Genomic DNA, 119,643 nt, shown 5'->3' with positions numbered 1-119,643 from the left:
ATGACGTTTCTTCATACATAATTTTTATGGCGTCATGGTTAAACAGGTGTACGTACGTATGTACCGATTTAAAAGATTTTCCATCACTGATTTAAAATTGTATTTACACTCTCCCAATACACCCAATCACGAGATAATTGTTAATTATTGTAGTTCTATTTTTATCAAGCGCACAGTGACTCAAAACATGCCTAATTTAGACTCATTGAAAAAACAATTGTCAACAAGAACAACGTGCCTACAAAAGATAGTCTTATTTCAGTAACTATATGCTCTCATGGTAGAATATGTTTAAATTTTTTTTTCAAAAATTATTCATTTGACAATATTTTATTGTCAAAAGTGGTATTTATACACAAATCAGAGATGGGAACCTGTTTTTATGTAGTGAAAAGTGACAAGGTAAATTACAGAAAATTCAGAGATGGGAATGCTTATTTGAAATGACTTTACTTTTTTAATTTTACCATGTATGCTCTGTTCCAGAAATGCAAGAATGTAATGCGTATCTCCTTTATGATATCGAAACAATTGAAAAAATAGTACATTCTTGCAGGTTTTGGAACAGAGCAATCAAATATTGTTTTTAACTCAGTCCAATGTACTTTATTTGTTCTATTTTTACTTTGTAGATTATTGGTTCTATTTTTATCGGACGCACAGCGACTCAAAGCAAGTGGAATTCAGTCTCATTAATTATAAAATTAAAAATGTTTTATTTATGTTTGTCTTAAATTGCATGGCATAATTACAGAAGGTAAAACAAAGCTACCCCCCTAAATATTTTTTTCTTTTGGTGCCTTTATATGTGTGCATTGTTTTGAATAAAAAGTACAATAATTTGAAAGTATTTCAAAATAAATGCAAATTTTCGACGTAGATGGGTAACAAATTTACAATTTTGTGATAACTACTATTTTAGATTCAATCTTGTGGAGTAACCATGAAATTCAATATAGGAATTTTGTTCAAAAAAAAAAAAAAACAGCCTGTTGCATATTTAAAAGTCTATTTGACACTAGACTCCAGCACAGAGTTTAATTTTTTTTGTTTCTTTGAAGTTGAGCAAACTTTCTTATTGTAAACATTAAAAGTGTAAAATATATTTAAAAAGTGTAAGTTAATTTGATTTTTTATAAGGAAAATGTCAGCAAATGAAATAAAAACATAGAAAAGAGGCAGAAAATTTAATTTTGGAAAAAAGAAATTAAACTGAAGACGAGAATTATGAAGATAATGTTCAGGAACGTGAAAAGAAATTTGAAGAGCGTGAGGAGCCAATTTTCGTATGCCTTCGATGATTTGGTGCAGCAAAATGAGGCAATACTCAAACAATATGTGAGTATTTCATTATTACTAACTATTTAATTAACTACTTAACAAACTAATTATAAATAGTTGTATAGTTTTCCAATAACCTATTTTCAGAAAGAATTTATTGCCAAAACCGGCGGTGAAGGACCTGCACAATTTATTTGGTTCCAAAAGTTTTTTTTCAGATAATTTAGTCTGCCAATACAGCTGGATGGGGACCAATGTAAAGCCGAGTGAAGAAAATTCCATTTTAGTGACGATAATCAAAAGTAAGTATTTTTAACACGAATATAAAGTATTAGTAAAATGGACAAACGCTTAAATATTTTATTTCAGATATTTGTAATCTTAAATACAACAGCAATGGCAAGGATGTGTACACAAACCTTCAAAAAGATTTTGCTCACGCTAAAGAACATGTGAAAAAAATAACAAGTAAAAAAGCTGTAAGTTCGGCCGGGCCGAACTTTTAATACCCTCCACCATTTGGTACAAATTTGGCAATTTCCAAAAAAAAAAAAAAAAAAAAAAAAAATACATAAATAAAAAATAGTAAAATCCGTTAAGAATTCTGTTAAAACCTTAAAAATACCGAATGCTTATACGACGACGTGGACCTGCATAGGCAACATTTTTCATAACTTATTACAATATTTACATGCGAAACTTGAAGAAAAATCTGTTTATAATGTAGCTAAAATCATCAAAATTCCGAATATGGGGGGTACCGTTATATGGGGGCTATACGTAGACGTGGACCTGCACAGACAATTTTCTAGCATGGGCTGGATATCCATTACGAACTTCACATGCGAAATTTGAAACAATCCCGGTAAATAGTGTCGCTAAAATCATCAAAATGCCGAAAATGGGGGGGGGGGGGTACGGTATATGGGGGCTATATGAAGACGTGGACCTACATGGCCCATTTTCTGTTTTATGCTGCAGTATCTATTGCGAACTTCAAATACCAAATTTGGAACAATTCCGCTAAATAATGTCGCTAAAATCATCAAAATACCGAATATCGGGGGGTACCATTATATGGGGGCTACACGAAGACGTAGACCTGCACAGATAATTTTCTGTCTTACGCTGTAGTATCCCTTAAGAACTTCAAATGCCAAATTTGAAACAATTCCGGTGAATAATGTCGCTAAAATCATCAAAATACCGAATATCGGGAGGTACCGTTATATGGGGGCTATATGATAACTTGGACCTACATGGCCCATTTACGAACTTAACCTGCCTACTGGCAAAATATACATGTGTGCAAAATTTTAGCCTTCTATCTCAATTTGTTCGAAAGATAGCGTGATTACAACAGACAGACAGACAGACAGACGGACAGACAGACAGACAGACACACAGACAGACAGACGGACATGGCTAAATCGTCTTAGAATTTTACGCTGATCAAGAATATATATACTTTGTTGGGTCTGACATGAGTATTTCGAGGAGTTACAAACGGAATGACAAAATTAATATACCCTCCATAGTATGGTGGAGGGTATAAAAAGTTCGGATTAGAGTTCCTGATTTTTTATTTTTTTGCTATATTTTTTTTACTAAGTCTACAAAAAATGGCATTTAATGAAATTAAGAATGTTGTTTATATTACACATGAAAATGAACATGAAAATACTAGTAGAGATTATAATTATAAATTATTTTATTTTATTTAGAAATCACGTACGTAATACGTAAAAACGTAAACACTCATCTAAGTCTCATAAATGACTCGAATTTAAGACAAAGGTGAACTAAAAAAGATTCCTAAATGAGTGATATATGACACTTAAAAAACTAATAAATTTCTCACTAAAGACTCATAAATGATAAAAAAAATTACTTGAAACAGAGTCGAAAAAGATTCACAAATTAAGAGTATTAGCGCAATAAATGATTAGAAAACGATTCGAAAGACTTGTAGAATAATCAGAAAATGGTTGAAGAAGACTCTTTACTAATCTAGAGGAAGACTCATTTGTGATTTATTTAGAAGAGTAGCGGAAGGTCACGTTTTTCTCCCCACAAATATGTCTTTTATGATCAGAAAATGCGCTCATATTCCAGCTTTTTAATCGCCCAACAGGATCAAAAAAGACTAGAGATTTAATTAATAATTTCAAAAAATGCTGACTGGGCGATTACAATTTATTTCTGAAGTCGGCACACTTCTGCCAATTTTGTGTATGTATTTATTGTTTTGAAAAATAAAAACACAATATTTTCAAAATCAATGATTGGAATAAACGTAGATTGATGTGCGCGCTTTGAATATATTAACCAGTTTAGCCATGGAATTGAAAGATTGGACGATCTGTATCATATTTTTGAAATAAAATCCAGGCACTTCATTCATTTTTCGCTTTATTTAAATCATTTTAAAAATTAGGAAAAATGTGAAATCAATGAAAACACCTTGTTGCATAAAATTTTGAATAATTTTGACAGGAAGCAGGCATAGCCTCAGAGCTGTATTTCTATAGTTATATGAAGCTGTTCTACCTCCTTATTGTACCTCCTTATCTACCAATTACAAAAAGCTTGCCACATCTCTGTAAAAAAATCATTTATTTTAACGCAAAGATGTAATAATGAAAACCCGATAATGTGAACGTGTCCTTTACTTTTCCCAAAGTAAAGGATAACTTTGGGAAAAGTAAAGGACACGTTCACATTATCGGGTTTTCATTATTACATCTTTGCGTTAAAATAAATGATTTTTTTACCGAGATGTGTCAAGCTTTTTGTAATTGGTAGACGCTGCATTTTTTCACTATGGAATCTTCATTTTAGTTTAAAAATAATAAACAAAAGAAAATTTGTAATTAATTTCATGAAATAAATCTATAATTCAGTTCTTCAATATAAAATAAACGATTAGGGTTATCAATTTTTTTATTTAAATACATTTTGCTGTTATTGTCACATTATCAATATAAATTCAGTAAACTTTACGTTAAAAGATAAAGGGAAGATGGTCCGACCTTTTGCTTATCGGACAGTTAATACTTAAATGAAACTAGCTGAACTTGCTTCCGAACGAAATGAAGTAGATTCATAAATTTTACTCAAAATCATATTATGTCTGCAGGAGTTTTGGTATTGAAAATGGGTGATGTAGGTTCACGTTTTCGTATAGCCCCCTTATAACATTCGGTATTTTGATGATTTTAGCGACATTATTCACGGGAATTATTCCAAATTTGGTATTTGAAGTTCGTAATGGTTGCTACAGCCTATGACAGAAAATTGTCTGTGTAGGTCCACGTCTTCGTATAGCCCCCATAAAACGGTACCTTCCGATATTCGGTATTTTGATAATTTTTGCGATATTATTTATCGGAATTGTTTCAAATTCGGTATTTGAAGTTCGTAATGAATACTACAGCCTAAGACATAAAATTGCCTGTGCAGGTCCACGTCTTCGTACAGCCCCATATGACGGTACCCCCGGTATTTTGACGGATTATTCGGTATTTTGACGATTTTAGCGACATTTTCACCGGAATTGTTTCAAATTTGGTATTTGAAGTTCGTAATGAATACCATGGTACAATAAAAAGGTAAGGTAAAGCAAACAGCTGATTACAATTTTTTTCAAAGTGTGCCCGACTTCTGCCAATTTTGTGTATGTATTAATTGTTTTGAAAAATGAAAAAAAAAATTTTTTTTTCAAAACCAATGATTGGAAGACACATGAATTGCGGCTCACGCATTAAAGCTATTAACCAGTATAGCCATGAAATTGAAAGATTTAACAGTTAGGATCATATTTTTGAGAGAAAAATCCAGACATTTTATTAATTTTTCGCGCAATTTAACTCATTTTAAAAAATAGAAAATATGGTAAAAAAGAAAACAATAATTTTGAATGAGTCTGACAGGAAGCAGACCTCAGAGCTGTATTTTTGTAGTTTTTCGAAGCTGTTCTACCTCCTTATTGTACCATTATCAATACTACAGCCTAAGACAGAAAATTGTCTGAAAGAAAGTTGCCTATACAGTTCCACGTCGTCTGTTAGACCCTAATATGACGGCTACATTTGGTATTTTCAAGATTTATTTTTTTGAAAATTGCCATATTCGTTTCAAATGATGGAGGGTATTCAGCTTTCTTGTTTCTTGTTCCTTATAATTTGACATTAATATATCCATGATGTCACGCTGCTTATGTACCCACACCTTTAATGTAAATAAAGAAGACGCGCTCTTCGTTGTCACTCGTTCCTTCAGTAAACAGACTGCTTTGTTGTACGAAAATTCTGTCTCTAGAACCCTGCACAACGAAATTTTTGATCTTCTAGAACTCTTCACTCAATCGACGTTTTTGTTTTGATTATTCCTTTATCACACATTCGGCCCTTGTCAACTGCTTCTACTTTGTAATTTTAACTCCTCCGTGGGTGTCGGTTCAAGCTTTCTTCTCTTCTTAAGTGAATAAATATAAATATTAGAAAATTAAATTCATAAAATCTTGTGGTAGTGCATATCAGCAGAGTACCAACGAAATAAAGCATGAAAGGATGATATTTTCCTGAATGAGTAACAATAAGAAACAAAAGGAAGCTCCTATAAGGAAAAAAGTGAACATACATATACACAACACATTTGTGGATACAACTGTTTTCTATGAAAATTGGTAAAGGTATTGGTTGCGAAAAATGTGTGGTGGTTATGATCCCCAGTTCCGGTTAAAGGAATACTTCAGTTTTACAATTATTATATGATTTAAATAGAAATAATTCGGGCTTCTCTGGGCCCTCAAAAATGTTTAATCGATGAACGTCCGCCCACGGCCCCCCGAACGAAGCAGTGCTGAACTGGATTCCTGATTTTTCTACTTTTTTGGACAACTAATATTTGTCGTTGCCTTAAATGTTTCGGAACAACTCTAGTTTAGTAAAAACTCTTAGATTTTTTCGAAATTTTTTCCAGAGGTAGGTATTTTTACCCTGATCCCGGGAAACTATTTTTTTCTTGGGGGACGGACCCGGGACCCCAGATTTTTGACCCGAAAGTCCGGGATCAAGACCCCGCCTGGACCCGGATCCACTCACCCGATATAGACAATATGGGTATCGATTGAAAGCTTATGGAAATACCTATCCAACAAGTGGTCACATGAAGGAGTAAGTTGTCATGGTTCGGAAGTTATAGTCAAATTATCGATTTTTTGGACCCGGATTTTTTATGAAACCCCCAAAAAGTCAAAAAAGGGCCCATTATGGGGGTCAACAAAATTGTTTCCAAATTATAGCTGACACTCTTACCTTTCCAAAATGCTACAATTTGTGCTAATGCCTTTTTCGGTTCCAGAGATATAGGTCTTTCCATCCGCATAACCCTATTCTAACCAGTTCATTAAAATCATGTTTTTAATGAAAAAAGTGTTTATTTCGCGTAGCAGTCGTCGGAATAGCAAAGGTTTTCTAAATTTGGCACTTTTTGTAAATAGCCGGCCTTCGGCCGGGGCTTGAGATTTTCACCTATGGGTATGTCCGACACCGGCTATCGCGAACAAAAGGTTCATAATTTCGGCACTTTTTGTAAATAGCCGGCCTTCGGCCGGGGCTTGAGATTTTCTCCTCTAGGTATGTCCTACACCGGCTAACGCGAACCAAAGTTTTCTAAATTGGATACTTTTTGTAAGTAGCCGGCCTTCGGCCGGGGCTTGAGATTTTCTCCTCTGGGTATGTCCTAAACCGGCTAACGCGAACCAAAGTTTTCTAAATTTGACACTTTTTGTATATAGCCGGCCTTTGGCCGGGGCTTGAGATTTTCTCCTCTGGGTATGTCCCACACCGGCTAACGCGAACCAAAGTTTTCTAAATTTGACACTTTTTGTAAATAGCCGGCCTTCGGCCGGGGCTTGAGATTTTCACCTCTGGGTATGTCCCACACCGGCTAACGCGAACCAAAGTTTTCTAAATTGGATACCTTTTATTGTCTATATCGGGTAAGTGGATCGGGGTCTAGTCGGGGACTCAAACCCGGACTTTCGGGTCAAAAATCTGGGGTTCGAGGTCCGTCCCCCAAGAAAAAAATAGTTTCCCGGGATCACGGTTAAAATACCTACCACTGAAAAAATTTTCGAAAAAATTGAAGAGTTTTTACCAAACTAGAGTAAAGCCAATGTTTCTTTTAAATATGCAATAAACACAGCCTTTTTTAAAACAAGAATACATTTCGAAAAAGTGAATCTATTCAACACAGACAGAAAATATTATAGATTTCAATATTTTGCTACACCCCAATATTTGGCATTCCGTTGAAGATATAACATTTTTAACCTACTAATGTTTTGCTTATGTATTTCAGATCTGGTTGCTGCTCTGTATCTTGAGTTCAGGATAATCGAGTAAAGGATTTCAAAAATAACATATTAATTACAGCACAGAGCTCCCCAAAACTTTAACAAAGTGTCGAACAGTGAAAAGAATAAATCAAAAATAAAATCAAAAGTCTATGAACCCAAGTTGATGCTAAGGGCCATTTTAGGGTCGGATACGACCAACGACTCGCAGGAGGAACAGTCCCAGAGTATGTATTTTTGCATAAGCCTTTGTATATTCACTTCATTTCTAATTTATTTTTCACTTATCTCTACAGCTGCTTCCTCCTCCCACAGTAGCCGTCATTACAGTGGCGGTTCGAGCTGCCGCTCAATATCTTCAAGTGCGGTCTTGAGTGGATACACCCCATCTGCATCAACATCCAATAACGATTACGGTACTCCAGCAACCGTAGCACCATCCACTGGTCCCACACAGTGTGTAGCATGCGAAGCTGATAAACATCATCAACTACAACAGGCTCATCATTCACATCATTCGTCGGAGGGAGAGCGTAAAAGTCGCCGCAGCAGAATGTCACACTCTAGTTCAAGTTCAATGCGAGGCACCTCATCGCGTGGCTGTACATCGCACAATTCCAAGTCTGTGTCTCCGGGTAGTTACAGTTGTAATGCTTTAAATGTTGATTTCAGCACATACACTGCCACCCATCAGTGGTCCAAAATGTTGGAGTGTGCAGAATTTGTGGGTGCCAAGTAGGTGTTTAAAATCATTCAAATTTTAATCATATTTCACATATTCTTTCCTTTCCTTTTTGAAGGCGATCGAAGCACACCGTGGTGGCCTACAAAGATGCCATGTATGTCTTTGGCGGTGACAACGGCAAAACCATGCTCAATGATTTAATACGCTTTGGTGTTAAGGATAAGTCATGGGGTCGGGCTTGTGCCACAGGTACACCACCCGCTCCACGTTATCATCATTCGGCTGTCGTCTATGGCAACTCAATGTTCATTTTTGGTGGTTATACTGGCGATATTCACAGTAATTCGAATCTCACAAATAAAAATGATCTCTTCGAATATGAATTTCAACGCGCCATGTGGGTTGAATGGAAATTTTCAGGAAAGTAGGTATATGCAAAGGGTCAATGCAAAAGGCCAGCATGTTCAACATGATTCTTTAAAAAATTATAGAATGCCTGTACCACGTTCGGCTCATGGCGCTGCAGTGTATGATGATAAAATGTGGATATATGCCGGATATGATGGTAATGCTCGTTTAAATGATATGTGGACGTTGAATTTAACAGTAAGTAATAATTGTGAGATTTTGAAATTTACTTCATAAATTACAGCAGAATATGCACATCCAGATAAATTGGACAAATTTTGATTGAATGGTTTTATATTAAGAATAACATTTTTCGGGAGCCTAAATTCTTGACGAGTACAGAGTGTTTTATTTGGGCTGTTATTTTAGAGAGGCCTGACTACCATTGGTCGTATTTGCAGTGTATAATCTGTTCCAGAACTACAAGAATGTAAAAGTTTTCGCTGCGATAACCGATTTTCCCCTTATGATATGGAAACAATTGAAAACTAGGTTCTGTAGGTTGTGGAACAGAGTAGTTGATATTGTGAAGAAATGTTTATATTTTGTAAAATGTTTATGATTCAAACTGACGAAATAGGCACAAAAACTGAAGTTATCTTCTACATTCTAATAGGGAGAGAACCATCAATGGGAAGAAGTTGAACAAAAAGGAGACTGTCCACCTACATGCTGCAATTTCCCCGTGGCCGTAGCCCGTGACTGCATGTATGTCTTTTCCGGGCAAAGTGGCATGCAGATTACAAATTCCCTGTTCGAATTTAATTTCAAAACGTTAACGTAAGTATTTTGATCGATTTTATTTGCCACGAGTTTTATTAACCCTTTCTCCACCTTACAGTTGGCGTCGTATTGGCAACGAAAGTGTTTTGCGTGGTGTTAGCTCTCAACCTCCATCAAGACGTTATGGCCACACCATGGTCCATCATGATCGTTTTCTCTATGTATTTGGCGGCTCCGCTGACTCCACATTACCAAATGATTTGCATTACTACGATTTAGATACTCAAGTGTGGTCCATTATTCAACCAGAACCGAATTCTGACATACCTTCGGGTCGAGTATTCCACGCTAGTGCGGTTATAAGCGATGCCATGTATATTTTTGGTGGCACTGTCGATAATAGTGTACGACGTGGCGATACTTATCGTTTTCAATTCTCCAGTTATCCCAAATGCACGCTGCGTGATGATTATGGGAAATTTTTCAACGAAAAACAATTTTGTGATATTCAGTTTATACTAGGACCAGAAGAGGTGAAAATTATGGCCCATATTGCATTTGTCGCAGCCAGATCTAAATATTTGAGAACAAAGATATTGGCAGCCCGTGATGCTAGGCAACAGCAAATGGAAAAAGTCTTTGGCACAGGTTGTATAGAGGTACGGCCATGCTCGTCCTCCTCTAATCAAGGCCCGCTCTTGGAAGTACGTTTGCCCAATGCCAATCCAGAGGCATTTGAAATTATATTAAATTACATTTACACGGATCGTATAGATCTCAAGGAGTCGTATAACAAAAATATTATTATACTCATAACGGATATCTACCAACTGGCGGGATTATTTTTAATGCCGCGATTAGCTCATGGCTGTATACAGTATTTGGATTATAAGATAAATAAACAAAATGTTCTGGAGGCCCTGTACAATGCGGACAAGAAGAAGTGAGTTCATTATATTAAAGTTTAAATGAACTATTCAAATTAACAATTAACTATTTTTTTTTGTAGAATACAAATAGTCAAGGATCATTGCATGCAGTTTCTGGTAAAGGAAGAAAACTTTACCGATGTTGTTATGTCCAATGAATTTAGTGATTTGGACAAGCCTTTGTTGGTGGAAATTATACGCAAAAAATTAAGTCCAGGCAAACTAGTTGTGGTCGATCCTAATTTAGATAAAAACGTGGGTATGTTGACTTACCCGATGTAAATCGTGTTAATATATTATTGTTTTTAATTTATGATTTAATTTATTTGCCAAGGTACCACATTGGAAAGTGATATGGCCGTATTTTTGGAATCAACTGGCAAAGAATTTTGCGATATTAATCTGGTATTAGATGGCCAAGTAATAATGGCCCACAAATCTATACTTTCGGCTAGGACTCAATATTTCCAGGCAATGTTTAGGTCTTTTATGCCACCCGATAATACAGTTAATGTAAGTAGAAATGTTAAAGGATACCATTATTGTAATAAAGACATGGAATAACATAATTTTGTTTTTCAGATTTCTATTGGTGACATATTACCCTCGGTCGAAGCGTTCCAATCCCTATTACGTTACATATATTATGGTGAAACAAAATTACCACCCCAAGATGCACTCTATCTATTCCAAGCACCACATTTTTATGGTTTATCCAATAATCGTTTACATTCGTTTTGCAAATATTCCCTTGAACACAATATAACCTATGAGAATGTCCTTCAAACCTTGGAGGCATCAGATTATACGAAAATTTTCGATATTAAAGAGCATGCTCTCAAATTGATTGTTAAGGATTTTGCCCGAGTGGCGCGGCTACCGAAAATCGCATGTCTCTCGCGTGAATTGCTGTTGGAAATCATACGGGCGGTGGCCGATTCACATGGTGAATTCTTAACACGCATTAGTATTAATACAGATATCTGAAAATTGGTGTTATTACAGCCTGCTTTGCGTTTTCTATTGGCCTGGCTGCAAAGGGCGGGCAATAGCATACACAAAGCTGTATGACAGCGTAAAAATTGCAGTAGCAGTAGTAGTGTAACAACTAAAGAAAGTAGAAATATTGTCTCGAATTTTTATTTAATTGTCCAACCAAAACAAATGTTTATTTTTTGTTTCCTATATGTGTACTAAAGTGTTTTGTATTCAAAATATTATTTGCCTAGCTTAGATATGTGTGGTGTAGGTCTTTTTAAGAACACCTCTTTATATATCTGTTTATTATTTAGTTTTTCAATATTTTCGGTGGATATACTGCTGTTCATGGTATATTCTTATCCCAAAAATGTATCCTTTCCAAATGTCACTCTTAATTCAAAGTAGGTTTTATGTGTAATCCGTATCCTTCAACGTTTAAATGTGTACGTTATAATTGCCGATTTTATTTTATATTAAATATGAAATAAAATTAAAGCGTATTAAAATAAATATAACTAGCTATGATTGTTTAAAAAATGTAGAAAAATTGTTTAATTTTTTATTGGGAATAACTTTGAAATTGATATTAAAACAAGTAAAAAAAGCTGTCCGTTCAGCCGGGCCGAAAGAAATTTCAATATACCGAATATCGGAAGGTATCTTTATATGAGGGCTATATGAAGGCGTGAACCTGCACAGACAATTTTCTGTCATAGGCTGTAGTATCCGCTAGGAACTTCAAATACAAAATCTAAAACAATTCCGCTAAAATCATCAAAATACCGAATATCTGAAGGTACCCTTGTATGGAGGCTATACGAAGACGTGGACTTGCACAGACAATTTTCTGTCGTAGGCTGTAGTATCCATTACGAACTTCAAATACCGAATTTGAAACAATTCTGGTGAATACTGTCGCTAAAATCATCAAAATACCGAATATCGCGAGGTACCCTAATATGGGGGGCTATACCAAAACGTGGACCTACATGGCACATTTTCAATACGAAAAATCCTATAGACATAATATACATTTGAGAAAAATTTTATATAACTCTACTTCATTTCATTCGGAAGCTAGAGTGATTTCCACAGACGGATGGACGGGCATCGCTAAATCGACATAGAATTTTATGCTGATCGAGGTGTTACAAACGGAATTACAAACTTAACATGCCCTCCATACTATGACGGAGGGTATAAAAATGTACATAACAGCACATCGATACAGGGTGAGATGAAAAAACTGCATCCAACTTCAGACTGCTGTAATTTCTAAGCCACTCATCCGACAGCTTTAAAATGAATCCAAATGAATGCACGCGCCACCCAAGAATGGTTACAAAATGAGATTCCTCACTCAATTTCAAGCGCACAATGGTCACCAAAATTTCCCGATACCAATCCGTTGGACTATTGTGTCTGGAGTATTTTGGAAAGCAAGGTTGGCACTAAAAATACCAAATTGTCGATCACCTCAAGCAAGCGCTTCGCCGGGAATGGTCCAAAATACCGCAGAGCAACATTTGGGCAGCGTCATTCCCAGGAAATGAAGTATACATTTTGAATGTGACAAAAGGGAAGTATTTGACGAAGAAATACAGCCCACCTGAGAAATTTCACAATAAGATTCTAGCTATGTGACATCTTAAATAAACAAGAAGTACTGCAGCCAACACACATGTTTGTATTTTTATATTTATTGTTATAAAAAGTTACATTTCATTCAGAAAATAACATTAACAAGTATCAAAATGTTATATTATTGTATTTTATTTACACGAACATTTCTCTAAGAAAACGAACACAAAAACAAATAATCTCTTCCACAAAACAAAGAATAGTCAAGTTTCATTTGGTTTGACCAATTTTGGCTTAAATTTTCAATTCAATTATTGTGACCAATTAAGTAAATAATACTTTGTATAATTTTGCGACCGTTTTCATGATGCAATAAATTCAAACAGGGATCACGAATTTTCTCTTCCAGCAGCTTTAAAAGTTCCAAACGCAGACATTGTATCATTTCCGCTGTCTCGTGGTTGTGTGCCTTAATTATGATCCAGCCATCTTCTAGCAGGAAGAGAAAATCGCCATCGTGTAGTTCAACCTTTAAATCAGAACCAGCAAATAGAACAAGAGGCACTAATGGCAGCATACTGCATTCCCTGATGAAAATTCTAGAAGTTTTAACTTTTTCTTGATATACCAAAAATGGCGATTGGAAATTCCCGGTATCCGAATTAACCGATGATGGATGTATGGCCACATAACCATCTTCACGGGTCTTAAAACGTAAATCTTTGGCTGTGGCCAATTTTGGCATAGCTCCACCGGCTGTTTGTATATAACTGCGCTCCGGTGTTAGGATTTTTACAATATTCGGATAAAGAGAGGCACACAGTAAGGATATTAGAAGACGATTATTATCACCATTTATGTTCAGCTCCGTGCCTATTGCAAACAGTTTTTGTGATTATTATATATTGAAATTGGAAAACTTATCTTTTCTTACCCGTCAAATCCAAAATGGTGTCCTGAGCATTTTTACGTCTTCTTGGTACATTAATTGGAACAAATCCTATTGACACCAATAACTCTAAAAATTGATATTTAACTTCCGATATTGTTTGCAATGTCTTCAACGAAAGAAAATGTTCCTCAGCATAATTGCGACTGGCGAAGAAGTTACGCTTTGAAACCTCCAACCATTTCTAAAACATATCAAAAGTCACAACAATACATCCTTTAAAACCTGAGTAAAAACCTACCTTGTATGCAAGCAAACATGTTAAGTGATCACTATTGCATAGAGCAAACTCTCGTTTACGTCTCTCCGCTTCGGCTCTTTTGTTGAAAGGACTTACGAACGGAGATTTGTGAGACAAACAAGCGGCAATGGTTAAAACACTATCCAAACATTGAAAAATTGTTCCGAATAACATTAGCTTGCCTATCCGCACATCGACCGGCAATGCTGAAAGATGGTGACCCAATGGCGTAAGCTGTTGTTCTTCGTCTAGAGCTCCAACATCTTGTAAACGTGTAACAGCACCAATTATATTCTCCTCCGTGGGCGGTTCTAAAGTTTCTCCCAAAACTTCCACGACATTAAGACCCTGGAAATTGGGCAGCGTTTTTATTCGTAACACCAATTGCTCCAAGGGCACACGATGAATTTCCGGTATGGGTTGAGCCAAGAAATTGTACTTGAAACGATGTTGTGTATACAAATGTATGCAAACACCAGGCATAACACGGCCAGCACGACCTTTACGCTGATTGGCATTGGCTCGCGAAACATAGACCAATTCCAAAGACTCCATATTGCGATTCGAATCGAAGCGTTTTTCTTTCATAAGGCCATAGTCGACAACAAAAACACAGTCATCTATTGTCACAGAAGTTTCTGCTATATTTGTACTTAGTACAATTTTTCGTTTTCCCTTGGGGGCTGGACGGAAGACGGCAGCTTGTTCTTCACTGGATAGTGTTGAGTGCAAAGGTACTAAAATATATTTACCAGATCTGAAAGAAGAATCATTAGACGGTGTTGCTATTATTGCTATTAAATAAATCTACTAACCTTGGTCCGAACATATTGCTATCACAAAGAGCATCATGTACAGCTTGTATTTCTTGCAGGCCAGGCAAAAATATTAATATTGTACCTTCTCTTGGCCATTCATGTTCACCCTCTACAATGTATTTCAGAACAGACTCAATTAGTTCTGGATTGACTTTCATCGGCTCCATAAGATATATCGATTTACAAGTCTTCTTCGAGTAGTCTGCATAACGTGAATACATGGCTGATAAATTTAACTTCTCATCTTTAAGTTTGGCAGGCGGTGCGACATTTTCAGCTTTGATATCGGCATACTCCAACTCTCGCATCAACTCCTCCTCTTCCTTTTTACTAACCTTACGACTATATTGAGAATCACATTCCATTACATAATCACAACGTTCGAGTATGTCTTCAAGAAATAGCTGTTCCACAGGGAATGTTCTTCCAGGTATGTCTAATACCGGCACACCATTGAAGTATTCGGAGAAGAGTTTGGCGTTTAAGGTGGCTGACATCAGTATGACCTTCAGATCTGGCCTCAGTGGCAGTATGCGTTTGACTATCATAAGAAGAAAATCGGATTCTTCACTGCGTTCGTGTACTTCATCGATAATAATGTGGGTAACTGAGTCCAATAGAGGTTCGGATGCCAAACGTCTCAGCAGTATACCAGTCGTACAAAATGTTAACCTTGTGGCTGAGGATATTTTATTTTCTAGACGAATTTGATAGCCAACGGTTTGTCCTATTCTTTCAGCTCTTTCATCGGCAACACGTTCAGCCACACCTATGGCTGACAATCTTCTTGGCTGCGTACATATCACTTCGACGTGGGGCATTTTTTGCGAATTATCCAGCTGTGAAGCCTTAAAAAACCAGTTGTCCAATATAAATTGAGGGACCTGAGTAGATTTACCACAGCCTGTTTCTCCAGAAATAACCAATATTTGAGATGTTTCAAGCAAATTTAAAATATCCATCATTTTAGTAAAGGCTGGTAAGTTCTGTCTTGTTTTCATCATCTTTTGATATTTTTCATCTTTACGACGGTCCATGAAACGTTTTAATAGCTGGCGATCTTCTTTCTCCATCGATTCGGGATCTTTGCGAAAACCATCACCATGTGAGGTAAGACCTTTTTCATAGTGCGTTGGTAAATTTTCAAATTGTTTTACAATATCTTCCTTTTCCAAAGGATCTTCAACATAAAATATAGACTTATCGGGTCTGGGAAAGGGTTCTTGATCCAGATCTATGTTTTCGGAAAAACTTTCCATTTGTAGTAACTCGGAAATACTATAAACACAGGGTATGCCATCGCGGCAGGACTCTTGAGCCTCTCTGTAAAGCTTTCTCGCCAATTTCAGTCTTATTTCATTGGGGATGTCATGGCATGTGGTTTTAACATATACATAGGGAGCCTCATAGGGATATTTGGTGTTTGGAGGAAATCGAATCTCTAAATAAAACCATTTTTCATCTGACTCATCGGTTTTGTCTTTGCTTGCGGGTTTTTCAGGTATTACCGGTTCTGGTCGAATGTGGGCAAAACGACATTTTGGACCGAATCTGCAGGTACCTTTTTCATCGAAATTGCGACACCTTTGTGGTTCCTTGGGCTTTTTCACTGGCCTTTGATTAGAATTTTCTTTGGCCGCAGCAGCCTCGCGTGCCTTACGCACCTCCGAGGGACTATGCTGCAATAGATGCTCAATTTTAAATTTCAAATTCCAAACGGAATTCTTTTCTTTTTCTTCGAATATCTTATCATAAATAGATTCTAAAGCCTCCTTTTCATCACGACGCATATCAAGTAATTCGTTTTCTGTGAAATCCACTGATACTTCCTGCTGCTCATCCGCTATCTTCATGTATTTACGGAACAAAAGATTCAAGGTTTCATCCACGTTGCCATTACAATGATCATAGGCTTCCAGGCAATGACTAGAAGCGAATCCATAATTTTCCAATTTCAACAGAGCATAACGTCGTAATCTTTGTTCCGGACTTTCTGGATTTTTTTCGCCATCCAAAGCATTGTTATTTGAGGAGAAATTGGTAACAGACTGGACCACAAGTGTACCACGATCCTCCCAATAGGATTTTTTCATCCTACCACCTCGGTCTTTGTACTTGGAGGGATCATCCAAACGAAAATCGTCACCATGTATCGATCTTAATGTCTCCATGCACATTTTTTGTGAATCATCACTTAGACGTAGTACTTGCATTTCGGTTTTAAGTGTTACCTTTGAGGCGGGCACTTCCGCAGGTCTATTCCTAAATAAACATAAAGAAAATATTATGAAGGAATTTACAAATACTCGAAATTCACTTACGTTGAACGAACATCCTGCTGGATTGGACGCAAAAAGCAGTCGTCTATCAAACGTTGCGATCCTTCATCCATGGTTTCAAGCCGATCGTATATACTAAAGGTATCAATGTGTTGGTTCTACGAGCTGAGCTGGTCTCTTCTTCCAAAGAAAGCTGTGGAGCATTCTTTGCCTCTGTGAAATGTAAATCGAATATTATTGCAAATCAATTCCTTTCTTCACGTGTTCTTGTATATCTGTAGCATCTGTGTCATATGTAATGCCTCCACGGATCGTACTCGACGCAAAATTTTTGTCGGTTTCCCAAGGTGTTCCACATCACACATACACTGAACATTTGCACGTTACCTGCTATAAATCGTATTAACCTTGTGGCTTTGGTGGTACTCTACTGATTTAAACAAAGATGACAAAAAATTACGAAATTCCCTCTACTCTGGAAAAAAAACACAAATCTAAAGCGCCCATCGAAGCCACCGCAGCAAAGCTTTCACAAAAGGATGACTGAAACTACAGAGCCCTGAGCAGAAGCAGAGACAAGAGCGTAAATGTGTGATAAAGGTGGCGATGAAAACAAAAACAAAGATAAGGTTCTAAAAGACCGAAACATGGAAAGCAGTAGTAAGGGATCTAGAAACACATTTTCGGCAAGAAATCAGCTGATAGTTTATTGAGAACATAGCACAATCAATATGTGCCCCTTTGCCTGAATTTCCTTCAAAAACATTACTTAAACCATTCAATATCTCAATTCTGTGGCAAAACCATGGTAGAAGAATATAGGTAGACGCATAGACACAGGTGCTGGTACAATGAACTGTCAAACCAAATTTAAAAATTGTTAAAAAAAAACACGTATTATAATAACTTCCAAATGACGTCGTGGCTTAACTCTAGTTTAGTTAAAATTCTTCAATTTTTTTTCGACATTTTTCCAGTGGTAGGTATTTTTACCCTGATCCCGGGAAACTATTTTTTTCTAGTAAGCCCTTTTTTATTGGAAACATAATTTTAATGAACTGGTTAGAATCGGGTTATGCGGATTTAAAGACCCATATCTCTGCACCAGAAAAAGGTATTATCACAAATTTTGGCACAACTTTGTTGACTCCCCTAATAGCCTCTTTTTTTACTTTTTGGAGGTTTTATAAAAAATCCGGGTCCAAAAAATCGATAATTTGACAATAACTTCCGAAATACCTGACCACTTGTTGCAAACGACACCTATATTGTCTATATCGGCTAATTGGATCCGGGTCTAGTCGGGGTCTTGAACCCGGACTTTCGGGTCAAAAATCAAAAGACCCGGGTCTGTCCCCCAAGAAAAAAACAGTTCTCAAAATCAGGGTAAAAATACCGCCGCTCTCCTCTCCTATTAATCGCCTTGGCCATTAGAATTAATGCCGAATATTATAGCGAAAACAATCTGGAGGGTGTATTAAAGCCTTGGGCACGCAAACATTGGACATTCCAACAGGACTCAGCACCATCGCACTCAGGACGCGCCACCCAAGAATGGTTAGAAAATTAGGTACCTCGCTTCATTTCCAGCGCATAATGGCCACCAAAATCTCCAGATACCAACCCGTTGGACTATTGTGTCAGGAGTACTTTGAAAAACAAGTTTGCACTAAAAAATACCAAAGTGTCGATCACCTCAAGCAAGCGCTTCGCCAAATGGGCCAAAATACCACAGAGCAACATTTCGGCAGCATATGACGGTTTCATTTGCCGTTTGAAGGCCATAATTCGTGCCAAAGGTGGCCAATTCGAACAAATCTTAACTTACTCTAAAATTTGATGCTTTTTCCGACATTTTTTGCTTTCATTCAATACAAATTAAAACAAGTAAAAAAACATTAATTTCGGCCGGGCCAAACTTTTAATACCCTCCACCTTAGGGTAAAAGAAACATTAGAAGAAATGTGGCAAAAACCATTAAAATTCCGAATATCGGGAGGTACCGTTTTATAGGAGCTACACCAAAAGGTGGACCTATAATTACAATGTTTTGCCACACGAACTAGAACCCATTATTACCCACAAATACCAATTTTTAGACAAATCAGTGAAAAAATGTGGCAAAAACCATCAAAATACCGAATATCGGGAGGTACCGTTATATGGGGGCTATATCAAATCATGGACCCATGCATGCAATATTTCGCCACCGAAGCTGGAACCCATTATGACCAACAAATACCAATTTACAGACAAATCCGTGAAAAAATGTGGCAAAAATCATCCAATTACCGAATATCGGGAGGTACCGTTATAAGGGGGCTTTACCAAAACGTGGACCTACACATGCAATGTTTTGCCACACGCTCAGGGACCCATTATGACCCACAAATACCAATTTTTAGACAAATCAGTGAACAAATGTGGCAAAAACCATCAAAATACCGAATATCGGGAGGTACCGTTATATGGGGGCTATACCAAATCATGGGCCCATACATGCAATGTTTCGCCACCGGAGCTGGAAACCATTATGACCCACATATACCAATTTTTAGACAAATCCGTGAAAAAATGTGGCAAAAAAATATAAAATACCGAATATCGGGAGGTACCTTTATATGGGGGCTATACCACAACGTGGACCTATACATGCAATGTTTTGCCACACGCTCAGGGACCCGTTATGACCTACAAATACCAATTTTCAGACAAATCCGTGAAATAATGTGGCATAAATCATCAAAATACCGAATATCGGCAGGTACCGTTATATGGGGACTATACCAGAACGTGGACCGATATATCTCATTTTCAATACCAACCATCCTAGACACTATGCAAATAGCTCTGCTAAATTTTGGCCCTCTACGTCAAATAATGTGGGTTGTATCGTGATTTCAACAGACAGACAGACGGACAGACACACAGACAGACAGACGGACAGACAGACAGACGGACATCGTTAAATCGACTTAGAATTTTATGCTGATTATGAATATATATACTTTATGGGGTCTAAGACGAATATTTAAGGATGTTACAAACGGAATGACAAAGTTAATATACCCTCCTTTCCAAGGTGGAGGGTATAAAAATGTAAAAATTAGGGCGTTTGACTTTGTTGCAGTTGTTTTTTTATCTTACTCTGTAAAGCGCTTATTTGGCTGGCTTCTTCAGAAATGAACAAAGGAGCCTAGGGCCAAAATCGTCAAATAAGTCAACCTAAAACTCCTTTGTTTCTGTACGAAGAAGCCAGCCAAATTAGCGCTTTATGTATTCCCACATTTAAACTTTCAAATCACTTGTTGATGGCGCCCAATTATTATAGACTATTGTTTAGTGAGAAATGCCCCATCCGATTGCATTAAGATAGGTTAATGTTCGTCGACATTTATTTAAGATCTAATCGATGAAATATCCCTTCTAAATAGCACGTTTGATGTAAATATGTGATATCTTCCAGAACCTGCAAGAATTCATGGTACAATAAGGAGGTAGAACAGCTTCGTAAAACTACAGAAATACAGCCCTGAGGCTATGCCAGCTTCCTGTCAAATTTGCATGCAACAAGTTGTTTCCATTTATTCCATATTTTTAAAATCATTTAAAGAGCGGGAAATGAATAAAATGCCTCGATTTTCTATCAAAAATATGATCGGAACGGTTCTTTCTTTCAATTCCATGGAAAAATAGCTTTAATGCGCGTCTCGCAATTTACGCGTCTTCCAATTATTGATTTTGAAAATTTTCTACGATGGTAAAATTAAGCAGGTAAAGCCATTCCATATAAGCATTTCCATCTCTGCATTTTCTGTAATTTACCTTGTCACACACACATTTTATAAAAAATATAAATCTCACTGGTATATGTAGTGTAGAGTGGAACACGTCTGAATCCCCATACTTTATATAAAAATGTTTTCTTTAGCTTATGGTGGAGTGTACTTCGAGCCTTTTACTTCTTATTTAGAAAATCCGTTAAAGTTTTATCACAATGTGAACAATTTAATTAAAATAAATATTACATGAATATCAGAACAACTTTTGTATTAAATTTAATGTAGACTAGAGTAATCATTATACGACATCATACAATTTGTATATCATTTATATTTTCTTGTTTTGTACATTCTTTAAATCCATATACTTAAAATGTATTTAACTTTAAAACAAAGAGTTGTATAATAAAATTGGGATAATTAATAAAAATTGAAGAATGTTAGAAGTTAGCAGTGGCGCGAAAATCAAAGTTGAATCTTCCAAAGTTTCTTTTGGCTCGAAATTCTTCGTTTTGAGTTTTGCATTCTTAGCTGCGCATTTCACGGAAATATATTCGACATTTAAATAAAAACTTTTTGATATTATCAGGAAGATTAATACTTGGCTCATTTGAAACATTCGACGGTGCAATTGCGGTTCGTGATCGATACCGCTGCCATTTACGAATTCAAAAATTAGTTCAAGTTGCTTTATGTGCAATAGAAATTCTTTAGACGGTTTCCTTAAACAGCCTCTTGAAAATCGGTCGATCCGGTCGTGAAGGATTTCTCCTCAGCCAAGTATTCGTTAAGATTAAGTTTCCGAATAATGTACCCAGGTTTATACTCTAAAGCGTCGTTTTTAGGAGTGTCTATCTCGTTTATTCCTTCATTTTCTAATGGAATTCTTCGTCTAAATTTTCAAGAACTGAGTCATAAATCTGGGAATTGCGTGTCATCATTTGTGGTATTTTCTGTATTATTCAGAATTCTGTATTTCTAGCTAAATTAAACAGTTAACACGGTGATATTCATACTAAAATGCAAAATGTATTTTAGAGAAGTTATTCAACTTGAAATTAATACCGCTTTCTGCAGACCATTTACACCTTCTTTTATGATCCACAGGAATACTAAAAAAGTTTCCATTTTGACTTCCAATCCGTTTTTTACATATCACGCAGTTTCTCATTTTTTCATTAATGAAAATAGTTTAATTTTGATTTAAAATTACAACTTTTTTCAGGAAAAAAAACGTGTATGTATTTTGTTTTTCTTCTGTTTTGAATTTTTCATAAGTTTGAGTATAAAATCAAAATACAGCAAAACGGCTTTGACAGAAGTCGGTCACCCTCAAAAAAAAAAAAAAAATATAATCAACTGAGAGCTCTACCTTACCTTTTTATTGTACCATGGTACCATGTATTCTCTTTTTATTTTTCAAAACAATAAATACATACACAAAATTGGCAGAAATCGGGCGCACTTAGAAAAAATTGTAATCAGCTGGTAGCTCTACCTTACCTTTTTATTGTACCATGCAAAAATCTACTAGTTTTGCAATTTCTTTCGATATCATAAAGGGAAATCGTTTATCGTAGTAAAAACTTTTACATTCTTGCAGTTCTGGAACAGACCAAAGGCAAAGCAATTTGAATTAAATTTTTTCGACCATTCACCCAAGGAATAGTCTTAAATTACCCCCACCTTCTACAAAAACGAAGTAACTTGTTTTATTGTGGGTAACAAAAATCCTGGGAGATTTCTTTACCCTTTTTTTCTTAAGTATTTATTTGTGTTTATTAAAAATTTGTTCATTTCTGCTCGATTTTTAACAATAAATATTAAATGCTGCTATCTACTTAACTAGTAACTAAAACTACAAAGAATATAATAATAACTTATTGTCTTTTTATAACAAATATTTGGCAATATTTTGGAAAATATTAAAAATATTAATACAACAATGGTATTGGTTATTTATTGACTATTTTTCTTATAGCCGAGTTATTGAATACAATGAAAGCGTCAACTGCCATTTTAAACGTAATCTTTCCATTCTTAGCTGCTGCTGCACCAGTGTGTACTTTCAATAAATAATGTAAAGGTGGGAATACATAAATCGCTTTTTTGACTGGCTTCTTCGGCCTAGGGCCGAAATCGAACTAAGTCAACCTAACTCCTTTGTTCCTCTACGAAATACATAAAGCGCATATTTGGCTGGCTTCTTCATAGATGAACAAAGGAGTTTTAGGTTGACTTAGTTCGATTTTGGCTCTAGACTCCTTTGTTCATTTCCGAAGAAGCCAGCCGATGACTTAAGCCAGTCAGATAAGCGCTTTATGTATTCCCCCCCTCAAGTCAGTCAAAAAAGCCATTTATGTACTTTCACCTTAAGCTTTAGGGGACTGGAACACAGCATGATGATTTTGGATCGAATTTTGGAGTAAATGGAAAGAAGAAAAAACGTAACTATATCAGATTTCTCTTTCCATAATCTTCGGCTTTTCGACTTATTTATCTGGCTTTTGAGTACTGAAACCATCCGGCATACTAGATTTACGTTGAGCTTGCGATATTTGCACAATACGTGACAATGGCGAATGTGTACTGGTGTTAGATGGTCGAGCTGGCAGCAAACGAGCTGTGCTACTGGACGCTGATGGTAATGGATTGGTCGTTGTTGTAGAACCATCTGGAGATGTTGTGGTTATTGTGGGTTGGGCTAGCGGTGATGGCCTCAACGACAAACGTCTCTGTAGCACAGTTTGTGAAGGTGGTCCTAGCGATGACATTGCTCCAGCTGATGTGGATGGTCCGCCCATGGGCATTTGGGACACTACCGTGTTTATATTTACACCAGGTGGTGGTGCCATACCCGGTGGTATTTGCAGCGCTGTAGGTCGAACACTGAAACGACGTTTGAATTTCGTTTGTGTCGAAGGAGTGCTCGTCACTGAAGATTGGCCATCTCTTTCGCTATAGCTGGGTGGAGGATCTTTAATTTGTACCGTTGATTGTCGGCGCCTGGTCAGTATATTGCTGGCATTACTGGGTGTAATGGAAGTTTGATTGAGCTGATGTGATGTCTGCGGCAAAGTTCCAACAATTGTTGACCTACGAGCATACAATCGGTTGGCGGCTGCTGCATTCAGAGTCTTAGAATCGTTGCCAAATAATGACAGTATGGGTGGTAGCGGCGAATCATCTAGAACAGCAGCGCTTGCCTTACGTTTCTTCTTATCGGAACGGAACATATTGGAAAGTCCACCGCCTCCCGATTTATTGGCCAGAGCTGATGCCTCCACTTGTTCATCCAACACCGCCTGGGTGTGCACCATTTCCAAAGCCCTTATTAAATCAGCCAATGTAGTATTTTCCAAAATTTCCACATCCTCCTGGGATGCTGTGGAGAATAGACTTGGCCGGCGATTAGCATTGGCAGCCAGTGGAAACAGACTGCCCCTTCTGGGTGGCGGATTAAAACCAGCAACAGAGACATTGCTACCCCTTCGTTCGGGATTGAAAACACTGGCCCGTCGTTGCGAAAGTGCTGCTGCAGCACTTGTCGGTGGAAACATGCTGCCCCGGCGATTGGACAAAGCCGGATTTTGGGTAAATGCCGACACTTTTCGCCTGCGATCTCCCTGGGCCTGGGGATTTCTTTGATACGAAGTATTGGTTGTAATTGAGCTGCCATTGTTCAGTTCCGTTAGCTGACTTAGTTCTGGTCTTGGATTTTCGTTGATATTGTTCAAACCCAAAACCGATAAGCGAGTGTTAAGACTGCCATTGGATGTTTGCAAGGGTTTGCCATTACGGAAGTAGGTAGGACTGGCATTGGCGGTCACCGTGCTATAATAATCCAAAGTGGGAACATTATGTGGTATGCCTTCAGGCACACTGGCAACGGAGAATTTGCGCTTGTCTCCCTTCTCGCCTTCTACAACAGACCAATCCGCCTGCGAAGGACGTTTTTTGAATGGAAATAGCCTGCGGAAACCATCAGGAATAGAGAATTTCTTTGCTCGGCCTGAAGCCGTTTGTGGTTTCCTGTTGAAATCATCTTCATCTACATTAACCACATGATCGAGAGTGGGTAGACCCAGACTACTGCGATAGATGTTCTCACGTTCACGATCCATTTGGCGACAGCGACTGTTAATAGCCTCTTGAATTTGATCATTATCACCGCTCCATGTCCACTCTTGGTGAGCTGGCATGGTAGAACGTCTGCCACCTTTCCATTTGGGATCCAAATTGAAATCGGAACAGGCCCTGCCTCTGGGTTTGGGTATTTCGTTGGTGCCCGGAAACGACCATTCACTGGCCAATATTTGTGAATCAGAAAAGCCATGATAACCACCGTACATACTAGCCGCTCCCACTGTGGTGTCTTCATCTTGTGGTGGCGGTTGAACCGTAGCCAAAGCAGTAACCACTTTCGCCAATAGACCTGTGGTTTGTCGGAAAGCTTCGGCAGTTTCAAAGGATTTCTGTCGATCAATTCTATTGAGTTCCGTATCTGACGAAGCATGAACTGTAAACAGCGAGTCGTCGCCACGAGCTTCAACAGCATCATAACATTCAGAGAAGGCACGTTTACGGCTGGGTACTGGAACGGGATCCACTCGGTACATTGTGAGTTCAGGGCAAGAAGCCGAACGATGTAGGGAGTACTCATACTCGGCAGATTCTGTGTAGACCGGCTGAAAGGAAAGAATTTAGCTTAATATTATTGTTCTGAGATTCGTTAATCTTAGGTAGAAGGTATGGTCAATATATGGTAGAATTAGAAAGGCAACCTTGTGCTATCATATGTTTAATTTTTTGTTCCAAATCTGTTGTATATTCACAAATCATAGGTGAGAACCTGTATTCTATGCAATTAAATTTGTCAAGGTAAATTGCAGAGAATGCAGGGCTAATGGGGCCTGTTTGAAATTAGTTTACCTTTTTAATTCTACCATGGTCAAATTAAGAAATACGATACGATTTACTAAGCTGACGGTTAGTGCAACGAAAATGTAGCTGTCATGGTGTCACAAACGACATGTATACAGGTAGATGCAGAATACAAGTAGATACATCAGCGCTTGGGAAAATTGATGTGTCAAAAATATTTGAATGCTCTTTTTAATATAAGTGGATTTTTACACGTTTCGTTATACGATGCATTCGGAGTTTATTATAATTCGCATTTTTCACCAATTTTTACAAATTTAAATAACTTTTCATTCAACATTTTCAATTCCAAAATTCGTTTGATAGTTCATTATCCCAGCAGCTGTGTCAATGCGTCCACCTATATTTTTCTACCATTGTTTAATTTCTCTATACTCCTGCGTTTACGAAAGACATGACAATTGGGCTCATGCTTTACAAATTCGATAGGTGTTTTCTAATGTCAAACAACTCCTAAGACATTATCACACGGAATGAGATTTACATGTGAGATGTCATTTTTATTATCCATGTGTATGTCAAAATTTGTCATTTTACATATGTGTGCATATGTTTTTTATTCCCTTTACACCATGGTAGAAGAATGTAGGTAGATGCAACAACGCTTGGGAACATTGATATGTCAATTTTTTTTTTAAATGATTCTACAACACTAAATAGTTTTGTATATGTTTTCCTATATGACGCCAATCGAAGGTTGTTATGATATGCATTTTTTAATCATTTTTACAAATTTGAATAATTTTTCATTTAAAATTTTCAATTCCAAAATTGGTTTGACAGTTCATTGTTCCAGCAGCTGTTTCGGTGCGACTACCTGTATTCTTCTACCATGCTTTATACTTTATGGAAGTTTTTTAGGGTTCGCTGTGATCGAGAAAGTACGTATGTATTATGGTAGTCGCATCGACACAGCTGCTGGGACAATGAACTGTCAAACCGATTTTGAAATTGAAAATCGTGAATGAAAAATTATTCAAATTTGTAAAAATGATAAAAAATGCATATCATAAAAACCTCCGATTGGCGTCGTATAAGAAAACATATAAAAATCTACTTATTTTTGACAAAGCACTTTAAATTTTTTGAGGTATCAATGTTCCCAAGCGTTGATGCGTTTTGCATTCGAAGATCGACTATATCGGGCTAACTTTTTCATATAACCACCATATAATTGTACTGTGCCATTTTAAGCATTTCGAGTCTTTTCGCCACATTTTTCAAAAGGAATTGTCTGGAATTTGGTATTTACAGTTTGTAATGGCTTTCTAAATCTCTTGCACAAAACAGTTAATATATGTCCACATTGTGGTATGGGCCCCATATAACTTTACCTACCGATTGAAGGTTTTTTGAGTGTTTTAGTCACAATTTCAAAGCGAATTTAATTTAAATTAAGAAAAAAATTTCTCTATATGTAGAAAACATCTTTGCGCAGAACTGTACATATAGGTCAAAGTTTTGGTATTGATCCCATATAACTGTACCTCCAGATATTGGGTATTTCGATAATTTTAGCTACATTTTTTAACAGAATTGTTTTAAACTTGGTAATTGGAGTTCGTAATAGGTGCTATATTTTCTCTGGAAGGTCCACGGTTTCGTATAGGCCCTTATGTAAATTTACTTCCAAATATTCGGTATTTCCATGATTTGTGTCACACTTTTCACCGAAATGGTTTCAAATTTGGAGTTTGTAAGGATATTGCCTCATTTGACAGGAAAACGTTCTTACAAATTTATGTCCTCGTGTAGCTTCCATATTTTAGCTAAATTTTTCAACAGACTTATCTTATTTGCCTGGCTTAAGGCTGGAAATACATAAAGCGCATATTTGGCTGGCTTAAGTCATCGGCTGTCTTCTTCGTAGATGAACAAAGGAGTTTTAGGTTGGCCTAGTTCGATTTTGGCCCTAGGCCCTAGGGCCAAACAACAACTCCTTTGTTCATCCACGAAGAAGCCAGCCGATAACTTAAGGGTGGAAATACATAAAGCCCATATTTGGCTGGGTTAAGTCATCGGCTGTCTTCTTCGTAGATGAACAAAGGAGTTTTAGGTTGGCCTAGTTCGATTTTGGCCCTAGGCTCCTTTGTTCATTTCCGAAGAAGCCAGCCAGATAAGCGCTTTATGTATTCCGCCCTTAAGCCAGTCTTTTTTCTCTCCAAGAAGGATGACATCTCGTAGATTTCACTAACAGAATAGACTTGATACAATAATTTTTTTTAACAATTGGTTCAATTTGATACGAGTTGTGAGAGTAAGGGTGAGAATACATAAAACGCTTTTTGATTGGCTTAACTCATCGGCTGACTACTTCAGAAAAGAACGAAGGAGTGTAGGCCCAAAATCGAACTAAGTCAACCTAAAACTCTCTTGTTCAAAGACCTAAAATGGTAAAGACTAGAAAAAATGAATTTTGAGCAAATGATTTGTATCTACAATACATAGGCCGGTTATTACATCTTTCCGATACTTAAAAAAGTGATGTTGTCGGACAAATAAATGATTTTTCGTTATTACAAGTCTCATTTAAATATAAACTGTCCGATAAGCAAAAGGCCAGACCATCTTCCCTTTATCTTTTAACGTAAAGTTTACTGAATTAATGTTGCCATACTTTATGTTGATAATAAGACAATAACAGCAACATTTATTTATATAAAAAAGGATAACCCAAATCGTTTATTTTCTATTGAAGAACTGAATTATAAATTTATTTCACGAAATTAATTACAAATTAGTTTTGTTTATTATTTTCAAACTAAAATGAAGATGCCATTGTGAAAAAATGCAGTGACTACCAGTTACTTTTACAAAAAGCTTGTCATATCTCTGTGAAAAATGCATATGTTTTAAAGGAAAAATGTAATAATGAGAATCCGATAACGTGAACTTTATCCTTCACTTTTCCTAAAGTAAGGCATAACAAAAGTGGACTATAAAAGGAAGATATAAGAACGGGCCATAAAGTAACAGTTTATGGCAGAGACATGTTAATATAAAAACCGTAATTACAGAAACGAATGACAAATATATGTTTGAAAAATCCAAAAATGTGGTTTCAAAATTCTACTCCATAGACCTTTTTCAAAAATTTGCATATAGCCTTAGCGGTTTAAATCAGTTAATATTGGTAACCATGTTGCATGGTAGAAGAATATAGGTAGATGCTTCGACGCATGGGAACATTTACATGTCAAAAAAATTTGAAATGTTTTGACAAAAATAAGTAGATTTTTTATACGACGCAAATCAGAGGTCGTAACGATATGTATTTTTCAAAAAATTTACAGATTTCAATAATTTCTCATTCATTACTTTCAATTCCAAAATTGTTTTGACAGTTCATTGTCCCAGAAGCTGTGTCGATGCGACTACCTGTATTATTCTTCCATGCCATGTTGTTATGATATCATAGCAACAGAGGTATTTTCACAGGGTTGCCATATTTTAACACTGTCTTGTCGTATCTTTACACTTCTACGTCTTTGCCTTGTTCCTCTACGAAGAAGCCAGACAAAAAACGTTTTATGTATTTTGCCAGTTGAAAATTCGTAGTAGAAAAATTTTTAGTAATAATTATATAGTATTATAATTATTATTTTGTCAGTGGAGAAACAATACCCCCTCCATTTTTTTCCAGGGGTTTATAGTTCACATGTAGTATAAAATATTTTTCTCAAAAAATTGTCCTGCAAATGTGTACAATACTTATATTCCTTTGCTAGCCAATGTCTATACTTACTTCACATATAGCTGCCTCAATGAGTTTGCTATTAATAAAACTAAGAGCAATAGAAATTATGTTAATCGTTAATGAAATGATTACTTTTCATACGATAGGAAGAAAAACAAAAATAACCCTCATTAATATTGCAAAAGAAAAAAAAAACGAAACAAAAGATAAACCATTAGGTGCATTTTTCAATCCCAGTGCAACGAATAGCTAATTCCCCAAAGGTGCATCCATTTAAAAACGATTATTTAACCCAAATAATAATTTAGCATGGGATAACATAAATTTGTTTCAAAATAGTTACCTTAAATTTCAAAATATACAATTCATTAAGGATCCTTCTCAAATAGCCCACATCCTTGGTAACACCACTCCAAATTCGATGCTGTGTGGCCTTAATATTCGATGATAGTTGCTGTTCCAGACGTGCTAGTTTTTTACTTTGTAAGCCTCTGTAAACGAAATCGAAAAAAGCATGGATATGTAAACAAATGTATTTGTTGGTTTTGAATTGCCATAAATAATCGTTTGATGTCAAAAACGTAATTTGGAAGCCAAAAGTACATATTGGAGCTTTATATTAATAGTTTTAAGATAGAACATATAATGGCATTATATACATACACACATACATTTAAAGTGCAGTTTATTTGGTAAAAAAAAACCCTAAGAATAGCATTACACCACGAATTTAGTTCACGAAGATGCATGACGTACAGGGTGAAATAAAAAACTGCAAACAAGTAAAACCCCAAGTGTCGATCACCTCAAGCAAGCGCTTCACCGGGAATGAGCCGAAATACCTGCAGAGCAGCATGTGACGGTTTCATTGGCCGTTTGAAGGACCTAATTCGTGCCAAAGGTGACCAATTCGAACAAATCTAAACTTGTTCGAAAATTTGATGCTAATTCCGACATTTTTTGCTTTCATTCAATAAAATTTAAGAAAAAATGTAAAAATTATGGCGCTTGACTTGGTTGCAGTTTCATTATCTCACCCTGTATAACTTGAGAATTAAAGCCTGTTTACATTCAAAACATAACAATTGAGTTTACATTAAGTTAACCCATGTAACCCTCTTTAAAATCAATGTTAATTTGTTAATTCAATTTCATTTAAAATAATGAATTTAATAATATATAGGTCCGTTCTTATATATTTCCTTTATAGTGCACTTTTGTTATCGCTTACTTTGGGAAAATTAAAGGATAAAGTTCACACTACCGGGTTTTCATTATTAAATCTTTCCTTTAAAATATAAGCATTTTTTAAAGAGATATGGCAGGCCTTTTTTAAAAGTAACTGGTAGTCGCTGCATTTTTCACAATGGCATCTTCATTTTAGTTTCAAAAAAATAATAAACAAAAAGAATTTGTAATTAACTTCGTGAAATAAATCTATAATTCAGTTCTTCAATATAAAATAAACGATTAGCATTATCCATTACATTAATTAAATTTTTTTTTGTTATTGCCATATTAACAATATAAAATATGGCAACATGAATTCAGTAAACTTTACGTTAAAAGAAAAAGGGAAGATGATCTGACCTTTTGCTTTTCGGACAGTTCATACTTAAATTAAACTTGTAATAATGAAAAAACGATTTATGTGTTCGAAAAAATCATTTTTGTTTATCTATCGGAAAGATGTAATAACCCATGGTACAATAAAAAAGGAAGGTAGAGCTCCCAATTGATTATAATTTTTTCTAAGTGTGCCCGACTTCTGCCAATTTTGTGTATGTATTTGTTGTTTTGAAAAATAAAAACAAAATATTTTCAAAATCAATGATTGGAAGAAGCATAAATTGCGGGTCGCGCATTAATAATATTAACCAGATTTGCCATGGAATTGAAAGGTTGGAGAATTAAGATCATATTTTTGAAAGAAAATCCAGCCATTTCATTCATCATTCGCGTATTTGACTCGCTATTTGCTGAACAAAGGAGTTTTAGGTTGACCTAGTTCGATTTTGGCCCTAGGCTTTTTTGTTACATAAAGCGCTTATTTGGCTGGCTTAAGCCATCGGCTGGCTTCTTCGGAAATGAACAAAGGAGCCTAGGGCCAAAATCGAACTAGGTCAACCTAAAACTTCTTTGTTCATCTACAAAGAAGCCAGCCGATGACTTAAGCCAGCCAAATATGTGCTTTATGTATTTCCAGCCTTAAGGTGCAAGTACATAACAAGCTTGAAGTCATGGCTAGGCATATTAATGTCAAATTATAATGGAAAACGACGACAGGATTTTAGTGCGGCTCTGTAATCCCTTTATGAAATGTTACAAAATATGCCTAGCCATGACTTCAAGCTTCTTATGTACTTATACCCTTAAGCTTGGAATACATAAAGCGCTTATTTGGCTGGCTTAAGTCATCGGCTGGCTTCTTCGGAAATGAACAAAGGAGCCTTGGGACAAAATCGAACTAGGCAAACCTAAAACTCCTTTGTTCATCTACGAAGAAGACAGCCGATGACTTAAGCCAGCCAAATATGCGCTTTATGTATTTCCAGCCTTAATGTGTTCCCACCTTTAGGGCTGTATTTCTGTAGTTTTACGAAGCTGTTATACCTCCTTATTGTACCATGTAATAACCGGCCACAATTTGGTGATCAGCTGGAATTGATGGAGCATGCGTAAATAGATCGTGATACCGAATTTGTCAAACAAAAAGGTTTCAGTATAAACTATACATAACTAACGATTCTAGTATTCATGGTAGAAGAATACAGGTAGTCGCATCGACACAGCTGCTGGGACAATGAACTGTCAAACCAATTTTGGAATTGAAAATGTTGAATGAAAAATTATTTAAATTTGCAAAAATTGTTGAAAACGCAGATTATAATAACCTCCGAATGATGTGGTATAAGAAAACATATAAAAATTTACTTATATTTGAAAAAACATTTACAATTTTTTGACATGTCAATGTTCCCAAGCGTTGATGCATCTACCTGTACTCTTCTACCATGATTATAGTATTAGAAGGTAACACTACGTTCACACATAGAGCGGTAAGAAGTATTTTGTGATATATTTAACTTAAATTGTATGAAAACAAATATTATACACACCACAGAGAGTTAGCAATAATCTTAATTAAATGTTTTATGTTAATTTGGTTCCAAATTTAATCATTTAATTAATTGTTTAATTACTATATGTATATAAAACCCAAAAAGTGCTTTAATAACTTCCAAATAATACGAATAAAATGTTTGGGTTTTAATGAACTTACCTTGTTATAAATGTCATAATCATTAATAGATAGCCCAACGAGAATATGAACCAAATAATTATGAATATTTCGTAAACCACAAACCAACCGCCAAATTCTCGAGGCTGAAGTAATAATGAAACAAAAGAAAAAATAAATAACTATAACAAATGTAATGACGAATTTAAATCCTACCTGTTGTGGCTGGAATGTTGGTACGTAATCACCAAAACCAATGGTCGTTGTGGTTACATAGGAATAATACAGAGCCAACGAATACGGCCAATCTTCAAAATACGAAAAGACCCATGACGGTAGTAGGAGAAATAATGTTATACCCGGCACCAAAGCTATTAGTATTGTTGTTATCAGGCCCAACTGTGGCGGCACATAGTGAACATCACGGGACATTTTGTACTTTTTATAACGCCGATAAATGGCTGAAAACTATTAGGAGAAACAAATTAGGACTTTCACGTGCTTTGTCAATGTGTGTTTTCAAAAAGCTTACCGTTTTACCAAAATATTCACCCAATCCCGCAAATAATATACCATTTATTGGTATACCAATTACGGAATAAACAATCATTATCATTCGACCTAATGTTGTGGTCGGTGATATATTGCCATAGCCGACCGTTGAACAAACCGTAAAGGCGAAAAAGAATGAATGATAAAATGTCCATGTATAGGGTATTTCATATTCATCGTTTCGATAGTCGGTAACCGGTTTACCACAGTAATCGCTAATGCGCTCCAATACTTCATTTTGTGTTGTGACATTTTTGTCATCCAATTGTTCTAGGATATATTCTGAAAAAAAAAATAATTTAATTAAATTTATTAATTATAACTATTGTTTAAGCCATGGCACAATTACAGAAGGAAAAACAAAACTACCCCCTAAATACAATTATTTCTCTTGATGCCCCTTTTCTCTCAAAACATATACGCAGTTTGTATATGTGTATGTATTTTTTTAATAAAAATTAAAATAATTTGAAACTATTTCAAATATAGAGACAACAGAAATATTTTCCACGTTATCGGGAAACAAAATGTACAATTTTGGGATAAAACAATATTGTCCTACTATCTAGGATACAATTTTGTGAACAAACTCCGATATTCCTTTCAAGTTTTGTGAGTTTTCCCCAAAAAAGTTTGTGAAATATTGTTAAATAAACAAAACCAATTGTTGCATGTTTAAAAAGTATATTTGATATAATAAGACTCCAGTACAGAGTTGCATTTTCTTAGTTTCCTTGCAGTTGAGCAACCTTTCTTATTAAGCAATGGTTTAATCAGCAATCAAAGGTTGTTATGATATGCATTTTTCAACAATTTTAACGAATCGGAATAATTTTTTATTCAAATTTTTCAATTTCAAAATTAGTTTGACAGTTCATTGTCCCAGCAGCTGTGTACCTGTATTCTTCTACCATGGCACATCTTTGACGTAAATACGCAAAGTTATTTTGACTAGTCATTTTTAATTTACTCGATTTATAAATCTAATTTTCAAATTCCAAAATTACGATTAGATTTACGAAATCCAATTAAATATCAATTTCATAGCGCATACCATGGTAGAAGAATATAGGTAGAGGCGTCGACAAAGCTGCTTGGACAATGAACTATCAAACCAATTTTGGAATTGAAAATGTTGAATGAAAAATTATTTAAATTTGTAAAAATTGTTGAAAAACGCGAATAATAATAGCCTCCGAATGACGTAGTATAAGAAAGTATATAAAAATCTACTTATATTTGAAAAAAACATAAAATTTTTTGACATATCAATGCTCCCAAGCGTTGTTGCATCTACCTGTATTCTTCTGCCATGGCGCATACCTTAAATAATATCGACTGGATTTATGAATACGTTACGTGACGTATACGTTTTGCAATTGACATTTGAAATCGAGTGGATTTATTAGTCTAAACGTGCTTTAATTGTTTAGTTTTAAATACAGTGAATTTCAACTATCAATCCCATTGCGTAGAGGTGAAATTTAATCCTCTGGATCGGAGAATCGATTTGACGTTTACGCAATGGAATTGACAGTTAAAATCCACTCGAATAAATATGTGTAAACGTATTTTAAAAGTACGTTCACAGTTTAGGAAATTTCATGGTAGAAAAATAGAGGTAGATGCATAAACGCTTGGGAATGTCAACATTTTTAGAATGTCATTGCAAAAATAAGTTGATTTTTATAAGTTTCCTTATACGACGCTAATCGGAGGATGTTATGATAGCATTTTTTACACAATTTGAATAATTTTTCATTCAAAGTTTTAAATTTTAAAATAGATTTGACAGTTCAGTGTTCCAACAGCTGTGTCGATGCGACTACCTGTATTGGTCTATACGTAGAAAAACTAATGAAAACCTACTATGGCCGGTTATTATACCTCTCAGTTAGATAAAAAATGATGCCGGACAAATAGTTTTTCGTTATTACAAGCTCCATTTAAATACGAACTGTCCGATAAGCAAAAGTTCAGACCATCTTCCTAAAGGAAAGATATAAGAAGGGGCGTACACAGGGGGATAAAAAAACACTGCAACAAAGTCAAACACCATCATTTTTAGGTTTTTTTTTTTTTTTTGAATGTAAGCAAAAAATGTTGGAAATAGCATCAAATTTTAGAATAAGTTTAGATTTGTCAAATTGGTCAAGTTTGGCATGAATTATGGTCTTCAAACGGCCAATGAAACCGTCACACGCTACCCTAATGTTGTTCTGCTGTATTTTAGCCCATTTCCGGCGAAGCGCTTGCTTGAGGAGATCGACACTTTGGAATTTTTTAGTGCCAACCTTGCTTTCCCAAAAATACTGCAGACACAATAGTCCAACGGATTGGTATCCGAAAATTTTAGTGGCCATTGTGCAGTGGAAATGAAGCGAGGAACCTCATTTTGTAACCATTCTTGGGTGGCGCGTGCTGTGTCCTGTTGGAATTTCTGAGGTCTGCAGCCAAAATGTTTGCGTGCCCAAGGCTTTAACACACCCTCCAGAATATTTTCGATATAATATATGGCATTTATTCTAATGCCACGATTGATTAATACACGAGCGGAGAGCGACCATCGGCTGTTAAGGCGGTCCACATCATCACCATGGCCGGCGCTTGAGTCCTGGTGGCCAATCGAAGTAGCACATTTTCAGCTGACCTCTTTGGCAAGTAAACACGATCATTTTGTTTGTTTACAAATTGCTGGACAAAGAATGTTTTCTCATCGGAGAAAACCAAATTCGGCAGTTCAACACTTTCGGCCAAGCGAAGCAACTCTTTAGCTCTTTTGAGTCTATTTTCTTTCTTTGCGGTGTAAGTTTTTGCGCTTTTTAGAATTTCAATGGCTTTACCCCGAGCTCATTTTTCAATATTTGCTGAATAGAATATTGCGATATGTTCAGCTCACGAGCCATTTTTCGGCCACTGCGATGCGGGTTTCGATCAAGTCGCTTCTTTACTTTTCGAATCAATTCTACTGATCTTGCTGTGTTCTTTCGTCAACTTCCTTGACGTCGGGCTACGGGCTATCAGTATCACGGTAACGAGCAATGGTTCGAGACACAAAATATTTATTCACATTTAAATGCTGGAGTGCTCTAACGATAGCCACTCGGGATTTTCCAGCCAAATATAAAGAAATCACACTATCACGCTTGAATTCCACACGACTAACTTTTTTTCTGGAAAATTCTTACCAAAATGGTTTTGTACGCATGTAAACAATATAATGATCTGTCACTGGAATAATTTTAACTGCAGTCTGAAGTTGATTGCAGTTTTTCCTTCTCACCTTGTATGCATATATTTTTGTTTTGAATCATGGTCGAAGAATATAGGTAGACGCATCGACACAGCTGCTGGAACAATGAACTGTCAATCCAATTTTGTAATTGAAAATGTTGAAGGAAAAATTATTTAAATTTGTAAAATTTGTTGAAAAACGCTTTTGTTATAATAACCTCCGAATGACGTCGCATAAGAAAACATATAGGAATCTACTTATATTTAACAGAAATTTTAAAATTTGTTGACATATCAATGTTTCCAAGCATTGATGCATCTACCTGTATTCTTCTACCATGCTTTGAATAATAACTTATATATCTTTTACATAGTAAAATTTATGATGGATTTGCCATGATCATGTAAACATACTTAAAACCGTTATTGTTGCACTTTTTATGTAATACATCAAGGTCACTTCCAAAACAAAATTACATTAGTTGTGTTCCAGTACTTTTTTAGTAGTAAAACTAGCAGAAGAGAGAACAGTTCGAAATGTCATTCTCATTTAGGTTTGCTCAAAAAATAAGGGAACGGAAAATTAGCAGAAATGCGATAAAATGTCAAAATTCAAAATTCCAAAAGTGAACAGCCTAAATCGGACTGGTGAAACCTTACTGAAAAGAGCGCCAACATTTAAAAAATGAGTATTGAAGACGATAAGTTAATATTAATAATTTATAATAATAATTAATGATCTGATTCCTCATTCAGCCAGACCTCTTCACTGCTGGAATCATCCAAAAGTGAATACATCAGTTGCTCCATATTTTCTCTTTTTGTTTTTTGCACGACAAATATTAGTTTTTCCTTTAGTTTTCAAGTTGATCATTTTCTTTATTGAAATGTATCAATACATTTTTCAAACTTGTTAGCCCTGCCAATTAAATGTCAAATTTACAATATGCACATTTCTGCTCGGCCAAATTCATGTAGCTAAAACAAGCAGAAATGTGCACCACTCAGCGCCATTTTTTTCTCGAGAGAGCTGCAAGTTTTGCTAGTTTTTGGAGTACGGGAACGCGTTGTAGCAGAATTAGCGCTATTTAGTACTAATTTGCAGGTTCTGGAACACAACTATTGTGTTTGAATGGCCAGCAAAAAGTTCAATATCAATGTCAATCATTACATTGAAATTAAAAAAAAAAAAACAAATTAAAGTAGCAACAAGAAGCATAGTGTCGATAAGCACTTCCGTTTTATTTTAAATCAACTCAAATCAATCGAAATCAAAGCAAATCGCAGCTCGTTCGTTGTTTTCATTTTCACAAACTCTAATCAAATGATTTGTAGGCAAAACACACCTAAATTTACGATCAAACAATTAACGTAAAAACAATTGATTCTTATCACCGGTATTTAGTCAGTCACAACAAGAGCACAGAACAGATTTAAAGTGAATGAACGAATGAACCCCATTTTATGTACAACTTTGTAGTGATTTAAATAAATCCGAGAAATTCGATAAAGTAAGCAAATTGTAATAATTAGGAGGTTACAACAACCGCAGGCAGTAATGAACTGCAAAAGACCTGGTGTGAATAAGACGGAAATTATATTCAAAATTTATGCAAATAAAAAAAAATAAATTTAACAGTAATCTGTAAAATATTTAATGATAAAATTGAAGATACCTTGGTCTTATATACAGTTGCGGTCAAAAAAATAGCAGCGCACCCTATCTTCAATAATTCATGCTTGCATTTTCTAACCTGTACTTATTTTTAATTCTAAAATTGCAAAACAAAACGAGTAATAATTTTGGCATGGTTTTTACACGTGGTGTTGTATTATTGGATAGTTTTAAATAGTCATCTTATCATGGCAGACGAATACAGGTAGATGCATCAACGATTGGTAGCATTGATATGTCAAAAAAAAATATATATGTTTTTTTCAAATATAAGTAAATTTTTTATGTTTTCTTATAATACGTCATTCGGAGGATATTATAATTCGCGTTTTCCGACTATTTTTACAAATTTAAATAATTTTTCATTCAACATTTTCAATTCCAAAATTAGTTTGACAGTTCATTGTCCCAGCAGCTGTGTCGACGCGTCTACCTATATTCTTCTACCATGCGTCTCATGTAGTCTAAAAAATAGCAGCAGGTTATACAAATCAGAAAATATCTTTAAAATCTTTAATTTTTCTTAATCAATAGAATTAAAAAGTAAGGAAATATACGAATTGGTGTGTTTTTTAAATATAATTAGTATTTTTTTCTTGGTAAGTGGGACGATGAAAGTACTGCAAGGAAGATACACGGCGTTTGATAAAAAAAATTAATATCAGAAGGGAAAACGTATAAAGAAATACAAAATTTGTTGAACTGTTCTGCCAAAACGATTAGAAACGCATTTATATATGAAAAGAAAATCGAAACTAGAGGTAGAATGTCGGTAGTGTCAGAAAAAATCAGACGAATAATAAAAAACGCTAGCCACAAAAAATCGTTAGTGTGTGATATTCACGACTCGGGGAAATTATTTTAGGCCTGCCAAATATTTTAGCCGGCACTTAAAAACGCCCACTGGCGGCAAAAGTTGGTTTGGTATTTTTGCCGGCACTTAACAGTGCCATGGGCAAAATATTTATGAAGCACTTTTTTTAGTGCTAATAGAAAAAACGTTTTAATTGTGGGCCAAGAGTTCGGCAGTTAAAAATTAATTGAATTTATTTCAGAATTATATTGCCTTATAAGTAATTATAACGGTATCTCTTAATTCTAATTTTTATCATCTAATATCCTTAAAAATAAACAATAAAAAAATGTCAAAAGCATATGACAATAAAGCAGAACTAAGATAACAGCTGTTTGGAAATTATGAAGATAGGGATCTCTAGGTCAGTGTATCGATAACAAACGAATGATTATATTGTCTTATAAGTAATTATAACGGTATCTCTTAATTCTATTTTTTATCATCTAATATCCTTAAAAATAAGAAAATGTAATGTCAAAAACATACGACAATAAAGCAGAACTAAGATAACAGCTGTTTTGAAATTATGAAGATAGGGATCTCTAGGTCAGTGTATCGATAACAAACGATTACACTACAAGTGGCCGCCACAGAAATAAGAGACAGTGTTTGTCCTTCTTTTAGTGTAGAAACTGTTCGCAGAGTATTACGCGAAAACAACCTGTATGCACGGAGTCCAAGAAAGGTGCCACTATTCATAAAAATACACGTCACAAACCATTGAAGTTTGTAAAATCACATATTGAATGGCTAATTGAAAAATGGAGAAATATACTATGGTCGGATGAGTCCAAAATTCTTTTATATGGTGGTACTGAGTCCCGACAGTATGTAAGACGTTCACAAAATAATAAAGAATATAATCCCCGTTGTACAACTAAAACAATCAAACATGCTTCATCAAATTTGATGGTTTGGGCATGTTTCTCGTACTATAGAGTAGGGCCAATATTTTGGATCAAAAATACAATGAATGCCAGTCAATACCATGGTAGAAGAATATAGGTAGACGCATCGAAACAGCTGCTGGGACAATGAACTGTCAAACCAATTTTGAATTTGAAAATGTTGAATAAAAAATTATTTAAATTTGTAAAAATTGTTGAAAAACGCGAATTTTAATAGCCTCCGACTGACGTAGTATAAGGAAACATATAAAACTTCTTATATTTAAAAAACATTTAAAAATTTTTGACATGTCATTGTTTTCAAGCGTTGCTACATCTACCTGTATTCTTCTACCATGGTCAATATGTTGGAATACTTCCATATGCGGAATATAAAATGCCTTTAAAATTGACATTTCAACAGGAAAATGATCCAAAACACACCAGCCGCTTAGCAAAATAGTGGTTTCAGGACAACAAGATCGATCTAAATCCTATTGAAAATTTGTGGTGCGATATAAAAAAGGAGATGGCCATAGCTAAACCCAAAAATAATTATAAACTATGGAGCGTAATTCAAGGAGCCTGGCAAAAAAATTCCATGCGAAAGATGCCAACATTTGATCAATTCAACAAAGGTTTTGCAAAAAAGTATTAATTTCTAGGGAATAATCATGGTTAAATTAAGAAGAAGAAGCAATCATATGACTACAACTTTTTTTCAAAATTATTCATTTGAAACATCTCATTGTCAAAATTTATCTTTACAAATCCATTGTATATACACATATTAAAGAGGGGAACCTATTATCTATGCAGTAAAATTTGACAAGTTAAGTTACAGAAGATGCAGAGATGGGAATGTTTATTTGAAATGACTTTACATTCTTAATTTTACACATAACATTAATAATAAGGCTACAGTTTAATATAAGGACAATTAATGAAGTTTTTATTACAACTGCTATTTTTTTGACCGACTTCATATCGGAAATAAACTCTATTTAACACAATATTTTGAAAATACAAGACTTTTCTTTTTAATTACAATGTAAATAATAAATGATAATGTAATACCCATGGTAGAAGAATAAAGGTAGATGCATCAACGCTTTTTTTAATGTATCTTCAAAAATAAGTAGATTTATATATGTTTTCCTACACGACGTCATTCGGAGGTTGTTATAATATGCATTTTTTAAAAAATTTTTACAAATATGAATACTTTTTCATTTAAAAATTTCGATTCCAAAATTGGTTTGACAGTTCATTGACCCAGCAGCTGTGTTGAAAAGTCTACCTATATTTTTCTACTATGGTAATACCTTTAAGTATCGCGGAGAACATTACACTATTTCTAAGAAAAAAGTTGACTTTCTTAAATAGCAATATTTCAATGCATTGCGCTGCTATTTTTTTGACCGCAGCTGTATGTCGCTTCACGTAGAATATACATAAACTAAGCACTCCATGTGTTCTATATGCAACATAGGTGTTCCAATTTATTTGATTTCCGGATCACTTAACTGCTGGGTATGTGTTTCATTCGTCACATCTACTTTAGCCTCAATGGCAGCATTGTACCATTGTACATCTCCGACAATTACCACCAACCATTACATCAACATTCATCGGTCACTTTATCAAATTAATTTAAATGTTTACAACATTTTCACGCTTGATTGGTTGGCTGAGGTTTATCGATCAAACACCAACTAAACTGTGTAAACACACATTTACAACATGATACCCCCATACAACTACAAGCATAACGTAAAATGCATGAACGAACAGTAAATGTCTTTGACGTTAATAGTTTTTATTAAATTTATCTTAAATTATGACAAATTGTTTGTGTTGATGATGCGCTTAGCATGTCTGTTAAATTCAGAGATTTAGAATCATTAGAAGAAAATCTCTTGAGTCATGAAATAAGAGTTTAAATTTTATATTGAAATCATGGAATTTTAAAATTTTGTATGAGTTTTTTTTGATATTCATTAACTAGTGTGTTAATTACTATCATGGCGGCAAGTCTTTAATAATTAAATGTCACGACAAACTAGTTATTAAAATCATAGTATTTAGCAAATTAGGGCTATTAAAAGAAATTCTAAAATTAATGAGAACAACTTGTTCAGTATGTGTATGAAGATTGTGTTAAGGTGGAAGTACATAAAGAGCTTCTTTGACTGACATACAGGGCGAGATGAAAAAACTGCAACCAACTTCAGACTACTGTCATTTCTAAGCCGACAGCTGTTAAAGTTATGTCAGTGACAGCTTATTCAATTGTTTACAAACGTACAAAAACATTTTGGTGAGAATTTTCCAGAAAAAAAAGTTATTCTTGATGGAATTCAAGCGTGATTTCTTTATATTTGGCTGAAAAACCCCAAGTGGCTATCGTTAGAGCTCTCCAGCATATAAACGTGAATAAATCTTTTGTGTCTCGTAAGCGACCTGATCGAAACCCACGTCGCAGTGGCCGAAAAATGACCCGTGAGCTGAACATATCGTAATATGCCATTCGGCAAATATTGAAAAATGAGCTTGCGGTAAAGCCATTGAAATTCCAAAAAGTGCAAGAACTTACATCGCAGAAAATAGACTCAAAAGAGCTAAAGATTTGCTTCGCTTGGCCGACAGTGGTGAACTGCCGAATTTGGTTTTCTCCGATGAGAAAACATTTGTTGTCCAGCGGTTTGTAAACAAACAAAATGGTCGTGTTTACTTGTCAAAGAGGTCAGCTGAAAATGTGCACCTTCGGTGGGCCGCCATAACAGCCGATGGTCGCTCTTCGCTCGTATTAATCGACCGTGGCGTCAGAACAAATGCCGAATATTATCACGAAAATATTCTGGAGGGTGTATTAAAGCCGTGGGCACGTAAAGATTTTGGCCGCAGACCTTGGACATTCCAACAGGATTCAGCACCATCGCACTCAGCACGCGCCACCCCGGAATGGTTACGAAATGAGGTTCTTTGCTTCATTTTCAGCGCATAATGGTCACCATGGTATCCGGAGATACCAATCCGTTGGACTGTTGTGCCTGGAGTATTTGGGAAAGCAAGGTTGGCACTAAAAAATACCAAAGCGTCGATCACCTCAAACAAGCGATTTGCCGGGAATGGGCCAATATACCAGAGAGCAACATTCGGGCAGCGTGTGACGGTTTTATTGGCCGTTTTAAGACCATAATTTGTGCCAAAGGTGACCAATTCGAACCAATCTAAACTTATTCTAAAATTTGATGCTATTTCCGACACTTTTTGCTGTCATTCAATAAAATTTAAAAATGTCAAAATTATGACGTTTGACTTTGTTGCAGTTTTTTATGCCACCCTGTACTCTCTATCGTCTTCCTCATTTAAACCTGGTAGACTAAGGGTGAGAATACATAAAACACTTTTTTTACTGGCTTAAAGGTGGGAATACATTAAGCGCTTATATGGCTGGCTTAAATCATCGGCTGACTTCGTAAATGCACAAAGGAGCCTAGGACCAAATTCGAACTAAGTTAACCTAAAACTCGTTTGTTCATCTACGAAGAAGCCAGCCGATGACTTAAGCCAGCCAAATATGCGCTTTTTGTATTTCCACCCTAAAGCTGGGAATAAATAAATTATTGGAAGACGCATACATTGCGGGACGCGCATTGAAGCTATTCACCAGTTTTGCCATGTAATAGAAAGATCGAAATATTTAGATCATATTTTTGAAAGAAAATCCAGGCATTTCATTCATATTTCGCGCTGTTTAACTTGTTTTAAAAATGAGGAAAAATATTGAATAAATTAAAACAACTTGTTTGCATGCAAATTTGACAAGAAGCGGGCATAGCCTAAGGGCTGTATTTCTGTAGCTAGTTCTACCTCCTTATTGTACCATGCTTACACCGAACCACTTTTCATAAAACGTCTTTTATAAAATACGTTTACATCTATTACATCGAATAGATAAATTGTAAATTCCATTGCGTATACGTCACATGAAGTCGACTCTCAAATCCCTTGGATTTCATTTGACGTATACGCCATGGAATTGACATTTGAAATCCACTGGATTTATTATATGTAAATAAGCGCTGATGTATCTATCTGTATTCTCCTAGCATGCATACTTATACCCATGGCAGAAGAATACAGGTAGATGCATCAACGCTTGGGAGCATTGATATGTCAAAAAATTAAAATATTTTTTTTTTCAAATACAAGTAGATTTTTATATGTTTTCTTATACTATGTCATTCGGAGGCTATTATAATTCGCGTTTTTAACAATTTTTATAAATTTAAATACTTTTTCATTCAACATTTTCAATTCCAAAATTGGTTTGACAGTTCTTTGTCCCAGCAGCTGTGTCGACGCGTCTACCTCTTGGCAGAAGAATACAGGTAGATGCATCAACGCTTGGGAGCATTGACATGTCAAAAAAATTTAAATGTTTTTTCGAATATAAGTGGATTTTTATATGTTTTCTTATACTACGTCATTCGGAGGCTATTATAATTCGCGTTTTTTTAACAATTTTTACAAATTTAAATAATTTTTCATTCAACATTTTCAATTCCAAAATTGGTTTGACAGTTCATTGTCCCAGAAGCTGTGTCGACGCGTCTACCTATATTTTTCTACCATGCGTCTACCTATATACTTCTACCATGCTTACACCGAATATGTTTTCATAAAACTTGTTTTACAAAGTACGTTTACATTTACTAAATCGAGAAGATCAACTGTAAATTCCATTGTGTATACGTCAAATGAAGTCGACTCTCAAATCCCTTGGATTTCATTTGACGTATACGCAATGGAATTGACAGTTGAAATCCACTGAGTTTTTTTGATTACGTGTCAAATAAACAAATCTTCGAAAAACGCGTAATTAAGATGTCACTATAAAGCAGACTTAAGTAAATTAATGTTACGGAGATAATTTAAATTATTTATCATATTTTGTCATACATTTGAGAATACCTTTCAATCAAAAGAATTATGTTATCAATAATAAATTCAATAGACAACCATAATATATTAATTTTACGTCAAGAGTATTTCACAAGCGCCGTTTATGGTTACTTTCGATAAATGGAGATAAAGTCCATGCAATAAACGACATCTTTATGGTATGAATAAAATTCTTTATAGCACTGATATGTAACTACACCGAAGCGAAGGTGGTAAGTATGTTAGGCTTCTAGTCATGGTTTTTGACAGTTTAAGTGTTACAGAAAGAAAAAGACGTGGGCCCATAAAATTGATTTGGATGGACTGTGATTTTTTTTCCTAAATGACAGTAGTTTGATTTATTTATAACCAACACTCAATCACTGATTATAAATATCGATTATTTATATTTTGCCAGACATACCTTGGGGTATTGTGTTCAACGGAAATCGTGCGTAGTTATTATAATATACGACATGATTTTTGAAACTTGTGAACGTTTTCTTTTCTCGTTGTTGTTGTTGGAAACTTGGCACGATTTTATTGGTGGGGGTTTAATAGCCATAAAATATGTGTTAATTTGTTATATCAACACAATAAAAATGATCTAATTAATCACGCAAGTTACCAGCCCAGCTGAGGATTATGAGCTTTTATTAAAAGCTAAGAGAGGTTAAACAGTGATGCCATTGGCAGTTTGAAAGTGTTTGAAAATTAGTACAGCTATTTATAAAAAAAAGAGAATTCGTACTACACACGTGCATTGTGAACGGTTCGCAATAACCATTCTCAAATCACACAGTAGATCATATTTATTGGGTTTTCTTACGTCATTTTCACCAATGGAGAAAACCATGGTAGAAGAATACAGGTAGATGCATTAAAGCTTGGGAACATTGATATGTCAAAATGTTTAAAATGTTTTACAAAAAAAAGTAGATTTGTATATGTTTTCCTATACGACTCCAATCGGAGGATGTTATGATAATGTTAAATAATTTTTCAATCGTAAATTTCACTTCCAAAATACAGGTAGACGCATCGCCATAGCTGCTGTGGCAATGAACTGTCAAATAAATTTTAAAAATGAAAATTTTGAATAAAAAATTATTCAAATTCGTTAAAATTGTTGGAAAATGCATATCATAACAACCTCCGATTAGCGTCGTATAAGAAAACATATAAAAATCTCCTCTTTTTAATTCAAAAAATTTTGACATATCTACATTTATTCTTCTACCATGATCATAATACATTGGAATATTCATTACTATTCTTGCGGTCACTAATGAGAATGAATACTTTATCTTCTCTCTTCTTCTCTTTCAGTTGTTTATGTTTACGTAAACAAACGTCAGCTGAGCAGTATTTTTATGTTCCTTAAAGCACTTTTAGACATTTAATACACTCGATTTCAAATGCCAATTATATAGCTTATACGTCTCGTAAATTATATTCATAAATGACGTATACCCTATGGAATTGACATTTGAGATCGAAATGCAAAAATTTTTTCAAATAAGGATATCCAGGCTCAGCTATTTTCTGTAATTCTACCATGATAAAACCCTTTTTCTGGCTTAAGCCGTCGGCTGGCTTCTTCGAGAAAGAAGAAGAAAAAGGTGGGAATACATAAAGCGGTTATTTGGCTGGCGTAAGTCATGGGGCCAAAATCGAACTAAGTCAACCTAAAACTCCTTTGTTATGGTAAAGACTAGACAAAATGCATTCTGAGCAGATGGTTTGTGTCTATACCATCTAGAATAACAGCTATTAATATAAAAAACACATTTGTAGAAAAAAATGACAAATAAAAGTTTGAAAAATCCAAAAATGTGGTTTCAAAATTCTATACCATAGACCTTTCTAAAAAATTGCATATTGCCTTAGCGGTTTAAATCAGTTAACACTTGCTTATGATATTATAACAACAAAGGTATTTTTACAGGGTTGCCATATTTTGACTCTGTCTTGTTCTATCTTCATACTTCTTTGTCTTTGAAAAAAGGAGTTTTAGGTTGACTTAGTTCGATTTTGGCCCTTCGCTCCTTTGTCCATTTCCGAAGAAGCCAGCCGATGACTTAAACCAGTGAAAAAGCTCTTTGTCTTACATGGACCTTATCAGTTGGTAAGATACAACGCTATGAGGATTGTGCCCAATCCGCACCCATCTCAAATAATTGCTTGGGAGCATTGATATGTCAAAAAATTTTTTTTTCAAATATAATTAGATTTTTATATGTTTTCTTATACGACGCCTTTCGGAGGTTATTATAATCCGCGTTTTCAACAATTTTTACAAATTGAAATAATTTTACATTCAACATTTTCAATACCAATATTGGTTTGGCAGTTCATTGTCCCAGCAGCTGTGTCGATGCTTCTACCTATATTCTTCTACCATGTTCCTCTATGAAGAAACCAGACCTATACTGTGTTTACACACATATACATGGAATATTCGTGAATGGTTCACTTTAAAATTCATACCATCAACCAATCTTGTAAGACTTCTGTTGTCCCATAACTATGTACTTACCGTTTATAGCTATACGCTCTTTAAGCTCCTCCTGTCGTCGATGATACTCCAGACCATGTTCAATATGATAGTAAATACTGGCGCCAAACATCAAATACGATATGTAGAAAATTAATAATAGGATCATACGCTTCGGTGACATCATCCTTTGGCCGTCGTTAGCAGTGTTAGTCGAATCGTTATCACAGTTATTTAATGACTTATCATCAGGATACGGATTTGTGGTGGAATCTGACGCCTTTGTCGTCGCCGCCGCCTCCGCTGACGACGATTCCGTGCGCTTTTTTTGCTTTCGCTGCGGAGCGGATCTTGTGGATTCGGCTAAGCGAGAAAATGCTAAAAGTAAATTGACCATGTTTGAGCAGGTTTGTTTTCGTTAAGCGGCGGTGGCACCGAGTTTCACACTTATGCCCACGAAATTTGTCTCGTTTGCATGTAAACAAATACGCGAAAATAGTTAATGTAAAACATTTGAAATGTGCTGCGGTTTTAGTTGTTAGTTTTTACGTTTTGCTGTTCATTTACAACTTCGGAAATTGTTAATAATTTATTTATTGGCAAAGTTCGAAATTGGTAGAAAAATCACGTTTCCTACTAGACACGCTCTCGCCGTTAACTGAAGAAAAAATTCTTGACTATAAAGTGTTGTCTAAAAACTGAGCACTGCCTGAGTTTGCGGCAACTGATAGTTGTTGTTTTTTTTTTTTGGTTCTTCGTTTAATCGTCAATACATTATTTCGACAGCAACTGAAATACAAGACAAATTAAACCATACTGGAACCATGTTTTTTGTTTTTGTTTTGTCTATAGCGCATTTTTCATGCCGCTCACAGTCAGACACATTTTCCGTAATCATATCAATAACCAAGTTATCTGACAATAAACGAACAAACGCCAATTATAAAATTATTAGCAAGAAGCTTGCTTCGTAAAAAAAAATAGAAATCTTAATCTTTATCGCCATGGAGAGAACTCATCAATTTTGTCAAACTTTTATTTGGAGTGACATCGAATATTTATGAGCGTCGTTTTCTGGCGACGAAGTAACAACGCGAGAAAAAAGTAACAACGAGCAACGACTTGACCGTCAGTACTTTTTTTTAGTTTTTGAGCAGATTACGCTACGACAAGATCGCACAACCATAGGTCATGGTTGTGGGAAAAATGAAAATGGAATGGAATGAATGAATCATGTAGACCATTCAACCAATCAATTCAAAATTGGTAATTCAAGAAATCGGATATCGCTATTTGAATGTTTGAAAATAATTACGGCAATATTTCTGATAATGTTTATTGGGTTTTAAGAAAACAAATGGCAAATGGCAATTTAAGTGAAGTTCATTCGAACTTGTTGTTAAAGGTGAGAGTACACAAATGGGAGAGCACATAAAACGCTCGTTTGACTGGTTTAAGTCATCGGCTGGCTTCTTCGGGAAAGAAAAAGGAGCGAAGGGTCAAAATCGAACTAAGTCAACCTAAAACTCCTTTGTTTAAAGATGGGACAAGACAGAGTCAAAATATGGCAACCCTGTGAAAATACCTCTGTTGTAATGATATCGTAACAACATAGTTAGCAATGTTAAGCGATTTAAACCGCTTAGGCAATATGTAATTAATTGGGAAAGTCTATGGAGTAGAATTTTGAAATCCTATTTTTTGATTTTTCAAACATTTATTTGTCTTTTTTTTTTCTAAAAATGTGGTTTTTATTTTAACATGGTCCTGTCATGAGCTGTTATTCTAGAGCTCAAAATGCATTTTGTTTAGCATTTACCATTTTAGGTCTTTGCTCTGTTCCTCTATGAAGAAGCCAATCGAAGAAGCTTGAAGTCATGGCTGGGCATATTAATGTCAAATTATAAGGGGAAACGACGGTGGAACTCAAGTGTGGCTCTGGAATCATTTTATGAAATGTCACAAAATATGCCATGCAAAGACTTCAAGTTGCTTATGCACCCACACCTTAAAGCCTCTCATAAAAGCGTTTTATGTATTCTCACCTTAAACTGGCTTAGGGGTGGGAATACATAAAGCGCTTATTTGGTTGACTTAAGTCAACGGCTGGCTTCCTCGTAGAGGAACAAAGCAAAGACCTAAAATGGTAAAGACTAGACTGGAATGCATTATGGAAAAATAGTTAATGTGAAAAATATGTAGAGGCGCTGCTCACAACAGAGACATGCTAGCATAAAAATATAATTACAGAGCAGTTTTTCGAATAATATTTTCTGTAAACCAAAAATTTGACCTCAAAATTGTATTCCATTGACGTTTCCAATTAATTGAAAATTGAATTTTCTGTTAAAACAACTTAACATTGGTAATTATGTTGTTATGACATCGCAACAACAGAGTCATTTTCACAGGGTTGCCATATTTTGAATTTGAATCTGTCTTGTCCCCTCTTTATACTTCTTTGTCTTTGAACAAATCAAAGACCTAAAATGGTAAAGACTGGACAAAATGCATAATGGAAAAATAGTTAATGTAAAAAATATATAGAGGCGCTGCTCACAACAGTGACATGTTGGTATAAAAATTATATATACAGAGCAATTTTAATAATAAAATTTTCTGTAAACTAAAATTTTGAACTAAAATTGCATTTCACTGACGTTTGAATATTGCATTTGCTGTTAAAACAACTTAACATTGGTGATTATGTTGTTATGATATCGTAACAACAGGGGTATTTACACCTGGTGGCAATATTTTGACTCTGTCTTGTCCTATCTTTACACTTCTATGTCTTTGAACAAATGAGTTTTAGGTTGACTTAGTTCGATTTTGGCCCTGGGCTCCTTTCTTCATTTCCGACGAAGACAGCCGATGACTTAAGCCAGCCAAATAAGCGCTTTATGTATTCCCACCTTAAGTCGTCGTCTGCCTTTTTTTCAAATGAACAAAGGAGCGTAGGTAGAAGCAAGTAAGTATAAATTATGGGCCGAAATTTAAATAAATCAACCAAAAACTCCTTTGCTCTTTTACGAGTAAGCCAGCCGATGACTTAAACCAGTAAAAAAGCTCTTTTTCTTACATGGACTTTCTCAGTTGGTAAGGTACAACGCTATGAGGATTGTGCCCAATCCGCACCCATCTCAAATAATTGCTTCTAATGTTATCCAGATTAACCCACATTTGCTCTGTTCCAATTTTGCATTTTTTTCGATATCATACAGGGAAAATCGGCTACCGTAGTAAAAACTTTTACATTCTAGCAGTTCTGGAACAGACCAATTATCAGGATTTATTGCTTAATTTTCAACCTGATTTACCATACACAAATATGCAGGGTGATATGAGAAAACAGCAACCAACTTCAGACTGCTTTCATTTCTAAGCTACTCGTCCGACAGCTGTTAAAATTATTCCAGTGACACTTCATTATATTGTTTACAAGCGTACAAAAGCTTTTTGCTGAAAATTTTCCAAGAAAAAAATTTATTCGTGATGGAATTCATGCGTGATAGTGTGATTTCTTTATATTTGGCTGGAAAACCACAAGTGGCTATCGTTAGAGCACTCCAACATTTAAATGTGCAAGAAAAATAAGCCTAAATTAATTAAAAAATTAAATTAAGACCCTGTTCCTATTTTCAGAAGTTTATACGTTAACATCACCCATACGCTTTCGGCATTCCTTTGTTTGTTGTCCTATGACACATAGAGCCTCTACAGATAAAACAATATTTTTATATCACATGTCATTTATATATTGAATTGACGTAGATTTACCACTTTAAGTGGTGTCTATTTTCCAGATTTTTCCGGTTTTCTCTGGCAGTGGGGCAACGTATTTTGTTGCTAGATGTTAGATACTAGATAGTATTAATCTAAATACGTCTGTACTACAAGAATTGAGTTTAATGGATTTGATCAAATTAAATGGATTCGATTAGAGCGTTTCAAAATTTCGTATATATGGGACAAACAATCCCGCTAGGGCAGATCCTAGAAGAGTGGTTCAATTTTATAATAAAAAAAAAAAAACAAAATAATGGTGAGAATACATAAAACTCTTTTTTTGAATGGCTTAAGTCATCGGCTGGCTTGTTCGGAAAAAACAAAGCAGCGAAGGGCCAAAATCGAACTAAGTCAACCTAAAACTCCTTTGTTCTAAGACATAGAAATATAAAAATAGGACAAAACAGAGTAAAAAAATATCAACCCTGTGAAAATACCTGTGTTGTTATGGTGTCAACTGATTTATACCGCTTAAGCTGGAAATACATAAAGTGTTATTTGGCTGGCTTAAGTCATCGGCTGGCTTCTTCGGAAATGAACAAAGGAGCCTAGGGCCAAAATCGAACTAGGTCAACCTAAAACTCCTTTGTTCCTTTAAGAAGAAGCCAGCCGATGACTTAATCCAGCCAAATATGCGTTTTATGTATTTCCAGCTTAAGCGGTTTATGTATTTCCTGCCTTAGGCAATATGCAAATTTTTGGAAAGGTCTATGGAGTAGAATTTTGAAACCACATTTTTGAACTTTTTTATAAAAACATGCCTCTGTCATGAGCTGTCATGTAGACACAAACCCTTTACTCAAACTGCATTTTGTCTAGTCTACCATTTTAGGTCTTGGCTTTGTTCCTCTACAAAGAAGCCAGCCGATGACATAAGTCTGTCAGAAAAGTCCTTTATGTACTCTCACCTTAAGACTAATACCATGGTACAATGAAATAAAGGTAACCTCATTTTAAATTAGCATTCCCAGCTCTGAATTCTCTATAATTAACCTTGTCAAATTTCAAAGCATAAAAAACAGTTCCCATCTCTGATTTTGTGTGTACACAATGGATTTATGCCTATAGATTTTGACAATGATATGTTGTCAAATGTTTGCATTTGAAAAAGTTGTAAACATATGACAAATACATGGTAGAATAAAGAAGTAAACCTTTGCAATCAAATTTTACAAGTTTTTCAACATTACAGGGTGAGATAAAAAATGCAATAAAATCAAAAGTGATAAGTTTTACATTATATTGAATGAAAGCGAAAAATGTCGGAAATAGCATCAAATTTTAGAATAAGTTTAGATTTGCACGAATTGGTCACATTTGGCACGAATTATGGCCTTTAAACGGCCAATGAAACTGTCTCACGCTGCCCGAATCTTGCTCTGCGGTATTTTGTCCTATTCCCGGCAAAGCGCTTGCTTGAGGTGATCGAAACTTTGGTATTTTTTAGTGCCAACCTTGCTTTCCAAAATACTCCAGACACAATAGTCCAACGGATTAGTATCCGGAGATTTTAGTGGCCATTCTGCGCTGGAAATGAAGCGAGGAACCTTATTTTGTAACCATTGTGCTGAGTCCTGTTGGAAGATTTTAATACGCCCAAGGTTTTATAAATACGCCCTCCAGAATATTTTTGCAATAATATTCAGCATTTATTCTGATGCCACGGTCGATTAATACAAGCGCACAGCGACCACACCATCACCATGACCCACACCATGGCCGGCGCTTGATTTCTTTCTGGTGGCCAACCCAAGGTGCACATTTTCAGCTGATCTCTTTGGCAAGTAAACACGATCATTTTGTTTGTTTACAACCTGCTGGACAACGAATGTTTTTTCATCGGAGAGAACCAAATTCAGCAGTTCACCACTTTCGGCCAAGCGAAGCAACTCTTTAGCTCTTTGGAGTCTATTTTTTTCTGATGCGGTGTAAGTTCTTGCACTTTTTGGAATTTCAATGGCTTTACCCCGAGCTTATTCTTCAATACTTGCCGAATGGTATATTGCGATATGTTCAGCTCACGAGTCATTTTTCGGCCACTGCGACGCGGTTTTCGATCAAGTCGCTTCTTTACTTTTCGAACCATACTGAGTGCTCCAAAGAAAGCCACTTGTGGTTTTCCAGGCAAATATAAAGAAATCACACATCATCTTAGAATTCCATTACGAATAACTTTTTTCTAGAAAATTCTCACCAAAAATGTTTTGTACGGTTTTAAACAATATAATGAGCTGTCACTGGAGTAATTTTAACAGCTGTCTGACAAGTGGCTGAGAAATGACAGCAGTCTGAAGTTGGTTGCCATTTTTTATCTCACCCTGTACATGACGATTTTTGTTGGACTAAAGGTGAGAATACATAAAGCGCTTATTTGGCTGGCTTAAGTCATTGACTGACTTCGTAAAGGAACAAATCAGTTTTATGTTGACTTAGTTCGATTTTGGCCCTAGGCTCTTTTGTCCATTTCCAAAGAAGCCAGCCGATGACTTAAACAAAATAAGGGCTTTATGTATTCCCACCTTAATTTTAAATGTCTAATTTTCATTCCCAATCTGTCTATGGCAACATTCCCTTTTTTCTGTATAATAATAAACAAATCAAAATAATCGAAATAATTTTAAACGATACAAATAGATTTCATCTTTATTTATGAGATCTAAACATTCGGCTTTTATGTATTTACTATAATATTTGACGGAGAGTTTTCTATGGACATGATAACTTCACAAATACAATTAAAACTTGCCGTTCGCATTAACAGTCAAAAGCGATACACTCTCTCATATTTAAACCTTAATTTATAATGACGTAGCCCCAATTTATGTCTGTGGTTGGTTGCTTTGATAGATTAGTGCCGTTTGTCGGAAAGCAAATATGTATTTGTAATGTTAACATTTCAATAACCTTCTTCATCCATATAACCTACATACCGTAGTTATCATTTGGTCGAGATCGCAAATCGCTGCAGAAGTGACGTTTTCTTTTTAATCTCTGAAGTAGTTGAACAACATATGATTGCTTTGGGTGGTAGCTAGCTAGGTGATTTTGTTTGAACATGATTACTGCTAGAGGCAATGGATTCTAAAGTCGTCGAAATGGCATGACAGACAGAGCGTGTGTGAGAACTAACCACCACTTGAGAGAGGTGTGAGAAATAAAACCATAAAATTCATAATAGTCTTCAAGTGATAATGAATATATATCATCAAAGAAGGAGGTAGGTATAATAAGATTGGTAAAAGTTTTTTTGTGTTTGAATTATTGGTAAAACTAGCAAAACATAGGAATGTTACATTCGCCCAGAAAGTATGGCAAGTATGGTAATTAGATGGCAACCCTGCCAAATTCGTTTAGTAAAATGCATGGATAAAGAATACAGGTAGATGCATCAACGCTTGGGAACAAAATTGTTTTAATATTTTTTCAAAACTAAGTAGATTTGTATAGTTTTGCCATACGACGTCAGTCGGAGGTAGTTTTGATATGCATATTTTAACAATTTTTACAAATTTGCATGATTTTTCATTTAAAATTGGTTTGACAGTTCATTGTACCAGCAGCTGTGTCGATGCGACTACCTGCATTCTTCTACCATGGTAAAATGTAGAAAATATTTGGGTGTGTTCATGGTAGAATTAACAAGGTAATTTGTTTCAAAATTATTCATTTGACAAGATCTCAGTGTAAAAATTTATACAGGGTGGAATAAAAAAACTGCAATCAACTGCAGACTGCTGTCATTTCTAAGCAACTCGTCCGACAGCTGTTAAAATTATTCAGTGACAGCTCATTATACTGTTTACAAGCGTACAAGAGCATTTTGGTGAGAATTTTCCAGAAAAATAGTTATTCGTGATGGAATTCAAGCGTGATAGAGTGATTTCTGTATATTTGGCTGGAAAACCACAAGTGGCTACCGTTAGAGCACTCCAGCATTTAAATGTGAATAAATCTTCTCGTTACCGTGATACTGGTAGCCCGTAGCCCGACGTCAAGGAAGTGGACGAAAGAAAACAGGAACATCAGCAGAAATGGTTCGAAAAGTAAAGAAACGACTTGATCGAAACCCGCGTCGTAGTGGCCGAAAAAATGACTCATAAGCTGAACATATCGCAATATACCATACGGCAAATATTGAAAAATGAGCTCGGGGTAAAGCCATTGCAATTCCAAAAAGTGCAAGAACTTACAGCGTAACAGAAAGAAAATAAACTCAAAAGAGCTAATGAGTTACTTCCACTCGTCCGAAAATGGTGAACTGCCGAATTTGCTTTTCTCCGATGAGAAAACATTCGTTGTCCAGCTGTTTGTAAACAAACAAAATGATCGTGTTTACTTGTCAAAGAGGTTAGCTGAAAATGTGTACCTTCGGTTGGGCACCAGAACTAAAGCGCCGGCCATGGTGATGGTGTGTGCCGCCATATAACAGCCGATGGTCGCTCTCCGCTCGTATTAATCGACCGTGGCATCAATATAAATGCCGAAAATTTTGTGGATATTGTATTAAAGTTTTTGCACGCAAACATTTTGGCCGCAGACCTTGGACATTCCACCCAAGAATGGTTACAAAAAGAGGATGGCGCACAATGGCCACCAAAATCTCCGGATACCAATCCGTTGGACTATTGTGTCTTGAGTATTCTGGAAAGCAAGGTAGACACTAAAAAATACCAAAGTGTCGATCGCCTCAAGCAAGCGCTTCGCCGGGAATGGGCCAAGATACCGCAGAGCAACATTCAGGCAATGTGTGACGGTTTCATTGTTTGTTTGAAGGCCATAATTCGTGCCAAAAGTGACCAATTCGAACAAATCTAAACTTATTCTAAACTATGATGCTATTTCCGACAATCTGTGCTTTCATTCCATAACATTTGAGAAAAAATTTTAAAAATTATGGCGTTTGACTTTGTTACATTTTTTTTGATTTCACCCTGCGAAATTCTTTTTTGACTGGCTACTTCGTAAAAGAACAAAGGAGCCTAGGGCCAAAATCGAACTACGTCAACCTAAAACTCCTTTATTTCTCTACGAATGAACAAAGGATTTTTAGGTTGACTTAGTTCGATATTGGCACTAGGCTCCTTTGTTCATTTCCGAAGAAGCTAGCCGATGACTTAAGCCAGCCAGATAAGCGCTTTATATATTCCCACCCCAAAACCAGTTAAAAAAGCCTTTTATAGTACCGTAAGTTCAACTATCGGCTGGGAACATTGTTAATCATTACACCTTTCCTTTGAATTCAAACATTTTGTATATTTTAGATTTCTTTTTATCAACTGTTATCACAAATATTTATTTAAATCCGTGTGAAAGATGATAAAAATATAATAAAAGATAAAAAACATATATTTTATGTTTTGTCTCTATAAATGTGATAACTTTTTTTTTAATTACTTGTTTTTATTAAATAAATAATCTCTAGACAGAACGACGTCTAGTAATAAATAGTATATCTAGCATAATTATAGTATATGTGGTAGAAGAATACAGGTAGATGCATCAACGCTTGTGAAAATTGATATGTCAAAATATTTAATATGCTTTGAAAAAAAAATTGGTAGATTTTAATATTTTTTCTTATACGGCACAAATCATGGGTTGTTATGATGTGAATTTCTTAAAAATTTTTACAAATTTTAATAACTCTTCATTCAAAAATCTTAACTCCGAAATTGGTTTGTCAGTTCATTGTCCCAGGAGCTGTGCCTGCCATGAGTTCAAAAATTAAACATTTTGTGAGTGTTTACTAACCCACATTTTGTGGCTAAAATGCTACAACACGGTGATTACAAGAAAAGCTTCTCTCAAAAATTAATATTTTTAAATATCAGTTAAAATGTAACTCTCCCCCAACCACTAGCATTGTCCCTTCATTATCTGATATCTCAACGCAACAATTTGATTGTTTAGCACTCTAAAGATACCAATAATTGTGACAACACACAATTAAGGCGTCACTGCTTCATTACTTCATGCTTACATCGTCTATACAAGAATTATCTCAAGTAGTTATTGTGGACTTGAAATGATCAATAGGAAATTTTCCAAAAGCAGAATATTTTTTAGGCATACAGCAACAACACCCTCCTCTTTATTTACTACGAATCGTTGCGAACGAACGTCATTTGCAATTGAGGCATTGTATTGTTTATGGGACAAATGAAGTCTTTGAGGATGTTGTTGTCGCTTTAAGTACGCTTTAAAATTATTTAAATAAACATAAAAATACTGTATTTTTGTGTGTACGTTTAATCTTAGACTTGGAGTTGACGTCAGATGCTCGAAGGGAAATTTCTCTGAAAACTAATTTAAAGGTTATTAGCACTTGTGAGTGTATAAAAAGACTCGGGGTTGAATAACCGAATAATTCTTTGGAATTTTTATCGGAATGTTTCTACTTGTTTTGTTATAAAATCTAAAGGAATTTTGTTCTATACTTCCTCTATAATTTTTTTCAAAATCTTCTATTCGTAGAAGATCTATATCTATGTTTATAAAATGGCACAACCAAAAAAGATTAATTAATAAAATAGAATAAATGCAACTCTATGGAGGAACTGTCAAAAGTCATCTCTCGAATTGCTCTCTTTTGCAGAATATTGTCGACATAAGGTGAGAAAACATAAAACGCTTATTTGACTGGCTTAAGTCATCGGCTGGCTTCTTTAAAAAACAACAAAAGAGCGTAGGGCCAAAATCGAACTAAGCAAACCTAAAACTCTTTTTCCCTCTGCGAAAATGCCAGCCGATGACTTAAGCCAGTCAAATAAGCGTTTTCTGTATTCTCACCTTTACGGTTACAATTTGCAACAATTTTTAAACATTTTTGGGTTACCAGACAAATCTAAAGATGATATTATATTTATTTTTACTTATATTAATTAAATATAAGAAACTGTAAATGTAAAGTTATTTGAAATAAGCATACCCGTCTCTGCATTTCCTGTAACTTGTCTCATCAAATTTCACATAGAATACTGGCCCCCATCTCTGATTTGTGTACATACAATGGGTTTATATATATAAATTTTGACACTGAGATTTTGTCAAATGAATAACTTTTAAAAAATTTACCTTGGTAATTCTACCATGAACACACCCAAATATGGCGTTCTTTTTTCTACAGCTGTTGGGACAATAAACTGTCAAAAATTATTCAAATTTGTAAAAACTGTTCAAATATGTACAAGGTGAGATAAAAAAACTGCAACAAAGTCAAACGCCATAATTTTTACATTTTTTTTTAAATTTTATTGAATGAAACCGTCACACGCTGTTGCTCTGTGGTATTTTGGTCCATTCCCGGCGAAGCGCTTGCTTGAGGTGATCGACACTTTGGTATTTTTTAGTGCCAACCTTGCTTTCCCAAATACTCCAGGCACAATAGTCCAACGGATTGGTATCCGGATATTTTGGTGACCATTGTGCGCTGCAAAATGAAGCGAGAAACCTCATTTTGTAGCCATTCTTGGGTGGCGCGTGCTTAGTGCGATGTTGCTCAGTCCTGTTAGATTGTCTACGGTCCGCGGCCAAAATATTTTTGTGCCCAAGGCTTTAATACACCCTCCAGAATATTTTGGCAATAATATTCGGCATTTATTCTGATGCCACAGTCGATTAATACGAGAGGAGAGCGACCATCGGCTGTTATAGCGGCCCACACCATCACCATGGCCAGCGCTTGAGTTCTGGTGGCCAACCGAAGGTGCACATTTTCAGCTGACCCCTTTGGCAAGTAAACACGATCATTTTGTTTGTTTACAAACTGCTGGACAGCGAATGTTTTCTCATCGGAGGAAACCAAATTCGGCAGTTCACCACTTTCAGAGAAGCGAAGCAATTTTTAGCTCTTTTGAGTCTATTTTCTCTCTGTTGCGGTGTAAGTTCTTGCACTTTTTTGAATTTCAATGGCTTTGCCCAGAGCTAATTTTTGAAATATTTGCCGAATGGAATTTTGCGATATGTTCAGCTCACTGGCGATTTTTCGTCACTACGACGCGGGTTTTGATCAAGTCGCTTCTTTACTTTTCGAACCATTTTTGCCGTCCACTTCCTTGACGTCAGGCTCCGCTACCAGTATCAGGGTAACGAGCTATGGTACGAGACACAAAAGATTTAATCACATTTAACTGCTGGAGCGCTCTAACAATAGCCACTTGTGGTTTTCTAGCCAAATATAAAGAAATCACACTGTCACGCCTGAATTCCGTCACGAATATATTTTTTCTGGAAAATTCTCACCAAAATGCTTTTGTACGCTCGTAAACAATATATTGAGCTGTCACTGAAATAATTTTAACAGCTGTCGGAAGAGTGGCTTAGAAATGTCAGCAGTCTGAATTTGGTTGCGGTTTTTTCAACCTGTATTCCCACCTTAAGTTGCAGAAATCTAGCTTTAGGGTTGTATTTTTCGTTTTACCCTACCTTTCCCTTATTGTACCATGGTCAGACTCTCTTTTTGAATAATAAAAGGAAGAATAAGTAAAGCGATTATTGTTCAATCTCAATTAGGGTTAACTCGGCTAAAGATTTTGTATGGAAATGTATTTAAGGCAATCGTTTAGAAAAACTAAAAGAAATTAAGGTGCATGTACACAAAGAGCTTTTCTGACTGGCATAGAAAATCAAAGGAGTTTTAGGTTGACTTAGTTCGACTTTGATCCTATGCTCCTTTGTTCTTTTACGAAGAGGCCAGCCGATGACTTATGCCAGTCAAAAATGTAATTCTGCTTTAGTGTGGTCTAGTTTAAATTCTGAACCGAAATTGAATTAAGTTAAACTAAAGGTGAAGGCAAAGTCTTAAGTCATCGGCTGGCTTCTCTCCACCAAGCTTTTTTGTTAATGGTGATAATGAAAACGTAAAACCACCATTTTCCGAACCACCCTCGTATGCGCATTTCTAAAGGATAATGATGACATTATCATGAGTATCGATCGGTTTAACAAATGTTTTTTTTTTTAGAAATTAATCAAGGTTAATTTTGCTTTTATTCTTCATTAATAAGTCAATTGTTTTAGATTACACGATTTGTTATCTCTTCGACGCTGTGTTTTACGAATTAACTTTGATAATGAAAACACAATGTTAATCATTTTGAAAAAAAAATTGACTGGGTTGGGTTTAAATTGGATTACAGATTAAACGCAAACGAATCAAATAATCCAATAACAACAAGAGAAAGGAATTGGCATTTTAAAATGCATAGATAACATAGTCGAACAGCCGATCAACCAATGCCCACCAAACACTAGAAACTCGTGCAAAAATGCAAATTTTTTTTTGTTTACGTTGTTGATTATCACAAATGGCTGAAGTGAGCAAATATAAATAAATGGTAAAGAGAAAACTGTTAGAGAGACAGCGAGAGAGAGAGAGAGAGAGCGAGAGAGAGAGTACGAAGGCGAGAGTAAATGTCGATTGTTGTTGTACTTTAAGGTTAATTCACACTTGAAAAATCTTAGCAATAATTTAGCAAGAAACAGATAGGTTTAGTCAATAAAATTATCTGTTATCATTTCCAGTAGTTTGTTGTTGTTGCATTCATATTAGTAACGTGTAAATTTAGAAAACGACAAGTGATACAAATGATAGTAGAGCTTTTTAAAGCACAGCCAGTCAAGTGTTTCTAATATTAGGGGCATTTTATTTCAGTGCGGCAAAATTAAGATTGTAGTTCACATTTCTGCCATAAAAGAAATATTAAAGTGAAGATTTCTTTTTGTGAATTTCTAGCGCATGTATACTATTGAAGATTACCCCTGGGTTTAATAGACCTAGGCCGGTAATTACATCTTGCCGATAGATAAAAAAATGATGTTGTCGGACACATAAATCGTTCTTCGTTATTACAAGTTTCATTTAAGTATGAACTGTCCGATAAGCAAAAGGTCAGACCATCTTCCCTTTATCTTTTAATGTAAAGTTTACTGAATTCATGTTGCCATATTTTATATTCATAATATGGCAATAAAAGGAAAATTTATTTAAATAAAAAAATGGACAACGCTAATCTTTTATATTATACTAAAGAACTGAATTATCGATTTATTTCACAAAAAAAAAAAAAAAAATAAAAATTTGTTTTGTTAATTATTTTTAAACTAAAATGAAGATGCTATTGTGAAAAAATGCGGTGACTACCAGTTATTTTTACAAAAAGCTTGCCATATCTCTGTAAAAGATGCATATATTCTAAAGGTAAGATGTAATAATGAGAACCCGATAATGTGAACTTTATCCTTCACTTTTCCTAAAGTAAAGGATAACAAAAGTGGACTATAAAGGAAAGATATAAGAACGGGCCCTAGCATGGTAGAAAAAAACAGTCAGATGCACAACGCTTGGGGCGGACCCGATGACTCTTTGGGCCCATTCCAATCGACGAGGCTTGTCCGCAGGCAACATTCTTTGCGTCAATTGAATTTTGTACGGGAACAAATGCAAATCAATGCGAATAATCCGTTGTGAAGTCGATCGAGCCTTGCCCAACTGCTGAGAACGGCGTTTTTGGGATGTTCTTGGGGACCTCTCAACACTGGCTCGTACGGCAGCGATATTCTCGTCCGATCGCCTTGGTCGACTTTTATATGGCCTCTTCGGATTAGAAAGAGCCTTACCAGTCGAAAATTTTTCGTATAAACGCTTAATGGTGTTCTTAGAAGGCGCACTTCTCACATTTTTTAATGTTTTAAAAGCACGTCGAGTTTTCGCAATTGACTTCTTCTGCTGAATGTAAATTTCAACTATTTCAGAGCACTCGCGTGGCGTTCATGGTAAAAATCTGCTTGGACTTACGCTTCAAACGCGGTATGTCATTAAGCGATGTGACATCTCTGTCAAAAGTTATGGCGTTGCCAGATGGGTCCGTCGAATATGGACAACCATGTATATTACAATTTTTAAAATGTTTTGGCAAAAATATGTAGACTTTTATATGTTTTATGCGATGCAAATCGGAGTTTGTCCTGATATGCAATTTTCAACAATTTTTACAAATTCCAAATACTTTTCATTCAAAATTTTCAATTCCAAAAATCGGTTTGACAGTTCATTGTCTTAGCAGTTGAGACCTAGTACTAACCTTGGGTGTTTAGATACACCCTTAGGAATATATAAATGATGTTCAACTGATGTTTGTTCACATATACAAACACAACTAAAAGAGAATGAACAAGTAAAAAAAAAACCTTGAATACCCTCCACCATTTGGAACGAATTTGGCAATTTTCAAAAAAAAAAAATCCGTTAAAAATTCTGTTTAAATCTTAAAAATACCCAATGTAGCCGTCATATTAGGGTCCAAAGGGTATAGGGTATATACCAAAACGTGGACAGAACTTTTCTGCCATAAGCTGTAGCATGCATTACGAACTTCAAATACAAAATTTGAAACAATTCCGGTGAATAAAGTCGCTAAAATCAATAAAATGCCGAATATCGGAAGGTACCGTTATATGGGGGCTATACGAAGAAGTAGAGGTGCACAGACAATTTTCTTTCTTAGGCTGTATCGGAACTTCAAATACCAAATTTGAAACATTTCCGGCGAATAATCATCAAAATAGCGCATATCGGCAGGCGCCGTTATATGGGGGATATACGAAGACGTAGAACTGCACAAAAATTTCCTGTCTTAGGCTTTGGTATCCATTTCGAACTTCAAATACCAAACTTGCAACAATTCCGGTGAATAAAGTCGCTAAAATCATGAAAATACCGAATATCGGGAGGTACCGTTATATGGGGGCTATACGAAGACGTGGAGCTGTCGCAAAAATCATCAAAGTAAAGCGAGGTACCGTTATATGAGGGATATATGAAGACGTAGAACTGCGTACGAAATTTTTTGCCATAGGTTGTAGTACCGTTTAAGATCTTCCAATATGAAATTTGAAACGATTCTGTAAAATAATGTTGCTTAAATCACCAAAATACCGAAAAAAAGGAGATACCATTCTCTGGGGGCTATATGAAGATGTGGACCTGCACGGACAATTTTCTGTCATAAGCTGTAGCATCCATTACGAACTTCAAATGCCGAATTTGAAACAATTCCGGTGAATAATGTCCCAAAAATCATCGAAATAGCTATCGAATATCGGGAGGTACCGTTTTAAAGGGCTATACGAGGACGTGGACCTACATGACCTATTTTCAATACTAAAAGTCCTGCGGACAATAAACACATTTGAGTAAAATTTTATCAACCTACTTCATTTCATTCGAAAGCTAGAGTGATTTCCACAGACGGCCAAATCGACATAGAATTCTATGCGGATTAAGAATATATATGCTTTGTGGGGTCTAAAATGTATATTTCGAGGTGTTACAGACGGATAGACAAACTTAAAGTTAAAAATAGCAAAACATAATGTATCGAAAAAGCTAGCCTGTGACTTATATCAAAAAAAATATATATATTCCTTGTAATCTCACCTTTAGATTAATAAAGCAGTTACATACCCTGGGTTTACACAGGACAGACGAAGGCAGTTTTATATAAAACTGTTTCCTAAATTACATACCTTACGAACACTAATTTATCATTTATTTTAATTCCCAAAATATTACTCGGTATTTATACAGACTGGACCGATTGTTTTCCCTGTTCTCAAGCATCTTTCAAAGCAGAGACTAACAATTGTTGACATCGAATATTAATTACTTACAAAAACAAACGAGATTTTTTAAAGAAAAAAATGGAAGACAAATCTTGAATGTATTGTAATTGATTAATTTTGTGCACACGTTCTACTTCATATTGTGTCAAAATTTCCTAGACGGAATGAACTTCATCGCCCATTTTTTAACGGAAAAATATATTTTTCCATCGAAAAATTCTAATGCTAATTTCTGCAAAATCTTTAGATATTCTAAAGTCTTAATAATGAGATATTTCAATATAAATTTGCAGATACAAATATACATATGCATACAGGATAATGTGAATATCACGCGATTTGTATTTAGGGAAACATTAATTCCGTATTAATTATTTCGCATTCAACTTGAATATTAAACGTTTCTGGTTAATTTCGAGTCGAAATGCGTACGTAATGCATATTTAAAAATCAATCTCATTCCATTGAAAATATAAACAAATAATAATTTTGACACAGTTAAAAATAAAACATTGCGGATAATTATAATATTTGACATACATTTGAAAAGAGCCTAAAGCAACTACCAGACTTATTTCCGGGAATATCAAGTATATCTTTTTATGACATGTGCAGTTAGTTATATTTCAAGATATGACACAATAATTTAATTTTTGTGTGGAAATAAACGCGAAACGAGATATTTCATATCGAAATGTTTAAGATACCATTGAACCCTTGTCGTCATTGTTGGCAGTGTTTGATGATATAAACGTTAGTTGGCTTCATAATTTCCCTAATAAACTCTTGTAAATAATGATTTGAGATTATAGTATAAACAATACCTGATATATAAAAATTAAATACCTTATTATGTATCACTACGTTTACCATTTTTATACCCTCCGCCATAGTATGGAGGGTATATTCGGTTTGTCATTCCGTTTGTAACTCCTCGAAACATACATTTTAAGTTCCACAAAGTATATATATTCTTGATCAGTATAAATTTCTATGTTGATTTTGCGATGTCCGTCCGTCTGTGGAAATCACTCTAGCTTCCGTAAGAAATGAAGCAGATTGATAAAATTTTACTCAAATGTATATTATGTCTGCAGGACTTTTGGTATTGAAAATGGGCCATGTAGGAAATGTTTCAAATTTGGTATTTGAAGTACGTAATGGACACTACACCCTATGACAGAAAATTGTTCGTTCAAGTTTACGCCTTCGTATAGCCCCCATATAATGGTACCTCCTGATATTCGGTATTTTGATGATTTTAGAGGCATTATTAACCGGAATTGTTTCAAATTTGACATTTGATGTTCCAAATAGGTACTACGGCCTGAGACACAAAATTGTCTGTGCAGGACAACGTCTTCTTATAGTCCCGACATAGCGGTACCTCCCGACACTCGCATTTTGATGATTTCAGCGACATTATTCACCAGAATTGTTTCAAATTTGGTATTTGAAGTTCGTAATGGATTACACAGCCCAAGACAGAAAATTGTTTGTGCAGGTTCACGTCTTCGTATAGCCCTCATATAACGGTACCTCCCGATAGTCGGTATTTTGATGATTTTAGCAACGTTATTCTCCGGAATTGTTTTAAATTTGGTATTTGAAGTTCGTAATGGACACTACAGCCTATGACAGGAAATGGTTCATTCAAGTCCACTCCTTCGTATAGCCTCCATATAGCGGTCCCAATATTCGGTATTTTGTTGATTTTTGCGACATTGTTCATCGGAATTGTAACAAATTTCACATTTAAAGTTCGTAATGGGGACTACAGCTTATGACAAAAAATTTCGTATGCAGGTTCACGTTTTCGTATACCCCCCATATAACAGTACCTCCCGATATTCGGTATTCTGATGATTTCAGCAACTCTATTGACCGGAATCGTTTCAAATTTCTTATTGAAAGATCTTAATGGGTACTACACCCTATGACAAAAAATTACGTAAGCAGGTCCACATCTTCGTATAGCCACCATACAACGGTTCGGAATTTTTTGACATTTTTCAAGTTCCTTCCAAATTGTGGAGGGTTCCCATTTCCTTGAAAAAAAGGATAAAAATACTAGAATGATTGTTAGTTTTGGTTTGACCAGTACGTTTCTTTGCTTTGTTTTGATATTTTAACTAGTTCTCCGATTTCGTATCTTCTGCTTAAACTAATTCCCTTTCGTATAAAAAATTAAGTTTTTCTATACTTTATGACGAAAGGCTTTGTGTAAACATGGTCTTAGAAAAACACGAAACACAAGTTGTGTTTCAGAACCTACAAGATAGTACTATACAGGGTGAGATAAAAAACTACAACAATGTCAAGCGCCATAATTTTTACTTTTTTTTGAATGAATGAAAGCAAAAAATTTCGGAAATAGCATCAAATTTTTTTGGTCACGAATTATGGCATTCAAACGGCCAATGAAACCGTCACACGCTGCCCGAATATTGTTCTGCGGTATTTTGGTCCATTCCCGGCGAAGCACTTGCTTGGGGTGATCGACACTTTGGTATTTTTTAGTGCAAACCTTGCTTTCTCAGATCGCCAGACATAATAGTCCAACGGATTGATATCCGCAGATTTTGGTGGCCATTATGCGCTGGAAATGAAGCGAGGAATCTCATTTTGTAACAATTCTTGGGTGGCGCGTGCTGAGTGCGATGATCCTGAGTCCTGTTGGAATGACCAAGGTCTGCGGCCAAAATGTTTGCATGCCCAAGACTTTAATACACCCTCCAGAAAATTTTCGCGATAATATTCGACATTTATTCTGAAGCCACGGTCGATTAATACGAGCGGAGAGCAACCATCGGCTGTTGTGACGGCCCACATCATCACCATGGCCGGCGCTTGTGTTCTGTTGACCAACCGAAGGTGCTGACCTCTTTGGCTAGTAAACGCGATCATTTTGTTTGGTTACAAACTGCTGGACAACGAATGTTTTCTCATCGGAAAAAACCAAATTCGAAAGTTCACCACTTTCGGCCAAGCGGTGTAAGTTCTTGTACTTTTTGGCTTTACCCCGAGCTCATTTTTCAATATTTGCCGAATGGAATATTGCGATATGTTCAGCTCACGAGCCATTTTTCGGCCACTGCGACGCGGGTGGCTTCTTTACTTTTACTTATGCTCTAACGATATCCACTTGTGGTTTTCTAGCCAAATATAAAGAAATCACACTATCACGCTTGAATTCCATCATGAATAACTTTTTTTCTGGAAAATTCTCACCAAAATGCTTTTGTACGCTTGTAAAAATATAATGAGCTGTCACTGGAATAATTGTAACAGCTGCGGACGAGTGGCTTGTGGTGGGAATACATAAACTCATAGAACAAAGGAGTTTTAGGTTGACTTAGTTCGATTTTGGCCCCAGGCTCCTTTGTTAATTTCCGAAAAACGCCAGCCGATGACTTAAGCCAGCCAAATAAGCACTTTATATATTTCCACCTTTAGAAATGACATCAGTCTGAAGTTGGTTGCAGTTTTTTCATCTCACCCTGTATTGTACTAGTTTTTGACTTGATCACTGTTCCCCTATACGAAAACCTTGTAAAGCAAAATGAAAGGAGCACAAACAAATGTGACGTTCTCTTTTACTACGTGATCTTGGTCGTTTAAAAAATAGTAGCGTGGTTGCCAGCTTCTGATTTGCTAAATTGTTGATTTCGAAGGATTGCCATCTAACTTTGATATTTTTACTAGATTTCCGTTCCTGTAATTTCTCCCAAAACGAATTTGACATTTCTCTCTTTTTAACCATTGAAAGAGTACAGGAACACAACAAGGCTTGATTTACACGCATTGATGTCTACAAATTCCCTGTGTATGTGGGTGTGTTAATAATTAAAACATTTGTACTGGGTTTGACGCTTAACGCGTAAGCAACGAAAGGTGCGGGTTTCCGCACCTCAAATGCTTGATAGGTTTATTGGTGTGTGTTTAAATTGTGGGTGCATTAATTTACGTCATGATAATAATATAATTTTCCAAAACTTGTCTTATCTTTTAGGGGAAATATTTGGAGGAATTAAAATCACTTTGAAAATGTTGGGAGTGTTTGACTTATACCTATCTCAGTATTTTGGGATATTCCACTCGGGGAAAATCAATGCCAATTCCTATGGAAAAAATATCAGACCATAAGACAGTTATAAATTTATTGTTTAAATAAATATTTACTTACTTCCCGACAATCAAATTTTGTTTTCCATTAAAATTTAACCTAAAGTTTATTTATTTACATTAGATTTGTCAAGGCGTCTAGATATGGTAAAAATTCCAAAGTTTTTATAATTCATTGTTGTCTCCGTTGATTTTTGTTTTATGTAAATAATCAATTTTATCGCTCTTGCCATAGATAAGACATTTTGACAAATGTGACAATTTTGTTTTTTTTTTTCGTGTCGGACATAAATTTGTCTGTAATTATGAAATATTAAATAAAACATTATTTTTTGATTTAATGTTGATTGATTTATGACGTGCTCCAATAATCTTAAGCACTTATACTTATATTTTGACAGTTAAAGTACTTTAGCTGTCAATTATAAATATTTATAATGCAAGAAAATCTACTACGATTTTTCAAATAATGTAGAAATAGATATGAGAAATGATGGTAATAAATAGTACCAAATCACCGGATGAAAGTGGGGTAGAATTTATAAAGCGTACGTGTGGGCACACACCGAAGTTGGTATTTTAATCTCGTAGAAGATTCTGATTTGTATTAGAAGGATTTGGTACAATCATTTGCCGAAGGGGGTAAACCAAAAATACATAGAGGATGAGATGAAACAACTGAAACCAACTTCAGACTGCTGTAATTTCTAAGCCACTCGTCCGACAGCTGTTAAAATTATTCCAGTGAAAGCTCATTATATTTTTTACAAGCGTACAAAAGCAATTTGGTGAGAATTTTCCAGGAAAAAAGTTATTCTTGATGGAATTCAAGCGTGATAGTTTGATTTCTTTATATTTGGCTGGAAAACCACAAGCGGCTATCGTTAGATCACTCCAGCATTTTAATGTGAAAAAATCTTTTGTGTCTCGTACCATCGTTCGTTACCGTGATACTGGTATCATAGCCCGACGTCAAGGAAGTGGACGGAAGAAAACAGAAACAGCAACATCAGCAAAAATGGTTCGAAAAGTAAAGAAGCAATGATCGAAAACCGCGTCGCAGTGGCCGAGAAATGACTCGTGAGCTGAACATATCGCAATATTCCATTCGGCAAATATTGAAAAATGAGCTCGGGGTAAAGCCATTAATATTCCAAAAAGTGCTAAAACTTACACCGCAACGGAAAGAAAATAGACTCAAAAGAGCTAAAGAGTTGCTTCGCTTGGCCGAAAGTGATGAACTGCCGAATTTGGTTTTCTCCGATGAGAAAACATTCGTTGTCCAGCAGTTTGTAAACAAACAAAATGATCGTATTTACTTGCCAAAGAGGTCAGCAGAAAATGTGTACCTGAGCGGTTGCCACCTGAACTCAAGCGCCGGCCTTGGTGATGCTGTGGGCCGCCATAACAGCCGATTATTAATCGACCGTGACATCAGAATAAATGCCGAATATTATTGCGAAAATATTCTGGAGGGTGTATTAAAGCCTTGGACACGCTAACATTTTGGCCGCAGACCTTGGACATTCCATAATAATTCACGGATCTGGCTCATATAAGTGGCACAATTTTAAATAAAAATAATGACACACGTACCGGTCGACTTATAGCTCTTTAAAAACCTGATCCTATCAGCCATGGGCTTTAGGATCGCCGAAATCTACTTATTTTTGAAGAAACAATTTTTATATTATCAATGTTCCCAAGCGCCGCTGCATCTACCTGTATTATTCTACCATGTTGACTTGCCGGAAGTCATGCTGGATTGCATCGATAACGCATCGAGTTCGTTCTACTGTAAAATCATCATAATATCCTATATATCCTTCAGGTGAGAATACATAAAACGCTTTTTACTGGCTTAAATCATCCACTGGCTTCTTCGTGGAGGAACAAAGGAGTCTTAGGTTCACTTAGATCGAAAGAGCAAAGTATAGTAGGGTGAACCTGTATAAATTACAGGCCGAAATTGAACTAAGTCAAACAACTCCTCTGTTATTTTACGAAGAAGCCAGGCGATGAGTTAAGCGAGTAAAAAACCTTCTATAAACCTGCACCTTTAAATCGTGATTTCGGTGTAAAAATACAACACTGATGTCAGCTACTAGTGGCAACAGTGTTGCATTTTCACACCGATGTCACGATTTAGAATTTGATTTGTTTACGCCTTAATAGTCATTTACCCACTTAAGTTGTTAAATGAGATTCCATCAATTTAGAAGTAATTATAACCAAAGGTGAGAATACATAAAACGCTTTTTGACTAGCTTTTTGGCTGGCTTCTTAATAAAAGAACAAAGAACAAATATATATTATGGAAACTTAAATAAGCTTCTTTGTTCTTTTACGAAGCCGGTAACCACCAGCCGCATGGCAGAAGAATACATTTTTCATTCAAAATGTTCAATTCGAAAATTGGTTTGACAGTTTATTATCCTGACCTGTGTCGATGAGTCTACATATATTATTCTACCATGCGAAAAAAATGCACAGTAAAAGCATGGTAAAATTAAGAAGGTAAGGTCATTTCAAATTGTCAAATTTCACTGCATATAAAGCAAGTTGCCATTTCTATACATTTTGACAATGAGATGTTGTCAAATGAATAACTTTGGAAAAAAATTGAAAACATATGATTGCATGACTTTACCTTGTTAATTCTACCATGAGTTGTTTTAAAAAATGAAAACATTAAAATATTCCAAATTGTCCCTGGAATTGAAATATTTAACAGTTTGGACCCAAATTTTTAAAGAAAATTTAAGCATTTCATTCATCTTTTGCGTTTAGAATCCATTTTAAAAGTGTGGAAACCTATGAAATAAATGATTGTAACTTGTGGCATCTAATTTTGAATAATTTTAACAAGAAGAGACCGTATCTTCAGGACTGTATTTCAGTATTTTTACCTCCTTTTTGTGCCATGGTAGAAGAATACTGGTAGATGCATCAACGTTTGGGAACATTGTCAAAAATTTTCAAATGTCAAATGAATAACCTACCTGTATTCTTCTGCAATGTTTTGTGCCATGCATAATACTATGTTTATAGGTTCTAGAACACAAGTTATGTGTAAACATGACACATATTAGGCTTGTTTGATTATTTTTTGTTGCTGACAATCCATTAAATCACTATAATTTCTGTTGAAATTTGGCTTTAGGTTTATTGATGAAACTAGATGACACATAAAAACCCACCTTTATGTAAACACATATCGAAATTGGTATGCAATAAAATAACTTATTGGCAATTGACAGAGTGTGGAAATTTTCTTATAATTTTTTTTAATGAATGGAAAGTAATTATTTGGTGCTTCCCTTGGTAATTGGTAGGTATACATGAAATAATATATCATATTTTTAAATCGTATCGATTAATTATTAGCGCCATTGTTTATCGTATTATGAAGAATGTGTACATATGACAATATTCTTGTTGTTGCAATATTTCATTGTGCGTCTTGTTGTACTAGTTGTTGTATGATTGGCCGCCTAACTTAATTACACTGTCATTGTCTTGGTTACTTTAATTTAATTTCATTCTTATCGCCATGACAAAGTAAAGCAATGCAATCATCCCGATCCCATGTGACCCAGTACTTGATTTCACTCTTTTTTTTTTGTTTTGCAATATAACACATGTGGTGGCTAGTAAACAATTCAAACAAATCAAAAGAACAATGACTGAAACAATTAAATAGTTAATAATAATTACATTTTATTGTTGCAGATTTTTTAAGATGAATATCTAGAAATTAGTTTACCGGATTGTAAATGTCATTATTAGTGTTGTTACCGATGTAAATAGGCTTATTAAGACTTTGCCGAAAAGTAAACATTGCAAAGAAGTAAATAAATTACATTGCTTTGGAATTTAAAAACAATTAACTTATTAATAACGCATTTAGATATGCAATTTTATTAAGATTAACCCACATTATCCAGATTTATAAAATAAGATTTACCCATGCTACAATAAGGAGGTAGAGCAGCTTCGTAAAACTACAGAAATACAACCCTGAGGCTATGCCCAGTTCCTGTCAAATTAACATGCAACAATAGTTGTGTTCCAGAACCTACAAATTAGTACTAATTCTGCTACAACGCGATCTCGTACTCCGAGCAGAAATGTGCATATTGTAAATCTGACATTTAATTGGCAGGGCTAACAAGGTTGAAAAATGTATTGATACATTTCAATGTTCACGCGTCACAACAAAAATAAAGAAAATGATCAACTTTTTGTTGTTGCAAAATGGTCAGGCTTTATCCCTTTATTGTTGTTTTTATGAAAACAACGTTTGTTTATTAGTGGAAAACGATGGTAATGTTTGACTAATAAACAAACGTTGTTTTTATAAGAACATCAATAAAGGTAAACTACGGTATCCCGAACAAACAAGCCAACACTGTTCTGAAAATGATCAACTTAAAAACCATGGTAGAAGAATATAGGTAGATGCATCAACTCTTGGGAACATTGATATGTCAAATTTTTTAAGTGCTTTGTCAAAAATAAGTCGATTTTTATATGTTTTCTTATTAAACACAAATCGGAGGTTGTAATGATATTTATTTTTCAACCATTTTTACAAATTTCAATAATTTTTCATTTACGATTTTCAATATCAAAATCGGTTTGACAGTTCATTGTCCCAGCAGCTGTGTCGATGCGACTACCTGTATTCTTCTACCATGTTAAAAACTAAAGGAAAAACTAATATTTGTCGTGCAAAAAAACAAAAATAAAAAATATGGAGCAACAGATGTCTCCACTTTTGGATGATTCCAGCAGTGAAGAGGACTGGCTGAATGAGGAATCAGATTATTAATTATTATATATGATTTTCTTTCAATATGATATAATCTTCGAATCATGGTACAATAAGGAGGAATAAAATCTTCGCAAAATTATAGAAATACACCCCTGTGGCCATGCCCGCTGCCTATCAAATTTACATGCAAAAAATTTTTTCCCCCGTTTATTCGAAATTTTTCCTCATTTTTAAAATGAGTTAAATAGCGCGAAAAATGAGTTAAATGTCTTGATTTTTTTTTCAAAAATATGATCTAAACAGTGTGATTTTTCAAGATTTGGGAATTCACCTGCTCTAAAAATAAAACCTGTAGCAATGTTAACCCAGCGTAATATAAGCTTGTATATCGATCAAAAATAAAGCAGACTATTTCCATTATGACTTCATTAGGTATTTGTAACTCAGCCCTAGAAATTTAATTATATCGTTAATTAATCTCGTGAGATTTTTATTGCTCCCACAAATTAACACTTTAATATTTGTTAAAGAAATCACAGTATCTATACTTTGTTATTTTTTTTTTTTCTTTCATTAATCATAACAAATACGAAATATTTAGCAGATTTAAAACGAAAACATGCGTGGGTGTTGTGGTCAACATTTGGCAAATTAGAAAGAAATAAAACCTTAAAAAAGATTCAAAATTCAGATTCAAAGAGAGAATTATGAAATTCAACCTTTGTCTAGAAAGAGCTGAATAAATAGTAAACATGTCAAAACTTGATAGCAATTCTTTAAAATCAACACATTATGCCATGTTTATGTTACAATTTTTGTAGGGTTAACCTACTTTAGGGGGATTTATTTGAAATATGAGTAATGGTTTTGACAATTTTAATTCAAATCCAGTGGATTTATATGTAAACGTATTGTTAGCAAATGAATAGCTAAAAAGCATGGTACTTCATTTTATAAATCCAATTTTTTTGGTTTCCTTTAGTTTTCCTAAAGTTTGAGAAAATGGTAAAAACTGAAGATTATTGCACGTAAAAAAGAGAGTGTAATCAAAGACATAGAAGTGTAAAGATAAGACAAGACAGAGTCAAAATATGGCAACCCTGTGAAAATACGTTTGTTGTTACGATATCATAACAACATAGCTACAAATGTTAACTGATTTAAACCGCTGAGGTAATATGCAAATTTTTGAAAGGTCTATGGAATAAAATTTTGAGACCAAAATATTGAATTTTTTAAATTTTTATTTGTTATCCTTTTCTGTAATTGTGGTTTTTGTAATAACATGTCTCTGCCATGAACTGTTACTTTGTGTTGTAGACACAAACCATTTGCTCAAAATGCATTTTGTCTAGTCTTTACCATCTTACGTCTTTGGTGTAATTTCTGACCTTTACACAAAAGAAATTTAATATCACATTGGAAACCTTGGATGTAAACGTAGCATAAGTTTGTGTCCATGAATGCCAATTTCCATATGCTCTGCTTCTGAACTGGAAACATGTAAAACTTTTTACTACGATAACCGATTTTTCCTTTATAATTTTGAGAAAAATGCAAAACTAGTAGATTCTTTTAGATTCTGCAACAGAGCAATAGTAAACTGCTGTAATATGATCTGTTTCAGTACCTGCAATAATCTACTAATATTGCAAGTTTCTTCGATATCATAACGGGAAAGTCGGTCATCGTAGTAAAAACGTTTACATTCTTGCAGTTTTGGAACAGAACAATGGTAAATGATTTTGTATGTAAACAATATATAAGATCAGCTGATTTCATCCGCATTGTCAAAAATGCATGCAATTTTGTATTAAACCATGGTAGAAGAATATAGGTAGACGCGTCGATACAGCTGCTGGGACAATGAACTGTCAAACCAATTTTGGAATTGAATATGTTGAATGAAAAATTATTTAAATTTGTAAAAATTGTTATTATAATTCATATTTTTCAACAATTTTTACAAATTTAAATAATTTTTCATTAAACATTTTCAATTCCAAAATCGGGTTGACAGTTCATTGTCCCAGCAGCTGTGTCGATCTTCTACCATGACGTATACGCATCATAGTAGAAGAATACAGGTAGATGCATCAACGCTTGGGAGCATTGATATGTCAAAAAATGTAAATGTTTTTTCAAATATACGTAGATTCATATATGTTTTCCTATACGATATCATTCGGAGGTTATTATAATTCGCGTTTTTAACAATTTTTACAAATTAAAAATAATGTTCATTCAACATTTTAATTTCCAACATTTGTTTGACAGTTCATTGTCCCCAGCAGCTGTGTCGATGCGTCTACCTATATTCTTCTACCATGACGTATACGCACCATAGTAGAAGAATACAGGTAGATGCATCAACGCTTGGGAACATTGATATGTCAAAAAAAAATTAAATGTTTTTTTCAAATATAAGTAGATTCATATATGTTTTCCTATGCGAAGTAATTCGGAGGTTATTATTATTCGAGTTTTTCAACGATTTTTTCAAATTTAAATAATTTTTCATTCAACGTTTTCAGTTTCAAAATTGGTTTGACAGTTCATTGTCCCAGCAGCTGTGTCGTTGCGTCTAAATATATCCCTCTACCATGATACGTACTTTTGACAGTATAAGGGACCTGTTTAATGCCTTTCGGTTTGAAGTATGTAACGTGGTAGAAGAATATAGGTAGATGCATGAATGCTTGGAAATTTGGATATGTCAAAAATTTAAAAATGTTTTTTTTTTTAAAAACAAGTAGATTTTTATATGTTTTCTTATACGAAGCCAATCGGAGGCTTCTAATAATTTTCAACATTATTAACGAATTTAAATAATTTTTCATTCAAAATTTTCGATTTTAAAATTGGTTTGACAGTTCATTGTCCCTGCAGCTATGTCGATGCGACTACCTGTATTCTTCTACCATTGTATGCAGGATTCATGGCTCAATCAGAAATGATGCTCAACGTCAAGAAACTAGGAAAATGCAACTCTGTATCGAAGTCTTATCAAATCATAGACATTTTTCAAAATGCTACAACTGATTTTGTTTATTTTCCATTTTTTAACAAAGATCTTCCCCGTTGTTGATGCATGAAATGAAACTAAATTTGAGCTGCATTAAACTAAATTTCATATGGCAACGCTGCAGTTAACAAATTGTTTGTCTGTGAAAATCAAAACGAATAACAACAAACTACAAGACAAGAATTATAAGAATTTTCATTATTTTTATCTAAAATGAAAATAAAACATTAATAGTTTAATTTCCAGATGTCAAAAGAATAGAAGCGACGTGTCCGTGGGCAGAAAGACACCGAAATTTTATTGGATCTACGGACTGAACGAAACGTAAATGCTGATACTGAGCAAAAATTAAATGCAAATAATTAAAAATACCGAATATAGCCGTTATATTTGGGTCTATACGACGTCATGGACCTGCATTGGTAACTTTTGTCATAAGCCATTACAATATTCAAATGCGAAACTTGAAAAAAGTCGGCGAATAATGTAGCTAAAATCATCAAAATACCGAAATTCCGGGCAATACGACGACGTGGACCTGCACAGACTGTCATAGGCTGTAATATCTATTTTGAACTTCAAATACCAAATTTGAAACAATTCCGGTGTCATTTCCCTTACAGATTATTGTATACAAATTTCACACAAACATTAATTAACCTTTGAGAATGACACTTTCCCGCCAGTCTGCACAAATATCTCGTAATAGCATTCCAGTAGTCTTAATCTCATGTCAGTCGTCCCGACTACAGGCAAACAAATTGATAAAGGCTGGGGAACAAAGTCCGTTTAAACACATTCCAATACCACCAGCTGACGTTTCAAATGCCAGAGCTTTTGATTAAAAAAACACACACAGATTTAAAATCGCAATCGCGAAATTCGAATCTTACCGTTTTGCGTCTATAACCAGGCATCTGCAAAGAATACACGATTTTAAATTAAAAATAAAACACCCGAATTTGTTCACCTAGTAGTGTATGTATAAACAAACTTCAGACCACTGTAATTTCTAAGCCACTCGTCCGACAGCTGTTAAAACTATTCCAGTGACAGCTCATTGTATTGTTTACAAGCGTACAAAAGCATTTTGGTGAGAATTTTCCAGAAAAAAAGTTATTCGTGATGGAATCGAAGCGTGATAGTGTGATTTCTTTATATTTGGCTGGAAAACCACAAGTGGCTATCGTTAGAGCACTCCAGCATTTAAATGTGAATAAATCTTTTGTGTCTCGTACCATCGCTCGTTACAGTGATACTGGCGTAACATAGCCCGACGCCAAGGAAGTGGACGGAAGAAAACAGCAACATCAGTAGAAAAGATTCGTAAGTAAAGAAGTTACTTGATCGAAACCCGCTTCGCAGTGGCCGAAAAATGGCTCATGAGCTGAACACATCGCAATATTCCATTCGGCAAATATTGAAAAATGAGTTCGGGGTAAAGCCCTTGAAATTCAAAACCGTGCAAGAACTTACACCGCAACAGAAAGAAAATAGGCTCAAAAGAGCTAAAGAGTTGCTGTGCTTGCCCGAAAGTGGTGAACTGCCGAATTTGGTTTTCTCCGATGAGAAAACATTGGTTGTTCAGCAGCTTGTAAACAAACAAAATGATCGTGTTTACTTGCTAAAGAGGTCACCTTCGGACGACCACCAGAACTCAAGCGCCGGCCATGGTGATGGTGTGGGCCGCCATAACAGCCGATGGTCGCTCTCTGCTCGTATTAATCGACCGTGGCATCAGAAAAGATGCCGATTATAATGGCGAAAATATTCTGGAGGGTGTATTAAATCCTTGGGCACGCAAACATTTTGGCCGCAGAACTTGGACATTTCAACGTGACTCTGCACCATTGCACACACCACCCAAGAATAATTAGAATATGATGTTATTCGCTTCATTTCCAGCACACAATCGCCACCAAAATCTCCGGATACCAATGCCCTGGACTATTGTGTCTGGAGTATTTTAGAAAGCAAGGTTGGCACTAAAAAATACTAAAGTGTCGATCACCTCAAGCGCTTCGCCGGGAATGGGCCAAAATACCGCAGAGCAATATTCGGGCAGCGTGTGACGGTTTCATTGGCCGTTTGAAGGCAATAATTCGTGTCAATGTTGATCAATTCGAACAAATCTAAACTTATTCTAAAATTTGATGATATTTCCGACATTTTTTGCTTTCATTCAATAAAATTTAAAAAAAAGTGTAGAAGTTATGGCATTTGACTTTGTTGTAGTTTTTTTTTATCTCACTCTGTACAATTTATTGTATATCCTATGTGTAAACATGTCTTTAGCGTCCAGCCTATCTTAATAAAACACGTTCCTTTGATTATACATATGTAACCGCTGATTTGACTCTGACAATCATATAAATAATTCGCTACATTTATCATTTTTGCGCCTTTTTACGAAAAATAGCGTTTCCGTATATGAAAAATTATATGAATTTTGGAACATACTATCATGTGTCATGCTGCCTGTAAAAACTGTTTACTTGTATATTTTTTCATATTTGTGAGCAAGTTATTCCGTTTTGTCTTTCCCTTTCTTAGCAACAAATACACTAAAGATGGGAATACGTAAAACTCTCTTTTGACTGGCTTAAGTCATCAGCTGGGTTCTACAACAAAAACTAGAAAGGGCCAAAGTCGAACTATGTCAACCTATAACTCCTTTGTTCCTCTACGAAAACGCCACCCGATGACTTAAGCCCTTAAAAAAGCGTTTTACTGAAGACGTTAACATAACGATTATCATATTTTCAACCTAAACTCATCTAAATACGTTCATATATCAAAAAACGTTAGCTTATATTTTTTTGAAGCATGTCATTCTAAAGAAAAAAACCAAGTGACATATTTACATACAAAATATAGTGTAAATAATTGTCATTCATTCAGGTTACTTATTTTTATTTTATGAAGAAACTGGCTGCGGCAGAGATGTGGAGAAGTAATTTATAACTTAGTAAAGATCCGTAATTTCACATGATTCACAGAAGATTTTTGGAATATTTTTAAATGTATTTTTGGTGTTTTCATGTAAAACACGTACTTATTTTAAAATGTGTTAATTCTGCTACCGTATTCTTATGACGTTACAAAGATTTCATAATCTTTGTTTTGGATGAAAAATTACTGTCATGTGTTGTAAATTAATGGCCACTGTCATGGAACGTTTGTGTGTGTGTGTCTTCACTAAAGGCATTGAACTAGTCCACCAATAATAATGTTTATAATAACAATAAAACTCACAAACGGAAGCACTCCTGGGTAGACTGTAGGCTTATCAATAATGAAAGACGTGATCACATTGCCGCTTTAAATCACAAGCATGAGGATGTCTTCATTATAAGCAGTATTTGATATTTTTTCATTTATATGATTTATTGTCCGATCGTTCGCCTTCATCAATCACTGGACTTGAGTAATAATAAGTTAAAATTCTTTGACAATTAGGGACCTTATAATGATATTAACGTCTGACGATCAATAAGCCTAAAATGAATTAGGGTGGAAATACATAAAGCGCATATTTGGCTGGCTTAAGTCATCGGCTGGCTTCTTCGTAGAAGAATAAAGGAGTTTTAGGTTGACCAGGCTCATTGGTTCATTTCCGAAGAAGCCAGCCAGATAAGCGCTTTATGTTTTCCCACCTTTACTTTACAATAAATCAAATATTTTTGTTTCTCAATCTGCTGTCCTCTTACTTTTTCCCCATTTTCATAAAAAAAAAATCCGTGGTAAATGGTAACCCGGAGAAATCATATGTTTGCACTTTTTTAAGCATTACACCTTTGATAACATCTAATTGTCCAAATGTTTGAGAATTTGTTTTCAATAAAGCTAAATTTGAAAAGGTAAATTACAGAAAAATACGAAGCTAAATATGCTTATTTGAACTGACCGGCTACCTTGAAATAATTGTACCGCGAAGAAATCTATGTTCTCCGGAACTGCAAGACTGTATTCTTTTTACCTCAATAACCTTTTTCCATTCGTATTATTGAAGATAATTTCTGTGTAACAGAGAATTTATAACATCTGACGAAGGAGATCTTGAGACAAAAACACGCTCAGCGCTTCGCTACATTTCCGTGTCTTGCTTATGGCAAATTATAAAGGAATGTCAAAGCCGCTAGAGAATTCTGACGCAATTGTAGCCAAAATGTTGCTTCAATGAAGCAAGAAATGTTGATTCTAAAGGTGAGAATACATAAAACGCTTTTTTGAATGACTTAAGTTATCGGCTGGCTTCTTCGTAGAGAAACAAAGGAGTTTTAGGTTAACTTAGTTCGTTTTTGGCCCTACGTTCTTTGTTCTTTTCCGAAGAAGCCACCCCATTACGTCAGTCAAAAGGAGTTTTTTGTGTTCCCATCTTAAGCAAGAAATATGATATGATATGCAGGGTGAGATAAAAAAACTGCAACAAAGTCAAACCACATAATTTTTAAATTTTTTTAACTTTTATTGAATAAAGGCAAAAAATGTCGGAAATAGCATCAAATTTTAGAATAAGTTTAGATTTGTTCGAATCGGTCACCTTTGGCATGAATTATGGCCTTCAGACGGCCAATGAAACCGTCACACAATGCCCGAATGTTGCTCTGCGATATTTTGGCCCATTCACAGCGAAGCGCTTGCTTGAGGTGATCGACACTTTGGTATTTTTAGGGTGGAAATACCTAAAGCTCTTATCTGGCTGGCTTCTTCGACATGACAACCTAAAACTCCTTTGTTCATCTACGAAGAAGCCAGCCGATGACTTAAGCCAGCCAGATAAGCGTTTTATGTATTTTCAGCCTTAGTGCCAACCTTGCTTTCCAAAATACTCCAAATACAATAGTCCAAAGGATTGGTATCCGGAGATTTTGGTGGCCATTGTGTGCTGGAAATAAAGCGAGGAACCTCATTTTGTAGCCATTCTTGGGTGGCGCGTGTAGTGGCGCATGTAGACACTTGAAATAATCTCATTTCTATTTTTTTGTGTGGTTGTTTGGCACACAGTGATTCAAGGTTAGGACACCTCTGTTCATTTGCATTGCATTAGCTAATGTTAACTTGCATTTATTCATGTTAAATTCCCTATTCTCAGAGACTTAGGAATGCAGTTCTATAATTAGAACATTAAAATGCATTCTCATTCACTTTAATATATCGTATTGTATGCTAGTAACTTCCGAGGGGGTGTGCTAGATACTTTGCTAGCCTCGCCCCTATCTCGTCGGTAGCCTAGCGAGAGTGTCTCTGGTTCCCATCCGCGAGACCCAGGTTCGAATCTCGCTGCGGGTAAATTTTTTTTTTTGTTTTCTTTTTATTTTTTTAATGAAATCGATTATTTTTTGGTTTATTTGGTCTCAAAACATTAATGGTTTCGAATGCCAATGGTGATATTCAATCACACAATCAATTTTCGGAGTCACCTAGTATACTTTTGGTTGCCATAATTTCCCCTTACAAGGGTGGTGAGAAATTATGCTTTTCTTCTTCCACTTATTTATTAGTTTATTGTCAACCAATACGTTTGCGAATTTTTTTGTAATGAAATGTTGAAGTATTGGTAATTCGAATGAGCCATGTTTGATTTTGGAAGTTTTTTTCATGTATTGATATTCAGCCATAATCTTAGTGTAATAACCGAGATTACAAAAGGAGGTAGCAGAGGAGCCATCTTGGTCATTTTCGAGAAACTTTTGGTTAGTGAACACTAAATTTTAAATATTGTTGGCGAAAAGGAACTTCTATTGGTTGCCCCTAATATCCCAAGTTTTTTTTATTAAACTGGCGGAGGGAAAAAAAAAAGCTGACAAAATCATTGATTTTGTTTAAAACAATTTTTGGTGCAAACGTTGTGTTTTTTTTGTGCAAACGTTTTGACCTTCCGATTGGTTTACAACATCCCCTGGTCGTTGGATTGGAGTTCCATATATTTCCTGGGTCTGCAGTTTTTCTTTTATATCCTGGTGATACCATAAAATCTGGAATTTAACATAGTCATTGGTGAGATTTCTTTATTATATGAAAGCCCTATTTCCTTAGCGCTGATTTTCTATTGTGCATTTCAATCTGTTTTTAGGAATACCCTTTTCCCCGGTGCATTTTGCATACCGGTGTCCCCATCACTCTACAGGTGTGTTTTTTTGCCCAGAGAGGAGACTGAGATTCTGACTGAGATTCGATTTAGTTGATAGAGTGTGTTGGTTACAGCGAGTGCTGCCGATTACATCTCGCATAAAGTAAAGTTCGGCATAGAAATTCTGTGATTTAGTTCATGAAATGGTGTTTGAAGAAGTTTTTAATAACCAAAAGTGTATTCACTAAGAAAGAAAACCTGCTTAAAATTTGCTTGAAAATCCAACATAAATTGCTTTGAAAAAAAAAGAAAAATTTTAACTTAGTTTTTGTTACAATAATTTTAAGAGAGAGAGAGAGATAAAAAAAAATATATTAAAAGTGAAACAATCAAATTTGAAACAAAACGAAAAACCAAAGAGCAAAAGTTTGTGTGTGTACTTGGTCATGTAAAAAAAAAACCATAATTTTCTATACCATCTTTTTGTAAAAAAAAAAGAAAAAAAATAACAACAAAAATGTAATCAGTACTTGAAGAAGAAGAAGAGTAACACCAAATATTCAAATACGCATTTACTTAAACCATATCGTATTAAGAGATTGCTGATCGCTTCGCTGTTACCCCAGTTCGAAAGGCCTTTCATCGTGGGAGTTCAATCGATCACCAAGTAAGTTCGAATTCTCTTATATCGTACCGCATTGAACAAGCACCAATCATTGGTTTTTTTTGTGAGAGTAACTGTTCCGTTATCTCTCTTGGAATTGCCTACTGCATTCATTTCATTGAGAATATAGAAGATAATTTATAAAATAATATTTATAAATTATTTTTAATTATTTTAAAAACCTGATTAATTGAATTAATCACTGAAGTAATTCTTTTAAAGGATTCCTTTATTTGTGTTTGTTCAATGTTAATTTGTTTCCTGTGTACATACGATTGCCAATGGATATGCCAATGTTACACTGAACAATAACAGACGAAGTGCTGTTAACCTACCTTCGTTAACATTTCAATGAGAGCTACAGTTTTGAAAGCACTGTTTGCATTGCTTCTACTGTATGTTTCATTTATATTTATTTTTGTTTGAATTAAAACATTATTAAATTAGATTTTAGAATTTTTCTTTTGCGTTACATACTGATATGAAATATTTTTGTTTGGTGATTATTTGATTGTTTTTCTCTTCGAATGTTTTTATTGAAAATATGATAAATCTTGATATAAAAAAATAATGTTATGTTTTTGATATAATTTAATTTAATTACTAATTTTTTTTATATTTTCCTTTAAAATTTCAGTTATGATCTCATATACTTAGATTTTTTTTTTGAAATTAAGTTATTTTTCATGATTTTTTTGTAGTATTCATAATTATTAAGTTTGTTTTTTAATTTTTTTTTTTTTTTTTTTTTTTTTTTGATTTTCTTGATGCGTTAGGAGAATGGATTTATTATTATTCTTGAATTTAGTATTACAATTTAATTCGAATATCTTTGAGATTGTATGATTTTATTGTATCTAGCTATAGGCTGGAAAAAAATGATATTTTTGATTATGAATAAAAATTGGAATTATTTGAATATGGCTTAAACGTTTTTGAGGTTTGATTTTGAAGGGTAGGAAAAGTGGGAGTATGAAAATTGGGTTTATCATGATGTCTCTGATTTTGTTTAGTTTTTGGTGGATCATTTGATAAACAGGATGGGTGGGCTTATCATGCAACTACCAACCATGCATGACTACTCATACCGTGATGAGAATTAATCCTCTTTCTTTTCTGTCTGGACTATAGTAGATTTTCCTCTAGTTTTTCTCTCTTTTTATTGTCTTTCTATTTTTCTTGTGAATTTGCACGCATTATATTATTAAACTGATAGTAACTACGGACAAGAAACAAATTGAATTTTGACCAAGATCCCCCCCATACGACGAGCAATAAGGCTGGATAAATATGCGTGCCAGGCCATAGAATTCAATCCGATATATTTGCATAGCAATTTCAACCTAGCTATCCGAGACATACTACAGTTTTTGGCGCCCAACGTGGGGCCGAGTGGAATCAAAAATATTAGAAAAATACATATTGATATTTCGATATCGTTATTTTCTTCTTTTTAATATTTTTATCTTTCCTTTTCTTTGTATTTCTTAGTCAGAGTTATAGTGATTCTTTGAAATATATAGGTTTTACGTGCGTGATTGCTGATTCCTATAACCAAGAATAACTATATCCTGCCCTCCAGCTGTCTAATGTGAAAAATTCGATTTAGATGAGTGTTTGAGAGAACTCTGGATGTGGACTAGTTTCTACTTCTGACTTCAGTCACAACAACTAAGTTGATTTTTTTTTACTTTCTTTTGCGATTTGGAATTTTAAAATATTATCGATGATATTTTAAACCATCGTAAATACTATTGTAGTCCAATTTTACTTCTCTTTCTATTTCTTTGCTGATTTCTAAATGTTTTCTCACAGTATGATGATTTTTATACAATTTTTCCCACTTTATTCCTTATACCTGATCAAAATCAAACCGCTTGTCAGATATTTTCCGAATTTTTCTCTTGGTTCAGTTTATTAGATTGCCATTATTTTTACTTATTTTCTGTTTTTTTTTATGTTTACTTTTTATTTTTAAAATGCCTCTTGAAAGAAGTTCTGAAGATGTTTCTGTTGCTGGAGCTACGATTGTTGATAACGTGCCAGTGTGTACGATCTGTAGTTTAGTGATTCAGAATCCATCGTCTTTATCGGAAACGATATGTAGTCATTCGTTTCATAGAATTTGCATTTCGAATTATATTAAAACTCATTCTAATTGTCCAGTATGTGGTGTAAAAATTATTAAGGATAATAAGCCTTCAAATCCTACTGTTGCACAGAAATCTGTCCCTACTGATCGTCAAACTAGAGCATCTTCGAAAGCGAAGAATTTTGATGCTAATAGGTCGGAAGAAACTCGTCAAGATGTTGTTGTAAGTGCGAATCCTTCTACATCTATGGCAAATCAACAATCCAGTTTAACGTTGGATAGTGTTAGAGATATGGTAACTTCATTGATTAATAGTCAACAATCCCAGATTGTTGAAGCCGTTTCAAACCAAATTTCTTCGTTGGTAGAAAGGAGTGTTGAAGCCAGTATAGCTAGGCTTAATATTAATAAATCTCGTCATGAGGGAAATGCATCCTCTCCTGTTGTGAATGGTAATGCTATGTCAATGCCTAATGTTTGCGATGTGGAGCAGAGAACTTTGGAGCAATTATTAGGTTTACCGTCTTCAAATAATAATCAGGTTAATAATGGTTTTGGCCCTGTTAACATAGACAGCAATTCTGTGAATAGGTCTCGATATAGTAATCCGAATTCTTGTCAGGATTTGTTGTCTCGCCCGGATAAAGTTAGCCAAATTATTGCCAACTGGAAGATCAAGTTCAACGGCAGTTCCACCTGTTTGCCTGTAGATAATTTTATATACCGTGTTGAAGCTTTGACTAAGCAAACTTTAAATGGCGATTTCGAAGTTTTGTGTGGCAGTGCTAGTGCTCTGTTTGAGGGCAAAGCCAGCGATTGGTTTTGGCGGTTCCACCGTACAGTTCGTGAAGTCCAATGGGGTAATCTGTGCAGTGCACTTAGGCAGCAATACAGAGACTCCAGAACTGACGTCGACTTCCGGGAAATGATACGTGATAGAAAACAAAAACCGAATGAACCTTTCGATATTTTCTATGATGCTGTTATAGATTTAGTGGACCGACTGGATAGGCCTTTAGATGATAAAACACTGGTTGAAATCCTAAGAAGAAATCTCCAACCCGAAATTCAGCATGAAATTCTGAATATGTCCATAAACTCAGTAGGTCAGTTGAGAGAAATATGTAGGCGTAGAGAATTTTTTATGCAAGATTTAAATAGAAGGCATGGTTTCACTGGTAACAGGCATAGTAACTTTAGCAGACGTGCTGCGGAAATAGAGTATGAGGAAAGTAATAGAGATTTGTTGGAATACGAGGAGTTGTCAGAATTATCGACTGTGTGCTGGAATTGTAGGAAACCAGGACACCGATATCAGGAATGTTTATCAGATCGAACGGTGTTCTGCTATGGTTGTGGATCTCCACAAGTGTACAAACCCAATTGTGGGAAATGCAATGATATTTCAAAAAACTTGCAGAGTCCTGCACTGAAAAGTGCACCCAAACCGAAGACCTGTCAGCAGGCTTCCCAAACCATGTAAGGATTCTGACTCGATGCACTTCTAGCAACAGCAATGAAAACACTGAATGCAATGAAAAAACTAATTTTTACCCTGATTGTCCCAAAATTCCTGACGGATTCCACAAAAATAAACCAGAACTAGATTTAAATTCTTCTCCAGGGTGTAAAGGACCTAGTCCTATGGTTCCTTTTCATGTAAGATTAGAGAGGTATACTGAAGTAAGGGATCGAATTTTTAATCAAGAGCCAAAAATATCCAGATCGAAGAAAAGAATTACAACATTTTGGAAAAATGTGAAGAAGGTTAAGAAAAATTTTACCATATCCGTTTTGGAAAAATCTGGAGATATACGTCCCTATGCTGAGGTACATTTACTAGGTAAACAAATGGTAGGTTTGTTAGATACTGGTGCCTCGGTTTCATGCCTTGGTTCACAATCTGCCATTGATTTCTTATCGTCTAATGTTCCGTATAAAAAATTGAATACAACTGTAAACACAGCTGATGGTAAACCACAGAGAATAGCTGGTGTGTTTACGACAACTATTGTATTTCGAGAGGAAAGTCATCCAATAACTATTTACATAGTACCGAATTTGTCTCAAAACTTAATATTGGGTATAGATTTTTGGAAGCGATTCGATCTACTTCCAACATCCTTGTTGAACAATATTTCAAGTTTAGCCTTATTTAACAGTAATCCATTGGATCAAAGAGAACTAACTACAGATCAAAAATATTTACTTCAGTCCGCCATAGATAAGTTTCCTTCGTTCGCGAAAGAGGGTCTAGGGAAAACTAGTCTAATTTTCCATACAATAAATACTGGTTCTGCGACGCCTATAAAGCAGAGGCATTTCCCTGTCTCTCCGGCGATCGAGAAACTTATTTATGATGAACTGGACCGAATGTTAGCAATGGGAGTCATAGAGGAGTCTTCAAGTCCTTGGTCCTCTCCCATTGTTCTACATAGGAAACCAGGGAAAAATCGTTTGTGCCTCGATAGTAGGAAGTTGAACGCCGTGACGGAAGGGGATGCCTACCCACTTCCGCATATAGAGGGTATTTTGAGTCGTCTGCCCAAAGCAGAATATATTTCTAGTCTCGACTTAAAGGATGCTTTTTGGCAGATACCACTAGACGAATCGTCGAAAGGTAAGACTGCATTTACAGTTCCTGGGAGACCGCTCTATCATTTTAAAGTAATGCCGTTCGGCTTATGCAATGCGCCGCAAACCATGTGCCGACTCATGGATAGAGTGATACCAGCGTCTCTCAGGACTGAGGTTTTGGTCTACCTGGATGATCTACTAGTGGTATCTCCAACCTTTGAGAGACATATGGAAGTATTGAAGGAGGTAGCTAATTCTCTTAGAATGTCAGGACTGACAATAAATGTCGAAAAGAGCAAATTTTGCATGAAAGAAGTTCGCTATTTGGGTCACTAATGGATCGACTTACAGCTTACTGAGGAAATTAAATGCGTTGGAAGATAGATCCATCAGTTTCAACAGGGATGATTCATTTAACATTGTTAGGAATAGAGCAATTCAAAATATGAAGAAAATATTTGAACGCAACGAAAAACAATACAATCTTAGATCACGAGAAGTGTCATATAAAGTCGGACAAGAAGTTTTTAGAAGGAACTTTAGCCAGAGTAACTTCGAAAAAGGTTATAGTTCGAAATTGGCACCGACCTTTATAAAGTGTAGAGTTCGTCGGAAATGTGGAAACTGCAATTACGAACTCGAAGACCTCCAAGGCAAATTAATAGGTATTTACCACGCAAAGGATATTAGGCAATAACCGGTATCTACATGCGGTATCATCCTTAACTTCTTTTTTTAGCCGTTAAGTCTGATTTTTGGCGGGGGGTAATGTAGTGGCGCATGTAGACACTTGAAATAATCTCATTTCTATTTTTTTGTGTGGTTGTTTGGCACACAGTGATTCAAGGTTAGGACACCTCTGTTCATTTGCATTGCATTAGCTAATGTTAACTTGCATTTATTCATGTTAAATTCCCTATTCTCAGAGACTTAGGAATGCAGTTCTATAATTAGAACATTAAAATGCATTCTCATTCACTTTAATATATCGTATTGTATGCTAGTAACTTCCGAGGGGGTGTGCTAGATACTTTGCTAGCCTCGCCCCTATCTCGTCGGTAGCCAAGCGGGAGTGTCTCTGGTTCCCATCCGCGAGACCCAGGTTCGAATCTCGCTGCGGGTAAATTTTTTTTTTGTTTTCTTTTTATTTTTTTAATGAAATCGATTATTTTTTGGTTTATTTGGTCTCAAAACATTAATGGTTTCGAATGCCAATGGTGATATTCAATCACACAATCAATTTTCGGAGTCACCTAGTATACTTTTGGTTGCCATAATTTCCCCTTACAAGGGTGGTGAGAAATTATGCTTTTCTTCTTCCACTTATTTATTAGTTTATTGTCAACCAATACGTTTGCGAATTTTTTTGTAATGAAATGTTGAAGTATTGGTAATTCGAATGAGCCATGTTTGATTTTGGAAGTTTTTTTCATGTATTGATATTCAGCCATAATCTTAGTGTAATAACCGAGATTACAAAAGGAGGTAGCAGAGGAGCCATCTTGGTCATTTTCGAGAAACTTTTGGTTAGTGAACACTAAATTTTAAATATTGTTGGCGAAAAGGAACTTCTATTGGTTGCCCCTAATATCCCAAGTTTTTTTTATTAAACTGGCGGAGGGAAAAAAAAAGCTGACAAAATCATTGATTTTGTTTAAAACAATTTTTGGTGCAAACGTTGTGTTTTTTTTGTGCAAACGTTTTGACCTTCCGATTGGTTTACAACATCCCCTGGTCGTTGGATTGGAGTTCCATATATTTCCTGGGTCTGCAGTTTTTCTTTTATATCCTGGTGATACCATAAAATCTGGAATTTAACATAGTCATTGGTGAGATTTCTTTATTATATGAAAGCCCTATTTCCTTAGCGCTGATTTTCTATTGTGCATTTCAATCTGTTTTTAGGAATACCCTTTTCCCCGGTGCATTTTGCATACCGGTGTCCCCATCACTCTACAGGTGTGTTTTTTTGCCCAGAGAGGAGACTGAGATTCTGACTGAGATTCGATTTAGTTGATAGAGTGTGTTGGTTACAGCGAGTGCTGCCGATTACATCTCGCATAAAGTAAAGTTCGGCATAGAAATTCTGTGATTTAGTTCATGAAATGGTGTTTGAAGAAGTTTTTAATAACCAAAAGTGTATTCACTAAGAAAGAAAACCTGCTTAAAATTTGCTTGAAAATCCAACATAAATTGCTTTGAAAAAAAAAGAAAAATTTTAACTTAGTTTTTGTTACAATAATTTTAAGAGAGAGAGAGAGATAAAAAAAAATATATTAAAAGTGAAACAATCAAATTTGAAACAAAACGAAAAACCAAAGAGCAAAAGTTTGTGTGTGTACTTGGTCATGTAAAAAAAAAACCATAATTTTCTATACCATCTTTTTGTAAAAAAAAAAGAAAAAAAATAACAACAAAAATGTAATCAGTACTTGAAGAAGAAGAAGAGTAACACCAAATATTCAAATACGCATTTACTTAAACCATATCGTATTAAGAGATTGCTGATCGCTTCGCTGTTACCCCAGTTCGAAAGGCCTTTCATCGTGGGAGTTCAATCGATCACCAAGTAAGTTCGAATTCTCTTATATCGTACCGCATTGAACAAGCACCAATCATTGGTTTTTTTTGTGAGAGTAACTGTTCCGTTATCTCTCTTGGAATTGCCTACTGCATTCATTTCATTGAGAATATAGAAGATAATTTATAAAATAATATTTATAAATTATTTTTAATTATTTTAAAAACCTGATTAATTGAATTAATCACTGAAGTAATTCTTTTAAAGGATTCCTTTATTTGTGTTTGTTCAATGTTAATTTGTTTCCTGTGTACATACGATTGCCAATGGATATGCCAATGTTACACTGAACAATAACAGACGAAGTGCTGTTAACCTACCTTCGTTAACATTTCAATGAGAGCTACAGTTTTGAAAGCACTGTTTGCATTGCTTCTACTGTATGTTTCATTTATATTTATTTTTGTTTGAATTAAAACATTATTAAATTAGATTTATTTACTGGCATATCTGTTGACATCGGCAATTAAATACTTATTTTTATATTTGGTGTGATTATTGAATCAAATTAAAAAAAAACCATTTGATCAAATTGACTGCTGTTAACATACTCGTATGTATGTATGTTTGTACATACGGTTGTAACAAAGCAGGTCGTTGACACAACAGCTGATTTGCTGTAAAACAAAAAGCAAATGTAACGATCATACACACATACATTTTTCTTTTGCGTTACATACTGATATGAAATATTTTTGTTTGGTGATTATTTGATTGTTTTTCTCTTCGAATGTTTTTATTGAAAATATGATAAATCTTGATATAAAAAAATAATGTTATGTTTTTGATATAATTTAATTTAATTACTAATTTTTTTTATATTTTCCTTTAAAATTTCAGTTATGATCTCATATACTTAGATTTTTTTTTTTGAAATTAAGTTATTTTTCATGATTTTTTTGTAGTATTCATAATTATTAAGTTTGTTTTTTAATTTTTTTTTTTTTTTTTTTGATTTTCTTGATGCGTTAGGAGAATGGATTTATTATTATTCTTGAATTTAGTATTACAATTTAATTCGAATTTCTTTGAGATTGTATGATTTTATTGTATCTAGCTATAGGCTGGAAAAAAATGATATTTTTGATTATGAATAAAAATTGGAATTATTTGAATATGGCTTAAACGTTTTTGAGGTTTGATTTTGAAGGGTAGGAAAAGTGGGAGTATGAAAATTGGGTTTATCATGATGTCTCTGATTTTGTTTAGTTTTTGGTGGATCATTTGATAAACAGGATGGGTGGGCTTATCATGCAACTACCAACCATGCATGACTACTCATACCGTGATGAGAATTAATCCTCTTTCTTTTCTGTCTGGACTATAGTAGATTTTCCTCTAGTTTTTCTCTCTTTTTATTGTCTTTCTATTTTTCTTGTGAATTTGCACGCATTATATTATTAAACTGATAGTAACTACGGACAAGAAACAAATTGAATTTTGACCAAGATCCCCCCCATACGACGAGCAATAAGGCTGGATAAATATGCGTGCCAGGCCATAGAATTCAATCCGATATATTTGCATAGCAATTTCAACCTAGCTATCCGAGACATACTACACGCGTGCTGAGTCCGATGGTGCTGAGTCCTGTTGGAATGCCCAAAGTCCGACAATCGGCTGTTATGGCGGTCCACACCATCACATTGGTAGCCAACCGAAGGTGCACATTTTCAGCTGACCTCTGCGGCAAGTAAACACGATCATTTTGTTTATTTACAAACTGCTGGTAAACAAATGTTTTCTCATCGGGGAAAACCAAATTCGGTAGTTCACCGTTTCTTTTGCAGTGTAAGTTCTTGCACTTTTTGTAATTTCAATGGCTTTACCCCAAACTCATTTTTCAATATTTGTCGAATGGAGTATTGCTATATGTTCAGATCACGAGTCATTTTTCGGCCACTGCGACGCGAGCTTCGATCAAGTCGCTCCTTTACTTTTCGAACCATTTCTGATGATGTTGCTGTGTCTGTTTTCTTCCGTCCACTTCCTTGATATATAATAATATAATATAATAATCTGTCACTGGAATGATTTTAACAGCTGTCGGACAAGTGGCTTAGAAATGACAGAAATCTGAAGTTGGTCGCATTTTTTTCATCTCACCCTGTATAGTCAAAGGAACGCTAAAGGCATGTTTACACATAGGAAATACAATGGATTGTATATATTTCAAATCCAATCCCCTATTTGACGTATACGAAACGGAATTAAAAGTTACAATCCAAAATGCCAAAGCATGGAAGAATTGGGGTGAATTTTAAAATGTTTTTTTTTTTTTTTTTTTTTTTTTTTTTTTTTTGCAAAAATATATACGTTTTTTATACGACAGAAATCGGAGATTGTTATGATATGCATTTCTCAACATTTTTTCTTTAATTTAAATTGGTAGAAGAATACAGGTAGTCGCATCGACACAGCTGCTGAGGCAATGAACTGTCAAATCAATTTCGGAATAGAAATTTTTGAATGAAAAATTATTCAAATTTGTAAAAATTGTTGAAAAACGCATATCATACCAACACCAATTAGTGTCGTATAATAAACATATAAAAATCTACTTATATTTAAAAAGAACATTTTATTTTTTTTTGACATATCAATGTTCTCAAGCGTTGATGCATCTACCTATATTACTCTACCCTGTTACAAAATGTATGTAATTCTCTATTTACACTTTGTTTATGCTACGTTTACACTGTGACGCAATAATCAATGCACCATATTTAAAGGTATTTATATATTTTTTACGCTATTGTTTGCTATTTTGAACTTGCAATCTATGTACATTGGGTCAATTAACAAGAGACCAAAGTCAGACTCCATTACGATTGAATTCCTATCACTTTTTAAGTAAAACTCTACTATTTGAACCATTTTAACTTGGAGATAAATTTATAGCTTGTCATATTTCGATCAATTGCTTCAATACAAAATTGTGATTTCTTTGACAGTTAAATCAAAACACTTGATTTGAGTAACATATTTACCTATATTTCTCATAACGTAAAAAAAGAAATGCTCATTATTATAAATAAACCTTCTACGTTTTATTCATACGCCAATTTTGGTATGGTCGTTACGTTATTAAGTACAAACGCCAAAAATGGGATCTATGCACGGAATGGGTAAAAGCATGCGTACGTTACATAGAGAACAGTTGTTGTGGAAGGGTGAACGTGCCTGAATAAATGTCACATTTAAACTAAAAGTCACCACACAGAAAGCCGTTGTACAAGATAGTGAAAATGAAATTGAATTGAAAATGAAAAATAAGTGAAAGAACTTAGAGAATATAATTTTGGAATTATGTATAACACTATAAAAGGTATATGCTAATCTGATTGTGTCCGATGTTAGTAAAAATATTGTTTTACTCCGTGAACCATGACAAAGGTAACAAGAAATATAGGTTAACATATGGCTCATTAAGAATGTTTGCTCAACTTCAAAGAAACGAGAAAAATGCAACTCTGTGCTGGAGTCTCATAGTTTCAAATAGACTTTTAAATATGCAACAGTTGGCTTTGTTTATTTTTAATTTTTTTAACAAAATTAGCTTTGTAGTAACTTTGTTTTACCTTCTCTAATTATACCATGGGTAAACACCAAAATTCGATAATTCTAAAAATCACTATTCATATCTGCACAATGGTTTTTATTTTCCATTTTTATTGAACAGTAATTGAAGGCTAGTCCCTGTTTTTTTTTTTTGCACATTTCATTTACTCTTTTTCATTATTTGCTAATCATGTTGAGATTGCTGGCAATTCGTTAACATTTGTTAGTTTACTATTTTAAATCGAAGACGTTGCAAAAATAATAAAGTGTAAATATGGCTTTAGCTTGTATTAAGGGGAGAAAACATGAAATGCTTTTTTGACTGGCTTAAGTCATCGGCTGGCTTTTTCGTACAAAAAAAAACAAAGGAGCATAGGATCAAAGTCGAACTAAGTCAACCTAAAACCCCTTTGCTCCTCTACGAAGAATCCAGCCGATGACTTAAGCCAGTCCAAAATGTTTTTTTTATGTATTCTCAACCTTATGCTACTATTTTATGTTTGGGAGCAAATTTCTTGCATATAAAGGAACAAAGCTACAATTGGATCTATACAGATGAAAAAACTGCAACCAACTTCAGACTGATGTCATTTCTAAAGCTGAAGATACATAAATCGCATATTTGGCTGGCTTAAGTCATCGGCTGGCTTCTTCGTAGATGAACAAAGGAGTTTTAGGTTGACCTAGTTCGATTTTGGCCCTAGTCTCCTTTGTTCATTTCCAGCCAGCCGATGACTTAAGACAGCCAAATAAGCGCTTTATGTATTCCCTGCTTAAGCCACTCGTCCGACAGCTGAACATATCGCAATATTCCATTTGGCAAAAAATTGAAAAAAGAGCCATTGAAATTCCAAAAATTCAAGAACTTACATCGCAACAGAAAGGAATTAGACTCAAAAGAGCTAAAGAGTTGTTTTGCTTGGCCGAACGATATTCGGTATTTTGATGATTTTAGCAACATTATAAACAGAATTTTTTTTTTTCAAGTTTCACATTTAAGTATTGTAATGGTATTTGACAAAAGTGGTCCATGTCGTTGTCGTATAGACCCTAATATATCGGCTACATTCGGTATTTTTAAGATTTTAAGATAATTTTTAACGGATTTTATTTTATTTATTTATTTATTTTTTTTGAAAATTGCCAAATTCGTTCAAATGGTGGAGGGTATTCAAAGTTTTTTTACTTATTTAAATGCATAAATCAATGAATTACTGTAAAATTAGCAGATTGTTGGACCATTTCGTTAGGGTCTTATAACTGCGTGATTTTTCGTCACTGGGAATATTTTTGGCGTTTTCGCTATATTAGTTTGCAGAAGTAGAAAGTTTATTTTTCACTTGGATTGTAGCCTGGTCAATTAGTTGACTTAAAGTGTGAGTACATAAGCAGCTTGAAGTCTTCGCATTGTGACATATCATAAAGGGATGCCAGAGCCGCACTCGAATCATGCCGTCGTTTGCCCTTATAATTTGGCATTAACATGCCTAGCCATGATGCCAAGCTGCTTACGTACCGTCACCTTAACTCTTTTTCAATTCGGATCTTTCACAGTTCTGGCGTTGAGTAGTTGTTGCCTTTGCAATGTGACTATTTTCTTAGTCACATTGCAAAGGCAACTAAATGCATCATCAGACGCAATGGGAATTGCATATATTTTTCGGTGCCTTTTTCAAATACATATGTATTTCGGTGCCTTTGTCAAAATTAATTTTTTATATTTTCAAACAACAAACAAAACTTTTGATTAAATTATAGGTGTGGTTACCTAAACTGATTACCCTAAAATTTGTAACAATTGTTACAAATTGTTACTGGAAGTAGTCTGTCAACCCGATAGTTCTGCAAAAAATAAGGGTTGGAGAGAGACATTTTGACAGTTCTTTCAGTGAGAGTTTGCAAATTCTTGCTGGACAAATTTCTTCTCTTCTTCTTCTAATTCATCGACATTCAATCAGATGTTTTCTATCGTTTGTTTGTTTTTTGTTGTGCTTTCAATTTGGGAATTTTGTTTTTGGAATTAGCAGCACTGATTGTTTTTGGAGAACAACTTTAGAAAATGTGAAAAACGTAAATATATATATGTAATAAGAAAATAAAAGACTATTTTCAACATTTTTAGGCAAACGCCATTAGCAACACGTTTAAAGGATTCCAGGGAACACATCAAATCTGACTTTCTTTTATTGCTAATATTTTTATTTTATTGCTAATTTCCTTTTATTTAAAAAATTTGTCAAAATAAAATTTGTCTTTCAATTATTTTAATGGCGGACAAATTGGTTTGTTTTGACAAATCAGCTGATTAGTTGCAAGCTTCTGCAGGGATGCCGTATGATTACTTTTCGCATTTTCCTTGCAAAAGAGTATAAAACTACCATGGTAGAAGAATATAGGTAGACGCGTCGACACAGCTGCTGGGACAATGAACTGTCGAACCAATTTTGAAATTGAAAATGTTAAATGAAAAATTATTTAAATTTGTAAAAATTGTTGAGAAACGCGAATTATAATAGCCTCCGAATGACGTAGTATAAGAAAACATATAAAAATCTACTTATATTTGAAAAAAAACATTTAAATTTTTTTGACATATCAATGTTTCCAAGCGTTGATGCATCTACCTGTATTCTTCTGCCATGAAAACTACCTTACTCTCTCAGAAAGATGTTGCTGAACAATTCCTGCAGGAAAAGTAACCAGACACACCTTATATGTTTCCAATGAAAATAGGGATCGCTGTGATTGTTTATTTCATAATTGAAATCTTAAAACATTTCGTATGATAGACCCTTAACTTGATTTGCGTCCAGTATTGTAATTTTGTTTTGCATACAACAAACTCAAATCCTCTACTAAAAATGGAAATCTTCGAAATGTAATTTTACCGGCGAACACTAAAAATTTCATTCATTGCAAAAATGTCAAACGACGGCTATGAACAACAGCAGTTTAAAAGGTTTCAAATTTTGTTTCTAGATCACGTACAAAAACAAAAGAAGCAATAAATAAATACAACATTTTTCGTAAACAATTTTTTTTTCAAATTAGAGCTTTCCAACAAGTTGATGTAATATTATTATTAACAAAACAAATATTACTTCATAGGTATACGAAATTTTCCTCGATACGCTAGAACATCATAAAAATTAGTAGTGGAAAGTTGTAAAACTCAGAAGAGAGTCTGGCACAAAGTTGTCTAATATTTATTAAAATTGAATTTTCACTCTTGGCAACATTTCAAATATATTTTCATTAACTTTTTTCGCTTACAGAGGAATTCTGATGTATGTATTATACCTTAATTCAATTATCTTCTGTTTCGCACTTCACTTATTTTCTTTTTTATTTCCAGTATTAAAACATTTTTCTAAATATTTATTGAAGTTTCCTCAAATTTTGTTTTTTTTTTCAATTGAAGATTTTGGCACTTGAACTTGCTTTGCACTTCGTTATTTTTATTTAATTTGTTTAAAGATTTCCGCACGAAATTTCCTTAAAAACTGAATGAGGCTTCTTATTGGAATTCAAACAATAAAACCGTTATATTCCTTTTTATAAGCGCCGGAAATCTTTCGTTGCTCGTTTTGTTCGCTTAAGTTTTGCTTTCTTCGCCTGCTACGGTTCTAGTGTACGATCGTTATGAAGTTCGTCATCTGACTGCCGTTAAACGGTCAAATTCTACACACATTAAATGATTTTCACATTCTGTCTGTGTGTCGTCTTCATTTTGGGTATTTGTGATTGTTGTTTTTGCTGCTGCTTCTTCATTTCATTTCATTTTCTGTGTTATTTAATTCTGTTGCTGATCGTCGTCGGCAAATTCAGTCGTGTCGCGTTGTGTTATTGTCCGTTGTTGTGATTTGTTGACTTTAGTTGTGTTTCGTTGTTGTTATTGTAGCTGTAAGCGCCGTTTGCTGCTACTACACATGCATGCCTGCTAGACGGACTATCACCAACAAATAGTGTTCCCCAACAACGATCACCACCTCTACAAGCAACGTGTGAGTGTGTGTGTGTGTGGGGAAGTGTTGCCTGTTGCTCACTTATTGTTGTTGAAATTTCACACTCGAAATTCGAACAAAAAATATAACGTTTATTTGTATTACAATTTTGTTTTTTGTTTTCGTATAGAAATCGAAAAAAAAAGTAATGTGAAAAATCAAAGCTTTTTTATGGGGTTTTGGATGAACGTACTTTTTGGGAGGAGAGCAATATGTATTAACACATCAGTGTATGCATGTGGACATTCCGAATATAAGCCAGTAAGAAAAGGACAAAAGAGGTAAAGATCGACTCTATGATACCCTACATCACAGTCCATATGTAGTAGATGAACAAAGGAGTTTTAGGTTAACTAAGTTCGATTTTGACCCTAGGCTCCTTTGTTCATTTCCGAAGAAGCCAGCCGAGGACTTAAGCTGGGAATACATAAAGCGCTTATTCGGCTGGCTTTTTCGGAAATGAACAAAGGAGCCTAGGGCCAAAATCGAACTAGGTCAACCTAAAACTCCTTTGTTCATCTACGAAGAAGCCAGCCGATGACTTAAGCCAGCCAAATATGCGCTTTATATATTTCCAGCCTTAAGCCAGCCAGATAAGCTCTTTGTGTACTCCCACCTTAACCCATAATAGATATACGTTTAAAGGGTGACATAAAACAACTGCAACAAAGTAAAACGACATATTTTTTACATTTTTTTAAATTTTATTGAATGAAAGCAAACATGTCGAAAACAGCATCAAACTTTAGAATAAGTTTAGATTTGTTCAAATTGGCCACCTTTGGCACGAATTTTGGCCTACAAACGGCAAATGAATCCATCACACGCTGCCAGAATGTTGCTCTGCGGTATTTTGGCCCATTCCCGGCGAAGCGCTTGCTTGAGGTGATCGACACTTTGGTTGTTATTGTAGCAGCTCATACTGCTGTGTTCGATCTGACTCTTCTCAATCGGGTTCTGCCTATAAGTCAAGTCTCAAAAAGGATGCAACCTGTACGGGTTTGGCGGACAGCGAAATACATGTTCGACACTTTGGTATTTTTTTAGTGCCAACCTTGCTTTCCAAAATATTCCAGACACAACAGTCCAACGGATTGGTATCCGGAGATTTTGGTGGCCATTGTGCGCTGGAAATGAAGCGAGGAACCTCATTTTGTAACCATTCTTGGGTGGCGCGTGCTGAGTGCGAGTGCTACGGTGCTGAGTCCTATTGGAATGTCCAAGGTCTGCGGCCAAAATGTTTACGTGTCCAAGGCTTTAATACACCCTCCAGAATATTTTCGCGATAATATACGGAATTTATTCTGATGCCACGGTCGATTAATGCAAGCAGAGAGCTACCATCGGCTGTTATGGCGGCCCACACCATCATCATGGCCGGCGCTTGGTGCCCAACCGAAGATGCACATTTTCAGCTGACCTCTTTGGCGAATAAACACGATCATTTTGTTTGTTTACAAACTGCAGGACAACGAATGTTTTGTCGAACTTTTGGCCAAGCGAAGAAACTGTTTACCTCTTTTGGAGTCTATTTTCTTTCTGTTGCAGTGTAAATTCTTGCACTTTTTGGAATTTCAATGGCTTTACCCCGAGCTCATTTTTCAATATTTTCCGAATGGAATATTGCGATATATTTACCTCACGAGCCATTTTTCGGCCACTGCGACGCGGGTTTCGATCAAGTCGCTTTTTTACTTTTCGAACCATTTCTACTTATGTTGCTGTTTCCTTCCGTCCACTCCCTTGACGTCGGGCTACGCTAACAATATCACGGTACGAGACAAAAAAAATTATTCACATTTAAATGCTGGAGTGCTCTAAGGATAGCCACTTTTGGTTTTCCAGCCAAATATAAAGAAATCACACTATCACGCTTGAATTCCATCACGAATAAATTTTTTTTCTGAAAATTCTCACCAAAATGCTTTTGTTCGGTTGTAAACAATATAATGAGCTGTCACTGGAATAATTTTCACAGCTGTCCGACGAGTGGCTTAGAAATGACAGCAGTCTGAAGTTGGTGGCAGTTTTTTCATCTCAGCCTGAATTTGTTCAACTATAGAATCTAAAAAAATCTCATTGCAACGACTTATTCACTTATTCCATTTATGTCAAGTTATATTCTGAATGTAATCTGAGTTACTTTATTGGATTATATTATTGTCCAATAAGTGGTTCTATATTTACACACAATTTGATTTAAGGTTACCTTATCAGATGAAAGTGAGGAATCATGACATAAATTTCAATATGTTTTGATTGACCTGAAAATAGTATACTAGACCTTCTTTGCACGCAAAACAATAAAACTTATGGATGAGCACAAGAGAGTTTAACCATGACACAATGAATAAGGGCTGGATATAAAGGTGAGAATACATAAAACATGTTTTTACTGACTTAAAGCTGAGAATACATAAAACGCTTTTTTGCCTGGCTTCTTCGGAAAAGAACAAAGGAGCGGAGGGCCAAAATCGAACTAAGTCAACTTAAAACTTATTTGTTCTTTTACGAAGAATCCTGCAGATGACTTAAGCCAGTCAAAAAAGCATTTTAAGGTGAGAATGCATAAAACGCTTTTTTTGACTGGCTTAAGTCTTTGGCTGGCTTCTTCGGAAAAAGAAAAAGAAGCGGAGGTCCAAAATCGAACTAGGTTAACCTAAAACTCCTTTGTTCCTGTCAAAAAAGAGTTTTATGTACGCTTATCGTTTGGCTGCTTCGTAAAGAACAAAGGAGTTTTAGGTTAACTTGGTTCAATTTATACTTGCCCAAAAAGCCAGACGATGACTTAAGCCAGTAAAAAACATGTTTAGTGTGTTATCAGCTAAATTTAGCTTAGAGCACGTTTTGACTGCTAAATCCACTCGATTTCAAATATAAGTTCCATAGCGTATATGTCACGTAAATCGTATTCATGAAACCAATGGATATTATTTGACGTATACGCTATGGAATTGACATTTGACATTGAGGTGTTTTGTCAATTGATATGTCAATTTTTTTTAATATTTTGTCAAAAATAAGATATTTTAAAATGTTTTCTCATACGACGCAAATCGGAAGTGGTTATAATGTACATTTTCAACAATTTTTACAAATTTCAATAATTTTTCATTCAACATGTTCAATTCCAAAATAAGTTTGACAGCACATTGTCCCAGCAGCTGTGTTGATGCGACTACCTGTATTCCTCTACCATGGTTAGATGCATCAACGCTTGGGAACATTGATATGTCAAAAATTTTAAAATGTTTTGACAAAACCCTCAGTTGATCAGCATTTATAGCCTCCTAATGGTGTATCTAAAGTGGGTTAGTGTAAATGCGTTTTTATATCCAATGTGGATAGTATTTTGATTTAATTTAGCAATCAGCTGTTTTTATTAAACAATCAGCTGGTCTTCATGGTAGATTTTATAATCGCCAACCAAAGAAAACATGGTTGATGTAAAATGTTCAGTGTCGGTACAATTTGACAACATAAAGCGTGCTTCAAGCATTGAAGTGTTCAATAAATGCCATATCTTTCTAAGGGTGGGAATACATAAAGCGCTTATTTGGCTGGCGTAAAGATGCAACTAGGGTGCAAATACATAAAGCGAATATTTGGCTGGCTTAAGGCTGGAAATACATAAAGCGCATATTTGGCTGGCTTAAGTCATCGGCTGGCTTCTTCGTAAATGAACAAAGGAGTTTTAGGTTGACCTAGTTCGATTTTGGCCCTAGGCTCCTTTGTTCATTTCCGAAGAAGCCAGCCGATGACTTAAGCCAGCCAAATAAGCGCTTTATGTATTCCCAGCTTAAGTCATCGGCTGGCTTCTTCGTAGATGAACAAAGGAGTTTTAGGTTGACTTAGTTCGATTTTGGCCCTAGGCTCATTTGTTCATTTACCAAGAAGCCAGCCAGATAAGCGCTTTATGTATTCCCACCTTTACATAAGAAGCTTGAAGTCATGGCTAGGCATATTTTGTGACATTTCATAAGGGGATTACAGAGCCACACTAAAATCCTGCCGTCGTTTTCCATTTCTTCGGAAATGAACAAAGGAGCCTAGGTCCAAAATCGAACTAAGTCAACCTAAAACTCCTTTGTTCCTCTACGAAGAAGCCAGCCGATGACTTAAGCCAGCCAAATAAGCGCTTTATGTATTCCCCACTTAAGTTTCAATCTTTTAGAAAATGTTTACTTGGCCACCTCACATTGTTTACATTTAATAAGTCAATTAGTACTGACACCCACATGTGACATTATATATACCCATATTAAAGACTACTGCGAGGGGGATTGATACGGCTTACATTCTAAGTGATATGGCTTGGCGTTATAATTCCACTTCTATTGTGGACATATAGACATTGTAAACATGGCATGAAACCAAACGATGCCAATTAATCCTTTTGAAAAATGTTGGCGATTGTGAATGAGTATAAATATAAGTACTTGACAACTGAACTCAATTTAAAGAAAAATAAGATTTAAATTTATTTGCGGAAATTATAATAGAAAAGGGGTTTAGAATTAGTTAGGAAATAAATGGAATTGTAGGGAATTAAAAATTAATAATTGATGTTCGATACTTTGAAACAAGACATTCCCGGGCCTCGATTCTTGACAAACTTAATAAAAGAAACAAATGAGTGAAGGAAAAATATATTTTTTCAATTCCAATATTCATAGGACAAGCATCCAGACCCAAGTGGAATAACATTGAAATACTTAAAAACTTAATACGAATAATCTAATAGTCTGACTTGACCACTGCTCACTTCGTACATTTCAAAATTGCTGCCTACATCTGCTCACCCCGAACTGAAGAGCCTATTCGCTGTTTGTTGTAGACATGCTAAATAGGCATAATTGAAAAAGAGGGCATAAATGGAAGCTATTCTTGGGGAAAGAACACAACACACACACACACAGAAGTCAAAACAACAATATCTGTTGCGGGTGGAAAACAATATCAATTGACATAGGTGCTAATGAAGCAGAAATTTAGTACTTAGTACAACTGAACAATATACTATAGAGGGGGAAAGTTGAAGGTACACAAACAAACATAAAATCTACATTTTACACATAATTGTCGTATAACAGTTTTAAATTGAATTGATATTCAATTTAATTGTATTTTTAGAACACAATTTGCAAAGTAAGGCTACGTTTACACTGGGAACATTAATGCTGGTTTTATAGAGCATCGGTTAAATCAAAGTAATAGATAAAACATTGCAATTAAATCTTAAAACTGTGAAAAACAATTTGTAAGAATTTTAACAAATTTCTCAGATTACGTTTATCTTTTAGACTTGGCAATGTCTTATCTATAATATGTTTGGAATATTAATGTTAAAATCACCAAACGCGTTAGATAAAACATTTCACGTTTCGGATATGCCGATACAAACGTGTCACGAAATTTTTATACCCTACACCACAAGGTGGTCAGGGTATTATGTCTTTGTGCATTTGTTTGTAACAGGCAAAAGGAAACAAGATAGACCCATAGTTCGTTTTGATAATCTGCATAGAATCACATTCTGAGACGATTTATGCATGTCCGTCCGTCCGTCTGTCCATGTTTTTTGTAAACAAAGTACAGTTCGCATTTATTGCCCTATCCAGATGAAATTTTGCACAAATCATTTGTTTGGCCCAAGGACGAACCCTATTGAAATTGGAGATAATCGGTCAAAATTTAGATATAGCTTCCATATATATCTTCGTCCGATTTGCCTTTTATTGTGCACCAAACGTTTAATATCAGCCCGAATAGCATGGAATTTTACACATACAACCAAATTAAGCCTGAAAATAAGTATGCCAAATTTGATCGAAATCGGTTCAGATATAGCTATAGCTCCCATATATATTGTTCATCCGATTTGTTATTTTTGTCTTCCGCAGCCTTAATATGCACTCTGTAACAACAATATTTGGAGAAATATATCAAATGTAGCTCAGAAATACCTTTGCTAAATTTTACCGAGATCGGTTCAGATTTGGATATAGCTCCCATATATAACTTCGTCCGATTTACGTTTTATTGTACACCAAACGACTAATATTTGCCCAAATGGGTTGGAAATTGGCACATGCGACCGAATTGAGTCTAGAAGCTAGTATGCCAAATTTGGTGAAGATCGGTTCAGATATACCTATAGCTCCCATAAATATTGTTCATCCGATTTGTTGTATTTGTTACCCATAGCCGTAATATACACTCCGTAACAACGATATTCAGGGAAATATATCAAATACAGCTCAGAAATAACTTTGCCAAATTTTATCGAGATCGGTTCAGATTTAGATATAGTTCCCATATATATAACTTCGTCCGATTTACGTATTACTGTACACCAAACGACTAATATTTGCCCAAATGGGATGGAATTTGGCACATGCGACCGAATTGAGTCTAGAAGCTAGTATGCCATATTTGCTGAAGATCGGTTCAGACATTGTATTTGTTACCCACAGCGATATTCAGGGAAATGTATCAAATACAGCTCAGAAATATCTTTGCAAAATTTTATCGAGATCGGTTCAGATTTGGATATAGTTAACATAAATATTTTTATCCGATTTAAAATTAATTGCGCACCAAATGGGCAATACAAGTCCGAATTTAAAAGATACAAATGCTTCGGCATATTTAGTCCTTTGAACTTTAAATTATAATTATAATCATAGCGTGTATGAAGGAATTCTCCCATAAAATCTTTTAATTGTTGTGTGGAGCTCTACTAAATTAGCAAAGTGGTGTAGGGTATCATAAAGTCGGCCCCGCCCGACTTTAAGACTTTCTATACTGGTTTTATATTTAACAATAATGTTTGGCTTGTATTATTCCAATTTTCCAAAGACAATATTGAACACTGTAAATTAAAGCTTAGTGACAGAGAGCTGAAGGTAGAGTACATAAAAGGTTTTTGCTGTCTATAGAGATATTTTCAAGCATCAATACAAAGTTTGGTGCTAAGCTAGGTACTCTTAAAATGTGTTTTAGAAAATATCTCCATATACTGTTAGTCTCTTCAAAGCAATCAAATCCTCAAACTTGAGCGGCATAGGTCTGTATGGACCTATATACAGCTAGGAACAATTTCCATTTTGAATTCATATTTATTTCCGAATTTCCTATAATTTGGTTCCACGTTGAATTGAGTGCACTCTTAGGCTCCTTGTTACTTATATAATAGGACCAAAAAGACCAAGCTAATATATAACTGATGTATATAAACTTGCCTTTAACAAGTGCAACATTGAGATCAAGAAGGCCAAAAGGTGTGTTTTACAGAGTGTATAGAAGATGTCAACGAGGCTTCCAGACTTCGTAAAGTTATTTCAAAGGACAAATCCATTGGATGCTTGAGTCTTGTCTCACATTCCATCACTGTGGAGGGAAGTTGCAGTCACTTATATTCCCAAAGCGGGAAAACCAAGTCATGTACTTCCAAAAGACTACAGGCCTATTAGTCTTTCATCTTTTCTGTTGAAAACTCTGGAGAGTTTGATAGATATTAAGATCAAATCTCTACTACCCTTAACTTCGATCAGCACTGCTCAACATGCCTACATGAAGGGTAAATCTGTTGAAACAGCTCAGCATGATGTAGTGGGCTTTGTGGAGCTTCACCTTGGCAGCCTTTCTAGATATAGAAGGGACATTCAACAATGTTACACTTGAGATTCATAGTTCTCTTACAAAACTTAGGCTGGAAATACATAAAGCGCATATTTGGCTGGCTTCTTCGTAGATGAACAAAGGAGTTTTAGGTTGACCTGGTTCGATTTTGGCCCTAGACTCCTTTGTTCATTTCCGAAGAAGCCAGCCGATGAGATAAGCCAGCCAAATAAGCGCTTTATGTATTCCCAGCTTTAGTTTACCACCACTCCTAATTGAATGGATTGATGTAATGCTCAGTAGCAGAGTCATCAACTCATGCATTGGGGAGTGCTCTGTCAGGAAATCGGTTATTAGGGGTACCCCACAGGGAGGGGTTCTGTCATTATTACTCTGGTGTCTGCTAAATTCTAAATATTCTAAAGAACCTGGTAATAAGAGGCCTCCTTGTTTTACACTATGTTTCAAAGTATTCGGAAATATCTGTTCCATTCCGAACCGCTGATTGTGTCTTGCTGTAGTTTTTTTCTATAAGAGTTACTAACTTGATTGACATACCTAATTGGTGCCTCTTTATGATTTATTCTTTTGATAACCTTTTATGATATCCTGGCTCGAAAGGTTTCTTCGTATATATGTCTTAGGTTCTGATTTTTTTCTCCAATTCGTATATTTAGATCTCCAATAACAATGGGATTTGATATTTCTATGTTTTGAAGATAATGATTAAGGTTTCTAAAATCGTTTAACGTATGTTGTCCATAGTCGTATTTATGGGGTTAATCAATATAAAGACTTGAATGTAAACTTACTCTTAGTCGAATTTAACAGAAGCACTAATTTTTGTTTAGGTTTTCATACGTTTAATTCATAATTGTATGCCTTTTGACAATACAGATGAAATCAGCTGGTTTATCGGATGACCTAATGATAAGCCATGATATTTAATGAACCATGATCGTGATTGTTAATATCCAATTTTCACATTTATACACTGATTTACTCAAAAGAGTTCCAAAAAATTTAACACAAACACACGAGCAAACTAAGCACAAATTTTAACATATTTCTTTAAGGAAACGAGACAATGTTTTTTTGTATTAATTATTTGAGGAATTTTAAACCTACCGCAAAGTTTAAAGTAAATTGAGGCTAGGCCCATTGTTATCAATGTATTTTCTTAACTTTCTTTTTGAACGTTTTAAACTAATCTAAATCTTGAAAGAATATCTATTAATGTGTAACTAATTGTATTTTTTTGTTGTTAAGAAATGCTAAGCCTAATATGGAATAACATATTTTAAGAAATCCCCATTGTTTTTGAAACCGTGTTCATACATTCACCTAAATCAATTATAGCAAACAATGACAACAAAAGACGCTAGAAAATATATATTCGCATCGGCATTATAGTACCCTATATAATTTCACTAACAGTACGTTTATATATAAATGGGTTAACCGACTGGATTTGGATTAAAATTGTCATATCCATTATTTATACTTCAAATAAATCCTCTCAAAGTAGGTTAATCTTACAAAAAGTTCCAACGTAAACATAGCATAATGCAAGCCTTTTTAAAGTTTTGTATTTTATTAGAACAGGAAGAGTGTAATAGCACAAAAGCATATCAATTTGAAGGAGCAGAAACTGCAACTAACTTCAGACTGCTGTCATTTCTAAGCCACTCGTCCGACAGCTGTTAAAACTGTTCCAGTGACAGCTTATTATATTGTTTAAAAGCGTACGAAGGCATTTTGGTGAGAATTTTCCAGAATAAAAGTTATTCGTGATGGAATTCAAGCGTGATACTATGATTTCTTTATATTTGGCTGGAAAACCACAAGTGGCCATTGTTAGAGCACTCCAGCATTTAAATGTGAATAAATCTTTTGTGTCTCGTACCATCGCTCGTTACCGTGATACTGGTAGCCATACCCGGCACCAAGGAAGTGGACTGAAGAAAACAGCAACATCAGCAGAAATGGTTCGAAAAGTAAAGAGGGGACTTAATCGAAACCCGCGTCGTTGTGGCCGAAAAATGGCTCGTGAGCTGAACATGATCTCAATGAGCTCTGGGTAAAAACACTGAAACTCCAAAAAGTGCACGAACTTACATCGCAACAGGAAGCAAAGGGACTCAAAAGAGCTGAAGAGTTGATTCGCTTGGCCGAAAATGGTGAACTGCCAAATTTGATTTTCTCCGAATTTCCAGCACAAAATTACCACAAAAATCTCCGGATACCAATCCGTTGGACTATTGTGTCTGGAATATTTTGGAAAGCAATGTTGGCACTAAAAAAATGGTGTCGATCATCTCAAGCAAGCGCTTCGCCGGGAATGAGCCAAATGACCACAGAACAACATTTGGGCAGCGTGTGACGGGCCGTTTTAACGTCATAATTCGTGCCAAAGGTGACCAATTCGAACAAATCTAAACTTATTCTAAAATTTGATGCCATATCCGACATTTTTTGCTTTCATTCAATAAAATTTTAAAATAAATGTAAAAATTATGGCGTTTGACTTTGTTGAATTTTTTTATATCACCCTGTATTTCTTATTATCTGTACTATGATTTGAATCACAATAACTATTTTGGCAATTAGTCTTTTAATCAGCTGTGATAAATGAAGTTCCTCATTATGGCGCCATGCAAAATTGCCGTTTATTTTGACAGCTTGGAGTAGATCGAATGCGGTATTCGTCAGACCTGTTTAAAAAACGTTTACATACATATCTCCTTTGAGGGTTTATTCTGGTAGTTAACCAATCACAATCAAATTTTAATACGAAAAACATACCTTAAATTATGTTGTTGATTTTGATCTGGAAATCGGCAAAGGGTTCTTCACATGACAACTGAATGTAACACTTGTTATCGTTTATTTAAGGCAGTGTATAAAAGATTTTCCAATTGCTCTTCGTGGCGTATACATGTTTACAATAGGCATATTCTGGAAAAACAATAATATCGAATTTTAAGCCTGATATATTAGTTCGATTTATTTATTTTTTCTGTCATAAATTGTAAACAACTGCAATATTTTTTAATCAAATCGATTTGATACAAAACAAAATATCCTCGTCAATATCTCTTTTAAATAAAAACAAAATATTAACACAAGCAATAGGTGGATTTAGTTAGTTTCTTTCCGCCGAATTTTTCCATAGACCAACTGAATAAAAAAGGAATTGACAATCTAAATAAAGGCGAGAATACATAAAACGCTTTTTCGAGTGACTTAAGTCATCGGCTGGCTTCTTCGTAGAGGGCATGGTAGAAGAATATAGGTAGACACGTCGACACAGCTGCTGGGACAATGAACTGTCAAACCAATTTTGGAATTGAAAATGTTGAATGAAAAATTATATAAATTTGCAAAAATTGTTGAAAAACACGGATTATAATAACATCCGAATGATGTCGTATAAGAAAACATATAAAGATCTACTTATATTTTAAAAAACATTTAATTTTTTTGACATATAAAAGCTCCCAAGCGTTGATGCATCTACCTGTATTCTTCTGCCATAGTAGAGGAAAAGAAGAGTGACAGGTTGAATTAGTTCGATTTTGGCCCTACGCTCCTTTGTTCTTTTCCGAAGAAGCCAGCCGATTACTAAAGCTGAGGGTACATAAACAGCTTGAAGTATTCGCATGGCATTTTTTGGGACATATCATAAAGGGATGCCAGAGCCGCACTAAAATTCTGCCGTCGTTTCTCTTTATAATTTAATATGCCTAGCCATGATGCCAAGTTTCCTATGTACCTTCATCTTAAAGCCAGACATAAAAAGCGTTTTTTGTATTCTCACCTTAGAATGTTTTCACAAGTTCTTAAACTAATGTGAGAGAGAAGTAAACCAAATGTTGATTGGCTTATGTTTTTCTTAAAGGATTCCCACCAACAATTATATCTTTTAAGGTGTAAGTACATAAGAAGCTTGGAGTCATGGCTAGGCATATTTTGTGACATTTTATTAGGGGATTACAGAGCCGCACTAAAATCCTGCCGTCGTTTTCCATTATAATTTGACATTAATATACCTAGCCATGAATTCACGTTCAAGCTTTTTATGTACTCGCACCTTTCGTGTATGGCCTCCATCATACATAGCATGGAGGCTATTTTACATTTATCGAAATGAGCATTATAGAACCCACAAAGTATATATATATATTCTTGATTAGCATAAGATTCTATGTCGTTTCTGAAGTAGGTTAAGAAATTTTTATTTAGATGCAATTTTCATCCGAAAATTTTTTTATATTGGAAACACGCCATATAGGTCCAAATTTTGATATATCCTCCTTAAAATTTTGCTATAGCCTCCTTATAATTTTGCTATAGCCACCTTATAACTGTACCTGCCGATTTAAGGTGTTTTGACTGTTTTTATTATACATAATACACAATACATCCTCCAGAATATTTTCGCGATAATATTCGGCATTTATTTTAATGCCATGGTCGATTAATACGAGCGGCGAGCGACCATCGGCTGTTATGGCGTCCCACACCATCACCATGGCCGGCGCTTGAGTTCTGGTGGCCAACCGATGTGCACATTTTCAGCTGACCTCGACAACGACAGTTTTCTCATCGGAGAAAACAAAATTCCGTAGTTCATCACTTTCGGCCAAGCGAAGCAACTCTTTAGCTCTTTGGAGTCTATTTTCTTTCTGTGTGTGCGGTGTAAGTTCTTGTACTTTTTGGAATTTCAATGTCATTACCCCGAGCTCATTTTTCAATATTTGCCGAATGAAATGTTGCGGTATGTTCAGCTCACGAGTCATTTTTCGGCCACTACGACACGGGTTTCGATCAAGTCGCCTCTTTACTTTTCGAACCATTTCTTCAGATGTTGCTGTTTTCTTCCGTCCACTTCCTTGACGTTCGGCTATCAGTATCACGGTAACGAGCGATGGTACGAGACACAAAAGATTTATTCACATTTAAATGCTGGAGTGCTCTAATGATAGCCACTTGTGGTTTTCCAGCCAAATATAAAGGAATCACACTATCACGCTTGAATTCCATCACGACTAACTTTTTTTCTGGAAAATTTTTACCAAAATGCTTTTGTACGCTTGTAAACAATATAATGAGCTGTGACTGGATTAATTTTAACAGTTGTCGGACAAGTGGCTGAGAAATGACAGCGGTCTGAAGTTAGTTGTAGTTTTTTTAATCTCACTCTGTAGTTAGATGGGGAAGATCCGCTGAGAGGTTAAAGAAAGTTGAATTGCATTCTTTTTTTAATTTTTAAGGAGGAAGCCACGTTGAAAAACAGTGCTGAAACTTGCTAGAGAAAGCTAACTGCTTATTGCGTTGTATTTAAAAATTGATTATTGTGCTCCCTCGTTTTCTATTAGCCCCGTCCAATATGGCGTATGCATATTGACAATAGGTATACGCAGGTTAGTATTTTAAAAATAAGGTTCCTTGTGGTTTTCCAGCCAAATATAAAGAAACTTACTATCAAGCTTGAATTCCAACACGAATAACTTTTTTTCTGGAAAATTCTCACCAAAATGCTTTTGTACGCTTGTAAACAGTATAATGAGCTGTCACAGGATTAATTTTAACAGCTGTCGGACAAGTGGCTTAGAAATGACATCAGTCTGAAGTTGGTTGCAGTTTTTTCATCTCAACCTGTATACATAGAACTGTCCACATATATTGAAGTTTTGGGTATAGTCCCCAGGTATTTTGAAGATTTGGGTCACATTTTTCGCCTGAATGGTATCAAGTTTGGAGTTCCTAATGGGGTATAGCCCCCCATATAACAGTACCTCCCTATATTCAGTATTTTGAAGATTGTAGGTATAGGGTGAAAATACATGAAGCGCATATGGCTTAAGTCATCGGCTGGCTTCTTCGTAGATGAACAAAGCAAAGAACAAAGGAGTTTTAGGTTGACTTAGTTCGATTTTGGCCATTGGCCCCTTTATTCATTTCTTAAGAAGCCAGCCAGATAAGCGCTTTATATTTTCCCACCTTTAGTGTTTGCAGTAATGTTATGTTGTAGACGCCGCCTTCTCTGGCAGAGAGACGTTTTCATGTAGCCCCATTTAATTTCAACATCTGATATTTGAAATTTTTAAAATTATAGCGGTATTTTTCGAAGTTAAATTCATTATATTTTATTAAAATTATTTATTTGACATCTCATCGACAAAATGTATATTTAAAAAATTCACTGTATATTCACAAATCGGAGATGGGGACCTGTTTTCTATGCAGTGAAATTTGAAAAGGTAAATTACAGAAAATGAAGAGATATATATGCTTATTTGCAATGACTTTTTCTTCTTAACTCTACCATGGAATAAATTAATTTGTCAATTTCTTAAATAGCGAGGTAGTTGTGTAAAGGTGTAAGTACATAAAAAGCTTGAAGTCATGGCTAGGCATATTTTGTGACATTTCATAAAGGGATTACAGAGCCGCACTAAAATCCTGCCGGCGTTTTCCATTATAATTTGACATTAATATGCCTAGCGATGACTTCAAGCTTTTAATGTACTTGCACCTTAAGAATTAAAAAAGAAACATATTCATTAAAAATTACAGTGTAGGGTACACTGAAGAAGCTTAGCAGCATTCTCATAGCTAATAATAACATTAACTGTTCTTTAAATTCAATTGTGACTCCATGTGGACACAAGTGTTTTCTTTTTTTTTTCAGAGCAATTTTTTGTTTCTCATTTTTCGTTTTTAAATCTATCAAATATTTTGGTTTGCCTTTGTTAAATGTTGAGTTTAACCAAATATCTTGACTTTGGTCAATATTTGTACGACAACGATCAATTTTGTGACGCTGATGAAGGCACCCACTGACAGTTTATTTAGCCACGATAACCTTTCATAATTAATTGCTGGCGATGAGTTTGATTGATGCTTTCAAAAAAGTTTATTGATTAAAAATCGACTTATTAAATAAATACATTCATTGTTTCATTTATGGCCATTGGATTTGTGTTAAAATGTTGTTGTTTTTTTTAAACACAAGTTATTGATGAGAAGAGTTTTTTGAATATCACATCGATTTATTTTGGAAAATCTAAGGGTCGATTACACCTTATGACTGAGAAAAATTGTATGGAACTAATATATCAGGCTTAAAGTTTTTTGGTATCGGCTTAACGAAATTGTATTGTTTTCCAGAAAATACTAACCTGCGTATACCTATTGTCAATATGCATGCGCCATGGTGGGCAGGGCCAATAGAAAACAAGGGAGCACAATAATCAATTTTTAAATACTACGCAATAAATAATTAGGTTTCTCTAGCAAGTTTCTGCAACGTGGCTTCCTCCTTATAAATTAAGAAAACAAAACCATTCAATTTTCTTTAACCTCTCAGCAGATCTTCGCCATCTAACTACAGAGTGAGATTAAAAAACTACAACCAACTTCAGACTGCTGTAATTTCTAAGCCACTCGTCCGACAGGTGTTAAAATTATTCCAGTGACAGCTCATTATATTGTTAAGAAGTATACAAAAGCAGTTTGGTAAGAATTTTCCAGAAACAAGGTTATTCGTGATGGAATTTAAGCGTGATAGTGTGATTTCTTTATATTTGGCTGGAAAATCACAAGTGGCTAACGTTAGAGCACTCCACCATTTAAATGTGAATAATAAATCCAATAAATAATAAATATATAAATCTTCTGTGTCTCGTACCATAGCTCGTTACCGTGATACTGGTAGCCCGTAACCCGACGTCAAGCAACATCAGCAGAAATGGTTCGAAAAGTAAAAAAGCAACTCGATCGAAACCCGTGTCGTTGTGGCCGAAAAATGGCTCGTGAACTGAACCTATCGCAATATTCCATTCAGCAAATATTGAAAAATGAGCTCGGGATATAGCCATTGAAATTCTAAAAAGTGCAAGAACTTACACCGCACACCCAGAAAGAAAATATATTCAAAGAGCTAAAGAGTTGCTTTGCTTGGCCGAAAGTGATGAACTGCCGAATTCGACTTTCTCCGATGAGAAAACATTCGTTGTCCAGCAGTTTGTAAACAAATAAAATGATCGTGTTTACTTGCCAAAGAGGTTAGCTGAAAGTGTGAGAAGTATCCTTTAGGGTGTATTAAAGCCTTGGGCACGCAAACATTTTGGCCGCAGACCTTGGGCATTCAAACTGGACTCAACACGCGCCCCCCAAGAATGGTTACAAAATGAAGTTCTTGCTTCATTTCCAGCGCACAATGGCCACCAAAATTTCCGGATACCAATTTGTTGGACTATTGTGTCTGGAGTATTTTTGGGAAGGCAAGGTTGGCACTAAAATATGCCAATCACCTCAAGCAAGCGCTTCGCCGGGAAACATTCGGACAGCGTGTGACGGTTTCATCGGCCGTTTGAAGGCCATAATTCGTGCCAAAGGTGACCAATTCGAACAAATCTAAATGTATTCTCAAATTTTATGCTATTTCCGACATTTTTTGCTTTCCTTCAATAAAATTTAAAAAAATAAATTATGGCGTTTGACTTTGTTGCAGTTTTTTATCTCACTCTGTAGGTTTCTCTAGCAAATTTCTACCACTGATCGTGGTTTCCTCCTTTAAAATTCAAAAAAAAAAAAATCAATTCAATTTTCTTTAACCTCTCAGCGGATCTTTGCCATCTAACTACTCTCTTAACTATGAATTGACACGTGTCTTAAATTTATCAAAATTTGACTCTTTTTCCCTTAACTATGCTACAAAAACTTATTAGCATTATGATTAATAATTGAATAGTTTTTTACTTTTGAATGGAATTGATTGTTTAAAACTCGAAATAACTTATGTCTGCTTATTTTATGATTATTTTATTGTTTATTTATTAAGTGTAAACTATCGGGGTAACGCCAATAAAAATTGTCTTGTCTACCACAGTACAAATGTTGTGTCCAATTATGCCTTCCGTTAGTATACAGATTCCACACCGGATTCAGACTAAATTAGGTCGTGAGACGTTCAAATGAAGGGTAAATCTGGTTGAATAAATCCCCTTAATCAGGAATACGATTTTTATTTTTTTTTATCTAAATACGCTATAAGACTTGACATTTTTTGACATTACATCAAATAATAGAGAAAGAAAGAGAAAGGACATGAGCGGAATATAATCAAAAGTATTAGTTTTTAAAATGCGGTATACAATTGTCGGTACACCTACGTCACAAATATCTTATTCATTTATTCATTTCATTCCATAACTTATCGTCTTCAATACTCATTTTTTAAATGTTGGCGCTCTTTTCAGTAAGGTTTCACCAGTCCGATTTAGGTTGTTTACTTTTGGAATTTTGAATTTTGACATTTTATCGCATTTCTGCTAATTTTCCGTTCCCTTATTTTTTGAGCAAACCTAAATGAGAATGACATTTCGAACTGTTCTCTCTTCTGCTAGTTTTACTACTAAAAAAGTACTGGAACACAACTATTGTCAACAATCGTGGCAAAACAATAGAGGTAGACTCATTTGCTAAAACGAATACGGGAAAACTTTTCTGAATAAAATTTATTTTAATATTTAAAATATTTACGTGTGACAATGGTACAAAAAAAAAAAAAAACAATTAAAAAAGCTGTAAGTTCAGCGGTCCCGAACTTTGAATACCCTCCACCATTTGGAACGAATTTGGCAATTCTCAAAAACAATAAAATCCTTAAAGAATTCTTTAAAAAATCCTAAAAATACCGATGACTTGGACCTGCATATGCAACTTTTGTGATAAGCCATTACAAAATTCAGATGCGAAACTTAAATAAAAAGATTCGATGAATAATGTCGCTAAAATCATCAAAATGACGAATATCGGGTGGTACAGTTATATGGAGCCTATACGAACACGTGGACCTGCACAGACAATCTCCTGTCATAGGCTGTAGTATCCATTCTGAAATTCAAAAACCAAATTTGAAACAATTGCGGTGAATAATGTCTCTTTAATCACCAAAATACCGAAAAACGGGAGGTACCGTTATATGGGGCTATACGAAGACCCGGACCTACACAGACAATTTTCTGTCATAGTCTGTAGCAACCATTACGAACTTCAAACGCCAAATTTGAAACAATTCCAGTGAATAATGTCGCTAAAATCATTAAAATACCGAATATCGGGGATACCGTTAAATGGGGGACTATATGAAGACGTGGACCTGCAAAGACAATTTTCTGTCATAGGCTCAAGTATCTATTACGAACTTCAAATACAAAATTTGAAACAATTCCGGTGAATAATGTCGCTTTAATTACCAAACCACCGAAAAGAGGGAGGTACCGTTGTATGGGGGCTATACGAAGACGTGGATCTGCACAGACAATTTTCTGTCAAAGGCTGTAGTACCCATTACGAACTTTAAATACCAAATTTGAAACAATTCTGGTGAATAATGTCGCTAAAATCGTTAAAATACCGAAAAACGGGAGGTACCGTCATATGGGGGCTATACGAAGACGCCGACTTAAACAGACAATTTTCTGCTGTACTATCCGTTACGAACATCAAATACCTAATTTGAAACAATTCCAGTGAATAATGTCGCTTTTATCACCAAAATAACGAAGAAAGGGAGGTAAGGGGTCTATACAAAAACCCATTTCCATATATATCTATATCTATAAAAGAGGAAAATGTTTGTATGTTTGTTTGTTTGTTTGTTTGTTTGTTTGTTTGTAAATTATGGACTCGAAAACCGCTGAATAGATTTTCCTGAAAATTTCCATATATACTGCAACATCGCCTGAAAGTAACATAGGCTATATACATTTTTGAATTTCCACTTGGAACTGGAGATATAGCATCAGAATCGGAGGTACCTCCCAAAAATTTTGATTTTATATGCACATATCTATTGATTGGTTGAAGATACAGTTTCCAAATTTGGAATACGTAACGGAATTTGGAACAAAAATAAGTTTGCCAAATTATATTGTAATCGGTTCAGATTTGGATATAGCTCCCATATATATTTTCGACCGATTTCGTTCATTTGATGCCTCAAATACAATATGAATGTTCGATTCCAATGAAATTTGGAATGTGTGACGGGATTTAATCCGAAAATAAATTTGTCAAATTATATTGAAATCGGTTCAGATTTGGATATAGCTCCCATATATATTATCGGCCGATTTCAAGCATTTGATGCACCAAACACGCTATGTATCCCCAATTTCAATGACATTTGAAACGTGTGATAGATTTTATCTAAAAAATTGATTTCCCAAATTATATTGAAATCGGTTCAGATTTGGATATAGCTCCCATATACATTTTCGGCCGATTTCATGTATTTGGTGGACCAAACACGATATGTATTTCCAATTGTAATGAAATTTAAAATAAGTAACGGAATTGGGAGCCAAAATGAATTTGTCAAATTAAATTGAAATCGGTTCAGATTTGGATATAGCTCCCATATATATTTTCGACCGATTTCATGTATTTGATGCACCAAACACGCTATGTATCTCTATTTTCAATGAAATTTGGAATGTGTAGCGGAAATTAAAACAAATATTCATTCGTCAAATTATATTAAAATCGGTTCAGATTTGAATATAGGTCTCATATATATTTTCGACCGATTTCATGTATTTTATGCACCATACACGATATGTATGTTCGATTCCAAAGAAATTTGGAATATGTAACGGGATTTTGATTAGAAAATAAATTAGTCAAATTATATTAAAATCGGTTCAGATTTCGATATAGCTCCCATATATATTTTCCGCCGATTTCACATATTTGATGCACAAAACACGATACGTATTTTTGATTCCAACGAAATTCGGCATGAGTGGCTAAATTTGGTATAAAAATAAATTTGACAAATTATATTCAAATACGCTCAGATTTGATTATAGCTCCCATATATATACTTAGCCGATTTCAAATATTTGATGCACCCAGAGAGAGAGACAAAATCTGGCACCAGCAAAAATTGCCAAATTATATTGAAATCAGTTGAGGTTTGGATATAGCTAACATATATATTTCGGCCGATTTCATACATATTATGCACCAAACACTATATATGACCGATTCCAATGAAATTCAGAATGTGTTGCGGAATTTGGTTATAATAATAAATGTGATAAATTAATTGGAAATTAGTTAAGATTTAAATTTGGCTCCCATATATATATTCTCGGCCGATTTCACATATTTGACGCACCAATTTCAATGAAATATGAAAGGTGTAGCGGAGTTTGGTGTAAAAGTAATTTTTTTTAAATTATATTTAAATGGGATCAGATTGGGATATGATTTTAATAAGAACCATTGACCCACAACGCCTTAGGCTAACACTGAAAGACAACACAACAACTTATTTGAAATACGCTTATTACGGCGAAGTATGTTACTATCCCGAATTCACTAATTGCAATAGAAATGCCACTCAACTTGAAAAAATTGCAGTTTACTGCACGCTTGGTATTTGCTATGAAATAAATAAATCCGAAGAACAAACACTTCGTGTATGTATGTCATGTTACTGCTTTTCTAATGGTTTTGGTTATTTACGCATTAAAGTAGTGCAATAGTTTTTTTTTTAAATTTTTAAATTTGTTTTTTTTTTAACCAACATATATTCGTAAATAAAATTTTGAATGCATATAAAATCAAAAGGGGTAGCGAAGCGCACCGGGTTCAGCTAGTATATATATATATATATATATATATATATATATATATATATATATATATATATATATATATATATATATATATATATATATATATATATATATATAAAATCGTTAAAATAGCGAAAAACGGGAGGTACCGTCATATGGGGGCTATACGAAGACGCCGACTTAAACATATATATATATATATATATATATATATATATATATATATATATATATATATATATATATATATATATATATATATATATATAATTTGTTGGGTCTAAAATGTTTATTTCGAGGTGTTACAAACGGAATGACAAACTTAATATGGTGGAGGGTATAAAAACCATAGTACTGTCAACATTTTTGCTTACCTTTCTTACGTTTACATTTACATGCATTTTGACAATATGTATGAAATTATGTGGAATTTTTGAATAACCTAATAGATAGGACATGATTGGACCTTTGAACATGAAGTAGACAATGGGTTAATAAACGTAAAAAAATTTTGTTACTTTCTCTGTTTTTGAGAGTTATGATACATTCTAACATGCAGAATAGACTAATGAATATATAGAATCAGCAGATGCTGTCTATGTCGTTGCAGGGATATGAGTAAAAATATTGAAGTCACTCAAACTTAAAATGCTAAAAATATTATGAACTGCAGAATATTTGTCAGTTAAAAACTATTCCGTAATAAAATGTAGGTGTTCACTATATATATGTTCACTATTAAGCCATTATTACAGTACAATTCTTAAAAAAAACGATGAATTGCGTTTTCGTAGTCTATAGGTGTGTCTGGTTACCCTAAAATTTGTAACAATTCTTATAAAATTTATAATTTATAATATAAATTGTTACTGGAAGTCGTCCGTTAACCCGAAAGTTCTACAAAAGAGAGCGGTTGGAGAGAGAAATTTTGACAGTTCTTTCAGTGAGAGTTTGCAAATTCTTGCTGGACAAATTTCTTCTTGCAATCACTTGCAACTCTTCTTCTTCTCATTCATCGACATTCAATCATATATTTTCTATTGTATGTTTATTTATTATATATTTTCTATATATTTTCTATTGTATATTTTTTGTGCTTTCAATTTGATTTTTTTTTTTTTTGGACTAATTGTTTTTGGAGAACAACTTTACAAAATGTGAAAAACGTTATTATTATGTAATAAGAAAATAAAGGGCTATTTCAATCTTTTTTAGAGAAGCAACATTAGCAACACGTTTAAAGGATTTGGGGAACACATCAAATCTATCTTTCTATTAGTGCTCATATTTTTATTTTATTGCAAATTTCCTATTTAGTTATAAAACTTGTAAAATTGGCGGTGCTTGCTTTCTTTTAATTCTTTTAATGTGGGACAAGCTTCTGCAGGAATACCGTCTGTTTACTTTTCACAGTTTTCCTTGCAAAAGAGAATAAAACTACCTTACTCTCTCAGAAAGAAGTTGCTGGACAATTCCTGCTAGAAAAGTAACCAGACAAACTTTATGCAATAGCATGCTGAGAGCTATCTGGATTAAAAAAGACATAACCAATATTCCATTGTCTTTATATTCATAAGTCTATTCAGACGACGTAGCAAATCTCTCCAATTAGACCAAGTTGAGGAAAATAAAACAGTTTTATATATTTTTCTTTTTTGTAAATTCTTTCAATTGTAAATAACCTTTCACAGCAATTCTGCATTTCCGCTCTTGAACCATTGGTTCATGCAATTGCATAAATAGCAAATAGGTATGTATGTATAACTACATTTCAAATTAACAATCCTACGCTAATTGAGTTGTGCAAAAATAATGAACTTTAATCTTATTCGACAAATTGACTAAAAATAGTAGCAGTTTAAGGGCGTTTAAAAATTACGAATTGTGCAAATAATTATTTTGAGACATATTTACAAAAAAA

At 34.8% G+C, this 119,643-nt stretch overlaps 3 protein-coding genes and 2 long non-coding RNA genes across 6 annotated transcripts; 3 read left to right on the top strand and 2 right to left on the bottom strand.

Moving 5' to 3' along the window:
• The first annotated feature begins 1,155 nt into the window (after positions 1-1,155).
• On the top strand, positions 1,156-1,739 carry LOC109612964 (uncharacterized). Its single transcript, XR_002194759.2, has 3 exons — positions 1,156-1,338; positions 1,407-1,583; positions 1,651-1,739. It is a non-coding gene; the product is annotated as an uncharacterized LOC109612964 (long non-coding RNA).
• Positions 1,740-5,706: 3,967 nt separating this feature from the next.
• Positions 5,707-11,529, top strand: LOC101895558 (leucine-zipper-like transcriptional regulator 1 homolog). The gene is made up of 10 exons (XM_005185524.4): positions 5,707-5,974; positions 7,648-7,869; positions 7,939-8,377; positions 8,443-8,751; positions 8,819-8,933; positions 9,352-9,515; positions 9,577-10,401; positions 10,468-10,646; positions 10,722-10,900; positions 10,970-11,529. Exons 2-10 carry the CDS (start codon positions 7,809-7,811, stop codon positions 11,372-11,374), a joined length of 2,676 nt encoding a protein of 891 aa, XP_005185581.3. The 5' UTR covers positions 5,707-5,974; positions 7,648-7,808; the 3' UTR covers positions 11,375-11,529.
• Positions 11,530-13,032: 1,503 nt separating this feature from the next.
• On the bottom strand, positions 13,033-17,792 carry LOC101895258 (putative ATP-dependent RNA helicase DHX57). Its single transcript, XM_005185522.4, has 6 exons — positions 17,624-17,792; positions 17,279-17,449; positions 14,955-17,219; positions 14,140-14,896; positions 13,884-14,082; positions 13,033-13,822 (listed from the first exon to the last, which is right to left on the bottom strand). The coding sequence occupies exons 2-6, from the start codon at positions 17,347-17,349 to the stop codon at positions 13,257-13,259; spliced, it is 3,858 nt and encodes a 1,285-aa protein (XP_005185579.2). The 5' UTR covers positions 17,350-17,449; positions 17,624-17,792; the 3' UTR covers positions 13,033-13,256.
• A 4,951-nt stretch (positions 17,793-22,743) lies between these two features.
• Positions 22,744-106,295, bottom strand: LOC101897689 (open rectifier potassium channel protein 1). 2 transcript variants are annotated; one of them, XM_059118630.1, is made up of 7 exons: positions 106,192-106,295; positions 47,594-47,929; positions 33,433-33,734; positions 33,117-33,368; positions 32,943-33,046; positions 30,003-30,150; positions 22,744-25,706 (listed from the first exon to the last, which is right to left on the bottom strand). In XM_059118630.1, exons 1-7 carry the CDS (start codon positions 106,223-106,225, stop codon positions 23,511-23,513), a joined length of 3,372 nt encoding a protein of 1,123 aa, XP_058974613.1. In that variant the 5' UTR covers positions 106,226-106,295; the 3' UTR covers positions 22,744-23,510. The 2 variants fall into 2 exon arrangements, with proteins under 2 accessions (XP_058974613.1, XP_058974614.1); XM_059118631.1 differs by lacking the exon at positions 106,192-106,295 and adding an exon at positions 96,737-97,234.
• Positions 87,021-89,714, top strand: LOC131800842 (uncharacterized). The gene is made up of 2 exons (XR_009341606.1): positions 87,021-89,123; positions 89,200-89,714. It is a non-coding gene; the product is annotated as an uncharacterized LOC131800842 (long non-coding RNA).
• Positions 106,296-119,643: the final 13,348 nt, after the last annotated feature.

The sequence above is a fragment of the Musca domestica genome, unplaced genomic scaffold (genome assembly GCF_030504385.1).
Source record: "Musca domestica strain aabys unplaced genomic scaffold, Musca_domestica.polishedcontigs.V.1.1 13, whole genome shotgun sequence".
NCBI classification, from domain to species: domain Eukaryota; kingdom Metazoa; phylum Arthropoda; class Insecta; order Diptera; family Muscidae; genus Musca; species Musca domestica.
The sequence above is the reverse complement of the archived record's forward strand: the minus strand, read 5'-3'. Positions and strand labels throughout refer to the sequence as shown.

Bases quoted from the DNA above. Each gene is read 5' to 3' on its own strand.
- LOC101897689 (XM_059118630.1), bottom strand. From the start codon at position 106,225: ATGGGCCTAGCCTCAATTTACTTTAAACTTTGCG. The intron at 33,369-33,432 runs GTAAGCTTTTTG...TTCTCCTAATAG, and splicing joins GTGAATATTTTGGTAAAACG to TTTTCAGCCATTTATCGGCG. The intron at 30,151-32,942 runs GTAAGTTCATTA...TTTCGTTTACAG, and splicing joins ATTATGACATTTATAACAAG to AGGCTTACAAAGTAAAAAAC.
- LOC101895558 (XM_005185524.4), top strand. From the start codon at position 7,809: ATGCTAAGGGCCATTTTAGGGTCGGATACGACCAACGACTCGCAGGAG. The intron at 7,870-7,938 runs GTATGTATTTTT...TTATCTCTACAG, and splicing joins GCAGGAGGAACAGTCCCAGA to CTGCTTCCTCCTCCCACAGT. The intron at 9,516-9,576 runs GTAAGTATTTTG...TCCACCTTACAG, and splicing joins TTTAATTTCAAAACGTTAAC to TTGGCGTCGTATTGGCAACG.
- LOC101895258 (XM_005185522.4), bottom strand. From the start codon at position 17,349: ATGGATGAAGGATCGCAACGTTTGATAGACGACTGCTTTTTGCGTCCA. The intron at 17,220-17,278 runs GTAAGTGAATTT...ATGTTTATTTAG, and splicing joins CAGCAGGATGTTCGTTCAAC to GAATAGACCTGCGGAAGTGC. The intron at 14,083-14,139 runs GTAGGTTTTTAC...GATATGTTTTAG, and splicing joins CATGTTTGCTTGCATACAAG to AAATGGTTGGAGGTTTCAAA.